Genomic DNA, 144,179 nt, shown 5'->3' on the forward strand with positions numbered 1-144,179 from the left:
GCGGGCTGGTGACGTCTGAATAATTAGGTATAAACCTACGATAATAGCCAGCCAGCCCCAGGAACTGTCTCACCCCCTTTTTGGTCTTGGGCCTCGGGCAGGCCGCAATCGCTGCTGTCTTATCCTGCCCGAGGTGTCCAGCCATGGGATTAAAGTGAGCCGCCTGGAATACCAATTCCCGGCGGCTCTTTGGAATTAACAACTGGGTGACCCGCTCTTTCGTCTGAGTGTCCTGCGTCACTCGGTATAACCTATCCTTCAAAATGGAAAAAAAGGGGAAGGGCGGGGTGGCGTTCGGCTGGAGCGTTTGACCATCGATTACTCTCACTTGGTCAAACGCGTGTCACAGAGTCTCGTCTCGTGATTGTTCCAGTGGGAAATCCGCAAGGGATTCCCCAATAGAAAGAGGAGGGGCCGGGGGCTCCTCACTCTGTCACGGAGATGACGTAGATGGCTCTGCGACCGCCGCTCCAGCCAAAGTGACACCGGGACCCTCCCCTATCAACCGGCAGGACCCACTCTTTACTAGGCATGCCATCAAACCCCGAAATCCCGGCCAATCAGTCCCCAAGATCAAAGAGTGGGTAAGGCGAGGATTAACCGCCGCCTTCACTATTGATTTTTCCCCTCTGAAATGTATGTGGACCGACACCAACGGGTAGCTGTGAATATCCCCGTGCACACACAACACCTTCACCCCTTGTGCTCCCCCCAATGCCTCGTCTTACACCAGGCTTTGGCGGATCGAGGTCTGATTGCAGCCTGAATCCACCAACGCCTGATATGTCACCCCTTGTACACTTACGATACGCTCCGGCCTGATCAAGGGCAGCCTCTGGCGCATCGGGGATCCGCACCACCGCCCCCACCTCCATCGCTGCACACTGTTGCTGCAGGTGGCCCGGTTCCCCGCAGCGCCAGCAAACTGGCCCGGGCCTTCCCTCTGCAGCTGTGTTCTGAGGCTCACTCACCTGAGGGGGGGGAGAGACAGACACAGAAGGGAGAAACGGGAGGGCACCACGGGTGCGGCGGGCCGGCTGGGGTGGAGCCGGCCCCCGCCTCCGTGGTGGGGGAATGGGGCGAGGACGGGACACGGGAGGAGGGGGGAGAGAAAGAGAGAGAGGAGAGAGAAGACGATGTCGGTGGTTGTCCTGCCGCCAGAACAGCCGCCAGATGATCCTCCGCCAGTCCCACGGCCTGATCCAGCGACGCCGGGCGGTGGCACTGGACCCACTCTGCGGTTCCAGCTGGTAAGCGGCGATGAACTGTTCCAGCGCCACCTGGTCGATGATTCCCTCGGCGTCGCTATCTTCGGCCCTCAGCGACCGCCAGCAGGCGTCCCGGAGCTGCTGGCCGAACGCGAACGGGCTGCCAACTTCCTCCATCCGCAGCGCACGGAAGCGCTGGCTCTGCTGCTCCGGCGTGCGCCCCACGCGCTGGAGGACAGCCCGGCGAAGGTCGGCGTAGGCCAGCCGGCGATCGGCGGGGAGCTGTAGTGCGGCCAGCTGCGCCTCTCCCGTCAGGAGGGGGAGGAGGCGCGCCGCGCACTGCTCCATCGGCCACCCCGAGGCTTCGGCGACCTGCTCGAACAACGTGATGAAAGCCTCGGGGTCGTCCTGCGGGCCCATCTTAGTTAAGGTGAGGGGAGACGGGCCCGCGGCCGGGGCACTGGTGGACCCCGCCGACGCGAGGAGACGCCGGAACGCCTCTCGATCTTCCTGCTGAGCCAGCACCAGGGCTTCGAAGCGGCACTCCTGCTCCTTCCGGAGCGTGACGAGTGCCTGGTGCTGGCTCTGCTGAGCCGTGGCGAGGGCGTGGACCAAGTCCACGAACGGGGATGATTCCATGGGGCTGCAGGACTGATGCTCCACCTTTTCCCAGGTTTCGGCACCACTGTAGCGAGAATAGTGTGTGGGTGGAGCACAGAGGACGGCAGGACAGAGATCAAGGTTCTCAGAAGGCTTTATTGCCGAACTTTTCAGTCTAACAATAATTAAACCAACAGGCAGAGACACACACACACACACACTGTCGTCTCTGCCGGGGAAGAAGCTCCCTTCCACTCTCCCTTTCACTCCTTAAGTAGGGCGCGGTTTACTGGGGAGAACACACACAAAACACAGGTTAATTACACTCAGGTGTAGCGATTCTGCCACTTACCTTCCCCAACTCCGCCCTCCTGTCACAGACCGGCGCTTGACCATGCCCCCGCTGCCACAGTGGCTAATATGAAGTCTCGTGCATAATAGCCGCTCGGTGAAACCTGTCTCCAAACAACGAAGTATTTCCTTCGTAACTATGCTGATAACACTTTGTGTTTTTGTCAAACATTGAAGCTTTGTATTCATTCTGAAGGTTTATTGTTATTAATATTGAATAAAAAGTAACTGGGATATATCATTGTTAATTATCATTCAAATTTTAGGTAAATTATTTTAATTTGCATCTTATACGGATTTTATAAGGGAAATACAGATTTTGGAGGTTGGTTATACAGGTTTGATTGACCAAAGGTTGACATGTACTGTATGCCCCCAGGTGCTCAGCAGTTTCTGAAATACTCAAACCAGCCCATCTGGTACAACCTGTTGTCATGCAGTCACAGAGACCACTCTTTTTTCTATTTTACTTCAACCTTTTTCTTCTATTTTCTTTGATGTGAACATTTCCTGAAGCTCTTGACCTATGTCTGCATGATTTTATGCAGTGCACTGCTGCCACATGATTGGTGAATTAGATGAATAGAACTGCATGTGTCCAGGTTTTTCTATTAAAGTGAAGTGTGCATGTAGATAGACCATACATATTGTGACCACCAATGAAAATATATTTTCTTTTTTTTCATTGAAAACTGGAAATAAACAGAAAGTTAAAAATAAATAAGTAAATTAAAAAAAATGAGATACCAGTCAATCAAACAGCACCATGCACACACATTAAAACCTAGGGACAATTTCTTAGCTAATTCACCTACTTGCATGTTTGGTTTTGTGTGAGAACCAGAGACTCCCAAGGAAACCCACACAGACAGTATAACTGAATAACTCAATTGTTGTGAAGATATTGCCAAATTATTCTGCAATTTGCCTTCAGATAGAACCTGTTAAATAGCAAGGCTTTTTTTTAACTAGCTGTGGTTTGCCATTGAACAGTGGTCTTCAACTCTGGAATTCAAAAGTTGAACCACGATGTACTACACTATGTTGCCAAAAGAAACAAAAAGCCCACCAAGAGTAGCTCCATTTTGCTTTACTTAATTTATTTTATTGATTGTGTATCTACTTCCTTTATTTACTGTGACATAATTCCTGTTTTCAAATTGTTTGCCATGAGTCTTTTTTTTTCTTTCAGTGTCAGAGTTTAATCTACAGGGCGGCACGGTGGTGTAGTGGTTAGCGCTGTCGCCTCACAGCAAGAAGGTCCTGGGTTCGAGCCCCGTGGCCGGCGAGGGCCTTTCTGTGTGGAGTTTGCATGTTCTCCCCGTGTCCGCGTGGGTTTCCTCCGGGTGCTCCGGTTTCCCCCACAGTCCAAAGACATGCAGGTTAGGTTAACTGGTGACTCTAAATTGACCGTAGGTGTGAATGTGAGTGTGAATGGTTGTCTGTGTCTATGTGTCAGCCCTGTGATGACCTGGCGACTTGTCCAGGGTGTACCCCGCCTTTCGCCCGTAGTCAGCTGGGATAGGCTCCAGCTTGCCTGCGACCCTGTAGAAGGATAAAGCGGCTAGAGATAATGAGATGAGATGAGATGAGTTTAATCTACAATCTTTTCTACAGATAATTTTCCTCTATCATTTTTATTTTTGTTGCATTTTCACTTTCCCTTCTTCCACATTTTCATTTTTTCTGAGAGAATGCCAAAGACTGCAAGGTTTTTTGTTTGTTTGTTTTGTTTTGTTTTGTTTTAATGTGGAGGCATTCCACATTGAATCTGCCTTGATATCAACAAATCTTTGATTAAGGGTACATAAACCATTTATCATGGCAAACATTCCGCTAGTTCAGTGTGTTGAGTGCAGGATGTTTAGTCAGTCTTCCTCTGTCATTAGCAATTGCTTTATTTGTCATAAGTGTGTATTAGTTAGCTCTCTGAGGGAAAAGATTGCAGCTTTAGAGGTGTGTATCCAGATTCAATAGAGTTAGTGAGAGCAGTGTAGTTGCTGTATGGGAAAGTCTGGATGCTCAAGGTGGAGTTAGCAATCCCCCAACTCAAGCATTATAGACCATTTTCACTCACGTGACCTTCGTAAACGCGACTGCCATTTTGGACATGAAGAAATAACGGTTTATGGCACAGACCCTTTCGGTTCTCGCTCATCTAGCTGCTACAATGACTGCTTAGACTGCAACAATAATACCTAACACACATTTAAGTATCCGTCGTAAAGACGTGAAACTCGTCGAGTGATGAGTGTGTTCATTGATAAGCTAACACAATCTAAAAGTAGACATACCATCACACTGCCCTGGCGCTGTGTACAGTTTACCTTCTATGGTTTGTGCACTCACTATTTGCCATTACTTTCTCCAACCCAGTGTTCGAACTATGCCGATATTTTCGGGGGGTCCTTTTTTTCCCGGGGGGGGGGGGGGGGGGTGCTTGCGCTTGCACTTGTCTCAGAGCGCGGATCTCCAAACACATGAGAAGCCTATCTTACGCACATATCACGTGGACTCCACACCTCCACACACGCATTGCGTCTGAAATCATAACTCATCAGGGGAAATCGTGTCCGCATTGACATGTTCAAAAAACAACCTCGCGTCAACAATGATACCACACGCAAGAAAAAAAAAATAGTCAGGCTACTCAACACATCTGATCCACAGCAGCACCAAAGCATCACTGGAAATCATGTCAACAACCAATCTTCCATTTCAACACGCGTCAACAAACAAATGGCACCACAAACATGAACGAATTGGTCAGGCTACCGATTCCAAACCCACAGCAGATGAATAATTAAATGCATCTTACCTTAAAGCAGAATCGACCACAAAGGAAGTCTGTTGGCACACTTCCTTTCTACTAGTTTGTGTCCCCAACCTGGCAGCAGCAGTCGTTGTCATATCGGTTTATTTTATCTTTGATGTAAACACAACACTTCGGATATGCAAATGCTTCCCATTACACACGATTGCTATGTCAATAAACATCATTTTGCCAATATTTTAGAGACCATCCATCTTCTCCGTCGGTCAGCATCTGTCGGGATCCAATAAAATGATAAATCTTGCCTTGTGTGTTGATGGTTACTACATCCAGGTGCACAACAATATAATGGCATGATGGAAGTCTTGCTGAAAGTAAAAACTTTCTTTGATGGCTATATTCCTTTCGATGCTTCACCGTCGTTCCTCGTTGTTGGCTGTGGTAGACTACTGGTAGTTCATGTCCAAAATGGCGGCCGCGTTTGTCGTGACGTCACGTGAAAAGGGTCTATAGCCCTCACAGAGGGGCAAATGGGTGATGACTTAGGCTACGTTTACATTACGTCGAATCAGCGGATCATCAGATTAACATTCTTAAAATGATTCGCGTTTACACTAAAACCGTTAGCCGTGCACACAGCAACACCAATACGCGGATACGCTCGGCTCCGCAGGCATCCTGCGCTCCAAATCACTCCACCCTGAACAGCGAGTGCCCTCTGGAGGGTGCGCACTCCGGCCCTGCGCAGCTCACAGAGTGCGCGAGTGAAGTGAACAAGCCACGATTCGGGACTGAGCCGCTGTGTGTGTGATCCCAGCGCATATCACTTATTACTTGCAAGTGGAAGGATGGCAAGCCTAAAGACAATCATAACTACACAGTGGGCAGTATTTGCATCAGTATTTGCAGTATTTTCATACTTTTATACTCTTTAATGAAAGGTGATACAAGGCGGAAGTCCGCGCCGTTTTTCAGCAGTCGCGTCACATGACCAACGCCAGCGAATCAGGAAGGTGGATGTCACAGTGACGTTGTCCAATGAGACGCCAGCTAGAGCTCAGCACAGCGTATTCGCATATTCTGAATGTTTACACAGCACCGGAGCTGATACGATCTAGATTGAATACGTGGACGCTGGCGGATTCCCGTTTCCCCGCTTTTCCAGGGGGGTTAATGTAAACGGACAGTGCATCCGCGAAGAAAACGAGACAGATACGGTCTAGTGTAAACGTAGCCTTAATGGCATAATTGTAGAGCCAAAGCTAACACTGAGGCTCGCCCACAGGAGCACCACTCCTCTCCGCTTCACATGTCTAACAGGTTTGTGCTCCTCAGTGAAGCACCTACTGACAAACCTGAAAGAGCTCTGGTTATAGAAGACTATCTTATGGTACATGAAATTAGTTAGGCCTTTAGGGGCACCAGCAGCTTTAGTTGTAGGTCTATCCTGGGAGCCAGGGCACCAGACATAACAGGTAATCTTAGGGTCTTAGGCAAGCATAGGTTTTCAAAAATAGTTATTCATGTAGGAGCTAATGATATGCACCTTAATGAATTTACTGGTTACAAGTTAGTATTTTGTGACTATATAGGACACAGTTATTGAAGCAAGTTATTTATAGTCATGCTATCTGTTATCACCCAAATAAGTATAGGTTCCCTTTTGAGTCTAGTTACTCTCAAGGTTTCTTCCTCGTGTCATCTGAGGGGAGTTTTTCCTTGCCACCATCACCTCAGGCTTGCTCATCAGAGATAAATAAATTTATTCTAGATAAAATTAATGCATATATTTAAAGTCCTTATTTTTCTGTGAAGCTGCTTTGCAGCAATGTCTGTTGTTAAATGTGTTACACAAATAAACTGAATTGAATTGACTTTACTAACAGTAAAGAAGTTAATCTCCCAGTACAAGATTCAATAAATCACAGAGACACAGTAATGCAGTTCAAATATCAATAGGGAACAAGTGTTGCCAGGCAAAATAAACTTCACCCAGTAGCACTTACGATGAATATGAAGGAAGATATCGTAAAAAAAAAAAAAAAGGTACCCTGTGGATACAACCCCGATTCCAAAAAAGTTGGGACAAAGTAGAAATTGTAAATAAAAACGGAATGCAATGATGTGGAAGTTTCAAAATTCCATATTTTATTCAGAATAGAACATAGATGACATATCAAATGTTTAAACTGAGAAAATGTATCATTTAAAGAGAAAAATTAGGTGATTTTAAATTTCATGACAACAACACATCTCAAAAAAGTTGGGACAAGGCCATGTTTACCACTGTGAGACATCCCCTTTTCTCTTTACAACAGTCTGTAAACGTCTGGGGACTGAGGAGACAAGTTGCTCAAGTTTAGGGATAGGAATGTTAACCCATTCTTGTCTAATGTAGGATTCTAGTTGCTCAACTGTCTTAGGTCTTTTTTTGTCATATCTTCCATTTTATGATGCGCCAAATGTTTTCTATGGGTGAAAGATCTGGACTGCAGGTTGTCCAGTTCAGTACCCGGACCCTTCTTCTATGCAGCCATGATGCTATAATTGATGCAGTATGTGGTTTGGCATTGTCATGTTGGAAAATGCAAGGTCTTCCCTGAAAGAGATGTCATCTGGATGGGAGCATATGTTGCTCTAGAACCTGGATATACCTTTCAGCATTGATGGTGTCTTTCCAGATGTGTAAGCTGCCCATGCCACACGCACTAATGCAACCCCATACCATCAGAGATGCAGACTTCTGAACTGAGCGCTGATAACAACTTGGGTCATCCTTCTCCTCTTTAGTCCGAATGACACGGCATCCCTGATTTCCATAAAGAACTTCAAATTTTGATTTGTCTGACAACAGAACAGTTTTCCACTTTGCCACAGTCCATTTTAAATGAGCCTTGGCCCAGAGAAGACGTCTGTGCTTCTGGATCATCTTTAGATACGGGCTTCTTCTTTGAACTATAGAGTTTGAGCTGGCAACGGCGGATGGCACGGTGAATTGGGTTCATAGATAATGTTCTCTGGAAATATTCCTGAGCCCATTTTGTGATTTCCAATAGAGAAGCATGCCTGTATGTGATGCAGTGCCTTCTAAGGGCCCGAAGATCACGGGCACCCAGTATGGTTTTCTGGCCTTGACCCTTACGCACAGAGATTCTTCCTGATTCTCTGAATCTTTTGGTGATATTATGCACTGTAGATGATGATGATATGTTCAAACTCTTTGCAATTTTACACTGTCGAACTCCTTTCTGATATTGCTCCACTATTTGTCGGCGCAGAATTGGGGGGATTGGTGATCCTCTTCCCATCTTTACTTCTGAGAGCCGCTGCCACTCCAAGATGCTCTTTTTATACCCAGACATGTTAATGACCTATTGCCAATTGACCTAATGAGTTGCAATTTGGTCCTCCAGCTGTCCCTTTTTTGTACCTTTAACTTTTGCAGCCTCTTATTGCCCCTGTCCCAACTTTTTTGAGATGTGTTACTGTCATGAAATTTCAAATGAGCCAATATATGGCATGAAATTTCAAAATGTCTCACTTTCGACATTTGATATGTTGTCTATATTCTATTGTGAATACAATATCAGTTTTTGGGATTTGTAAATTATTGCATTCCGTTTTTATTTACAATTTGTACTTTGTCCCAACTTTTTTGGAATCAGGGTTGTATGTGTGTGTGTGTGTATATATATATATATATATATATATATATATATATATATATATATATATATATATATATATATATATATAATTAAATATATATGCAAATGTGACCTCTGTGACTTTGATTGTGGCAGATGATCTGGTTGACTTATTTCAGAAACTGATAATTTTACACAGAATAGTTAAAAAAAATTATTTAAAAAAACCAACAACCCCACACTGAGTTGAATGTTATGGGGGTGGAAATACCTTGTGAATAAGGCCCTGTTTACATTATTTTGAATCAGCGGATCATCAGATTAACGTTTTTAAAATGATTCGCGTACACACACAAATAGCAGGAAGTGAAGTCCGTGCTGTTTTTCAGCAGTCGCATCACATGACCAACGTGGCATGACCAACGCCAGCGAATCAGGAAGGTGGATGTCACAGTGACGTTGTCCAATGACGACATCAGCTAGAGCTCAGCACTGCGTATCCTCGTTCCTCAATGTTTACACAGCACCGGATCAGATACATACTGGGTTGAATACGTGGGCCCTGGCGGATTCAAATTGTTCCGCCTGTGGAGTCGTTTCCCGGCATTTTAATGTGCACGGACAGTGCATCCGCAACGAAAACGATACGGATACGGTCTAATGTAAACACCACCTAAGAGAGATCAGATTCAATTTCAGATTCAGAATATTTATTGTCATTGTCACAAAAGAGAACAACGAAATTCCATTTGGAGCATCCATACAGCAGAGTTGATAAAGTGCAAACCCATAAATAAATACATACCCCCCTAAGTAACCCAGTGTAAGCATTTGACCCAGTATTACCTCAGTACAACAAAAAGCAGCATAGCAAATAGCAGCATGAGTTCAATGTTGATAAAGTGCAGAGCAGGGACATTCAGACAGATAGCTGAGTATTATGACATTGTATAAACAGTGCAAAAACCAGATCAGTGCCATTATAATGTTATAACATTATTGTCTGGGGGGGGTCAAGGGAAAGAGAGTAGTGACAACTGCAACAATGCAAACCAGTTCAATGATATTAATTGGTGGATGTGGTTGTGGATGTGGCAGAGTTCAGTAGCCTCATAGCTTGTGGATACAGGCTATTGGCCAGTCTGTATGTTCTGGCCTATATGGATCTGTATCTTTTCCCTGAGGGCAGCAGGTGGAAGAGGTGATGAGCAGGGTGGTGCTGATCCCGCAAGATGTTGCGCACTCTTCTCAGACAGCGAGTGGAGTAGATGGTGCTGATCTCTGGGAGAGTCATTCCAATGATTCTCCCGGCAGCTTTCACCACCCGCTGAAGTGCCTGCTGGTTTGCCTTAGTGCAGCTGGAGAACCACACTAGAAATCCCTGTGTCAGCACACTACTGATGGCACAGTTATAAAAGTTCACCATCAGAGGTCTGGGGATATTAGCACTCCTCAGCTTCCTCAGGTAATAGAGCGGCTGTTGTGCTTTTCCCACAGCTGTGGAAATGTGAGTGCCCCAGGACAGGTCTTCAGTCACTGTTACCCCCAGGAACTTGAAACTCCTCACCCTCTCTACCACATCGTTGCCTATGGAGAGAGGTAGGTGGTCAATGTGTCCTTTCCTGTGAAAGTCCATGACTGTCTCCTTGGTCTTCTTGGTGTTTAAGGCCAAGTTATTGTTGTGGCACCCCAACTCCAGGTGTTGTACCTCTCTCCTGTAGTTTGTCTCATCGTCGTTTGTAATAAGTCTGAGAACCGTGGTGTCATCAGCGAACTTGACAATGAGATTGGACGAGGAGGAGGCAGAGCAGTCATGTGTAAACAGAGTGTAGAGCAAAGGGCTCAGCACACACCCTTGAGGGGCCCCGGTGTTAATGACAAGGGTGGAGGAGGTGTTCTTGCCCACTCTGGCACTCTGTGTGCGATTTATTAGAAAGTCCACAATCCAATTGCACAGGGTGGTGTTGAGCCCCAGCTGGTGGAGTTTGGACCTGAGTTTGAACAGCCGGATGGTATTAAAAGCCGAACTATAGTCCACAAAAAGGAGCCGTGCATAGGTGTTCTTATGCTCCAGGTGCTCCAGCAGTGTGTGCAGCACCGTGGCAATGGCGTCCTCAGTTGACCGGTTCTCTCTGTAGGCAAAGTCGTGTGGATCCAGTATTGGTGGTAAGGCGGCTTTGATATGTTTAATGACCAGTCTCTCCAGGCATTTGGCGGGAATGGAGGTGAGTGCCACAGGTCTGTAGTCGTTAAGACATGTGACATTGGATTGTTTTGGGATAGGGACAATGATGGCTGCTTTGAAACAGACTGGAACCAGAGAACAGGACAGCGAGGTGTTGAAGATGGAGGTGAAGACATCCGCCAGCTCCGCAGCACAGTCTTTAAGCACCCGGCCCAGCACTCCATCTGGTCCGGCCGCCTTCCTGGTGTTAATGCTGCAGAACACACATCTCACCTCATGCTTGCTCAGGACTGGAATAGGGTCGGTCGAGGGGAGGGGGGGCAGGACAGGATCGGTGTTGTCCCTGTCAAAATGGGCATAAAAGAGGTTTAAATCCTCAGGCAAGGTGGGACTGTCAGCTGAGGGTGGTGGTGTTTTCCTCTTATAGTCCGTGATGGCCCTGATGCCCTGCCAGACCTGCCTTGGGTTTGTGGTGGTGTCAAACCTGGCCTCAATACTCCTCCCTCCTGTAATGGTGTTTGGCAGTATTGATGCCTCTCTTCAGGTTGGCCCTGGCAGCACTGTATGCCTCCTGGTCCCCAGGGTGAAACACAGAATCTCTAGCTCGGATAAGCTGTTTTACTCCATGTGTCATCCATGGTGGTGTATTAGGGAACACACGGAATTGCCTCCAGCAGGTGACATTGTCCACACAGACGCAGGTGTAATCTAAAACAGTGGAGGTGTAATTGTCCAGTGAAACACAATTGTCAGTGTCCTGTTCTTTGAATACATCCCAATCTGTGTGGTGGAAACAATCCTGGAGCATAGGAACTGCGTCCACCAGCCATGTTCTCACAGTTTTGGTTGTGATCCCAGTGCTCTTGATCTTAGGTGTATACCGTGGGTGTAGCAGAAGAGAGAGGTGGTCTGACAGACCCAGGTGGGGGTAGGCCTGGGCCTTGTATGCGTCTGCTACATTAGTATACACCTGGTCCAAAGTTCTATCTCCTCTAGTAGCACACTTCACATATCGGTGGAATTTGTGAAGCACTGATTTTAAATCTGCGTGATTAAAGTCCCCAGCTACAATAAAAACACTGTCCGGATGTGCTACTAGGCTGTTGTTGATGCTGCCGCTCACTTGTGCTAACGCTAGCTTAGCATTAGCGTCCGGTGGAATGTAAACAGCACAGATGTAAACAACAGCGAATTCCAGCGGGAGATAGAATGGACGGCACTTTAACAGCAACAGTTCTGCCTCTGAACTACACAGCTTATCCACCACAGTGACGTTTGTGCACCAGGAGTTGTTGATATAAATGCACAGTCCCCTGCCGGTCTTCTTACCAGAGTCCACAGTCCTGTCGGCTCAGTAGGCAGTGCGGCCTGCTAGCTCGATTGCCGCATCTGGGATGGAGCTGTCCAGCCAGGTCTTGGAAAAGATCAAACACGAACAGTGGTTTAAAGTCCTTCGTGTAACCATCTGCAGTCGTATCTCATCCAGTTTATGACGGATTGAACGAGCGTTAGAGAGAAAGATGGTCGGGAGTGGTGGTTTGAAGGGGCTAGCCTTTAGCCTAGCCCAGGCGCCCCCCCCCCGCTTGCCTCTCTTCTGCCTCCGCTCACAGCGCCTCCTCCTCCGGCCTGCTGCTGCAGGTGTCCCCGGGAGTGGTTTAACAATCTCCGGGGGGATCAGATACTCCACGGACAGCTGATATTCTCCGCTCAGTTGTAAAAGTTCGTTTCTGCTGTACTGAAACATGCAAAGACTGTGTGAAATGATAAACAGCACCACCAACAAAGTGTAAAAGTAGTAGGAGCTCCGAGCCGCTGCGTCTGTGCGCACCGTCATGTTTTTTTGGGTAAACCAACTCTACCGAAAACAAGAACCTGAACAGTTACCTGAAGACTACCCCCCGTAATCCAAGCTACCATATATACTAGGCAAGAGGCCAAGGGCTACTGAGACAGAGATCAGGGCTGCACCCATACATCTCAAGAGCTGGTTATTACTGGGACAGGAGATTGCCAGGGAAAACCAGATCCTAGTGCAGGAGGGACTTTGACTTTGAAGAGAGGTCAGAGGAAATATCCAGATTGGATCAAGCTGCCAGGAAAGATATAGTAACTCGTATAATCACTCTTCAACCTTGATGAGTAGAAAAGCATCAGCATGCACAAAACATCTCACCTTGAGGTGGATGGGTGACAACCAATAGAAGACCATTCCTATTCCTTACAGTTAGCACAGGGATGCCGCAGGGATGCTACCTCAGCCCTAAACGTTCCACACTGTACACAGATGACTATGCATCCATCCAGGACAATACTGTCATCAAGTTTGCGGATGACACAACCATCCTTGTCCTCATTAGAGTGGGGGATGAGTCGTCATACAGGGACTTGGTTCACAAGATCACAATGATCTTTTCCTTAACATAGACAAAATGAAAGAACTCATAATAGATTTTAGGAGGCGAGCCCCCCTCACAGCCTCTCACCATCAGGGGGGTTGAGGTGAAGCAGACTGACAGCTAGAAGTTCCTAGGCCTTCACATTTCAGAAGACTTCAGCTGGGCTAAAAACACTGCAGCTTTAGCAGGGCTCAACATTAACACTTGCCTGATGGCCCGGCGGTGTTTTTTACGTCTTTCGGGCCAGTTCGGGCCAGTTCGGGCCACTAAATTTGGCCAAACAGTGGCCCAGGTGGGCCAGTACGTTTTTGATACAAATTAACAAATTTTATTACTCATATTTTACCCAGAATTGTGAAGAAATTGTTCGTAAAATGCACCTTTTCGATACGAGGTCCGCCATCTTTGTTTTTGTCATGCTCCGCTCCGCTCCGCGGCAGGAGTGTGTCGTCTTTGTGCATCTTCAGCACTGTTCGGAAGCATCATTTTGGTGGGAAAATAGCATCTTGTAGACGAAGACGGTTGCAGCAAGGAGACCATCAGAACGGTGAAATTCAAATAGAAATATGTTCAAACTCCACACTCCCCAACCTGGCCAAAGGCCAGGTAAACAGTTTAAATACGATCGTGCATAAATTAACTATCGGGTGTTAACGAATGGCTTCATTTTGAACTCGGCAGCCAATCAGAGTGCGCGACGTCACGCTCGGTTTACAACTCGCCAAATCGTAAAACAGCATTTCAACACACGGGCTTTAGCTTCAGATGGTGTAAAATCGTTCAGACTTTGTATATTAATATCAAAATTTCAGGATACACTGCCAAGAAATATGGCTACACGTGTATCAACTTTTAGTGATTAAAGAATGAAGTGTAAATGTTGGTTGCTATGACTGAAATAGAAGAACAGATAAAATGTGGTAAATTAGATCTGATCCCATATATTATATTATTCAAATATCCAAAGATAATGAAATATATCAAAATAGCCAAACTAGGTCTACATTAGTTCATTACAACAAAAATAACTATTCTGACCCTCTCTGGTACAACCAGACCATGCTAAACTGAGTATACCCCCAGTTGCTTGGGTATCTGCTATTGCCATGGCAACAGTTTATGCAAATGAGCTGAATTTGCAAAAATGTACTACTAGTTCCCCCAATGACATATCCTGAAAATTTGGTGTTTATATCTTGTCTTATTAAAAAAAAAACATTTCACCCCTTTTTGGCTCACCTGAGCATACCTGTTAATTAGCTAATTAATAGGTAATTAGGGTTATAAATCACCCCCGAGCAGGTAAGGCTTTGCAAAAATCTCACTAGATTATTCCCCAAAGTCCACCATTTTAGGAAATGTATGGTTTGTCAATGATTCTCATGATATTTTATTAAGAAATAAAACTTCTTCATGGGCATTAAAAATGCCCATTTAAATCCAGCATGATAAGGGTTAGTATGCCACCCTCACCTTTCATCCAGACTTGGGACTGGCCTGTGTGTGTCTTGTGGCTATTATATAAAGGTGTATTTAAAAAGTTAATTGTACTTCTATTTCTATAAGAATATCTACAGTGGTGAGAATTCAATATCTACAATGTTGAGAATATATGAGCCAAAGCTGAAACCATGACAAAAAAGGAAAATATGTCTACATCACACAGGGTGGGTTACAGACAAAGCTTATTCTATAAACAAGTTAGTTGCATGGTGAGGCAAAACTTAGCTTATTCTAAAACTTATACAAACAATTAATGTAAAACAGTAATCAACAGCATGTGTTAAACGAACAGAGAACAAGAACAAAGGAAATTTTTAAATGTAACTAAGAAATTGATAGAACAAGAAATGCAAACAAACAAAGATATAATAATGTTAGCAAAATATGAATAATCTTATTTTCATTAATTTCACCTTAAAATGCACCAGAATGCACAAATATGAATTGAAAAATCAAAATTTTCCAGAGGAAGGCCCCTGGACCCCCCTCTTTGTACAAGCATCTGCGGTGCTTGCAGCAGCTGCCTGTAGCAGCCGTGGTTCGGGTACTGCACGCATTCGGGCCACCACATTTTCCATTTGGGCCAGTAACTTTTCAATTCCACTGGCCCAATGGGCCACCAGTGGTAAATGCTTAATGTCTAGGCCTGTTTAGTGAAAAGAGCCCAGCAGAGGCTTTACTTCATCAGACTGCTGAAGAAGGTCAGACTTGTACCCCTTTTCCACCAAATCAGTTCCAGGGCTGGTTCGGGGCCAGTGCTGGTGCTGGTTCACAACTCGTTCAACTTGCGAGCCAGCTGAGAACCAGTTTGCTTTTCCATAGCTCGCGGTGCTAAGAGAAGACACATCATTACGTCGCTGTATACGTCAGTTACGTCATTGTATACGTCATTACGTCGCTGTATACGTCAGTTATGTCGCTACGTTTGCATAAACCTTGGCGCGAATATCGAAGCAAAAACAACACGGAAGAAGCAGCAGCAGCAACAACAATAATAATAATGGATGACTTCGCGTTTGTACAGCTGCTGCTTCTCATCGCTTAAAAATGGCGATCTTTCGTGGTCTTGTTATTGTTGTTGGTCTTAACAACTCCGCCCCCCCGCTGACGTAAGCGGTTCTTTCCTCTGGCCCAGCAGAGAGTTGGTGCTAGCCTGGAACTGTTTTTTCTGGCCCCAGAGCCAGTTCTTTGTCAGTGGAAACAGAAAACCCGGTTCCAAGCTAAGCACTGGCCCCGAACCAGCCCTGGAACTGCTTTGGTGGAAAAGGGGCATTAGATGCCAGCCCCTCATCCAAGTCTACAGAGGACTTATTGAGCGCATTCTCACCAGTGGTATCACAGTGTGGTATGGTAACATCACCCTGGCTGAGAGGAAATCGCTGCAGTGGGTAATTAAGCCAGCAGAGAAATTCATTGGCTCTGACCTCCCCTCCATTGACACTTTCTACACCCAGCACTGCAGAAGAAAAGCACAGAGCATCCTTAAAGATAAACACCACCCGGCTTATGCTCTGTTCAAGTGGGTGAACACAGGCTACAACCTGAGACACCACAGGCCTATAAGCATCAGCACTCATAGGGCCTGCTTATATAACAGCTTCTTTCCTTCTACTGTAAGGCTGGTGGCACAGGACATTAAGGAAGGAATTAAAGACCTCTTACCACAACCCACTCAAACTCTGGACAGCTAAATACCTCATTGATTACTCTCTTCTCTTTTCTCCCCCCACACACAATGTCTCCATGTGCAATATAACAGGATTTTCTAACTTCTGTTTCTACCTCCTCAACCAAAATGTGCAATACTTACTCAATTTGTGTAATACCCAATATGTGCCATATCACTTCAGATTGATATCTATTACTTTTTTTTTATATATTTATTCCTAAACAGTTGCACTCAGTTTAATGACAGCCTTACATAGCTCTATGTAGTACTCTAACTGTTTGTTATTGTTATAATTGTGTATTATAGTGTGTTTTTTTTATTTTAGAATGTATATTGTTTTGTATATTTGTAAATCCCCCCCCCAATAATGTCTATGAAGCTGACTCATGGAAATAGCAATAAACTCTATTCTATTCTATTCTCATCTCATCTCATTATCTCTAGCCGCTTTATCCTTCTACAGGGTCGCAGGCAAGCTGGAGCCTATCCCAGCTGACTACGGGCGAAAGGCGGGGTACACCCTGGACAAGTCGCCAGGTCATCACAGGGCTGACATATAGACACAGACAACCATTCACACTCACATTCACACCTACAGTCAATTTAGAGTCACCAGTTAACCTAACCTGCATGTCTTTGGATTGTGGGGGAAACTGGAGCACCCGGAGGAAACCCATGTGGACACAGGGAGAACATGCAAACTCCGCACAGAAAGGCCCTCGCCGGCCACGGGGCTCGAACCCGGACCTTCTTGCTGTGAGGCGACAGCGCTAACCATTACACCACCGTGCTGCCTCTATTCTATTCTATTCTATTCTATTCTATTAAGGCAAGAACAGGAATCAAAGGCCATCATGGGCACAGGCTCACTCTAACTGGACAGGTTGAAGATTAGAAAGAAAAAAAAAAATCACCTGGTCTTTTTCCAGTCTTCAAGTGTCCAGTGTGAGTGATTCTGGTCCCTGGACAGCCTCAGATTTTTGTTCTTGGATGACCGAAATGGAATCTTGATGTGATCATCTGCTGTTGTAGCACATCCACCTCAAGGTTTGATGTGTTGTACATTCTAAGATACTTTTCCCCTCACCAGGGTTTTACAGAATGCTTATTTCACTTACTATATACATTCACTGGCCACTTTATTAGGTACACCCATACACCTGCTGTTTTATGCAGGTATCAAATCAGCCAATCCCTTGACAGCAGCACAATGCATCAAATCATGCAGATACAAATCAAGAGCTTCAGTTAATGTTCACTTCAAACATCAAAATGGGAAAAATTGTGATCTCTGTGACTTTCACTGTGGCATGGGTGTTGGTGCCAGATGGACTGGTTTGAATATTTCAGAAACTGCTGATCTCCTGCATTTTTCATACACAGCAGTCTCTAGAGTTTGCACAGAATGCTGCAGGGGGGGAAATGAATGAGCAACAGTTCTGTGGGTGGAAATGTTTTGTTGATAAGAGAGGTCAGAGGAAAACGGCCAGATTGGTTCGAGCTACCAGGAAGGTTATCATTACTCACAGCAACTATTTACAACTGTGGTGAGTAGGAAAGCGTCTCACCATGCAATAGCAGAAGAGCACATTGGTTTCCACTCCTGACAGCCAAGTACAGGAATCTTAGAATCAAGAACAAGTTCCGATTAAAGGGGCTGGTGAGTGTACTTCCTGTCAGTTCAAACCATTCTGGTCATTGCCATCTGATCTCTCTCATCAACAAGGTATTTCAGCCTTCAGATCCTCCACACACAGGATGGTTATTTTTTTATTTATTTTTTATACCATTCCATGTAAACTCTAGAGACTGTTGTACATGAAATCCCAGGGGAGCAGTGGTTTCTGAAATACTCAGACTTGCTCATCTGGTACAAACAACCATTGCCATGCTTAAAGTGACATAGTCAACTTTTTCCCCACTATTTTTGTTCAATCTCATGTTTGATGTGAACATTGCCTAATGAGCTTGACCTGCATCTGCATGATTTTATGCACTGCACTGCATGATTGGTAGATTAGATTAATAGAACTGCATGTGTAAAGGTGTTCCTATTAAAGTGGTGTGTGTAGCCTGTTTTGAACCATCATTGCCATGCACTTAACCCCAGCTTCTATTTGCCATTCTTTTTGTAAACGATAAGTGCTAAAGAAGGCAACTGGACTTGTTTGAAATCCTTGAAGATGTTTCATCTCTCATCTGAAAGGTTTCTTCAGTTCTATCTGACTAGTAGGGAGTTCCAGGTATTTATCCTCTACTGGACCAAAAGCAACCCTAAGGAGAGTCATTGAGGTCACATGGGTCATTGTCCATCTCAATCATCCTGTAGGTTGACACTGGAGGCTGGGTGCGAATGGTGTTAGGAGGCTAGAGGGTCATTAGCATGATCTGTGGGTTGCTGGCTCTCTCTGCCCTCATGTGAGCCATTGAAGTCAGCTGAGTTTTGGTTTGGATGTATATTCCGTTTTCTGGGAAGTGTGCCAAGGACTGCATTGTAGGTGGCTGATAAGTGGTGTCTCAGCCCACCTTCTCTGTTCAGTGATGGTCATACCATGTTGACAAAGATGGCTTCTCTTAATCCTTTTTCAAACCACCAGGTTTTTTTTGGCTAAAATGCATACATTTCAGACCTGAAACGAGTGGCCTTTGTTATTGAGATGAAGCTAGATTGCAGAGTCCTGACCTGAGAAACTGGCTCTCCTGTGTTGAACCATGCAGTTGTGAAGCAGTTGCTTCATTTCCCCAATGTACAGGTGTGGCAGTTTGTAGGAGTGGGAGGAGCACAGAAGATGGCAGGCCAGAAATGAGGTTCGTAACTCGTGTTTATTTTGACACTTTTCAGTTGTCTTTTACACTCTCTTGTACACACACACACACACACACACAGAGACAGACAGACATGCGTACACACATCAGGTGTCTGGTTGGGGAGAGAGCTCCTCCTCTGCTCTCACTCTCCTTAAATAGGGCGCGGTCACTGGGCAAGACACACAAACACATGTTAATCAACCTCAGGTGCAGTGATTCTGCCACTTACCTTCCCTGACTCCGCCCTCCGGTCACAGACCAATGCTTGACCATGCCCCCGCTGCCACATACCCCCACCGCCCGACTCAGGCCAGGCGGCCATCCGGCCTGCAGCCGACTCCCCCGCCCCCCTTGACGGGAGAGGAAGTCTGCCACGACCATCTGTGCCCCCGGCTTGTGGATCACCTTGAAGTTAAAGGGTTGGAGTGCCAGATACCAACGGGTGAGCCGCACATTGGCATCCTTCATGCGGTGGAGCCACTGGAGGGGTGCGTGGTCTGAACAGAGGGTGAAAGGGCATCCCAGCAGGTAGTAATGGAGGGTGAGGACCACCCACTTGATCGCCAGGCACTCTTTTTCAATGGTGCTGTAGCGCCCCTCACGCACCGACAGCTTCCTACTGATGTACAGCACTGGGCGGTCTTCCCCTCCACCTCCTGGGACAAAACAGCCCCCAGCCCTCTGTCTGACGCATCTGTCTGTAACATAAAGGGGAGAGAAAAGTCAGGGGAGTGTAACAGTGGCCCCCCACACAGTGCAGCCTTCACCTCAGAGAAAGCCTGCTGGCATTGCTCCATCCACTGGACCGGATCTGGTGCCCCCTTTTTAGTGAGATCAGTCAGCGGGCTGGTGACATCTGAATAATTAGGTATAAACCTACGATAGTAGCCAGCCAGCCCCAGGAACTGTCTCACCCCTTTTTTGGTCTTGGGCCTCGGGCAGGCCGCAATCGCTGCTGTCTTGTTAATTTGGGGACGCACCTGCCCGTTGCCCAAGTGGAAGCCCAGATACCATACTTCCACCCGCCCAATCACACACTTCTTCGGGTTGGCTGTGAGACCCGCTCGCCTCAGCGACCTAAGGACAGCCCTCAGATGTTGTAAGTGCCACGGCCAGTCATTACTATAGATAATGATGTCATCTAAGTATGTGGCCGCATAGGTGGTGTGGGGGCAGAGGACCCTATCCATCAGCCGCTGGAACGTAGTGGGTGCCCCAAACAGCCCAAAAGTAAGTGTGACAAATTGGTGTAAGACAAACGGTGTGGAAAAGGCCATTTTTTCTCGAGATAATGGAGTCAAAGGGATCTGCCAATAACCCTTTGTCAAATCCAGTGTCGAGTAAAAGCGAGCCGTGCTCAGTCGATCGAGCAACTCATCAATATGAGGCATTGGGTGTGCGTTGAATTTAGACACGGCATTGACTTTTCTATAGTCTACACAGAACCGGACCGACCCGTCGGCCTTAGGTACCAAGACCACCAGGCTGCTCCAGTCACTGTGGGACTCCTCGACGATGCCCATTTCGAGCATGGCCTCAAGTTCTTCCCGAACCACTTTTTTCTTGTGTTCGGGTAGCCTGTAAGGGCGGCTGCACACTACCAGCCCCGGGGGTGTCTCAATGTGGTGCTCTATGAGATCGGTGCGGCCGGGCAGGGGCGAGAACACGTCCAAAAATTCGGTCTACAACTGGGCAACCTCCGTGAGTTGGGTCGGGGAGAGGTGGTCTCCACAGGGGACCGGAGAGGTACGCGATGCCAATGTTCCCTTTTGAACCTCTGGCCCCAGCTCCGCCTTCTCTGGAACCACCGACACCAATGCCATGGGGACCTCCTCATTCCAGAGTTTGAGTAGATTGGGGTGGTAAATCTGTAGTGCCCCACCCCTGTCCGTTCGCCTCACCTCATAGTCGACGTCCCCGACTCACCGTGTGACCTCAAAAGGTCCTTGCCACTTGGCGATTAATTTGGAGCTTGATGTGGGCAACAGTACGAGTACTTTATCTCCCGGTGCGAACTCCCTAAGGCACATACCCTTGTCGTACAGGCGGGTTTGCCATTTTTGAGCCTGCCGCAAATTGTCCTGGGTTAGGTGAGTGTGTGGAGTTTTGCATGCAGGTCAATAACGTATTGAATCTCATTTTTATTTGATGAAGGTCCCTCCTCCCAATTTTCTCGCAGCACATCTAAAATGCCACATGGCTTACGCCCATATAACAATTAGAATGGGGAGAACCCCGTGGAGGCTTGTGGGACCTCTCGCACTGCAAATAACAAGGGTTCGAGCCATTTATCCCAATTACGTGCGTCCTCGCTTACGAATTTCTTAATTATATTTTCAAGGGTGCGATTGAATCGTTCGACTAAACCATCCGTTTGTGGGTGATACACGCTAGTGCGGATCGGCTTAATTCCTAATAACCCATACAGTTTGTTCAGTGTTCGTGACATAAACGAGGTGCATTGATCAGTCAGAATCTCTTTGGGGATTCCAACTCAGGAGATGACGCGGAAGAGTGCTTCCGCAATACTGCATGCTGAGATATTGCAAAGAGGCACTGCTTCTGGGTATCGTGTTGCATAGTCCACTAGAACTAATATAAAGTGATACCCTCGTGTTGACCGATCTAATGGCCCGACGAGATCCATCCCAATCCTTTCGAACAGGGTCTCAATTAATGGGAGAGGGCGCAAAGGCACTTTTGGAATGGCTGCTGGATTTACTAACTGGCATTCGCGGCGATGTACGTAAGTGGTGTACGGCATGCCGTGATTGCCAGTAGAATGGCCAAAAGAACCGGGCCATTATTCGGGCTAGTGTTTTATCCTGTCCTAAGTGTCCAGCCATGGCGTGGACCAGGTCGGCGAAAAGGGAGGACTCCAAAAAGGGAGGGGCTGTTCTTCTTCTGCGCTCCAGTCCCGGGTTTCGGCACCACTGTGGCAGTTTGTAGGAGTGGGAGGAGCACAGAAGATGGCAGGCCAGAACTGAGGTTTGTAACTTGTGTTTATTTTGACACTTTTCAGTTGTCTTTTACACTCTCTCGTACACACACCCACACACACACAGACAGACATGTGCACACACATCAGGTGTCTGGTTGGGGAGAGAGCTCCTCCTCTGCTCTCGCTCTCTCCTTAAATAGGGCGCGGTCACTGGGGAAGACACACAAACACGTTAATCAACCTCAGGTGCAGTGATTCTGCCACTTACTTTCCCTGACTCCACCCTCCGGTCACAGACTGACGCTTGACCATACCCCCGCTGCCACAACAGGATTGTGCATTTATCACCGCATTGAGTTGCATACACAACATTGTCCTTTTGTGTCTGGGCAGGCACGTGCACACATAGGGCTTTAGGGGTGCTTGAGCCCCTGCCCTTTTTGCCTCAAATTAAATGTTGCCCTTTTAAAATAATAATAATAATTATAATCCTAATAATAAATAATACAGTCCTGTTAGAAGTTTAAAACAACGGCGGTCTAAAAACCCCACGGCAATCTACCAATTTTCTTGTAATACAGGGTCGTTGTGTGCGTTGAGCCTGCCGCTTCTCTGTCCATTGCTGCTCCACTCGAGTGTGGCCAGAGAGAGGGGGCGTGCGGACGTGAGTGAGAGGGAAGAAGCCGCTGCGCTGCCACTATGATAACAGAGGAGACGTGACAGTGAGGCAGCTTGAACATGTGAGTTATGGTCTAACAGTTAGCCCTTTCAAACTGTATGTACATGACATTTGGGCGTTTGTAGGGCTACTGACATTTGTGCGAGTAATTTAAGTCTCTGTAGTTTAATAATCTGCTTGTTAACTGACGTGACCTGACCTGTTACTGTTCACAATCGATTGCCTCGGCCGTGCTTCAGTGTACATGCAAGTATCATATATCGTCGGGAAGCTTACATTCTCCTCTTGTATAACTAGTCGTCGACCTCTTCCACAACATGCTCAAATCAAATGTGGGTTATGTTTCAGAAAAAACAATGTTATGTGTCAGTTTCTATTTTTGCTGGACGTCGGAGAGAAGTTTGCCTGGTACAGGAAATCGAGTATAAAATACAAAATAAAATGCCGCTTTAAATTTCAAAATAAAATTCACCTTGTTCATGGTGGATCATATTTACCAAAAGCACCCCTAAAGCCCTATGTCTGTACGTGCCTGGTGCACTCCACAGTTTGACAAAGGCAAGTAACTGGGTAGGTAAAGACGCCATGGGTCCTGACTCTACTGAAGCTATTCACACACTGTGTGAATTCTATGGAGGAGAAGAAGAGAAGCTGAAGACAGAGCTCAGGGTTTTCCATGCTTCTTTCCCAGACACTCTCACACTGAAGGGGATCTTAAGAATGCTAAGAGACAACAGTGGACATGACATCTTCCCAGCACTGGAGGAAATGATGAGAATACAGTATATGCCACGATTCCAGTGTCCACTGCAACAGTGGAGAGGTCTTTCTCCAAGCTAAAGCTTGTGAAAAATGTACTCAGAAGCCTATGCAAAGAAGAGAAGCTCTCTGATCTCCTTCTCCTCTCGATTGAAAAAGACATACCCATAAATCACAATGAGGTCATTAATATCTACAGGGACATGGCCCCCAGAAGGTTACTGCTTTAAGGCCCCTGGAATGTTAGGCTTCTACCTTATGAGAGGAAGGACTGATTTTTATCATTTTGTCCATTAGGCTATTTACTTATTTGTTCAAAGTTCAGGTTTCACTGTTCAATGTTAAATCTTTAACAATAAAAAAGCCTAATAATGCACCAGAGTTTTATTGCTTTGCATGTCTTCCAAGCCTATGATAAAGTGAGTGACAATTTTGCTGACACAAAAGAAATGGAAATTGCATATCACTTTCACCAACACAGGACACTTAGCTAAGTACTTACCTTCTTATTAGTACGTTAATTTTAATTCTACATTTCCATATTTTGGAAAGGACCGGAAAAAAATCATGCACTTGCTGCCCTTTTTCTGACTTTGAGCCCCTGCCCCTCTATAATCCTGTGCACGTCCCTGTGTCTGGGTATTCTGTCCTGAGGGTGGACCAATTTCTGCCTCAGATTATTACTGGGTCTGACGTGTACAGGGATGTGTTTGTAGAAGATCCTCCTGAGTTTCTCAGATAGTCCAGAAATGTAGGGAATGACAATGTTATTGTGTTTCTCGCTGTTTTCTTCCCTGTCCATTATGTTTCTTTTCCTGGTCTTGATGAAAGCGCAGTTGGGATATCCACATTTCTGAAGTGTTTCTTTGATGTGTTTTGAGACCTTCTAAGCTGTTAAAAACATTCACACCTGGCCTTCAGTGACCCTAACAGCCTACAGGATGACTGATACCCCTTTTCCACCAAATCAGTTCCAGGGCTGGTTTGGAACCAGTGCTGGTGCTGGTTCACAACTTGTTCAACTTGCGAGCCAGCTGAGAACCAGTTTGCTTTTCCATAGCTCGCGGTGCTAAGCGGAGCCACGTCATTATGTCGCTGTATACGTCATTACATCGCTGTATACGTCAGTTACATCACTGTATACATCAGTTACGGCGCTACGTTTACATAAACCTTGGCACAAATATCAAAGCAAAAACAACATGGAAGAAGCAGCAGCGGCAACAACAACAATAATAATGGATGACTTTGCGTTTGTACAGCTGCTGCTTCTCGTCGCTTAAAAATGGCGATCTTTCGCGGTCTTGTTATTGTTGTTGGTCTTAACAACTCCACCCCCCCGCTGACGTAAGCGGTTCTTTCCTCTGGCCCAGCAGAGAGTTGGTGCTAGCCTGGAACCGTTTTTTTCTGGCCCCAGAGCCAGTTCTTTGTCACTGGAAACAGAAAACCCGGTTCCAAACTAAGCACTGGCCCCGAACCAGCCCTGGAACTGCTTTGATGGAAAAGGGGCACATCAACAGTTCTCCTTAGGGTTGCTTTTGGTCCACTAGAGGATAAACACCTGGAACTCCCCACAAGTCAGACAGAACTCAAGAAGCCTTTTGGATGAGAGGTGAAAAGTCTTCAAGGATTTCAAGCAAGTCCAGTTGCCTTCTTTAGCACCCATGGTTTATGATGACATGGATAACTGAGAACCTTCAAAGACACATTCTTTTTGTAGGTCACTTGATATCCTACAGTTGTTGAGTGACATTTGAAGGAGCTTATAATAGTCCTGGTCAGTGGAGAGTCATTTTCGCCCTCTGCCAGCCTGGAACTTTGTTGTCCCCAATTTCTGCTGCTTGACCTTTTTTCTTATAAACTGCCATCTTTGAAATTTTGAGGACTGAAGAAACCTAACGCTTACTGTATCCCTCTGCCAGTAAAGCCAGACCTGAACTCTTCTTTTTCTCACTCAAAACTTTTCTTTTTAACTCTTCTGGCATAAGGAATAGATATTTTTATTTTTTTGTATTCCAATTAAATTCAAGGTACTATTTTCACTGTTTTTGCCATCCAAACTGGTCCTATTGCAAGAGGATAGTGATGGCCACAACAGTGTTTTTTTATAATTTTCCTCATTAAATATGATTTGGTTCAAGTAATCATCTAATTAGTACCTCATTTAGGAAAATGAGGTGTGCTTGTGTTGGAATTCCAACACAGACATTGGAATGAAATGGCTGCCATACAGAGAGGTGTTGATTTAAGAAAAAAATGAAGTGGTCTATTATTTTTTCCCCCAGAGCTATATATCATGACCACTACTGAAAATCTGAGATTGTCTTTTATTTTAATTTAAAACTGGAGATAAACAGAAAGTAAAGAAACAATGATGATGAGACACCAGTTAATCACAGAGCACCATACATGCAAACCAAGGGTAGTGCCATTGTACTTTACAAACAGTAAAGCAGTTAATCTACCAGTACAGGATTCAATCATCACAGTGACACAGTAATGCAGTTCAAATATCAACATAAACAGTAGGAACAGAAACTTGTTAACACACATTCATACAACATGCACAGTTCTTAAGGCTGACCATGTTGCGAGTGACAAACTGCTTGCAGCATCTCTTTTGCAGAAATAACATATAGGCTTCCCGAGGCTTGGCATCCTCTGTTCAGTGCTATGCATCACTAGGATCTGCCCTAGCAATTGCTTCCCAATTATCTGGGTTGATATCCAAGGCTTTAAGGTAGGGGTGTCCAAACTTTTTGCAAAGAGGGCCAGATTTGGTGAGGTGAAAATGTGTGGGGGCCAACCATTCAGCCTGACATTCTTTGAACCATTAACATTAAATGCAAATGAACTATTTAATGATTTTTTTTTTTATTGCAAATGGAATACTTTTCATTTCTTCACACAGAACACAAATAAATCTAAACAAGTTTTTACCAAAATCACTCTGCCTTTCATATTTGAAGACTACATAAAATGAAGAAAAAGTCTGACTGGAAAAAAAAACCTTTAGGGAAGATTAAACATATCTAGGTTCATTTGAAACATTATATATTATTCACTATTAAATGCTCACTGTAAACTTCTAAATTCAAAAACATGTGAACAGGAAAATAACACTACGTGTTATCTTATTCAGAAGTACAAAACATTGAGGACCATATGAGTCTGTGTATCACTAATTCTTTCATTTTTCAATTGACAATCAAAAATTAAAAAAAATTAAAATATGTTATTTGATTTTGAATCGGATATCAAAAACTAAAAAGGCCATGTTTTTCATTATTTCAATTTTAGACTTGGATCAAAAATACATAATGGAAAAATGTGCACCCGGACATGTACTTTTTCATTCATTCATTATTCTATTTTGGAAGTCACATGAGAAATGAAAAAGGACTCATTTATGAATTTTTACACTTGTGTATGACTTGTGAAATGGAATCCAGAGCCATGTTTTGATGTATTTTTAGTTATTGAAAATGAGTCATTGAACAGCAGAAAAATGGAAAAAGCAATTTTGAAAAATGCCATTCTGAATTGTGTTTTAGTTTATTTAGAGCTTATGTTTTTGGGTGACCTGGAAGCCTAAGCTTGTGGGCGGGTTGGGAGCGTTATGGTTTGTTTATTCTCATCCGCATGACATGGCGTCTTTGGAGGCATATTCCGACTTAATTTGCGAAATGTTGCGAAGGCATGCTACGCATGCAGATATTTCACAGCACCTCAAAGACATTGGCGCAGGACATGGCTGTTCTGTTATGAGTGTACGGAGGTTTTGTGACGCTCACAACCTTACAAGAGTGGTATCTGATGCACAATTGGAAGTCGCCGTTTCGTCAGCTGTTGATGAGGTAGGATTTCTTTCGTGTTTTGACATTGACCCTGTTATAAATTTACTATTACCAGAATGTCAATTTCTTCAAACGTACTTAAGGATATTTGTGACAGTCTACATTTATCACAACTGATAAACTCTCCAACTCGTTTAAACTCCAAGCTTATGGACAAGTCCACTTTGATTGACGTCGTTCTTACAAACAGTCCACATAAGTTTTCTGCGACTGGAGTTTTCTGCGATGATATAAGTGATCATTGCGCAATTGCCTGTGTCAGAACCTGTAAACCACCCAAGGCTCAACCTCGTTTTATTTTTAAAAGGAACTATAAATGTTTTAATGAACAGGCTTTCTTGCATGATGTGTACTATAGTGATTTAAACCGGGTTGATGAGATGGTTCATGTTGATCTTGCATGGAATTTTTTTAAATCAACTTTTGTGGCTTTAATCAACAAGCATGCCCCTATAAGGAGACTTGGAGTCAAAGGTAGAGATAATCCTTGGTTTGATGAATCAATTGCAATCCTTATCAGACAAAGGGACAAAGCATGGGCCAAGGCAAAGAGGGATAAAAATAATAATCCTAGACTCTGGGATGTGTATAGGGCTTTAAGAAATAAGTGCACCAGGTTAATAAAAAAATGCCAAAAGTGAATATTATCTTAACTTATTAAACCAAAATCTAAATGATCCAAACAAATTCTGGAAGTTGGTTAAATCCACGTCAGGGTCTGTGTCACCTACCACATTTCCAGATTTGTTGAAGATTGATTATAAAGAAGTCACAGGCAAGCAAAGCATTGCTGATGCTTTCAATTTACATTTTATTAACGCTGGTCTGAATGCTAAAGTAGATCTCCAAGATGGTACAGACAGGACAGTCACTTCTACACCTCAAATTACAAATAGGTTTAATTTATTTACCATCACACCTCAACAAGTCCATAAAGAACTGTCTACTCTGGTTTGTAAAAAATCTGCTGGTTCAGATGGAATTGAACCTTTTTTTCTTAAGACTGTAGCAAGTTTGATAGCTGGACCCATTGCCTCAATTTTTAATCTTAGTCTTAGCAGTGGGACTATACCTAGCTCATGGAAGACAGCACTGGTCCTTCCACTGTTAAAAGGTGGCGATCCCTCTATTTTAGATAACTACTGTCCCATTTCGAGGCTGTCTGTCACAGCTAAAGTTTTTGAATCTCTTGTAAATGAACAACTGAAGTGTTTTTGTAACAGAAAATAATATTTTAAGTTCCTCACAATCAGGTTTTAGACAAGGCCACAGCACAATAACTGCAGTTACATCTGTTACAAATGATATCATCACTGCCTTGGATAACAAAAAATCATGTGCAGCACTTTTTGTTGACCTAACCAAAGTTTTTGTCTCTGTAGACCATGGGCTTCTTTTACAGAGCCTGAAATGTATAGGTTGCACTGATGGTGTATTGAACTGGTTCACTAATTATTTAACTGGGAGAACTCAGTGTGTGTCGGTTGAAAATTATAATTCTAAATATCTACAGGTGAAGATGGGTGTTCCTCAAGGATCCATTTTGGGGCCCATTTTGTTTTCTATTTTTATTAATAATATCGGTGCAGGTTTAGAACCGGCTAAAGTTCACCTCTATGCAGATGATACAATTATCTACACTACAGCATCATCTGTTCAAAAGGCAGTAGATTCTTTACAGTCTTCTTTTAACACTCTGCAGGTCTCCCTTCTTAGGTTGAAATTGGTTTTGAATGCCAAAAGACTAAATTTATGGTTTTAACACGCTCTTGATTAACTAACTCAAATTATGTTGTTTCAACACTAAATGGCAGTCATCTAGAGAGGGTTACCTGTTACAAATACCTAGGTATATGGCTTGACGACAAACTGTCCTTTGGCACCCACATAGATAGTCTCTTAAAAAAGCTAAGGCCAAAGTTAGGTTTTTATTTTCGTTTGAAAAAATGTTTTCCTTTTGCTGCCAGAAAGAAACTAGTTCAAAGTACTTTTATGGCAGTTACAGACTATGGTGATATAATATATATGCATGCTGGCACATCCCTTCTGAAAAAGTTGGATGTGGTGTACCATTCTGCCCTGCGCTTCATAACAGGGGCAAACGCAAGGACGCATCACTGTAACCTTTATCATATGGTTCAGTGGACATCTCTGTCTATAAGAAGGAAAAGTCATATTTTAATTTTTGTTGCAAAAGCTATCTTAGGTAAGTTGCCGTTCTATATACAGTGGTGCTTGAAAGTTTGTGAACCCTTTAGAATTTTCTATATTTCTGCATAAATATGACCTAAAACATCATCAGATTTTCACACAAGTCCTAAAAGTAGATAAAGAGAACCCAGTTAAACAAATGAGACAAAAATATTATACTTGGTCATTTATTTATTGAGGAAAATGATCCAATATTACATCTTTGTGAGTGGCAAAAGTATGTGAACCTCTAGGATTAGCAGTTAATTTGAAGGTGAAATTAGAGTCAGGTGTTTTCAATCAATGGAATGACAATCAGGTGTGAGTGGGCACCCTGTTTTATGTAAGGAACAGGGATCTATCAAAGTCTAATCTTCACAACACCTGTTTGTGGAAGTGTATCATGGCACGAACAAAGGAGATTTCTGAGGACCTCAGAAAAAGTGTTGTTGATGCTCATCAGGCTGGAAAAGGTTACAAAACCATCTCTAAAGAGTTTGGACTCCACCAATCCACAGTCAGACAGATTGTGTACAAATGGAGAAAATTCAAGACCATTGTTACCCTCCCCAGGAGTGGTCGACCAACAAAGATCACTCCAAGAGCAAGAGCAAGGTCGGCGAGGTCACAAAGGACCCCAGGGTAACTTCTAAGCAACTGAAGGCCTCTCTCACATTGGCTAATGTTAATGTTCATGAGTCCACCATCAGGAGAACACTGAACAACAATGGTGTGCATGGCAGGGTTGCAAGGAGAAAGCCACTGCTCTCCAAACAGAACATTACTGCACATTTGCAGTTTGCTAAAGATCACGTGGACAAGCCAGAAGGCTATTGGAAAAATGTTTTGTCGATTGATGAGACCAAAATAGAACTTTTTGGTTTAAATGAGAAGCGTTATGTTTGGAGAAAGGAAAACACTGCATTCCAGCATAAGAACCTTATCCCATCTGTGAAACATGGTGGTGGTAGTATCATGGTTTGGGCCTGTTTTGCTGCGTCTGGGCCAGGACGGCTTGCCATCATTGATGGAACAATGAATTCTGAATTATACCAGCGAATTCTAAAGGAAAATGTCAGGACATCTGTCCATGAACTGAGTCTCAAGATAAGCCTGGTCATGCAGCAAGACAATGATCCTAAGCACACAGGTTGTTCTACCAAAGAATGGTTAAAGAAGAATAAAGTAAATGTTTTGGAATGGCCTGACCTTAATCCAATCGAAATGTTGTGGAAGGACCTGAAGCGAGCAGTTCATGTGAGGAAACCCACCAACATCCCAGAGGTGAAGCTGTTCTGTATGGAGGAATGGGCTAAAATTCCTCCAAGCTGGTGTGCAGGACTGATCAACAGTTACTGGAAACGTTTAGTTGCAGTTATTGCTGCACAAGGGGGTCACATTAGATACTGAAAGCAAAGGTTCACATACTTTTGCCACTCACAGATATGTAATATTGGATCATTTTCCTCAATAAATAAATGACCAAGTATAATATTTTTGTCTCATTTGTTTAACTGGGTTCTCTTTATCTACTTTTAGGACTTGTGTGAAAATCTGATGATGTTTTAGGTCATATTCATGCAGAAATATAGAAAATTCTAAAGGGTTCACAAACTTTCAAGCACCACTGTATCTAGTCTGCTTGTATGGCATACTTACACTTTTAGCACTCGTGCATCAGAGAAAATACCTTTTCAAATTCCAATGTCACAAACAGAACTTGGTAAAACAGCCTTCTGTGCATATGCACAGTGTGCTTGGAATGAGCTACAAAATACACTAAATCTTGTGACAATACCCTCTATTGCATTTTTTTTAAAAATTGTTTAGTCAGTACTTACAGAAGAGTGCCATTGTTTTTAATTAAGGCTACTGCTTCTTCATTTTATACTACGTATGTCTCATTTCTTTTTCTTTTTTTTTACTCTGTGTTCTATGTGTTATTGTTGACTGTTTTGTCCTAGTGTTTTGGTTTATGTTAGTCTGTATTTCTTGTATGAAACTTTTAAGTCGTTATCTTGGCCAGGACTCCCTGGAAGACAAGATATTGTATCTCAATGGGACCTTCCTGGTAAAACATGAGATAAATTAAAAAAATGACAATGTCAGTCGTGATGCATCACTAAATCTCTGTGTAAGTCCTAGGCTAGTGCACTAGTGAAATGGTGCGCATTATTCTAAATCAAACTGGGGTGCTGTTCTCTTTGAACCTATATGAACTTTAGGCTATTTCAACCTTTCCTAATCCGCTTCCACTTTTGTAGACTGGCCCAACCTTTGGCCAAAAGTTTATGACTGGTTACTTGGCAACCAAAGGGATTATTGCTGCAGAAAATCGCGTTGGTAGAATCCTGCACGGGGTGGCGAGACCCTACCACGAAATGAGATGCAAGGTACAGTAGGCCTATTGCCTGAAATAAGCTAAGATAGGAAATACAAAGGCCCCCCCCCATGCACTTTTTGAAAGCCCACCTGGGACACTCCCATTGTCACACAGCACTCCACAGCACACAGTGCACACTGCACACAACGAAATTGCATTTATGCCTCACCCATGCAAGGGGGCAGCCTCAAATGGCGCCCCAAGGGTACCATGCTCAGGGTACCTCAGTCATGGAGGATGATGGAGGAGAGCACTGGTTACTCCCCCCACCAACCTGGCGTGCCGGGAATCGAACCGGCAACCCTTGGGCTACAAGCCTGACACCCTAACCCATGACTGCCCATGGCACTTTCTGCACTGTGAACTTCACCTTGCCCCTACAACCCTTTATGCAAATTAGGCTGAGACACTGACACACTGACATAATTGTATGGCATTCTTCACATTTCTGCATGTGACATAAACTTCCTTGTATCTGTATCATAACAAAACAAAAAAATGTACTTTAGCTAAAATGATTGCAGCAGATATATTGCTGCACACCAAGACAAATTAACATTAACTGGAATTGAAACAGTTATAATAACTGATATAGACTGTATTCTAGGTGAATCCATTCCACAGTAATAGAGGTCAGGCCTTGCTGTATTTGAACAGAGATTATATATCAGACATGAACTGATCAAAATCACTTGTCATATTACAGGGCCTGGGGAACTTCAACCCTGTCCCATACAATGCTACCTACGGTATATGGGGCATAAGCTCCACTTAGATCAAAATGAAAAACTTGCAATGTTTGGAGTGACACATGTGATTGCCATAGATGGCTATTCTCGCAAGGTAGTGGCACATGCAACAATGCCAGTAAAGAACAATCTCGTCATTTATGAAGATGTTCATAGGTATGTCATGTAATTTAATAATTGGTGTAATCAATCAACCTTAACATGGCTACATACCTATCTATACCTTATACGCAAGGATCTTTTGTTGTAAATTCATCACAAAAGCCAAAGCCCTATTCTATACAATGGGATGTTATGACAATGATTGGTGTTGGTTGTTTATTGTGACAGCGCAAATCTGATCTCTTTCATGTCTTTACAATTCAAGGTCTGCTGTGGTAAACTATGGGATGTGGGATCAGGTCCGTGTTGACCATGGCAAGGAGTTCTACTTGACGTTATTCATTCAAGAAATTCTTGCATCCCACAGACACTGTCAGGACAAACCCCCTTACCATCAAACCACATCAACAAAGGTAAAAAAAAAACAGAAAGGAGTATGCTGATATTTTGAAAACATTCACCCATGTAGTTTTGTGTGTGCCTTGATGGCATTTAGTAATTTACCGTAAAGGTGATCTCTCTCACTTCTCTCCACCCCTCCACAAACCTTTGTCCCATATGTGACAAGGCATTTAGTGTGGCTGTCCCCCAATTCTGGAACACCTTCCCTCTTTCACTACGTCAATGCACTTCCCTCTCCACCTTCAAAGCCAGGCTCTAAATTCACCATTCCACCTTTGTTTTCCAATCCCACTGCTGTCTGATTAGCCTGGGAAATCCCATGCTGCTTTGCACAATCGTTCCGTTCTGAAAAGACAGCATGGAAACTATGGTCTAAAGGCTCGCCTGAGTTAGGGAGCCAATCAGAGAGTGGGGAGGGTGGAAAGACGGTGACACGTACTACTCGACAAACGGAAGCTTGTAGTTTATTTGGGACTGTTTATGGATCACATTTAACATGGTGGCGAGTGATACGAACCAAACTAACCAAACCAGCTTCTCTCATATTTGTCTTGCACAAATGGCAGTAATCGTTCGGTGCCATTGTTTTCCTATTTTTGTTTTGCCTTCTCTTTCTCTTTCCTTCTCTTCTTCGCCTCTTCGTCTTCTTTGTCGCTCTAACTACGTCACCGGGTACAACTGCCATGATTGGCCATGGGTTACGTATACGCCAAATGATAGACATTCGCAATGTCCAATAAACGGCCGTTGACAATCGTAAACCACACCTCCCATATGAGAAATTCAATAGGCGGATTCCAGACCATATTTCACTTGTGATATGGTCTGGTGTTAACCAGACTACTGTCTGATAGAGGTTTTATTAGTATTGACATTTCATTTTTGTCTTGTCTCTTGCTGTTGATTTTTGTGTCTGTTGCTGCTGTGCCTTTTAACAAAGTGTCCCTGTCTCTTGTCTTAAGCTACATTTTACTTACTCCAAAAAATCTCTAAAATAGTTGCACCACTCTTACTAAACTTATGCTCATATTTGATTGGTTGTTCTCTAGAATCATATAGTTGAGCGGATCTGGCCTGAGGTGAACAGTAGGGTCAATTACCCACTCAAAGACGCCCTTATCCAGCTTACCGACCAAGAACTCCTGGACATGGACTGCAACATCAGCAGATACTGTGTGTCTAACCTGACAAGACAGCTGTCTGAACTTGGCATGAGAAAAGTGATTGACACTTGGAATGCACACAGAATCCCTGGTACCTGTACCCTTTATATTGCATTGCATTGTCTTTTATTGTCTTCTTTTTGTCTATGCATGGGACAGTGAGAAACGTAATTTTGAGTCCTTTTCCTGTAATTTAATTACAGGAAAAGGAATACCCAATCAACTGGCCAAAGATGGCTGTCTGAAAAAGGTACCTGAGGGACTTCTACCTCATGTGGCAGAAGCAGCTGACCTGTACCAGAAGGAAGTGGGAAACTCTCTAACAAGAGTCTCCTGCTTTGGAACAGACCCACTCCAACTTGATGAGAAGATTAGTGTTGAGCGCCTGTTTGCTAAAACCTACCCTGATTTGACATATCTGTACAACAGTGTTGTTAACAGAGACTTCAAACCCTTTCAGGATGCATTGGGCCACCTTATAAACCTTACCAATTCTCACATTTAATAGATTGAGTGACTAAAATTCTATGCATGCTGTACATGCCAGTTACTAATCAATGACAAAAATCAACTTGACATAATCAATAAAGACAATCAACTTCACAATGTGCTTTTTTATTTTTACAATTTACCTTACATTTTTTTGTTATGTTCAAGGTTTCACCAACTGTTTCTCACAGATGCCTCCAACATGGCAGTGTTTGCTCAGCTGAATAACAAAGTTTTGCAAAAAGTTGTTCGACAAAAAACTAAAAAAAATAAACTCTTATAAACATGTTAACACAAAATGTGTCTTTTTAAAGTATTTCTTTTACTTTCTCTTTCATTATCAATAAAGAAAATCAACTAAACAATGTGTGTTTTTTTTTAAGGTTTAACCATCAACTGTTCCTCACGGATGCCTCCAACATGGCAGTGTTTTGCAAAAAGCTGCTAGACAAAAAAGTAAAAAATAAACTCGTATTCAGGGCCTCAGAAAGCCCAGACACCTCCACCAAATTCAAGGCCAGGTTGTCTGCCCTACATCTTACACATTCGTTGCTTGTGTGCAGTAACCGTGTGATGCAGGTTTTGCATCCAAGGATTGCCCTGCAGCAAGTTGCCAGCATTGGGTCCATCACTGGCCCTGCAAGACAGAGACAAAAAATAATTAGACACCAGGGATGCAACAGTACAATGTGCCTATGGTTCAGTACGGTTCAGGGTTTTAGGGCCACGGATATGGTTCTACTTGAGCACAATATATAGACAGGAGCACAATATATACACAGGAGTATACGTTTAAACATACAGTATATCAGAAGTGAACCCCATATACTGTATGTATGTGTAGCAAATTTGATAGTTTTGTATGCATATTTAATATTTAAATTAACTTCTTTTATAGAGGTCTCAGGAAGATATTTCTCCTTTAAAGGCACACACATAAAGTTAGGTGATCTGGTCAGTTGACCTTTCATACTGGTCACATGATTTTGACACAGGTTAATCTAGAAAGTCTATTGTTCAATTTTAAAGAAAAAGTTGCCATTTAAACCTAATAGAAACCACTCTGGAGCTTCCAAAAGACAGGAAAAAAAGTTGGTCACTAATGTGATCACTGGGATTAAATGGGTTAAGGAACATGCCAACATTTAGGGGAACTAGCCTGTTTGAAAATGTGACAACATACTGTACCTTTACACACACAGCAGCTGAATTCAGCTCTGATATGTTCAGCTTGTTCCTCAGTCAAGATATGTGTACTTCTGGATTCGATGGCCAGCTTGGAGAGTTTTTTGATGGCATCGGTCACATTTGTGAGGGACTGGGCCGCCATAACCACCTCTTCAGTTTTTTCATACGCCTCTTGGAGGCCCATTGCATCATCATTTCGGCTAAAAACAAGAACAATATTTGAAGAAGAAACATTACAAAACTCTAAATATATAGTTTTTAAATTATATTGTCCTCAAGTAATCTCAATCAAAAAGCCACTTTAATGTTATAATCAAGCACAGCATGTCAAGCCCAAACAAAATAAGATGGACTGATTTGAAGTTAACTACATTTATAGAAACTATTTTTTGTAAACTTATCACAAATGCACTTAGAGGGTTTTGCATCTGAACCCTTTGTTTCACTAGTTTGCCCTTTAGTGCTTGATGTACAGTAAAAGCACGTTTGGCATGGTAGCTGGCCTTGGTCCCGGGATGCTTAAAGTGATATCCGCTCGCACCCCCGTGTGTCTAGAGGGATGGTAGAGTGGGACCACTAGTGAAATGGAGGAGTAAGGGGAAGAGGTGGGAAAATTCAAGAAGCCTTCACACATGACAGGTGAATGAGCAGGAGGGATTAAATCTCTGAGAAGGCAGGAGAAGGTAAGACAGCTGTCAATCACTCCACGGGCTTCCTCCCGAACTATGTTTTAAAAACAACATTTACATTTTTTGACAGTTCTTTGATTAAGGGTGCTTACCTTGATTTCCTTCTTTTCCCTGATTTTAGTTCAGCGAAGTGCATCTCCGGAAGGGCAAGAATTTTTCTCGCATTTTGCTTCCAGTATATGGAGCCTATAGAGAGGAAATAGGAATAGTATTTTAGATACATCTATGGATGTATAGGCAATCAGATAAGAAAAAGATCTATTTTTTTCCACTGAAATGACCCAGTACTTTTTTTTAGTCATCACCAAAACATTTAAGGACCCCTGATCTACACTACAAAGGCAAAAGTTGTTTTTTTTTTGTATAATACCTCTGGTTCCCTCTGAGTCCAGTATTTCATTTCCCTGCCCATCAGTCAGGATCAGGGGGTCATAGGCCCCTAGGGCATCTTGCACTTTGGCAAGAATGCCCTGAACTGTGGCATCCCCCTCCAGGAATCTGATCACCAGCATTCTGTTGGGTTGCAACCTGCCGTTGACAAGCTCAGCCATGAACACAGATCTAGAATATATTCAAAGGGGTGACATATTAGTAGATACTCATTTACTTCCAAGGCTGTGAAACTACAACAATGCATAAGACAACATCAGAAAAATTCACTGCCAATTAGGTTAACTGGTAAAATTGTGTGTATAATTTATGACAAATTAACATTCAATCAATCAAAATTTATTTAAGGAGGAGACAGTTCATAAGGAACTTCTTCCAGAATCAATATGACATAAGGTTCTAAGCTGCCATGTCTATGAGCTGCCGTGCCCCTTTAGGAGACTAGCGGGGGTTCAGAATGAATGGAGTTTAATGGGGAAATTTTAAAACGTGAAGCCCATTTAGGAGACCGGAATTCCACTTTGTTACATTGGTGACGAGTAGAACGATTTATCTTGGTTACCATTGTAATGGAAATTTCTAATAAACACTTCAGAACGCTTAACAGTTGTCTTTTCAGTCATTTATTATAGTAGATCATATAAAAGATATATAAAATAGGAAAGGAAAGAGAAGAATAGAAGACATCACTTCTGATGATGCCGAGAGTACGCGCACTCTGAGTTGTGTTTTAGGAATGTTATCTATTATACTCTGAAACCATTCACTCACTGCTTGTGTCTTCACGTGATTGGCTCAAGATTTTCTATGAAGCTTTGTTAGAGCGTGCACCTGGCGTGCAGGCGGATGCGTAGTTATGAGAACTCAGGCACCCTGCTTATCACCACCAAGGTCAGGAAAGGTGGTTACATCATGAGAAGATGCAAGCTAGGATGAACTCAAGCACCCTGCTCATTACCACCAAGGCCACAGAAAAGCAATTACAACATAGGAAAAAACATCTTTCTCAGTATAGGCCACTTGAGCTCAACACACAGAAACACAGAGAATAATAATGTTCATCCATTGAAAATTCCCTCACATTCCCCCCTTTTTATCCTATAGGATAAATGGCTAAAAGGAAAGAAAAGAACTGTACACAGTTTCAGTGATAAGAGTTCTCAGAGAGATTCGACTTAACACGTCATTGAGTGTACAGGGATAATGCTAAGGCTGTTTTTATAAGACATAGACATCTTAAATAAATGCTAGCAAGCCATATACATAGATCAGGAATAATAGAACAGGAAACAATCATAATGAAAGTGTTTTAAGTCAGGACTAATTTCATGTCAACTGTGCTGATGTCATGGAACGGTGGGTTATAGTCTTCGTGTGAGTTTGGAGGCCAGTCAGGCAAGTCATCGGAGTCTATTTTCACCATCTGGTGACCAATATTTGTCAGCTGCCTCTGAAACACAGACATACAACATTGACAGAAAACAGGGAGCAAACATAGCATCACAATCACTAAGCCCAGGACCGGTATGGTGGATAGAATCAGAGTCTTCCATCCACTGAACTAACACGATCAGCTGTCTTCAACTCCTCCATGTTCATCTGCTCGTAATTGTTCAGCAACCTTGCGCATCTTGTTCAGTGCCTCAGTAATGTTACTGAGTTAACCCTTGCCCTTCTTGACGTGTATTGGTGCTCAGAGGGTGGGCACGCCCTATCAGCCCTCGTCCCACCTCACCGGGACTTGGAGGAAACTCAAAACCCTAAGACTTATCTATCGGCTAGACACTGAAATACTCTTCCCTATTGAGGGAGCGTACGTGATTGATGTGATACTCGCACTGTTCCATGCAGTGATGCCTTTCTTCCTCACGAGCTTTAGTCAGCATCTGGTCACTTAGGCCTTCCTCTTCCTCCTGCTCAGCTGGTTCAGGAACCCTCCTGCAGCGGCTAGCGTGGATCCACGTCACTCTGCCTGTGACTTTCACTGCCGTTGGGGTCGTGAGCAGGACCTGGAATGGGCCGTTCCACCGTGGCTTGTTCCACTTGGTTCGTCGGAAGTCCTTCACCATGATCCAATCCCCTGGTTGTAGATCGTGCAGAGGTCCCTCAGCAGGTTTGGGAAGTGCTTCTTTACCTGTTTGTGGATAGATTTCAAAGCAGAGGACAACGTTACACAGTAATTCAACATTGCATCATCACACAGTGTGGTGTCCGGCAGTGTTCCTTGAGCTAGCCCTATCCCCGTGTTGGGTACTCGTCCAAACAGAATTTCAAAATGGGCTTAACCCATGTTTAGGCCTAGTTTGCATCCTCATTTGTGTGAATGCTACAGGGAGGACCTTTGTCCATCCTAGCCCTGTTTCTGCACAAGCTTTGCTTAGTTTATTTTTAAGTGACCCATTTTCCCTCTCTACCTCTCCCGCACTGGCAGGATGATGGGCACAATGTTGTTTCAGGTCTATCCCTAGGAATGCTCTTATTTTCTTTAGGGCTGCATTAACAAATGGCGTTCCATTGTCACTTGAGATTTTGATAGGTATACCCCACCTAGGAATTACATCTCTCAGGAGTGCTTTGACTACCGCCTCTGAGTCTTGTTTATCTGTGGGGAATACTTCTACCCATTTTGAAAACATGTCAACTATTACCAGGCAGTACCTTTTCCCTTCACTAGGTGTCAGTTCAATAAAGTCCATTTGGAGGTGATCAAATGGTTTGTCTGGTATTGGGTGTGCTGCTTGAGTTAGTTTGATACCTTGATCTGCATTATATTGTGCACATATCAAGCATTGCTTGCAAAATTTCGCAGCATAATTTGAAAACCCCTTTGTGAACCATCTCTTTGTTACTTCTGCTACCATCCCCCCTTTTTGGCACATGGGTGAGCCCATGTGCCAATTTTGCATAGAAAGGGAACATGTATTTTGGTAGACCGGGACGGCCCGAGGGACAAACCCAGACCGAGTTTGCAAGGATACAGCCTGCCTGTTTCCAGACTCGTCTCTCGTCCTGGGTGGCAGTGCTCTGTAGGTCCGCTAGCTGTAAACAAAGGGTAGAAACCTGAGGAAAGGCAAGGTTAGAGGGTGAACTGGAAGCCGAGGCTGCACACTTAGCTGCCGCGTCCGCCCTGGCATTCCCTTGAGACACAAGATCAGTATTGTTAGTATGGGCAGCACACTTACACACAGCAATAGCTCTAGGGAGTAGAACAGCATCCAACAACTCAGAGACCAGTTTATGATGTGCAATGGGAGATCCTGTGCTAGTGAGAAAATTTCTATGTTTCCAAATGGTGCCAAAATCGTGCACAATGCCAAATGCATACCTACTGTCCGTAAAAATATTGACAGATTGCCCTGCCACCAATTTGCATGCCTCAATGAGGGCACAGAGCTCTGCAGCCTGCGCCGACAGGTTCGAGGGCAAACGTGACGCCTTGAGGACCTCGTGATCTGAGACTACGGCAAAACCTACTTTGTTCTTTCCCGTCTCTGGGTCTCTGGAGGCTGAACCATCCACATAGAGGACCATGTCTGGATTTTCCAAAAGGGTCACTCTAAGTCTGCCCTGGGGGAACAAAAATCATTAGTGAGAGCAACACAGTCATGTGGCTCTCCATCGTCCTCTGTAGGGAGAAGAGAGGCAGGATTCAGAACAGTACAACGTTTCACAGTGATGTTAGGCATATCAAGTATGACTGTGTTATACTTCAACCATCTCTGTGCTGACAAATGTGACGTCTTTTTCTCCAACAGAAGCAGGGAGACAGCATGTGGGACCAAAAGGGTGAGGTTAGAATACCCCACAATATTTCTGGAGGCAGTTACCGCCTTTTCAGCTGCAGCAACTGCACGCAGGCAAACAGGAAGTCCAGCCGCCACTGGATCCAGCCTGCTGGAGAAGTAAGCTACAGGTCTCAATCTATCCCCGTGTTTCTGCAAAAGAACAGAGGTCATAAAACCCTTCTTTTCATCGACAGTTTGAACAAATGGTTTATTGGGGTCAGGCAGTCCCAGAGTGGGTGTGGTCTGCAGAGCGCTCTTTAAGGACGTCAGGTGCTTGGGACAGCCGCAGCATTGACTGCTTGCAGATCTTGGACAAACCTCCACTCATCGGGCTGGGACGGTTTTCTTGCCTTCTTAACTGGAAAAAATAGGAGTGCGCACTGGAAAGTCCTGGCAAGGGACAATTACATCTGCCTTCAGCAACGAATCAAAGACCAGTTTTATACCTGCAATTGCTTCTGGTTTGAGTGGATACTGGGTCTGCCTAGGCCTGAAATCCGATTTGGGGGTGATCACCACTGGTTCAGCATTCTTTATTAGGCCCACATCATGTTTACCCTTTGCCCAAACGGAATTTGGAACTCCCGCCAATTTGGGGTGCACCTCTGCTGGAGTTATGCCTGTGGAAACAGAGACAAACAGGCCACTATGGCTGGGGTCCCCAGGACCCTGGTCATCAGTGGCTAGTATTACGCTGTGCTTAACATGCACACACACAGCCTGACTTTGCTTGTAGACCCCAAGCCTTTGACAAAACAACACACTAGGGTCCTCTGTTCGGGACCATTCATTGTCATTGGCTGCACACTTCTTGACCCACTTCCCCACGTCTTTCCAATGGGCGGCTCGCGGTTTTGCTAATGAGACATGGGGTATAGAATCAATGATGTCAAAGAAATCATGTTGGCAGCAGTCAACCTCAGAGTCCTCTGTTCTGAGGCCATGCATAACATGTTTGAGAACACTGCGATTAGCATTGATGCAGCTGTTTGGACAACGAGTAAAATAAACCTGCACAGCGCAATAATGTTTGGACCAATATATAGTTTTGAGGGTCAATCTTTCACGTGCATGGGGGTCTGCAAACCAAGTCTTTTCAAACTCTACATCTTGCCCTTGGTGAACATGTGCTGTACAATGCAAATCTTCCTCTTTCATATAATCTGTGTCAACTGATGAGGTGTTCAAGTGTGCGAGCTGTACAAGGTGTTTTGGAGTTTGTGCGAGTTGATCTGAGCAGAGCCGCCAGACATACACATACAGAGGGCTTCCAAACCCATACTGCACACCGCACATTTCACTTACTTCAATAGTTAGTCCATCTGGAGTGGACGTGAGATTTACTCCTAATTTGCACATTAAATCACATGCTAACAAATTTACTGGACATGTATGTGAGATAAGAAATGAGTGGGACGTAACTATTCCTCCCTCGCTTTCACACGGGAGGTTGACTGAGAAAGTTTCGGTTACTGGTTGTCCTGAGATGCCCACTGTCTGAATAGAATTTGAGCTGAGCGGTGGGTCTACTGGAAGTACCCCATGTTGTATCACTGAGTGTGCTGCTCCAGAATCTACTAAAAAGGTTAACACATGCCCACACACAGTGAGGGGAATACAAGGGAGTTTAGAAAAGGGAGTAGTTGTGTATTTTAACAAACTTAGGGCAACTTCAGGTGTATCAATTTGGACTGGTGTATCGGGCGTTTCTGTGTAGTCTTGCTGTTGCATGCAGGTGCTGCTACTAATGTGTTTAACATTATGTGAATGCTCCTGTCTACGTGTATGTGTATCATCAGGTGTGTGTGTGTTACCTCCCCTGTTCTCTGTGTGGGGCCTGTTCCCGGAGTCTGCCCATCAGTCTGCTTTGCTGTACTCCTCACGGGGCTTCTGCTTGTTACTGTGGAGACAATTTCGAGTAATGTGTCCCTTTTGATTGCAGTTGTAGCAGGTTGCACCTTTTATCCAGGACGAGTCACTCCAGGTTGTCCTGTCTCGGCCCCTACTTCGACCTCGTCCTCTAGGTCCAGGCTGAGCAGTCCGGAGAAGAGTGAGACTGGTGGCATGTAGGTCTTGGTCACTTTGTGCTGACTTTGTCTTCTCCTTCTGTTTCAGCAGCTTTTCTGCATGCACAGCGTACTGCTCGATCTTGGTGAGACTCAGGAGTGCTCTCCACTGCAGCCAGGTTCACGGGTCTGGTCAGGCCACTGTGTTGGTTTTTTTTTTTTTTTCATGCACGGCGGTGAGACGGGCGAAAAACGCTGACACCACTTCACATCTTCTTGCTTACACATACTGATCTTAGTAATGTCTATGTTCAAGGGAAAAGTACTGTCCAGATGAGCACAGAGAGCAGTGATGGTATCTCTATACTCACCATTGCCAGCCACGCTCCAGTCTGGTGTAGTCATTCGCTGGTCAGCTTCCGGCCATTCTTTGGAAACTTTGTTCTAATCTATACCCATCTTGGTCATGATTAGGCAGCGAAGTTCATGGGTGGTCGGTCAGAATTCTCTGCAAAATATCAACAGTTCGTTACCAAATCTCTTTCCTCCTACCTCTCTCACATTGGGAAGAGAAGCCATGCTTTCCTTGATATCAGCTGTCATCCAGGGTCTGTGGACTAAAAGCACGCCGTCAGCTCCAGCCACTTCCACAATTGGAAGATGAAGAACTTCAGACTTTAGATTATGGCCTTGTGGACCCACTGGTGAGCACATGGTCAGGTCCAGGAGGGTGTCTTTTTCATCACCATAGACCAAGACCGGATCTCGTGTGTGACGGAGAAGCGCTGAGAGGCGCTGATGCTGGAGGTGGCTGGTAGGCTGGGAGAGATTCCAGAGGCTCAGTTTTTTTTTTCTTCTTTGTCTCGACTTCTCCCCCTTTCTGTGGGTGAAGTGCTTGTGGGAGTGATGCTCCGCCTTGCTGAGGAGGCAGTGTGTGTTGGGGTGGTGGGGCAGACTCCAGGTCAGGGTCCATCTGAAATTTCAAACACTGAGAAAAGGGTGAGAGCCCTGCCTGTCGTTTCTCTCTTTTGTATTCTCTCCTAAGTGTTTCTTCTTTCCATGTAGAAAACGCCCTCCAGTCCCCTAAGAACTTAACATTATCTGCAGACTCTTCTTTTTCCTTCTGTTTCAACTTTCTTCTAACTGTCCTATCTGCCTGGGACTAAAACTGCCCTTTCCAGGGAATCCTAAGTCCTTTACCCATATATCAAACTGTGCCAAACAATCCTCGCCATACGAGGTTTTCATAAACTGGATGTTTGGGCTGTCATAGGAACAGCCAATTCTTATTATAGCACATGTAGCTTCAGGCTTACTTGCTTTTTCTTTTCTTTCCCTAACTTACTGTTTCTGTTCCTCATTGTACACTGTTATATTAATAGGCTGTGACAACAGCAGCTGAGTTTCTTTATCAGGATCACAAAAAGAACAAGTTGGACTATGTCCAAAAATGTGACACAATAATACAAGGTGTTTTCTTATTAGTAAACAATTTATCTGACATTTGCCTTAAACCAAAGTAGGTATCATTTAACACAACAACCTCAAAGACAACTCGCGCATGTGTACAAAAGCTGTTTCTCTGTTTCAGAATTTGGAGGAGGACAGTACTCTGTTAATTCATCAATATTTTGCGTGCACACCGGTGTGTCTTTGCGACTTCGTGATCGAACCTCTCTATCCCGTTTCTCCGACGGGCCAGTTGTTCACACAGAACAAAGGGAGCAAGATTCAATTCTTTCCCAGTTACGAATCGCTGAACGTGAGTCCGTCGAGACACGCACCCGTACTTCCTTCGCTCAAGTAGGTGAGTCGTTACCCAGTCGTCACTTGGGCGGATAATTCTCTTATACAACCCAATAAACTACTCGCAGTTTATTGTCTCAAAATTGTGTTTTATCCGTTTTCTGCAAACATATTGATGGCACCACAGCTTAGCAGTCCTCCTGGGCTCGGACAAACTTCTGTCCATCTCTTATATCAGTCTTCCTTGACTGGGACAATCTCTGCCCATCTCTTATATCAGTCTTTAAATACTAGGACGAATCTCTGTCCATTTCTTGTATCATTCTTTAAATACTGTTTCCACTAATTTCTTTACACAAGAATGCAAAGTTATCACTTACTGGTTTGGTGAGCCCTGATGGCCTGGTCTCTCGTCCGAGTTCTCAGCTCCGCACCGTAGCCTTGGGAGTGTTCCGTCGTCCGAGGATCAGACGCATAGGGCCCACCCAGGGGACGCCAAATTGTAATGGAAATTTCTAATAAACACTTCAGAACGCTTAACAGTTGTCTTTTCAGTCATTTATTATAGTAGATCATATAAAATATATATAAAATAGGAAAGAGAAGAATAGAAGAAGACATCACTTCTGATGATGCCGAGAGTACGCGCACTCTGAGTTGTGTTTTAGGAATGTTATCTATTATACTCTGAAAGCATTCACTCACTGCTTGTGTCTTCACGTGATTGGCTCAAAATTTTCTATGAAGCTTTGTTAGAGCGTGCACCTGGCGTGCGGGCGGATGCGTAGTTATGAGAACTCAGGCACCCTGCTTATCACCACCAAGGTCAGGAAAGGTGGTTACATCATGAGAAGATGCAAGCTAGGATGAACTCAAGCACCCTGTTCATTACCACCAAGGCCACAGAAAAGCGATTACAACATAGGAAAAAACATCTTTCTCAGTATAGGCCACTTGAGCTCAACACACAGAAACACAGAGAATAATAATGTTCATCCATTGAAAATTCCCTCACATCATATTGAAATCTTTGGTATAGGGGTGCATAGCAATGCACAATTTAGAGAAGGCTTCATCAGTCATGTAAAACGGCCTGTTATGATCCAATATTCTTTCACATTTGCTGAATAAACGGCAGAAAAATGATGAAGAAGGCACTTAACTGTCGTACAGTCAACATCCTGTTTTGAGTAGGGGTGGCTCTTTTACCACACAGGCCTGATTGTCTTAGTTACCGTAATTAGGTATAGCAGGTCTTTTCTGGTTAAACATTACTCAAGATTACCCAGACATTGAAATTGAACTATAACATTGAAAACTACTGACATCCCTAAAAACAATGAAATTACTTAAAACTAAAACTTTAAACTAAAACTTTAAACTAAAGTTTTATCTGACCACTGCAACTTACCTCTGATATGATTTTGACTGTGTGGCCCTTGGGGGTAGGCCTACTGATGCACTTGAAGTGGAGGATGCACTGGCACCTTGACGAGCAAAGGCAAAGCGTCGTTGGGGCGGAGGCTGGGGTTCAGAGGCTGCTCCGTGCACCTCGTACTGGGCTCGGGGTGTCAAATCCACCGAGCTGAAGTACCCGTTCGACGGAAACACAGCCATGTTAGAAGCATCAGTGAGAAACACAGATGATGGTGAAACCTTCAACATAGAAAAAAAACACACACACAATGTCACAAGAGTGTACGTAGCACAGTACCTACACATACACCTCAATAAAACGTCATGATTTCATTTGTGATATGCAACTGTACCGTCTAGCAGGCGCATATCATAAGCTTGAAAACAATTAAATACCTACATGTAACCGATTTTAATGCATCCCGTTTCTGTAACATAGCGGTGAGCCTACGACCATAGAGGGAAACACGCTTGTAGCTATGCAAACTGCACAGTCCTGTTATTAGCAAATGCAGCCTAAGAAAGCGGTGTTTTTATTATTAACCTTACCTCAAAAATAGTTGCAATTTTGTGTGTTGACATGTCTTCTTCATGTAGATTCACCCGTTTAGGGCCTTTGAAGAGCATGTATTGCATAGCATCCATGATCCATGAACTCACTGGAGGTCGATCTATTGTCGTCGTCGTGTGTTGTAAGTGAGACATGAGTGAGCACGAGCCAGGCGGTGTAATTTACTTCCGGGTGAAATATAGGATCAGTCAAATGAAATTAATTAAAGGAATAAATGAATATTACAAAATAAGAAAACGATCAGAAATGTTGTCCACTTTTCTAATACTACTATTTGATGATGGCAATACATTTCGAAAACAAAATAGAGCCATTTCTGCTTGTTATTGTTTTAAATAAAACACCAAGCTGCACCCTTTTTTAAATTTCATCTTTCATTCCAAAATAGAATAATGAATGAACGAAAAAGTACACGGACCCCGGACCAAATTTGGATTAAATATTTAATTTGTCGGGTTTACAAGACCCGGTTTAATTGTCAATTGAAAAACGAAAGAACAAATTATATACGGATTGAAAAGACTCAGTGCATATTCAAAATTGTGGTTTTGATCATCATAAAAAAATCAATTCACTGAGATTTTAGAATTTATTCATCTCAGAAGACTAAACAAATAACTTGCCTGCACTAATGTGAAGGGTGATACTGAGATCTCGACTGCAGTAAATAGGCCAGGTCTGGCTCAAAGACAGTGGTTTTGATACGCAAGATGGCACGCAGGTGAGAGTCACTTAGTCTTGTCCTCATGCGGTTCTTGTTAAGGTTCTTAACCGAGAATGACATTTGTGGCATTTTCATTTGACTCGGGCTTTTGTGAAAAAGCACTGCTGTGCCATTAAAACAGCTTCCAGTTGCTTCAATTTTTCACCGCGTTCATTCCCAGTTAGCTTGTCGTAGTTAGCATGTTTCGTCTGGTAGTGCCTCTTGATATTGAATTCCTTGAAAACAGCCACAGTCTCTTGGCAAATTAGGCAGACACAGTTGTTTCGTATTTCAGTGAAAAAATACTCCAATTTCCACTTGTCCTGGAAGTGGCGGCCCTCGCTGTCAACTTTCCTTTTTTTAGTTACAGTCGCCATTTTAGAAATGGGCTGGAAAGGTTCACACAAGGGTCACGCGGCGAGAGTGCGGCCACAGGTCTGCTGCGATCTTTTGGTGAAATATAAAATACCTTTTTTTGTAGGTGTGTATTTTATATTGTAGGTATCATGCTGCCATCTTGTGTCAGAACTACAATTCCCAGGCAACTTCCGTGTGACCTACGTCACGCGTGGGCGGGGTCATCTACGTCAGTCCGCCATGCGCGTATAAGTCCAGGCGGAAGCTCTGCCATTTCGTCTCTCGCGTCCGGTTTCCGAGGAAGCTGGACGCATAAAGGGATGCTCTCCACCCGAAAAGACGTCTTCTTTCTTGCAAGATCCATCACTCAGCGCGATTTTCTTTCTTACCCTGGGCAAAGGTAAACTCTAGAGTCGCGCGATCTTTAAACTCAACCTGAGTTACAACCGGTTTACTTGTATTGGAAGTGACGTCACGACTGCAGCCCAGGCAGTTAAAAGTTAAGAAGCGATTGAATCCTTTTTAACTCAAAAGCGCTGTGCATCTTATTCTGATCAGAGACTTTTCCTCACGAACGCTGAGGTTCGGACCAAGAATCCTCTGCTTTCCACGGGAACCACCCCAGTGCTCCGCTGGACCCAAAAGTTTTCTACGCCTCTATCACGAGCGGCTGACGTGCTCCCACGGCGAGGCCTGAAACTACACCGGCGAATAGTTCTTCATATCTTGCTAAAGGCAGGATTAAGTAAGATTTTGGCATTTGGGCATAATTAGGATAGTCTTAGGAATTTGCTTTTATTTGAAATAGTGTGAATTTAAACCCAGGTTTATCTGTTACACTGTTAGACACGCAGCGTGTTGATTTATTTTGGTTCTATGTTCTCTCAAATGTTTGATAGGTTGTGCTTTTCCTCTCTGACTAACACTTTTAATTTCCTTATCATACATTTTGACCTTATCAAGGTTTCAGTGAGTTTGGTAATGTTATGAGTGTGGAATCTTTTGTTACTGAGAACACATGCTCAACAGGCCTGACCAGGCCTGATAACTTTAGCTACAGCTTCCCTTTGTCTACTTAGCAACACACAGCTAATCTAGGCAACACGTGCTCAGTAGGCCTCACCAGGCCTAACAAACACACTTTAGCTAGGCCATAGGGCCTTTCACAAACACACTAGCAACACAAGACTAATCTAGGCCTCCACCACGTGTAGTTAGCTACACGAGGCTAAACACATGGTCAAGTCCTACACACACACACACACACACAAGCACACATTAGCAACAGAGCTAATCCTTTGTTCTACTTAGATAACATTCCTTCGTTTTAGCTAGCAACAAGCTAGGCCATACACACACACACCATATCATATTTGTATATATTGATTATCCATTTTTTTTTATCTTTGTTATAATAAATCCATTTATTATCAAAGCAGTGTGTATTCATCTTGTTGGTGTGAACAATATTTCTGAAGTCCCCAATCCCTCAAAGAATTCAAAAAGGTGCATATAAAAGTTATGTAATATGGTAAGTGATTGTAATATTTTGGAAATATACCATAATTTAGCTGTTTGGTAATTTATTATTAAGCACCAGGATTAATGGTATGATTCACTAAATGATTCATTGGTATGATTCACTAAATGATTCATTGAACAATTCCCTAAATGATTCACTGAATGATTCACTTCAAATGAGTGATTCTATGGTATGATTCAATTCAAATGAGTCAAAGTAAACGATTCAATGGGATTGATTCATATTAATTATTGACCTTCAAAATTTAATGAGACTGATTTAACAAGATTGATCACTTAATTTCAATAATTAACTGATTGCACCCACAGTAAATTGGTGCCCCGTGTGAGGCGATTGGTTTGTTGACTTCTTGAAATATTGTTCAACAACAAATAAACTCAGTTAATTCAGCAACTGCTAAGGTAGCTATATCCCCAGGTGTGTTAAAACGGTTAACAGTAGCGTGATAACCATATCACCAATACTCATAACCTATTTAACTTAGGATAAGAGAGCATTTCCAAATAAACCTTATTAATTACATAATTAATAATGATTAAATTAATTAACTCATTGATTAATTATCTAGTATCCAGCCTAAGTAAATTGGCATCCCCTCGCATCTCAAAAATGGAAGACAACGCTCAAGACGTGTCGCTCCTTGAGGTCATCGCAGACCTCATTCACTGCTCTGCCTCCGAAAAGGCAAACATTAAGTACATGAGTGAGAGTGAATGCCAAAACAACTTAGATAACTCAAACAAACATGAGAGAGATCCAAAAAGAACAACTATTAGTGTCCAAGCGGCACTAGGTAAGCTATTCCTATCATACTTCCAAAATGCTGATTCAGAAATCAGACGCCATCGCGGAGAGGTTGAAAGGCTGACCACCAGCAACGCCGAGCTGACAGCCGATAATAATGATTTACATAGGGAGTGTGAGCTCTTGAAGACCTCCCTTGATGATTGCACCGAACGGCTAGAGAAAGCCGAAATGGTTGCTAAGAGGGCTGCCCAGGAGCAGACCCCCCAAGAGCAGCGCGAGGGGCGTGAAAGACCCCCAACAATGCGCCAAAGCTCAGAGCAGGAAGAGGCGTCCGAACCGGACACCGTAAATGATCTGGTTGAGGACCAGGCACCCCGCCAAACTCCATCAACTCACTACTCGACTCCGTCGTTTAGCCAAGATGGAGCCATCCTGCGCTCATCCGGAGCCCAGGCCCGTAGCACACTTAGGTCAGTGCGCTTCAGTTTCCCTGCTCCATCTTCAGATGAATCAGACGACGCATCTCGTGCGAAGCGGGAGCGATTCCAGAGTAGCTCAGACAGTGAGTACTCAGGAGAGCAAAAGGAGTCGCGTAAGGACGCGCACCAAGCCCTCCACCTACGGCAAATTGACCTACTTGCCCAAGATATCGAGCGATTCGATCCCGATAATAAAAGAACAAACGTAAATGATTATTTACGAGGAATTGACCGATGCCTGATGGACCTGCCAAACGCCACAACACGTGAAAAACTTAGACTAATCTGGAAGACCTCCAGTAGTAGCGTTCATGCCCTTTTAGAGACACTACCCCCAAACAATCGCGATAGTTATTCGAAACTTCGCAATTACATGAGGGAAGAATATGCGCCATACACGGACGAAACCTCCGCGATATTGTGTGCATTACAAATCAAACAAAAACGGTCTGAGGCGCCTCGTGAATATTACAGACGGCTACGTACTGCCTATTTCCAAGGTAGTAGCACACCAGGGTTGGAAGAAGATAGAGGTTTCATATCTCTCTTCTTACATAACCTCCACCCAAGCATGCGGACCCATGTCACACTGACATGTCGACAAGGTCACTATTCGATGAGGGAAACTAGGCGACTAGCCCAAATGACCTGGGAGACCATCGTCAAAACTGCAAACAGAAACGATGATGACCCCAGAGTCCTTAGGCTCCAGGATGCAAATGGGCCCCCGCTAACCTTAGAAGGAGGCGAAGCTCCAAAAGGGGGACCCACCTGGAAAAATTCCGGTCCAGCCCGATCCTTGCCGAGCCATCACAAGGGTGAGTGGAAAAATCGACAAGGTAAGGCCAGGAGGGACCGAGGGCGAGTCCACAGTGACTATGGCAATCGCCCATCACATGAAAAGGGTCGTAGGGAACAAAACGGTTGGCAGCAAAACCGTCATCCCCGCTCTGACCAGAAACGGCAGAAGCGTTCCGACCGTAGCTCTAAACGTAAGGGTACAGACGACCAACACAGTGACTCAGACCAACCTGGTGAGTTCACCTCAGAGCTGGACTCTTTAAGAGCCCAGTTGGCTGAAATTAAAGAACTGTTACAGGAGACGTCAGACCCCTCAACAGATAAAACAAAAGAGCCCAAGAAAAATGACAAAAAGCTATTCGCTGGCATGACTAGGCCAGGAACCACGGGTATATCTCGTGAAAGGGGGAGGAGATCCCTCTGAAACAGCAGGCAAGGGTCAGGATGTAGGGCCCCCCCTGGTGGCGAAGGCAAACACACACAATGCACCTCTCATGTGCGCTAAAGTCTTCACCACCATTTCTCAGACACACGGCTCTCACAAGGCAACCCAATCCCAACCAAGCCCTGCAACATAAACTTAGCTTCACGCAAAACAAAACCCCACAGTCGTTGGATCCCACAAAATATGCACAAAACCGTTGCGACGAGATTAGTGCGAACACCGATCAACCGAGCGCCACGCGAGATCGAATTTCTGATGAACTTCAGTTCATGTCTTTGTACACCGAGTCCGGTGTCGAAACACCTGACATCGCGACTCCCCCTAGTGGCAAAAATCTCCCTCTATCCATCGACACAGACACCCATTTCACCGCTGGTGTAATGACTGCGCTGTGGAACATGTTAGGCGTCGAGGCGAAATTCCATATCGCGTACCACCCTCAATTCTCTGGTCAGGCTGAACGAGCCATTCAAACCATTGTGAGCATGCTGCGAAAGTATATCACCAACCATGGTAAAATTTGGGATGTGAAACTTCCCTTGGTGCTAAGGGCCATTCGGTCGACCCCTCATTGCGCCACTGAAGTCACACCCTTTGGGATGATTGGGCGAGAGTCGGTTCTTCCCCCGCATCTCCTATACAAACCAGAGGCCATGAGCGTCGCAATTGCATACACCGCACATCAACATGTCGCCGACCTACGACGCCACCTACAGTCGACCTTTACAGGTGCCCAAAGGAATCTCAATTCGAGAGTAGAAGGACACAAAGCCTACTACGCCCGAATCTCAGAGAAGTTCCTACCACCCTGGTCGAGACCTTTCGATCGTGGGAAAACCGTTCCCCGTCGCGTATCACATTAGGACATCTAGGCCTAATCAAACGCTTTCATATCGATTCCCATGATAATCGAATCAAGCCTTCTGAACAGTCCTCACTCCAAAAGGGGGTGGACGACAGCTAGGCCCATCATGTCCACCTAGCTTGTACGCATCACTCAACCATAAGCGTACACTAACATTCCCGGTCAGACTTCACCAACCCAATGAAGTAATAACCCTTCAGTATAACATGGTAGATAAATACTAAAATCCGCTATTATTACTAGTGTGTATTCATCGCAAATACACCTGGCATATAGTCTTGGCAGTGCTATCCTCATTTTTGTGAATCCACAAGACTTAGAGATATGCACCTTCACTAAAGACATCCACTGGGTCTGCCCAGGCAACCCATACATAACACTACATGCCAAGCTGGATAGATGGTCTGTGTCCCTGACAGCTTTAGCCGCAGTAGCGCACGCTTTCTGGCCAGACCACCCACTGCTATTACACCATTCTAGAAGATTAGGTTTGCCAACCCAAACACTAATACTTCTTTCCTTCCTTCATTTCTTCTCTTTTCTTGTTTTTATATGCATAAGAAATTGAACACTACATGTTTCATGTTCAATGTTTAATTTTTTTTAGATGTGATTTTGATCTAGTTAGTTAGATAATGATTATATGCCCAAAATGCCCATAGTGATTATATGCCCAAATTGCCTCTGTCTCCAACTGTCTTACTGGAACTCACAAGTTTACACAGTCTTCACAGGACACCATGAACTGCACAGGACAACTCTACCTCAAGGACTATGGACACAGCGATGATACGATATGGTGCTCTCAGTGCTACGACTCCATCATACCCCTGAGACCAAAAGGGGGACTGTAGGTATCATGCCGCCATCTTGTGTCAGAACTACAATTCCCAGGCAACTTCCGTGTGACCTACGTCACGCGTGGGCGGGGTCATCTACGTCAGTCCGCCATGCGCGTATAAGTCCAGGCGGAAGCTCCGCCATTTCGTCTCTCGCGTCCGGTTTCCGAGGAAGCTGGACGCATAAAGGGATGCTCTCCACCCGAAAAGACGTCTTCTTTCTTGCAAGATCCATCACTCAGCGCGATTGTCTTTCTTACCCTGGGCAAAGGTAAACTCTAGAGTCGCGCGATCTTTAAACTCAACCTGAGTTACAACCGGTTTACTTGTATTGGAAGTGACGTCACGACTGCAGCCCAGGCAGTTAAAAGTTAAGAAGCGATTGAATCCTTTTTAACTCAAAAGCGCTGTGCATCTTATTCTGATCAGAGACTTTTCCTCACGAACGCTGAGGTTCGGACCAAGAATCCTCTGCTTTCCACGGGAACCACCCCAGTGCTCCGCTGGACCCAAAAGTTTTCTACGCCTCTATCACGAGCGGCTCACGTGCTCCCACGGCGAGGCCTGAAACTACACCGGCGAATAGTTCTTCATATCTTGCTAAAGGCAGGATTAAGTAAGATTTTGGCATTTGGGCATAATTAGGATAGTCTTAGGAATTTGCTTTTATTTGAAATAGTGTGAATTTAAACCCAGGTTTATCTGTTACACTGTTAGACACGCAGCGTGTTGATTTATTTTGGTTCTATGTTCTCTCAATTGTTTGATAGGTTGTGCTTTTCCTCTCTGACTAACACTTTTAATTTCCTTATCATACATTTTGACCTTATCAAGGTTTCAGTGAGTTTGGTAATGTTATGAGTGTGGAATCTTTTGTTACTGAGAACACGTGCTCAACAGGCCTGACCAGGCCTGATAACTTTAGCTACAGCTTCCCTTTGTCTACTTAGCAACACACAGCTAATCTAGGCAACACGTGCTCAGTAGGCCTCACCAGGCCTAACAAACACACTTTAGCTAGGCCATAGGGCCTTTCACAAACACACTAGCAACACAAGGCTAATCTAGGCCTCCACCACGTGTAGTTAGCTACACGAGGCTAAACACATGGTCAAGTCCTTTCACAAACACACACTAGCAACACACAGCTAATCTAGGCAACACGTGCTCAGTAGGCCTCACCAGGCCTAACAAACACACTTTAGCTAGGCCATAGGGCCTTTCACAAACACACTAGCAACACAAGGCTAATCTAGGCCTCCACCACGTGTAGTTAGCTACACGAGGCTAAACACATGGTCAAGTCCTACACACACACACACACACACACAAGCACACATTAGCAACAGAGCTAATCCTTTGTTCTACTTAGATAACATTCCTTCGTTTTAGCTAGCAACAAGCTAGGCCATACACACACACACCATATCATATTTGTATATATTGATTATCCTTTTTTTAATCTTTGTTATAATAAATCCATTTATTATCAAAGCTGTGTGTATTCATCTTGTTGGTGTGAACAATATTTCTGAAGTCCCCAATCCCTCAAAGAATTCAAAAAGGTGCATATAAAAGTTATGTAATATGGTAAGTGATTGTAATATTTTGGAAATATACCATAATTTAGCTGTTTGGTAATTTATTATTAAGCACCAGGATTAATGGTATGATTCACTAAATGATTCATTGGTATGATTCACTAAATGATTCATTGAACAATTCCCTAAATGATTCACTTCAAATGAGTGATTCTATGGTATGATTCAATTCAAATGAGTCAAAGTAAACGATTCAATAGGATTGATTCATATTAATTATTGACCTTCAAAATTTAATGAGACTGATTTAACGAGATTGATCACTTAATTTCAATAATTAACTGATTGCACCCACAATATTATTATTGATTTTATCACAGACGGTGCGGGCTGGTGGAAATTTGAACATGGGTCGCAATTGGCCTCCGGGCCGGGCTTTGGACATGCCTGCTTTAAGGTTCCTTTTCGGGACATCCTTGAAATGGAGGTGGGGATGTCCTTGTCAGTGGGGAACATTAGCCACCTCACCATACAGCAAGGTTTTAAGGAGAGATGCTCATAACAGAGTGCTGGGACAGAAATTAATGAAATCATGCAAACTCAGGACATACTTCAACCTGTGGACTCAGTACTACAAGATCCAATGGAACACGAATTTGCGACGGCTGGTGTAGTCCTGAGTTGCCCCAGAGTGACCAGGTGACTTGGTCTAGTGCCCCAAAACCATATCCATAGTGGTCTTCTGCTCACCTGGCAAGTAAGACAGGCTGATACAGACATTGAAACAGCAAACCCAGTGCCCTGATGCACAGTGTACCAACCTCTGCTGCCAGGCTGACATGGTGGACTGGATTTCCTATGAAACATTCACAGTTAGAGCAGACATTTGAAATCATAAGTAAAACAGTGGTAATATTTTGACATTTAATCAACATGGTGGTTGTGCCTGAACTCTTTCAGTCAGTACCTTGTACTTTTCAGCACAGGTTGAGACTGCCATCCTAATGCCATCGTTCATGTGTCTAGCAGTCAGCCGTGTGTGGTGCTTTGAAAGCATTTGTAGATACTTGAATTTTATTAGAAATGCCCTGGGATAAAAAATGTCAGTCTTCACTTTACCATTGCTGGATCAAGCAGCACACTAAATTTCCCTTTTTAAGTTTTCTTCTTTGGTTTTAAACTCCAAAAATAATGTGTCAGAGGTGACAGTCTCTGTTGCTTTTAAAAACTCACCTTTGGTGAAGGGGGCTTCTTGTGCTTGGCCAGGAGGTGTCTGACATGGAATGAATCCTCTGTAGCATGTTTAGCTCTCTCTTTGGATGGAAAGTGTTGTGATGGCACTCCTAATTACCCCTTTTCAACAGTGCTAAAGCCAGGTGACAGATCAAGCAGATAGCCATCTTTCACCACTGTTAAAGCAAATTTGTTGCCCCATTCAGCATGGAAATGATGCATATTTTTAACTTTTTTGTTGCCCCACCATGGTTTTCCAAACAAAGTTCATTCATTGACTCAGTACATTTATGGAGTTACCTTTCACTAGCTATGTAGTGTCAGGAAGAGGTGGGTGCAAATGCAGTTAATACACTGCTCTGCCAAAAAGAGGTCACACTCAAATATTTGGTTGGAACACCTTTAGCTTTGATGACAACATGCATTTGTTGTGGTATTGTTGTTTTGATAAACTTATGCAATGTCACAACAATTGTTTCAGTTCAGAGTTGCATTATTTTTTCACCAAGATTTTGTGTTGAGGATGGGGGAGTTAAACCACTGCGTAGTCTTCTCCAGCATCCCAAAGCTTCATAGTGGGGTTAAGGTTGAGATTCGGTGGTGGCCAATTCATGTGTGAAAATGATCCCTCATGCTTCCTGTAGGTACAGCACAATCTCTGAAACTACATTTCCCATAATTCCCTAAGTTCCTGCCCTGGATGATATCTGCTTCATCTCATCTTTCGCTGCGCTATGCAAGCTCGCCCATGAAGTGAGTTTCATTCTGTCTTTGCCTTGCGCCCACTGACTGGCATGCTGACCGACTTCTCTCTGCTTCCAGCTTCTCCTCTTGGACCAGCGCACACAGATACGCCTCGTGCTCTTTGGATCTTTCGGACTGGCATGATCGGATGTGACTCGCTACTCTGTCTGCCTCTCCAGCACGCACAGATGTGCCTCGTGCTCTCTGCCTCAAGTTATCTCCTCAGACTGGTATGCCCAGACGTGCCACTTTCTCTCTGATTGATGAGCCGACCGTATTTCAAAGAGACATTGCAGCTAAAAATGGAAGCGAAGAACAAGGGGACAAAACACATGGTTGTACTGAGCCACTGGCTCCGGTTAAGATTAGAGTTGAGCGGCTCCCTCCACATGTTCAACCAATGAACTTCTGACCAAGGACCTTCTGGATCATGAGATTCTGTCTGGGAAGCACTTTTGCAACACAGCAAAGCTGATTTAAACTACATTGAAATGGCTCCGCTCTTCTAGCAGAGTACATTGAATGGAGAATCACTGACGAACTCCTTCACACTGCCATGTGAGAGTGGTCCCAAGTAATGCTGGCATTTTGGGCAATGTTAGTTTTAGTTTGATTAGTTTGTGAAAAGTGCTGTTTAAACCTCAGGTTGTTTGAAAGGTGCACATACTAATCACATAGCTTTGGTTTGATCATTTTATTGCTATATGCATCATTTCTCAGTTGTACTCTGGTAGATGGATTTTGCATGTTTTATCTATTTTATCTCTTATTTTCCTCTCTCTGGGGCAGCACGGTGGTGTAGTGGTTAGTGCTGTCGCCTCACAGCAAGAAGGTCTGGGTTCGAGCCCTGTGGCTGACGAGGGCCTTTCTGTGCAGAGTTTGCATGTTCTCCCTGTGTCCGCGTGGGTTTCCTCTGGGTGCTCCGGTTTCCCCCACAGTCCAAAGACATGCAGGGTAGGTTAACTGGTGACTCTAAATTGACCGTAGGTGTGAATGGTTGTCTGTGTCTATGTGTCGGCCCTGTGATGATCTGGCGACTTGTCCAGGGTGTACCCCGCCTTTCACCTGTAGTCAGCTGGGATAGGCTCCAACTTGCCTGCAACCCTGTAGAACAGGATAAAGCGGCTAGAGATTATGAGATTTTCCTCTCTCTAATGTTTTCTTACCGGACACTATTATACACATCTTGAATATTCAGGCTTGAGTACCCCAAAGGCTAGTTAGCTCAGCTTGTTAGCTCTTTGTGCTTAATACTGAGATTGTGGGTTTGATCCCTGCATGGATCAAAGGTTATTTATTTGCCTTTGTCTAATCAGTCACACAGAGTGCCTACGGCTCCTCCCCCACCTTTTTCATGTGCTTTCACTTATCTACACGTGCGCACACACCTAATATTATTATCTCATATCACCATTTTCGTGCCTTGATTTGTTAAACTGCTGCTAGTATTATTGAATCTACCTGATCAGTATTATTATCATTTGATCTTGTCATTTAAATAAAGCAAATATTTACAAGAAACTGTCTTGTCTGTTGCACTGCAATATTACTTGAAGCCATCCTCTGCCATTAAATAATTCACATTGCCTTCAATGATCTAGTGTATCACTAGATTAATTAATTCATGAATTAAATAATTAATAGAAATATTGATTAGGATAGTTTATGGGACTGATAGTTTAAGGGATTTGCACCCACATAATTTTGGTGCCTCGTGTGAGGAGTGCAATTGCACCTACATCATTTTGATGCATCGTGTGAGGCATGGTACTATTGTACCATAACCTGAGCCCTAATTTTATGCCCATGCCATCAGGAAAGAAAAAAAAATCCATTGATGTTATAACCTGGTCATTCAGTACATTCAGGTCATCAGCTGTCTTTATTTTATTGCCCTATAACATTGCAGATCCTCAACCTGAACAACTGAAGTAAACACAGATCATAACACTGCCTCCAGGGGCTTGTGGATTAGCCGCTATGCATGCGGGATGCATCACTTCATGTGCTTCCCTTCTTACCCTGACACACAAATCCCTCAGGAAAAGGGTAAATCTGGACTTATCAAACTATATGATCTTTTCCCATTTCTCCGGAGTCCAATCTTCATGCTCCCTAGCAAATTGAAGCCTTTTCTCTTGATTAGTCTCACTAACAAGTGTTTTGCTTAGGGGCATGCAACTGTTTAGGACCAATCCTGTGAGTTCTCATCACATTGTAAGTGTGGAAATGCTCTTAATTTCACTTTTAAACATAGCCATGTGTTCTATTGTCAATTTTTTTTTTTTTTTTATGATTCAGCTTTGCCAAGCATTTAAGTGATCTCTGATCATGGCCAATCACAATCAAGCACATTTTTTCCACAAAGCTGATGGTTCACCACTATCCTTCCAGGTTTTAATAATGTGTTGGACAGTTTTTAACCCAATTCCAATCATTTCAGCAATCTCCTTAGTTTTTTTTTCTTTGATGCAGGCCAATAATTTGACCCTTCTGAAACAGTGACCTATTTTCCATGACCATGATATACATCTTCCAACATATTTGTTTCAGAAACGAGAAGTTACTCACTGCATCACTTTGGGTAAAAATAATTGTTGCCAGCTGAAATACATTAATCACCGCAGTAATTGTCCAATCAAAGGCTCTTATTCATTTGCTTATTTAAATCCAAATGCCTCTGGCCAAGAGACCTGGCCAAGAGACAGTATTCCAGGAACATTGCTGATTACTTCAATGACAGCAGAGACACCAGGAACCTGTGGCAGGGGATTCAGACCATCACAGACTACAAGCCCTCACTGCAGACCTGTGACAACTCTACCTTTCTGCTGAATCAGTTGAACAACTTCTTCGCTCACTTTGAGGCAGACAACAGCACTACGGCACAGAAGACCCCACCACCTCCAGGCAACCAGGTGTTGACGCTGTCCCCAGACAGCATGAGGAAAGCTCTCAGGACAACAAATGCATGGAAAGCCCTGGGTCCTGATAACATTCCTGGTCGTATCCTGAGACACTGTGCCGAGGAGCTCACAGATGTCTTTACAGACATCTTCAACATCTCATTGAGCCAGGCTGTTGTCCCACGTGCCTCAAAGCCACCACCATCATCCCGGTCCCGAAGAAGCCGTCTCCCTCCTGCTTTAATGACTACCGCCCGGTCGCACTCATTCCCATCCTCATGAAGTGCTTCAAGCGGCTAGTCATGCGGCATATCAAGTCTGCCCTCCCCCCCGCCCTGGACCCTTTTCAGTTTTCATATCAGTCCAACCATTTGACCGATGACACCATCTCCACTGCCCTCCACTTAGCCCTCACCCACCTGGAGACAAAAGACTCGTATGTCAGAATGCTGTTCATAGACTTCAACTCAGCATTCAACACAATCATTCCTCAGCAGCTTATTCATAAACTGGACCACCTGGGACTCAACACCTCCCTGTGCAACTGGCTGCTGGACTTCCTGACGGGGAGACCACAGGCTGTACGGGTCGGCAGCAACTCCTCCAGCACCATCACATTGAACACGGGGGCCCCTCAAGGATGTGTGCTGAGCCCCCTCCTCTTCACTCTGCTGACCCACGACTGCACACCAACATCCAGCTCCAACCTCTTCATTAAGTTTGCGGACAATACGACTGTGGTGGGTCTCATCAACAATGGCAATGAGACAATCTACAGGAGTGAGGTGAGCCGCCTGGCCATGTGGTGCAAGGACAACAATCTCCGCCTGAACGTGGAGAAGATGAAGGAGATTGTTGTGGACTTCAGGAGAGTGCACACCCAGCCTGCTCCACTAACTATCGACGGTGCTGCAGTGGAGAGGGTGAGCAGCACCAAGTTTCTGGGTGTGCACATCTCTGAAGACACATTCTACAGAGGCACCATCGAGAACATCCTGACCAGCTGCATCACTGTGTGGTACGGCCCCTGCACCGTGTCCTGCTGCAAGACTCTGCAGCGCATCGTGAGAGCAGCTGAGAGGATCATTGGTGTCTCTCTCCCTTCTCTTATGGATATCTATAACTCCCGCTTCACCCGAAAAGCCATCAGGATTGCAGGTGACCCCACCCACCCATCTCACAGCCTCTTCAGCCTGCTGCCATCAGGGAGGAGACTGCGGAGTCTCCGGGCCAAAACCAGCAGGCTCAAGGACAGTTTCTTTCACCAGGCGGTCAGGACGCTCAACTCCCTCCCTGTTCTGCCCCTCCTCCCCCCTCTGCCCCCTGCCACAGCTTCTGCCCGCACACACCCCCTGCCCCCCCTTCAGCATCTGACATCATGTCACCCTCACAGTCTCCCCCCCAACACACACACACACACACACACACACACACACACACACACACACACACACACACTCTCAACATTCATTCACACACTGAACTCAGGGACTGCACATTTCACTTTACCTCACTCATTTACACTATTCCGCACTACCTCACCTTAACAGCTATTAGTTTATTGTTTATACTGTTTATTTCATGTTTACCTGCTATACCTCAAGTGCCCTTGACTGTTTATTTTTATGTCCCTTTGCTCCAAAAAAAAAAATAATATACCGTACAGTGCCTTGAAAAAGTATTCATTCCACCTTACAACCACGAACTTCAAAGTTTTTTATTGAGATTTTATGTGATAGACCAACACAGAGTAGCACATAATTGTGAAGTGAAACGAAAATGATAAATGGTCTTCAAATTTTTAAACAAATAAAAATCTGAAAAATGTGATGTGCATTAGTATTCAGCCCCCCTGCATCAATACTTTGTAGAGCCACCTTTTGCTGCAATTACAGCTGCAAGTCTTTTGTGGTATGTCTCTACCAGCTTTGCACATCTAGACACTGAAATTTTTGCCCATTCTTCTTTGCAAAATAGCTCAAGCTCAGCCAGATTGGATGGAGAGCGTCTGTGAACAGCAATTTTCAAGTCTTGCCACAGATGCTCAATGGGATTTAGGTCTGGACTTTGACTGGGCCATTCTAACATGTGAATATTCTTTGATCTAAACCATTCCATTGTAGCTCTGGCTGTATGTTTAGGGTCATTGTCTTGCTGGAAGGTGAATCTCCTTCCCAGTCTCAAGTCTTTTGCAGCCTCCAACAGGTTTTCTTCCAGGATTGCCCTGTATTTAGCTCCATCCATCTTCCCATCAACTCTGACCAGCTTCCCTGTCCCTGCTGAAGAAAAGCATCCCCATAACATGATGCTGCCACCACCATGTTTCACAGTGAGGATGGTGTGTGCAGGGTGATGAGCAGTGTTAGTTTTCCGCCACACATAGCGCTTTGCATTTAGGCCAAAAAGTTCAACTTTGGTCTCATCTGACCAAAGCACCTTCTTCCACATGTTTGCTGTGTCCCCTACATGGCTTCTGGCAAACTGCAAACAGGACTTCTTATGCCTGTCTTTCAACAATGGCTTTCTTCTTGCCACTCTTCCAAAAAGGCCAGATTTGTGGAGTGTACGACTTATAGTTGTCCTGTGCACAGATTCTCCCACCTGAGCTGTGGATTTCTGCAGCTCCTCCAGAGTGATCATGGGCCTCTTGGCTGCATCTCTGACCAGTGCTCTCCTTGCTCGCTCTGTCAGTTTAGGTGGACGGTCATGTCTTGGTAGGTTTGCAGTTGTGCCATACTTTTTCCAATTTTGAATGATGGATTGAACAGTGGATCTTGAGATGTTCAGAGCTTGGGATATTTTTTTATAACCTAACCCTGCTTTAAACTTCTCCAGAACTTTATCCCTGACCTGTCTGGTGAGTTCTTTGGTCTTCATGATGCTGTTTGTTCTTCAGTGTTCTCTAACAAACCACTTCACAGAATAAGTGTATTTATGCTGAGAGTAAATTACACACAGTAGGACTCTATTAACTAATTAGATGACTTCTGAAGGCAAATGATTGCACTGGATTGTATTTAGAGGTATCAGAGTACATGGGGCTGAATACTAATGCACACCACATTTTTCAGATTTTTATTTGTTTAAAATTTTGAAGACCATTTATCATTTTCATTTCACTTCACAATTATGTGCTACTCTGTGTTGGTCTATCACATTAAATCTCAATAAAAAACTTTGAAGTTCGTGGTTGTAAGGTGGAAAAATGTGAAAAAGTTCAAGGGGTATGAATACTTTTTCAAGGCACTGTGTGTGTGTGTGTGTGTGTGTATATATATATATATATATATATATATATATATATATACACCTGTGAGTGTTTAGTCTATGTCTATTTTCTTATCTAGAGTGTTTATACTGTTTATATTGTTATATTGTTTATTTCAGTTATTCTATTTTTATTTATTGCATTGCCTGTTTGCACCATGGGTCAGAGAGGACTGAAATGTCATCTGTGCTGTATGTCGAGCATGTATAGCATATTTGACAATAAAGTTGACTTGACTTGACTTGATCCACAGGTTGATGACCACTGCCACAGAAAATAGACCCAGTGATGTTAATAATAGCTTTTCAAAAGAGGACAGCTATTGCTGGGTTTCAGTCACATGACTTTTCTTATCGATTTTACCAGAACTGAAATAGCTGGTGGTCTAAACAGCTGCTGTAGTGCAAACAACAAGCGATAACTTATCAGAGTATGCTCTTAATCTAGAACCCACTGTTCACTTTAGATATATTCAGAAGATTGCTATGTGCAATGGAATAGTAGCCTGGGCCTGCCCATCCTAAGTGTGACGCAACACGAGGGCCTGTTGCGAGCTTAGTCTGGCAAGGCAAGCTATCTACAGCTCTTCCAAGCTCCCGAAAAATCGTGAGCCAGTCAACTTTGAGCATCTCCAACGGCCCTGGGTAGAGGAGTGTTCAAGGCACTGACGTAGTAGAACTGCGACCGGAAGCCATAGATTGTTTACAGAATCTATGCCGGAAGCGCTTCATTCACTAGAAACATTACGAACATGGAGCAAGTTCTCATTGAAAACGGAGCAAAGAGCAGCCCTGGAGGTATTTATTGAAAGGAAGGACGTTTTTGCCTTGCTCCCAACCGGCTTCGGTAAGAGTTTAATCTACCAGTTAGCCCCGTCGCATCACATACGTCAGAGGAAAGAGTGATGTGATTGGTTTAAGCTTCCTCACAGCCTTTTCTGGCTTCGACCAGTAGCAAACTGAGGCATTTCAGGAAGGCAGGTCAACTACGCACTTTGGAAAACGGTTGGGCTTAATATCTTTGCCAGACCAAATGCTCGCAGAGCTTTGAAGTCGTGTTAGCCAGACTAATGGAATAGACCCCTACAGTCTGGGAAAGAAGGATTTGTCATACAATCTCGAAAATTATCCTTCAGTCAAGTTACCTGACATCTCAAACTATCTGGTGTTGCAGACATCCTTCTACACTGCAAAACAGATGAAAGTGTGTAAGAGTACGGAGGCTTACAACTTTTTTGTATGTGGCTGGCTGAAGGACGTCGGTATCAAGTCGCTGCCGAATGGATCCTGTATTTTTTTTGCCTGCGTATTTTTTTAAGTTTGTTGTTTGCATCTTTACAGTGAAGCGCTGCAAGTTGAAGTGTAAACAAACAACAGTTCACTTGATTCTCACTTGTGTTCAATCTTATCTCTCAGGTAAATAATTCACAGAGATCATCAGAAACCCCTTTCAGGACCTGGATCTTAGTTAAACAAGATGGAGAAGTGATCACGGCACATTGTAACTGTATGGCTGGGTTAGAATTTTGTCACAACCTTCATGCATATGGACTTTATGAGGAGTAAACAAAGAAACAACTGGGGACTTTAGCGCTTCATGACTAAAAAAAGTAACATAAAATAACAACACATAGCAAGAGAAGTACTTGGAAAACATTAACGACATAGCTGAGAGGGATATACAAACCTTTCACCAAATGATCACTGCAAACTCGACCATGCTTCGACTCAGCTCGCTTCTATTTCAGTGAGAGGTTCAAAAGCCACCTTTCTCGACATTTTTTTTTTTTAAATCCTGTGTTTGTTCACCCATTTTTATAAGTTAATGGGGAACCCTGAAGAAACTTTTATCAGATTCACAGTTTGATTCGAACAACCTAAAGCAATGCAAGCATCAGGCATTTTTCATGCGAGCAATGCGCCGTCTCTGTACAAATGCTTTGTCAACTGAGCTTTGGTAGACCACCAGCTAAAGTTTTGAATAACTAATGAGGTGAATGTGATGTCACATGAAACCCAGCAATACAGCTCACTATTCCCCTGGTACTTTGTTTACTTTGGCTGACTACGTTTGTGGGGCAAAAGTTGCAGATTGATGTTTTCCCCATGTAGAGCTCTCTGAGGTGTGGGTGGAGCACAGAGGACGGCAGGACAAAGCTTCAGGTACGAATAGGCTTTTAGTGCCAGACTTTTCAGTATAAAAACACAGTTTTATTCAGGTAAATACACACACACACGCTGTGTTCTTGTCCTGGGAAGAGCTCTCCTCTGCTCTCCCTCTGCCTCCTTAAATAGGGCGCGGTTACTGGGAAGACACACAAACACAGGTTAATTACTATCAGGTGTAGTGATTCTGCCACTCACCTTCCCTGGCTCCGCCCTCCTGTCACAGACCAGCGCTTGACCATGCCCCCGCTGCCACATACCCCCACCGCCCGACTCAGGCCGGGCGCCCGTCCGGCCCGCAGCCGACTCCCCCCCCCCCCCCCCCCCAACGGGAGAGGAAGTCCGCCACGGCCATCTGCGCCCCCGGCCAGTGGACCACCTTGAAATTGAAGGGTTGGAGTGCCAGATACCAACGGGTGATCCGCACGTTGGCATCTTTCATGCGGTGGAGCCACTGGAGGGGCGCGTGGTCTGAACAGAGGGTGAAAGGGCGCCCCAGCAGGTAGTAACGGAGGGCGAGGACCGCCCACTTGATTGCCAGGCATTGCTTCTCAATAGTGCTGTAGTGCCCCTCACGCACCGACAGCTTCCTGCTAATGTACAGGATGGGGCGGTCCTCCCCCTCCACCTCCTGGGACAACACCGCCCCCAGCCCTCTGTCCGACGCGTCGGTCTGCAACACAAAAGGGAGAGAAAAGTCAGGGGAGTGTAATAGTGGCCCCCCACACAGTGCAGCCTTTACCTCAGAGAAAGCCTGCTGGCACTGCTCCGTCCACTGGACCGGATCTGGCGCCCCCTTTTTAGTGAGGTCAGTCAGCGGGCTGGTGACATCTGACTAATTAGGTATAAACCTACGATAGTAGCCAGCCAGCCCCAGGAACTGTCTCACCCCCTTTTTGGTCTTGGGCCTCGGGCAGGCCACAATCGCTGCTGTCTTATTAATTTGGGGATGCACCTGCCCGTTGCCCAAGTGGAAGCCCAGATACCGTACTTCCACCCGCCCAATCGCACACTTCTTCGGGTTGGCAGTGAGACCCGCTCGCCTCAGCGACCTAAGGACGGCCCTCAGGTGTTGCAGGTGCCGTTGCCAGTCGTTACTAAAAATGATAATGTCATCAAGATATGCGGCCGCATAGGTGGCGTGGGGCCGGAGGACCCTGTCCATCAGCCGCTGAAACGTAGCGGGCGCCCCAAACAGCCCAAAAGTAAGTGTGACAAATTGGTGTAAGCCGAACGGTGTGGAAAAGGCCATTTTCTCCCGGGATAATGGAGTCAAGGGGATCTGCCAATATCCCTTCGTCAAATCCAGTGTCAAGTAAAAGCGAGCCGTGCCTAGTCGATCGAGCAGCTCGTCAATACGAGGCATTGGGTACGCGTCGAATTTAGACACCGCGTTGACTTTTCTATAGTCCACACAGAACCGGACCGACCCGTCTGCCTTGGGTACCAAGACCGCTGGGCTGCTCCAGTCACTGTGGGACTCCTCGACGATGCCCATTTCGAGCATGGTCTGAAGTTCTTCCCGAAACACCTTTTTTTGTGTTCGGGTAGCCTGTAAGGGCGGCTACGCACTACCACCCCCGGGGGCGTCTCTATGTGGTGTTCTATGAGGTTAGTGCGACCGGGCAGGGGCGAGAACACATCCGAAAACTCGGCCTGCAACTGGGCGACCTCCGTGAGTTGGATCGGGGAGAGGTGGTCTCCACAGGGGACCGGAGAGGTACGTGATGCCAATGTCCCTTTCTGAACCTCTGGCCCCAGCTCCGCCTTCTCCGGAACTACCGACACCAACGCCACGGGGACCTCCTCGTTCCAGAGTTTAAGCAGATTGAGGTGGTAGATCTGTAGCGCCCCCCCCCGTCCGTTCGCCTCACCTCATAGTCGACGTCCCCGACTCGCCGTGTGACCTCAAAGGGTCCTTGCCACTTGCCGATTAATTTGGAGCTCGACGTGGGCAACAGTACGAGTACCTTATCTCCCGGAGTGAACTCTCTAAGGTGCGTGCCCTTGTTGTACAGGCGGGCTTGCCGTTCCTGGGCCTGCCGCAAATTCTCCTGAGTTAGGTGGGTGAGCGTGTGGAGTTTTGCGCGCAGGTCCATAACATACTGAATTTCGTTTTTACTCTGTGAAGGTCCCTCCTCCCAATTTTCTCGCAGCACATCTAAAATGCCGCGCGGCTTACGCCTGTATAACAATTCAAACGGGGAGAACCCCGTGGAGGCTTGGGGGACCTCTCGCACTGCAAATAACAAGGGTTTGAGCCATTTATCCCAGTTACGTGCATCCTCACTTACGAATTTTTTAATTATATTCTTGAGGGTGCGATTGAACCGTTCAACTAAACCGTCCGTTTGTGGGTGATAAACGCTGGTGCGGATCGGCTTAATACCTAATAGCCCATACAGTTCGCTCAGTGTTCGTGACATAAACGAGGTGCCTTGGTCAGTCAGAATCTCTTTCGGGATTCCAACTCGGGAGATGACGTGGAAGAGGGCCTCCGCAATACTGCGTGCTGAGATATTGCGAAGAGGCACCGCTTCCGGGTATCGCGTTGCATAGTCCACCAGAACTAATATAAAGTGGTACCCTCGTGTTCACTGGCCCGATGAGATCCATCTCAATTCTTTCGAACGGGGTCTCGATTAATGGTAGGGGGCGCAAAGGCGCTTTTGGAATGGCCGCTGGATTTACTAACTGGCATTCGCGGCACGCCGTACACCACTTACGGACATCGCCGCGAATCCCCGGCCAATAGAACTGGGCCATTATCCAGGCTAGTGTCTTATCCTGCCCTAGGTGTCCAGCCATGGGATTAAAGTGAGCCGCCTGAAATACCAATTCCCGGCGGCTCTTTGGAATTAACAGCTGTGTGACTCACTCTTTCGTCTGAGTGTCCTGCGTCACTCGGTATAATCTATCCTTCATAATAGAAAAATAGGGGAAGGACGGGGTGGCGTTCGGCTGGAGCGTTTGACCATCGATTACTCTCACTTGGTCAAACGCATGCCGCAGAGTCTCGTCTCGCGATTGTTCTAATGGGAAATCCACGAGGGATTCCCCAACAGAAAGAGGAGGAGCTGGCGGCTCCTCACTCTGTAGCGGAGATGACGTAGATGGCTCTGCGACAGCAGCTCCAGCCAAAGCGACACCGGGACCTCCCCCTGCCAAATGGCAGGACCCACTCTTTACTAGGCGCGTCATTAAACCCCGAAATCCCGGCCAATCAGTCCCCAAAATTAAAGAGTGGGTAAGGCGAGGATTAACCGCCGCCTTCACTATAGATTTTTCCCTTCTGAAAAATATGTGGACCGACACCAAAGGGTAGCTATGAACATCCCCGTGCACACACAACACCTTCACCCCCTGTGCTCCCCCCAATGCCTCGTCTTGCACCAGGCTTTGGCGGATCGAGGTCTGATTGCAACCAGAATCCACCAACGCCTGATATGTAGCCCCTTGGACACTCACCGGTATGCGATACGCTCCGGCCCGATCGAGGGCAGCTTCTGGCGCATCGGGGATCCGTACCACCGCGCCCACCTCCATTGCTGCGCACTGTTGTTGCAGGTGGCCCGGCTCCCCGCAGCGCCAGCAAACCGGCCCGGGCTTTCCCTCTGCACCGGTGCTCTGGGGCTCACTCACCTGAAGGGGGGGAGAGACAGACACAGAAGGGAGAAACAGGGGGGCACCACGGGTGCAGCGGGCCGGCTGGGGTGGAGCCGGCCCCCGTCTCCGTGGTGGGGGAATGGGGCGAGGACGGGACACAGAAGGGAGGGGAGAAAGAGAGAGAGAAGAAGAGAGAAGAGAAGACGTCGTCGGCTGTCCTGCCACTGGAACAGCCGCCAAATGATACTCCGCCAGTCCTACTGCCTGATCCAGCGACGCCGGGCGGTGGCGCTGGACCCACTCCACGGTTCCGGCTGGTAAGCAGGCGATGAACTGCTCCAGCACCACCCGATCGATGATTCCCTCGGCGTCACGAACGTCGGCCCTCAGCCACCGCCAGCAGGCGTCCCGGAGCTGCTGGCTGAACGTGAACGGCCGGCCGACTTCCTCCAACCGCAGCGCGCGGAAGCGCTGGCACTGTTGTTCTGGTGTGCGCCCCACGTGCTGGAGGACAGCCCAGCAAAGGTCCGTGTAGGCCAGCCGGCGGTCGGCGGGGAGCTGTAGCGTGGCCAGCTGCGCCTCTCCCGTCAGGAGGGGGAGGAGGCGCGCCGCGTGCTGCTCCATCGGCCACCCCGAGGCTTCGGCGACCTGTTCGAACAATGTGAGGAACGCCTCGGGGTCGTCCTGCGGGCCCATCTTGGTCACGGTGAGGGGAGACGGGCCCGCGGCCGGGGCACTGGTGGACCCCGCTGATGCGAGGAGATGCCGGAACGCCTCTCGATCTTCCTGCTGGGCCAGCACCAGGGCTTCAAAGCACCGCTCTTGCTCCTTTCGGAGCGTGACGAGCGCCTGGTGCTGGCTTTGCTGAGCCGTGGCGAGGGTGTGGACCAGGTCCGCGAACGGGGAGGATTCCATGGGGCTGCTGGGTTGGTGCTCCACCTTTCTCCCGGGTTTCAGCACCACTGTAGAGCTCTCTGAGGTGTGGGTGGAGCACAGAGGACGGCAGGACAAAGCTTCAGGTACGAATAGGCTTTTATTGCCAGCCTTTTCAGTATAACAACACAGTTTTATTCTGGTAAATACACACACACGCACACGTTGTGTTCTTGTCCCAGGAAGAGCTCTCCTCTGCTCTCCCTCTGCCTCCTTAAATAGGGCGTGGTTACTGGGAAGACACACAAACACAGGTTAATTACCGTCAGGTGTAGTGATTCTGCCACTCACCTTCCCTGGCTCCACCCTCCTGTCACAGACCGGCGCTTGACCACGCCCCCGCTGCCACACCCCAATTTAAAGACTTTTGTCAATAAGGAAATAAATGCAATGGAATTGAAGAAAAATAAAGCTACAGGCTGCCAACATCTCATCCTCTACTCCTTCAGGCTTGTTTGTACTTTTACATGCGCATCTCTGTGTGCACATCAGGATGGCATGCATGGACAGATGCTCAGAGCTTTGGTACACTGAGGTTCATGTTGACAAAGCAAGCTTCAAAGACTCAGTATCCACCCCATCATTACTGAAAAGTAGTCAGGACAGGATGCAGCCATGCTTCACCACTCTGTTTAGTGGAAAAGCTTCAAAACCATTTAAATGGAGCATGCAATCCATGCCCTCATGGAATGAGATAACCATATCCTGTAGTTTGGGAAGGCAGCCAGTTTTATGTCAAAGGCCTTGATAAGCTCAATGAATGCACTGTAGAGTGGCTTTTGCAGCTCACAGCACTTCTCCTGCAGTTGGTGTAGTGAGACGATCTTGTCCCCTATGGATCGGCTAGCTCTGAAACTGCACTGTGACTCTGGGTCGACATGGGAGGCAAGGCTCTGCAAGTGCATCAGTATGACCTTGCATTCAGCTTTCCTGACAATTATCAAGAGGGAGATGCCACACTATTTGTTGCAGTCAACTCAATCCCCTTTATTTTTCAACAGAGTGGCAATGTTTCCATCTACATGTCCTGGGGAATGAAGCCTTTCTCCTAGCAGAGGCAAATGAGCTCATGCAAGGGCTGAAGCTGAGCAAACTTTCCACTTCTGGATTTCAGGTAGGATGCTGTCGCCAACAGGGCCAAACTGCATGTCAGGCAGTCAACGGCTTTGCTGAGCTCTTCCACTCTAGCCAAGGCATCTAACACACCCATGATGTGAGGGTCTAAAGTGGAATTAAGGGTGTTTTTGGTGAGATCATTCTGGGGGCTGTACAGCTCAAGGTAATGTTCAGCACTAACACCAACCCCATCGAATCCACCTGCTTGCCCTGGACAGTGATCACATCACCAGGGTTGGACCTCAAAGGACTGGTGCTGCTAGTTGTGGAATGGATGTCTTTCCTGATACCCTCATACATGGATCCTACATCCATTGTCTCTGGTGTGTTTTGCATGTTTTAGCACAGGTTCAGCCAGGAGTTGTTGGCACAATGATGGGTGGTCAACTGAGCTTTATTCCTTGTTGCTCTGAGGGCATTGTGCGTGTCAATGCTTGGGTTGTTCTTGTATGTTAGCAGAGCTTTGTGCTCTCTCTCTCTGTCTTTCTCTGTCAAGTTATATGTCGCTCCTGAGACACCAGTGATTCTGACCAATTCTGTTGTTCAGACTTGCCTGATCCATCCTGATGCCCTACGTCTTACTGGCATCTCATCACATTGCTCCTGTGGAGGATGGCCCCATATGGACAGTGGAAAGTCGCACTTGGAAGATGGCTCTGGACACTTATGGATTTGGTACGATGGCTAAGGACTACAATTGCCATGATAATTTTAGGACTGCAGTTGTCATGAACAGTTTTGCACTTAAGTCTCCATCAAAGAACACTGGACATCTTAAGCAAAATAGAATTCATGCTAAAACTATCATGAATTTCCTGGTTACACAGTTGTACTTTGTGACTATATAGGATACAGTTCTAGAAGAAAGTTAAATTTATTTCTTAGTTGGGTTCCTCTCAAGATTTCTTCCTCATGTAATCTGAGGGAGTTTTTCCTTGCCACCATTGCCATGGGCTTGCTCATAGGGGATAAATAAATTTATTAGGGCTTAAACAAGCTTATATGTTTCAAGTCCTTAATTTTCTGTAAAGTTGCTTTGCAATAATGTCTATTGTTAAAAGCACTATGCAAATAAACTTGACTTACCCTTCCCATCTGTGAGCCTATCTGTTTGCACTTAACATCCTCAAGGTCATTCGCTGGGTATCATGAATTCACCAGGATCTCACAGGCACACTACAAGTACTTCTAGACAAAGCTATAAGACTTAAGACAGACACAATACAACAGCACCATTTTAATTCAGTTATTTAGCTGGTTATTAAGCACAAATCAGAATTCACATAGAACTCCAAACAGTTATTTGAGTTATTTGACTCATTTGAGTAATTCCCCATTACAGTTGGACAATCACACCCCATGCCATTTAGTTAAAGGCATGTTCTGCACTCACAAAATTGAAATCAATTCCATTAAATTTTATTTGTATAGCACTTTGTCCATTTTTCACTGTCACAAAGCAACTTTACAGAAACATATACAGTAAATTGCAAATGTAAAATTTAAATTTATGAATTCATTCCTAATTGGCATGCATGAGGTGACGGCAGCAAGGAAAGACTCCTGGGATGACATGTGGAAGAAACTTTGAGTGGAACCAGACTCAAAAGGGTAGCCATCCTGATCTGGGTAACACCAGAGAGTGCGATTATAAATAACTTCTCTTTCATCAGCTATACATTATGTTGTATGTGTACATCCACAGCCACCTTTATGGTTTCTATGTGGTACCATCCGCAGTAATCTTTTGAGGATCTTTAGGTTGTCCATTTGTGGCCATAATTAGCAGCAGGAAGTGATTTTCAGGTAAGGAGAACTCTGAACAGAAATAGTATATTAGGTTGGCCCAGGCAGGTCCAGAGAGCAGAAGGAGTTATGATCATTGGTATCTTCAGAGTAGCATGGGAAGGCGACAGCATCCAAACATTCCAGTTTACCAAAATGCTCTATGCCCATGAACCCTTCAGATGTGCCTTTGCCCAAGAAAACAAAAACCTAAAAGAAATGCCTTGACTCACCAAATATGTGTTCAGCCAAGACTTAAACACTGAGACTATGTCTGAGTCCTGAACACTAAGCTCTCCTGGAGCCTTTATTATTCAAGGTACCAACAAAGAGCCTGGACCTTTTGAACAAAGTAGGCATTGTGGATCATAAAAGACCAGAAATTGACTCACATACTGCAACAGAAGACCATTCATTGCTTTAGAGATCAACAGTAGTATTGTAGATCTGGAGCTAATGCGGTGCAGATAAGACAGGGGTGATGTGGACTCATTCAGACTCTGTCTACTGCATGCTGGACTAATGGCCCTTTTCCACTACCCTTTTTCAGCTCACTTCAGCTCGCTTCAGCTCACTTCAGCCCGATACGGCTCGCGTTTCGACTACCTCAGAGCGGCGCGACTCAGCTCGCTTCAGCCCTGCTTAGCACCCAAAACTCGCACGGTTTTGGAGTGGGGCTGAAGCGAGCCAAACCGAGCTGAGCGGGGCTAGGGGCGTGAGCAGACACTCCCCTGTGCACTGATTGGTGAGGAGGAGTGTCCTCACACGCCCACACACGCCCCGCGAGCACGCTGGGATCTGTAAACACCGTAAACCCGGAAGAAGAAGAATTACGAATTACGAGAATTTCTGAAGCCTTATGTGCCTCGCCTCATCTATACACTCTTGCCAGTATCTGTTGGCGTTGTCAGTGACAACAAGCCACAGCACCAAGACCAGCAACACTAACGACTCCATGTCCTCCATGTTTATTGTTTACTATCCGGGTTGTGAGACTACTGCTTAAAAGATCACTGATGTCACTGTTTGCACCGCCTAACGACATCACGTGACGTCCACCCACTTTCGCTAACTCCACCCAATGTGTCCACCCACTTCCAGCCAGCACGGTTCAGCGCGGTTGTAGTCGAAATGCAACTCCAACAGCCCCGCTCAGCTCGACTCAGCACCGCACGGCTCAGCCCAACTCAGCCGCGTTTGTAGTGGAAAAGCGGCATTAATGGAGCTTGTTTATGCACCTACTGGAACATCCAGAGAGCAAGGCAGTATAATAATACAACTGAGTAGGAACAAAAGTATGATCTTATTTCTCTGTATTATGTAGGGAGATTTATATTTCTCATCTTGATGGTGATGGCTAGAGGGGGGTCTTGTCTGACAATACCTGTGCTAGCAATATTCTTGCATCATTGAGGAACTCTCTTCCCATCGAGGACCCTATGTTTCCTGTGTGCTTTGATCTTTATTGGGGAGCCCACTTCCTGATCATGCATGCGTCGCCACACTGCTTTCAGCATTAGCTTCTCATGCTGCAGGTCCTGCATCCTGGGAAAAACCTGCATGGTTCTTGCTGTTTTCACAGCCTCCCAGCTTGGAAATAAAGTGATGAAATGGCTCAGGCCTACACAGCATATGATCATTATCTTTATGTGCACCCTGGTCCCGGTGATCATTTGTGCTGCATGTCTCTTATCCTCTCCTCCATTCCACTATAAAAACACACAGTACAAGCACTCTAAGATCATTCTAGATTGCAGGATGGGATATTAGCTGGCTTTCTGATGTGTACTCGGCTATTTTGGCATCTTAGCCTGTTTGTGTTTCATTTTGGCCTTCTGGCCCGTAGGTTGCCTGAAAATTTTAATGACATGAAATATATGAATATTGTTACTTTTTTTTTGAGTAGTGAGGCAGGCATTTATATCTTATCCTCTAGGCCTCCTTTTGTGCATATTTGCTCCAAAGTATTACTGTACATCATTTTAGTCAAACCTGGAAAAAAAAAGGGAAGGCACCAAAATATTTTTTCTTTAGTTCATATGGTATGTAGGGTGGTGTTTTTATTTGTAGTAAACTACTTTTTAATTGCCTGGCAGTTGTAAATTATTATTATTATTATTATTATTATTATTATGTTCATAAGGACATCTACAATAAACATTAAAACACTTTTGAGAAGATGGAATTAATATTTAATGGAAATATTATCATGGAAATACATTTAATTGTTAACTGAAGTACTTTTAACAAAATGGGATACTTGCAAAACAATTTTAAGTTAAAAGAACAAGATATTACAAAACATCCACATGTTCATTTGTCGGCTATTGCAACATATTTAACAACTTAAGAAATGTGAAGAAACATACATTTTGTAAACTATACAACAATATATACATTCCACAAATAGTATCTCATTTTAAAATACACACACACACACACACACACACACACACACACACAATCCAAGCAATTGTAGTGATATGCAGAGGATAGAAAATCAAGTAGCAATACTTTTGTGGGTAATGCCATGACAACATGTGACTGTGACACATGACTAGACTGGGAGCCAGCCTATGAGTGACATATAAAATAGAGCTGCCTGCCCAGTCTAGCCACACTGTAACGGAATAGCCGTTCATTGCTGAAGATGACTCTCCTATGTCTGTGGATCCTTGTACTCTGCTTTTCCACCTTCAGTGCAACTTTGGAACCTCAGTGCACTCTGCAGAATAATTTTGAGCCAGGATTCATGGCTGATGGAGACTTTGTCATTGGTGGCATTTTTCCATTGCATCACAGTCAGGAAATGCCAGATCTAAACTGCACATACAAACCAGGACCAGTGCAATGTAATGGGTATGAATGTCGTAATACAACTGTGGAAAACATGGAATTATTTTTCTAACTGAAATTAAAGGAATTTGTTCTTAAAAAAAAAAAACTTAAAGTGTTGGATATAAATTGGAATCGGGACTATACAATATACTGCAAATTATGCCTCACCAGTTTTTAGGAATGTAGCTGAGCATTCTCATTCTGATGTTCATTCTTTCTTTATTCAGGCTTAATCCCAGAGCTTTCCGTTGGGCTCTGACTATGAAACTTGCTGTGGAGGAAATTAACAACAGCAGTGAGCTGCTACCTAACCACACTCTTGGTTATAAAATATTTGATTCCTGTAGACATCCATTAACTGGTCAGAGAGCAGCTCTGGCTGTTATGAATGGACCAATGGAAGCAGACAGGCCAATGTGTTCAAATGCTAGCCCAATGTTGGCCATTATTGGTGAAGCTGGGTCAGCTCAATCTATTGTGGTGTCTAGAATTTTACGGCCTTTCAGGATTCCAATGGTATATGAAATCTTTTTTCATTGAAGAATTGTTTTATTTGTTAATGCACGTAACTGCCATAGTCTTAATTAATTGATTATTGCCATATATGTGCGAGAGAAATATATATGCATGTTCACATATTTGGCTGTGTGTTTGGAAAGAGTATAAAAACAAGTGAAACACTTTTGCAATATCCAGTACTTTAAAATTCAACAATCATCTCATTTGGATTCTAAAGATGACTGTTCATGAAATAATATCTGCTATACAAGTCACAGCTCTACTTTTCATTGTTAATTTTGTCCATTTTTTATTTCAGATAAGCTACTCCTCAACATGTGACTGTCTCAGTGACAGGCGAGAATTTCCCACTTTCTTTAGGGTCATCCCCAGTGACACGTACCAGATGAAAGCGATTGCCAAGCTGCTGATACATTTTAACTGGACCTGGGTGGGTGTGCTTAGAGGTGACCATGCATATGGGCGCTCTGCCCTGCAGGGACTGCTTAGTGAGCTGGAGGACACAAGTGTGTGTGTGTCTTATCAGGAGATGATTCCCCTGCTCTATGACAGCCAGAGAGCAATAGAGATCATCCGTGTCATGAACAGCTCCAGTGCTCGGGTGGTGGTGGTGTTTTCAGCTGAAGGAGAGCTCACACCCTTTCTGAAAGACTATATGAAACTGAATATTACTGGAATTCAGTGGATTGCCAGTGAGGCCTGGGTAACAGCTTCAGTGTTCACAGGAAGTGAGTACTACCCTTTCCTGGGAGGCACAATTGGCTTTGGGATACGGCAGGGATATATTCCAAAGCTGAAAGACTATATTATAACAGTGAATCCACAGTTGTACCCGTCCAACACTCTGGTGCAGGAATTGTGGGGTGCTCTGTATGGGTGCTCTCCGCTTTCCTCTTTGACCCATAGTATGCAGCTGCCCCTCTGCACTGGACAAGAGACACTCAACAAGCAACACTCTGCCTACATGAACACATCTAGTCCTCGCATTGCTTATAATGTCTACAAAGGCGTGTATGCTATTGCTCATTCCCTCCACAATCTCATTTCCTGTAAACCTGGAAATGGCCCATTCAGTGACTCCATGTGTGCTGACAGCACTCAAGTCTATCCATGGCAGGTGCAGGTCATTCTGTCTATTGTCACAATAAAAAAAAAAAAAATTATATTCAATTATATTTCAATTACAGAGATGAATTATAGTGTATCATAATATTGCTCTTCATCTGCATTTCTTATTTGTGTTCATAGCTCCAGCATTACCTGCAAGAAGTCTCATTTACTCTCTCAGGTGAGACAGTCAACTTTGATATGAATGGTGACTCGATCCCGTCCTATGACTTGATCAACTGGCAGAAGGGCACAGCTGGCAATATTGAGCTGGTTACAGTGGGCATCTATGATGGTGCTCGAGAAGCTGGGAGTGAGTTGGTCATTTATGACACAGCTATCACATGGGCCAGAGACAAGACTGAGGCAAGCTGCTCTCAGAATGTAGTTCAGTACATGAGAAACCAACTGTTGAAGTTCTGTAGGGTGAAGTGGAGGTAAGTTGCTTCAAAGCACGCAGACCTCAGATGAGACCTGGATGAGGCTTCTCTATGTAAGAAGCAAAAGAATACTACTTTGAATCCTGAAAAACTTTCAGTGACTTGGATGCACTTGAAGAAATAGAAGGAATATAGAATTTAGTAGCCAAAAATCTAAAGTTAATTTTAATACACAGTTATTTTTTCCTGTTTTACAAACAGGAATATGCATGCTCAAAGAGACAAGTCTAGAGGGACCCTCACTAGAGTGTATATCTCCGACAAGCCACATATTACAATATGCAGATGTTTAGCATGTTCACATACCGGCCCAAAATTGCATCAAAATCTAAGTTTTACCTTTCATCAAAATTTTATCAAAATCTGTCCAGTACTTTTGAACTTTAGGAACAGGCACACAAACAAATAGAGGTGAAAACATCACCTCCTCCAACAAAGTTGGCAGAGGTAAATGTGTGTGTGTTGTTTTTTCTTTGCCCAGATTTGACATTTGTTCATGACAATGAATTAAATATATACTTCTACCAACCTTCATTATATCTTGTTACTTATTATTTTATGATTATAGTGTGTGCAGAGCTTTCCTGACCTCTGTTTTTTTTTTTTTGGTCTTCAGGTGCCAGTCTCTGTTTGTAGTAACAGCTGCCCTCCGGGATCTCGGAAAGCGGTCCGTCCAGGGGAGCCTTTATGCTGCTTTGACTGTGTACTATGTGACAGTGGGAAGATTAGTAATCAGACAGGTCAGTTGGCTTCATCAAATTTTTAAGAGGAAACTCACATATATCCAAAATCACAAATAACTGTTTAGATGTCAATACTAAATAGTATTTTTCTGCTTGTTTTCTAAAGATTCAGTAGACTGCATGGTCTGTCCTGAAGATTATTGGTCCAACACTGATGGAACAGCATGTATTCCCAAGGTCATTGAGTTCCTTTCCTACGATGCAATTGGGTTAACACTGACAGTTATTGCTGTTGTTGGGGCCTGTGTCACTTTAGCTGTATTTGCAGTCTTTCATTATCACAGAAACACTCCAATTGTGCATATGAATAACTCAGAACTGAGTTTCTTCATCCTGTTCTCCTTGACCTTGTGTTTCCTATGTGCACTGATTTTTATTGGCGAGCCCACATCCTGGTCATGCATGCTGCGCCACACTGCTTTCAGCATCACTTTCTCACTCTGCATTTCCTGCATCCTGGGTAAAACCTTAGTGGTTCTTGCTGTTTTCACAGCCACCCAGCCTGGAAATAATATGATGAAATGGCTCAGGCCTACACAGCAGAGGATCATCATCTTCAGTTGCACCGTAGTCCAGGTGATCATCTGTGCTGCATGGCTCATATCCTCCCCTCCATTCCCCTATAAAAACACTCAGTATCAGCACTCTAAGATCATTTTAGACTGCAGGGTGGGATCTGAGCTGGCCTTCTGGTGTGTGCTTGGCTATATTGGCATGTTGGCCTGTTTGTGTTTCATTTTGGCCTTTCTGGCTCGTAAATTGCCTGGAAATTTTAACGAGGCTAAATTCATTACTTTTAGTATGTTAATATTTTGTGCAGTGTGGCTTGCATTTATACCTGCCTATGTCAGTGCACCTGGTAAATTCACTACTGCAGTTGAAATATTTGCGATTTTAGCTTCAAGCTTTGGTCTCCTTTTGTGCTTATTTGCACCAAAGTGTTACATTATTCTACTCATACCAGAAAAGAATACCAAACAGCATATAATGGGAAAATACTAATAATCTAATTTAAATGTGCATACACATTACTCATTCAAATATTTTTTTTCTGTATTTTGAATATGTTCTACATTGTAGAACAATACTGAAAACATCAAAACTATGGCACATCATATGGAACTATGTGATAAAAAAAGTGTTCCAAAAACAAAATATTAGATTAGATTAAACTTTGTCATTACTCTCATATTTTAGTTTCTTCAAAGTAGCCTGTGTTTACCTTGACAGCTTTGCACATTGTTGGTATTACCAGCTTCATGAGGTAGTCACCTGGAATGGTTTTCAGTTAACAGGTGTCTTGTCACAGGAAAATGGGTGGATTGGGTCAACCTGCCAGAAAGGATATAGTAACTCATGTAATCTCTCTTTACTCTTGATGTTGTAGTTTGCTGCTGTAGCACATCCACCTCAAGGTTTAATGTGTTGTGCAGTCTGAGATGCTTTTCTGCTCACCAGAGTTGTACAGAATGCTTATTTGAGTCACTCTATACTTCCTGTCAGCTCATAACATTCTGGTCACTCTCCTCTGATCCGTCTCGTCGACAAGTTGTTTCAGCCTGCAAACCCTCTGCACACCAGATTTTATTTATTTCTATAATTCCATGTAAACTCTAGAGACTGTTGTGTGTGTGAAATGCCCAGGGGATCAGTGTTTGCTGAAATACTCAAGCTCACCCATCTGGTACAAACAATCATTGGCATGCCTAAAGTCACACCGACCACATTTTTTTTTCTATTTTTGTTCAATCTGATGTTTGACGTGAACATTGCCTGAAGGTCGTGGCTCATATTTGCATGATTTTAAACACTGCACTGCTGCCACATGATTGGTGTATTAGATGAATAATACTGTGTGTGTGTGTGTGTGTAAAGGTGTTCTTATTAAAGTGGTGCATGTGTTCACAATAAACAGCTTTGGAAAAAAATAGACCACTGCAAAATTATCAGCTTCTCAGGGTTTATGATTTAGATGTATGTGTCTGAGGAACATGAACATTTTCATTTTATTCCAACTTCCGACAACCTTTCCCCCAAATTCCGACAAAAAAATATTGTCGCATAAAGCATATAATTACAGAAAATGACAACTGGTCAATATGACAAAAAGATTAAATATTTTCAGACCTTGAATAATGCATAGAAATCAAGATTATATCCAACTTTCAACCAAACAATACAAATGTTTGAACTGAGGATGAATTCATAAATCAATATTTCATGAAATAACCTTGATATTTAATCATAGCTTTCATGTGTCTTGACATTCTCTGGACCAAATTGCTCTTTGCTGACAGTATGCCACTCCTGATGCAAAAATTCAATAAGCTCAGCTTTGTTTAATGGCTTGTGACCATCCATCTTCCTCTTGGTCACATTCCAGAGGTTTTCAGTGGGATTCACATCTGGAGATTGGACTGGCCATGACAGGGTCTTGATCGGTGGTCCTCTATCCACACCTTGGCTGTCTGGCATGGAGCACTTTCCTGCTGGAAAACCCAATCCTCAGAGTTATGGAACATAGTCAGAGCAGAAGGAAACAAGTTTTCATCCAGGATAACCTTGTATATGGCTTGATTCATGTGTCCTTCACAAACAAAAATCTGCCCCATTCCAGCCTTGTTGAAGCACCCCCAGATCATCACCAAATTTTGAAATGGGTGCGAGACACTGCAGCTTGTAGGCCTCTTGAGGTCTCTGGCTAACCACTGGATGAACAAGTCACAGGAAAAGCTGAAAAATGGACTCGGAGAAAATGACCTTACTCCAGTCCTCTGCAGTCCAATCCTTCTGATCTTTAGCAAAACTCAGCATGGTTCTTCTTTGCTGAAGGGCTCTTTTCTCGCTTTGCATGACTTCAACCCCACCCAGAGAAACTTGTTTCAAACTGTCCTTGACATGCAATTAACCACAGCTGCCATTTATCATTCTTTTTGTAGGCCACTTGATGTCATCCTATGGTTGTTGAGTGACATTTGAAGGAGTTGATGATAATCCTGGTCAGTGGAGAGTTGTTTTCACTCTTTGCCAGTCTGGAACTTTGTTGTCCCCAATGTCTGCTTGCTTGACCTTTGTCTTATGAACTGCCATCTTTGAAATTTTGAAGGCTGAAGCAACCTGACACTCCCTCTCCTCGTAAAGCCAGAATTGAACCAGTCTTTTTCTCACTCAAAACTTTTCTTTTTAACTCTTTTCACACTATGAAATCAATATTTTTGGATTCCAATTAAATTTAAGGTACTACTAACACTTTTTTCCCATCCAAATGTGTCAAGAGCATAGTGATGACCATGGCATTTTTTAAAAATACTTTTACTTGTTAAATAAGATGTGGATCAGGTAATCAACTAATCAGTATGCCATTAAGTAAAATGAGGTGTACTTGTGTTGGAATTCCAGCACAGACACTTGAATGAAATGGCTGCCATACATAGAGATGCTGATTGAAGAAAAAAAAAATTAAGTGGTTTCTTATTTTTTTTTTCCAGAGCTGTAGATCATGACCACCACTGAAAATATGAGGTTTTATGTTAATTTAAAACAGGAAATAAACAGAAAGTAAAGAAACAATGAAGTTGAGACACCAGTTAATCACAGAGGACCATGCACACACATTCGCAACTAGGGACAAATTATCCTCACTAACCCATCTACTGGCATGTTTGGTGGTGGGAGAAAACCAGAGACTCAAGGAAACCCAGGCGGAGAGTATAGTTGAATAAATCACAACTGTTGTGAATATACTGTCAAATTACTCTGCAATTTGCCTTCAAATGTTTAATACAACCTATTAAATTGGAAGGCTTTTTAACAAGTTGTGGTTTATGATAGAACAGGGGCCCTCAACTTTGGAAGTCAAAATCTGAACCAAGGTGTTAGGGCCAGCATACCTCCCGAGTATGATCCACCCCTACATACCAGCCAGATCCTTATGCTTCACTACTACTGGCTGCCTGGTGCCTCCTCCTCTCCACTCCTGCCAAGCCCACTCAAGACTACTGTCTGTCCTGGTTCCCCATTGGTGGAATGACCTTCCCGCTGAGGTCTGAAGTGCAGACACCCTGACCACCTTCAAGTACAGATTGAAGACTCACCTCTTCAGGTTGCACCTCTCCCCTTCTTCCCTGCCTACTGTGTAACTGCATTTCGGTCTAGACCAACCCAGGCTGTGTACAGTCCAGCCTGGGGTTAGCTGTTTTGAGTTCTCCATTTAGTTATACTTTGTGTGGTTGGTTTGCTTGCTTGGCTGTGTGAGTATTGATATTTCAACAGCATGTTACACTAGGTAGTGTTGTCACTTATTCAGTTGGCACTAGAACTTTCTTGTCTAGAAGTTCAGCACTTCATGTGCCTGACTTTTGCACTCATTGTACATTGCTCTGGATAAAAGGATCTGCTAAATGCCATCTAATGTAATGTCATATCTACTACACTAAGTTGCCAAAAGAAACAAGCCCACCAAGGGTAGTGCCATTTTACTTTATGAACAGTAAAGTGGTTAATCTACCAGTACAGGATTCAGTCATCACAGTGGCACAGTTATGCAGTTCAAATATCAATAGGAAACGATAAGAACAGAAACTTGTTAACACATGTTCATACAACATGCACAGTTCTTACAGCTGATCACATTATGAGTGATGAACTGCTTTTTGCTTGGAGTGTCTCTTTTGCAGAAATAACATATAGGCTTCCCAAGAGGCTTGGCACCCTCTGTTCAGTGCTATGCACCACTGGGATCTGTCGCTAGCAATTGCTTCCCAATTATCCAGGTTGATATCCAAGGCTTTAAGCTTCCTTTTGAAGACATCATTGAAATGTTGTTGGGGATGTCCTTGTCAGCAGAAAGCATTAGCCACCTCACCATACAGCAAGGTTTTAAGGAGAGATGCTCATAACAGAGAGTATCAGGGCAGAAATTAGTGAACACATACAATCTAAGGACATACTTCAACCTCTGGACTCAGTATTACAGGATCCAATGGAAGATGAATGTGCAACAGCTGGTGCAGTCTTAAGTTGCCCCACAGTGACCAGGTCTGGTGCCCCATAACCATAAGTGTAGTGCTCCTCTGCTTACTTGGCAAGTGAGACAGGCCTATACAGATGCTGAAACAGTAAACCCAGTACCCTGATGCACAGCGTACCAACCCCTGCTGCCAGGCTGACATGGTGGACTGGATTTCCTCTGAAACATTCACAGTTAGAGCAGACGTTTCAAATCATATGTGAAACAGTGGTAATATTTCGACATTTAATCAGTGTGGTGGTTGTGCCAGAACTCATTTAGTCAGTACCTTGTAATTTGGAGTATAGGTGAAGACTGCCAGCCTAATGCAGTTGTTCAGGTGTCTATCAATCAGACTTGTGCAGTACTTGGGAAGCATTTGTAAATACTTGAGAACGTAATTAGAAATGCCCTGGGATAACAATGGCATTCTCAGAGATTCCTACCCCAAATTTTGAATTTCAGTATTCTTGAAAACATTTTTCAGTATTTTGGAATGACTTTCAGTAACATTAATTTATGTGCATTTCCATTATAAAGAGGTATATAACATGTTTAACATTTAAATTATTAAAAAGAACTGTTTTGTGTGAATTGAATAAACAAAATGCGAGCAGCCATCTCAACTGAATTTCCACTCAACAAATTTCTAGAGCATACAATATATCACATTTTTATAAATACAATAGTGTTCCCTGTTTGCAGACATTACGGTTGACTACCAATCATTGGTATTGAATGTAACTCCTCAAAAGTATTATATTGCCTGGTAAAATGTTCTACCTGTTAACGGATTCTAATAAAATTTAAAACAAATTTCTTATTTCATGCCAAAGAGTCCGACATTGTTATCTTAATGTCCCAATATATAAATACTTCAGCATAATGCTTCAGAAGAGACATTGAATAAAATGGCATTTATAATTGTATTTAAAACAGTGGAATGATCAACATTTTGCCACAATCCCCAACAGCACTAATCATAAAATTCTGTTTTTGATCATACTACATGTACATTTGCAACACTGAAAAGACTTTGAATTAAAGAAGTACAGCCAGTGTTTGATATTTCAGTGAATAAAAATCATACATGTAAAAAGAAACTGAATAAGTTTAACTCACATTTCATGGCACTAATTGGCAAGTTCAGCTCCAAGCACAGGTCAACCATCACTGCTTCAGCACGTGTCATGTTCCGTGTCTTTTCATCCACAGATTTCGTAAAAAACTGCTGGATACCCCCAGATTTACTTTCCGCCTGACTTGCCATTTCAGCATACTCCATATGTTTTTTTTGTAGTTGACATGCCGCGTGCAGTCATCGCGACCACCATGAGTGATGTTAATGTCAGTTCTACACAGTTTGCAGTGCGCGTATCCATTGCCCTTTTGACTGGGTGTAATGCACGGCCATTCTACCGTTTCGAAAATAGCGCGAACAAATGTGCGGAATCTGCGCATGTCACACACAGCATGTGCGGAATCTGCGCATGTCACACACAGCATGTGTGGTTGTCGTAAAAATAAATAGCCTAGCCATGAATCGCGCATGGATTGAAAAAGTCGCTTGGACATTTAAAAACAACTCACTGGAATTTAAGACTTTATAATAATTCCGTACAGAATAACACTGTTTGCCGTAACATCGTATTTACGTAACTTTTCCGTACAAAACATGGCCAATCCGTACTAGTAGGCATCTCTGCATTCTTCAGATACCATTGCTGGACAAAGCGGACCATTTGATTGCCTTGTTTAAGTTTTCTTCTTTGTTTTTAAAGTCAATAAATAATATGTCAAAGGTGACAGTCTCTGTTTCTTTTAAAAACTCACCTTTGGTGAAGGGGCTTCTTGTGCTTGGCAGACAGCCACTTTTCACCACTGTCAAAACAAATTTGTTGCCCCATTCAACATGGAAATGATGTATATTTTTAACATTTTTGTTGCCCCACCATGGTTTCCCAAACAAAGTTCTTTCATTGACTTAATACACTTATGGTTTTGCTTGCTACGTAGTGTCAGGAAGAGTCAAATGATGGATACAAATGCAGTTAATACACTGCCCTGCCAAAAAAAGGTCTCACACACAAATATTTGGTTGGACCACCTTTAGCTTTGATTACAGCATGCATTCATTGTGGCATTGTTTCGATAATTTTTTGCAGTGTCACATTTATTGCAGCTCAGAGTTATATTATTTTTTCACCAAGATTTTGTGTTGAGAATGGGAGAATCAAACCACTGTGTAAAGTCTTCTCCAGCACCCCAAAGATTCACAATGGGGTTAAGGTTGGGATTCAGTGGTGGCCAAGTCACATGTGAAAATGATTCCTCATGCTTCCTGAACCACTCTTCCATAATCTGAGCCCTAATTTTATGCCCATGCCATCAGGAAAGAAAAAAAAAAAAATCCATTGATGTTATAACCTGGTCATTCAGTACATTCAAGTCATCAACTGCAGTGTTTCCGCTATGTACAATTGGCTGCGGCGGGCCGCCGCACCTTGATTTTTGCCGCCGCACCTTCACGAATTCCTGAAGGGGGCCGTGGCCCGGGTAATTTTTTGAAAATTATTTTTGAAGATTATTTAAAAAAAAATAGGCTAAACCAATATTTTTTTACGTTGAGCGGACTCAAGCCTGGCATGAACCGCTCCGACGCGCTATAATGACACCAATCTATCACCAGCCAATCAGGAGACTTAATCAAACGCATCTCCCGCCCACTTGTGTCCACGTCTGAGACCTTGAATTTTCACAGAAGGAGGGAAGAAGTTGACTGAGGTAAGACTGTGTGATAAATTAACGAACGAATAAGATAGGAATTTCAACATACTGTATAGGGCTTAAGTTTGTTACCGCTAAATAAGCATTGCTTGTACAGTAGCGTTATGTCGTTACAACATTGACCCACTTTTAACATGCTGAGTACCGACTGTAGCCGGTAACATGCTAATTAGCTTGCTGTCAAAAGTGCAAAGACCTTAAATTGCTCTGTGTAAATTAGAAAATGGCGCAACTTCCTCTGTAGCCATCAACTCAACTTGTCTTGAGTTTTGAGCCAATCACAACAGGGCAGCACTGTGGCCTGAGGTAAAACAGGATAGTTTTAGTTTGTTTAAATTACAAAAATGAATACACCCAATGACTGTCTCATACTCTTCATATACTCATACTGTTTAAGTAATGCAATAAAACTAATCTTCAAAAGTGGCATTTACTCAAACTGTTTGCATTGAATGAACTTTCAGGTTAACAGTGTAATAGTGTTGCAGTGTTCTGCAAATTTGCAATTTAATATTTCAGATCTTGAGACATGAAAGTGCTATTTTAAAAAATAAAAGGTCAGAAATGTTTTCTTTGTCGTCTATTTAGTTCATTTTATTTCCTCAATAATTTTCCTTGATTGAGAAATCGGTCTGGGCTCTTATGGGTTAATCAGTAGCCTGCATGCTAGTATATGTTCCATTTACAGTCAAACGTTTTGATGTGCTCCAGGCTCAATTTTGATTAATCAAAAATCTGCGTAGTAGTACAGTCTGAAGATGCTCTTGCACATTCGGTGTCAATTGAACGAAATTATGGGAGGATATAGGTTTAAGTTTTACAATTTTTGAAGTGAGTGATGAATTGATAAGTTTAGATGTGTTCAATATTTTCTTATCTTCAGACATAATATTGTAGATGTTTCTTTACCTGCTTGATAGTTTTGACCGGGACTCCAATCTTCCTCAGAAGAGTCATTAGTCCTTAAATTAAATTCATTATAGACATGAACTTAAAATCATTGTTTTATTTTATGGCCTCGGTGCCCTGGCTTTTGGCCTTCGTGCCCTCGGCATCAGCAGTGTGTTCGTTTTCCACACTTCGTCGACTTAAATCATACCTCCGATCCACAATGACACAAAAGAGACTGAATGACTTGATGAACTGCCATATTCACCGTGACATTCTGGAACAAACTGACATGACAGCCATCACATAGGAGTTCGTGCAGGCCAATGACAGACGCAGGCAGGCCTTTGAGAAGTTTTAAGGGTAAGTCATTGGTTACTTCTATTAGCACCGCCGAGTGCACTGCTTCCTCTGTTTTCAATGTTTCTATACTGCATTGGTACTGATACAAGCAAGTTGTTTAAGTTGAGTTAGCCTACTACCGAGGTGCTTTTGTTGTGTACTGTTGGCTGTTTTAGCATTTTATTCTGCACAGTTATGTGCTGGCATGTTGTGGGCTAAAGTCATGACCGATGGATTAATCTATGTATAGCCTTCTGTGCTGTTGGCTGTTTTTATCCTCATACTGGGGTGGGACGTCTGAGCGTAGGTCTTGCCACCGCACCTTCAAACATTTTCTAGGGGAAACACTGAACTGTCTTTATTTTATTGCCCCATAACATTGCAGATCCTCAACCTGAACAACTGAAGCAAGCGCAGATCATAACACTGCCTCCAGAGGCTTGTTTATTAGCCGCTAAGCATGATGGATGCATCACTTCATGTGCTTCCCTTCTTACCCTGACACACCCATCCCTCAGGAAAAAGGTGAATCTGGACTTATCAAACTATATGATCTTTTTCCATTTCTCCAGAGTCCAAACATCATGCTCCCTAGCAAATTAAAGCCTTTTCTCTTGATTAGTCTCACCTACAGCTGTTGAGTAGCAATCATATGAGGTCTCATCACATTGTGAGTGTGGAAATGCTCTTAATTTCACTAAACATAACCATGAGTTCACGGGCGATTGCTCTAAGACAACGAGGGAGGCTCAGCCTCCTTTAAAAATGAGGAACATCGTGTAGGATGAATTGCGCTAGGCTTATGTTATAGCCGACCTTATAACATTGCTATTTCAGATCCAGAATCATAGAAATATATGTGCTCAACCCAACTACAGTGCGAAATCATTCCATTATAACTTTCCCCAGTTCGCCTAATGTGTGCGTGAGTTTTTCCCCCTCGTGACAGCGCGATGCAGCCCAGCCTCAGTGGACTTCAATGGTATTTGGGAGCTATGCGTTTTTCAATCTCAAAATGCAAGAAGATTATTGGACAAATACTGCGAAAACGCCCGCCCACGGAGTCTCACGGACTCCCAGCCTCAGTGGACTTCAATGGCATTTGGGAGCTATGCGCTTTTCAATCTCAAAATGCAAGACGGTTATTGGACAAACACTGCGAAAATGCCCGCCCACGGACTCTGAGCCTCACAGTGGGAGGGGCATGGCAGCTTCCGCGAGGAGACTGGTGATTGGTGAAAGCGGCCGGATATTTTCTTTGATTGACAGCTCGTTTCAAATATAGACAGGCAGCGGTGAATTTCAGTTCAGTCCCATGTGGATTCGCAAGTGCTGTGGTGTATTGTAAGAGATCAGCTTACATTTCGATTTCATTCATTACATACGGTTTCTACCAGCTTTTTTAGTTTGCATATATTTTCATTGTAAATAAAGTGCAAATATAGTGTTGTCAAGTTTGCTATCTTAGTTCCAGAAATTTCGTTTATTTGAGTGACTGAACTTGAGGGGGCTAGTCAGCTAGCAAGAAAGCTGCACACGAATGCCAAGCATTGCTGATTTAATTTTGGCGAAGCCATTTGCCAGTCTTCCTTTTGAGGAAAAAATTAAAATTAAACAGCAGGGTAGACCAACGCCTCAAATTGACTTGGTGAAAAAGGTAGGGAATAATACTTGTTCCTTTCAGCGCTCCTGGTATGAGAAAGTGAATTGTGTAACAGCAAGTGACCCACATCAACAACAGTAAATAGGCTACTTTAGTAATATGTCATGGATGGACCAAAAATATAGAATCTATTTAAAGGAACAGTCCACCGTACTTCCATAATGAAATATGCTCTTATCTGAATTGAGACGAGCTGCTCCGTACTTGTCCGAGCTTTGCGCGACCTCCCAGTCAGTCAGACGCAGTCAGACGCGCCGTCACTCCTGTTAGCAATGTAGCTAGGCTCAGTATGGCCAATGGTATTTTTTGGGGCTGTAGTTAGATGCGACCAAACTCTTCCGCGTTTTTCCTGTTTACATAGGTTTATATGACCAGTGATATAAAACAAGTTCAGTTACACAAATTGAAACGTAGCGATTTTCTATGCTATGGAAAGTCCGCACTATAATGACAGGCGTACTAACACCTTCTGCGCGCTTCGGCAGCGCATCGATAGCAGTGCATCGAAACAGCTGCATCCATAATGGCAAGAGAGGAATGCACGGAGCGGAGTTTGCCTCGGGGGGAAAATCCCCTGGCTGGGAGCTGACTGGGCCTGCCCGCGCTGGACCTTTGGGGAGAGGGCAGAGGCCTCTGGGTGTCGAGTTTGGGGGAGGCTGGGAGCTCCCCTGCCCGAGCTACAGGGCGTCCGAATTCGGTCTGGAGCCGGCGACGCGAAAACGAAACTAAAGCCGAGCACCATGGCTCTCCGTCCCGACGTGCGGGGGCTGGCGCGCCCTGCCCGCGCTGGTTCTTTGGGGAGAGGTCAGAGGCGTCTGCCTGTGAAGTTTGGGGCCGCTGGGACCTCCCCTGCCCGAGCTACGGGGCGTCCAAAGTCGCTCTGGAGCCCTGTACAGAAACGAAACCCAACAGACAGAACTGAGGATGCCTTTAGGATGAGAGGCGAAACGTTTTCAAGAATCTTCAAGCAAGTCCAGTTGCTCTCTTCAACCAACCACAGATTACTATGTACCTGGATGACTGAGATTCGTCACAGACACCATCATGTATATTGGACAGTAGGCTAATGGGCCAAAAGAAGCTGTTATTTCACAGTTTGTGACCCTGCCAACAATCAGCCAGATCAGAGGCAAGAGTATGGGCAAAATTGATGTGTTTTTTCTTTTAAAATCAAGAAATATCGTAACCGATCAGCCTCCCGTTTGAAAGACTACCAGCCGCCACTGCATGAGTTCTACTGTCAATTTTTGAAGATTCAACTTCACCAAGCATTTAAGTGTTTATGGTCATTCATAATCTTTTTCCAACCACATTTTTTCCATAAAGTTGATGGTTCACCACTATTTTTCCAGGTTTTAATGTGTTGGACAGTTCTTAACCCAATTCCAGTCATTTCAGCAATCTCCTTAGTTGTTTTCTTTGCTTGACGCAGGCCAATAATTTGACCATTCTGAAACACAGTAGCGTCTTTTTCATGACCACACCATACATCTTCCAACATGCTTGTTTCAGAAATGAGAAGCTGCTTACTGCATCAGTTAGGGTTAAAAGAATTGTTGCCAGCTAAAACACATTAATCACTGCAGTAATTGTCCAATCAAAGGCTTTAATGCATTTACTCATTTCAATCCAAATGGCAACCTTTATTTTTATTTATTTATTTTTTGGCAAGGCAGTGTCTATTGAATGCAGAAAGTAGTCAAGTCCAAAACAAAGTGATATTATGGTCAAGAACAAACAAAAGGGTGAGGCGATCACCAAACAACTTGGCAACAGAATAGCAAGACAAGAAGCAAAGGCTTGGTAAGTTCAGGTGAGTGTACACTGAGTGTTACGTCACTGTGTGTGTGTAAGATGGGTCCTTGTATAGTCTCTGGCTCTGATTGTAAACAGGTGTGTCAGATGAGAAATGCATGCATGCGCATAAGATTTGGCAACTGTAGTCTGTAGCAACCATGTTTGTAGACCCTAGTGTACTCTGCGATGTGGAGTCCAGCAAGGATTCTGGCAGCGATATGACACATAGCTAAACAGCAGGTTGGCTGATGTAGTTGGAAAAAGTTATCTGCAAATGTAGCACCGGTATCACACCACTTACTGCACCACTGGACCAGTTCTAAGGAGTGGGGAGCAAAAATAATTACACCAGAGACCGTTGCTTTAAATACAAAAGGCCGGCAATTTACTGAATGCAAAAAAGACACACATAAAATACAGTGCACAAAACAAAAATACCCTGCAGGTTCCCAATATTGAGGTAAGTACAATAAATGAAAAGGTATTTCACTCCCTTTTTGTTCTTTAGTTCACCTAGTTTATTTTAGTAAAGCTAATCTAAGTTCGTTAGACCAGTCTCTTTTTCCTAGGTTGCACCTATTTTAGAATTCCTATTTTTCCTTCTTGAGTTAACTCTTTGCTCTTTTACTGGTAAGAGAATACCTTCAATTACACAATCAAATCAAAGTGGACCACAATAATTTCAAATCACATTCACAAATATAAACTCAATATGAAAAAAGTGTGACACTTTCAATTCAAGTTCAAGTGTGAGTTCAAGTGTTAAGTTCAATTCAATCCAAAAATAATAATTCAATCAGTTCTCAGTTCAGTTCAACTCCTGATACTCCTACCACTCTGGCAGCGAGTCACCATACGCGGAAGATCCCTTCACTAATGCGATGGAGAAGATGAGTTGAAGGTCTGGATCTGGCTCGCCATCTTGAATCCCGCATGTGCATGCCCGCACACTGCAGACCAATTCCCGCTCCGACCGAACTTCAAACCAAGCAAAAAACCTGACCTGTGTAACAGGCCATAAACACAATAAATCTCCTTTGTAAATCCTCAAATCACACAAATAAATGTTTCAGTCTCCAAGTTATAACTACGGAAGCTGCGAGAGGCCCTTCATATAATCTTTTTTTATTCACCTTGTTATCCTGAGAAAACAAGACAATTATTCCGTGATCTCAAGAAAACAGCTGAGATTTCTAGCAGAGCTGCACCCCCTGTGGGTCAGACAACGAAGACTTAGAAATTGTCGGACATGTAACAGAGCAGAAATGGCTTTTTACGATGCCTTGAGAGAGAGGGGGGCCAGTCTTCTGCGGAGGTGCCGCGGACTAATTTTGAAATCATCCCTTATTAAAAGACTTAATGCAATCTCTCCCTGTGTCAACCCCTGATCAAAATATTGCTTTATTAGGTGATCGATTATTCCAGACATTCTAATGACCAAAGTTGCGTCTATACAAAATGAGAAATAGCCCCAAAGTCAGCATATCACAAGTCTCTTGGCGCACCTGAATGAACCATTTCTCAGCTGTTTACTCGAGCTCATGAAATAATTGTTTTGTTTTCTCGAGATCACGGAATAATTTTGTTTTCTCAAGATCTCGAAATAACGGTTTTGTTTTCTCAAGATCTCGAAACATGGGTGCCGCCGGGGGGGGGGAAGGTTAGAACAATTCTAGGGGCCCAGCACTGCCATGGGGCCCTTTAAGGGGCTGATAATATGCTTTTAATTATTTTAATAAGACTTTTGAAATAACAACAATGCAATATTCCATCTGGTAAAATGAGCTAATTGAACAAGGTTGTCTATTTCTTGAGTTCTTCAACATATTGTCATTTAACCCTCCCCCTTTTGTGAAATGGTACGGTCCAGTTCTGGTAGAAGCGCGATGCGTTAAATCTGTGTGCTGATCAGTGCAACGCTACTTGCTGCTGTGTCGCGGTGCAGCAGCCAGCCAGCCAGCCAGCAGTGGAGTGCGTACAGTCTATGATCGCTAAATATGAAGAGTGGCTGTCAAAAACGTAAAGAAAGGCAGCTGAAAGCTGAGAGGGACCAGAGAGGCAGGCAACTGGTCACTCAGTTTTTCCCAAAGAAAGGTAGCTATCGCTCACGTGTGTTCAAAATATTAGCGAATGGTAAATGAACAGTATGAACGTGGTTGGATTAGCCTATCAAGAGAACACTTTTACAGTTTGTACAGTGACATTTTTTCCATTTTAATAACTGAACCGACTTGTGTGATAAACAGGATGAAATATTACGTTATGCTGGTGCTAATAACTAGTGCTAATAACCAGTTTCATAACTAATGGGGTGCCCTAAATATGCACAGATTCAGCCTCAGGGGGACCTCCGCCCTACCAAACCACTGAACCCCCCTTTGGAGAAGGAGGTAAGCAGCAATACAACCCATAAATGCTTTAGGATTGAAGTTTTTAATGAGCGAGCGCCATATACAGTTTGCTAGATTAAAGTGTTGCTAATAACGGGCACCAGTCAAGTGTTTGACATGGTTACGTGTGTGGAATGTTCACACGCTCTAAACCATTGGTTTCAATGGTTACGTGTGTGGAATGTTCACACGTTCTAAGCCATTGGGTATTTAAATCTTTACTGTATGAGTAGTGTAAATATTGTTCTTCATGTTTACATTTGGATTGGTTGATATTGCTGGTAAGAATCTATCTTGAATATTGAATATTTTATTGTTCATGGATATTTGAATATTTGCTTTGACAGTAAATGAGTGCTGCCTAAAAGAATGCATAAACTCTCAGTGGATTTCTTGCAGTGCATTATGTTGTATGAAATAACTGTTGCCTAGTTATTAATCAAGGCAGGAAATTGTGATTACTGATGTTTTCTGGAACTCTCTGGCACTGAAGTAGCCTATAAAGAATGTATATCTTATAAATCCATACAGATACAATGATGCATGCAAGTTGTGTCAACACATGAACGAATGAACTCCATACTAAGTAGCCCAATTTTGCACACTTGAATGAAAGAGTTCAAAGCAGTGTGTTAAATAATGTTGGTTATGTTTATTTACAGTCAACTCAATAATAACTGCTGCATCATTCACCATTTTATTTCCTTTTTTCTTTTTATGTATGGGCTTGTATTGGCCTGAATTATGTCTGGGCTTATACTGCCATCTACTGGTCAAACAATATAAAAGTGTAAATTAGAAAACAAGGTCAAAAACTCCTGGTTCATGGAGGGGCAACCAATAGTCTAACTCTGCTTACGCTCAAATTTCTGTCAAGACACACTTTGCTTTGGACATATTCCCTTTTTGCAGAACAGTACACACGGCTTTCTACCTAACACACAACAATCCATGGGATTTCCATAGGTATTTTGATTCTGGGTAGAAAACTTTTTCTATGATTTATTAGCAGTCACATCACACATTTCACTACCAATTGTCCTAGCACAAGAAGGCATGTGGCAAAATCTTGAATTTTCATTTGTGATTGTAAATGCACCAGAATTAGTCACTGACCAGTTTTCATCTAGTCCCTGGTAGGTTAATACATAAAATGTAATAACAAAGTCACAAACTCAAGGTCCATGGGCTATCAAAAGTCAAATAATGTCAATAGTGCAATTGTGACGAGGGTGGGCAAAGTTGGGGGGCCCAAAATTCTAATCTTTCATGGGGCCCAAAATTTCTGGCGGCGCCCCGTCTCGAAATAAAAGTTTTGTTTTCTTGAGATCTAGAATTAGTTGTGTTGTTTTCTCGAGATCCTGAATTAATTATGTCGTTATCTCGGGATAACAAGGTGAATAAAAAAAGGATTATATGAAGGGCCTCTCTCGGCTTCCGTATGCAACAGTACTGCTAAGGTGCTTTTTCATCTCAAAATCGCAGCAGAGCGGTCTCTTTTAACTCCGTCTCCCACAATAACTACTGCACACACCTTTCGTTTACACAGCTTAAAGTCACTTTTATAACATCCACAGTCTTCATAACCCAAAATATTAACTGGTAAACGGTTTATGACGGAGCATTTCCTTGTAAACAGCTCCGTTTTTTAGCTTTAGCTCTTCGCCGAAGAAAAAAGTACAACACGGTAAATATGCAAGAAAATAACACACAACTCACCAAAACTGGTGTGGCTTAACTCTCATAAAATCCCCGTCAGTTCCCGACTCGGTAAGTTATGTTTTTCAACCTCAAAATCAACTTTTCACTCCTTTTTCTGCTTACTAATCACCGCTCAATTTCTCCTCTGCTCTCTCGCCACTGAGGTGCTGGGTCTAGCGCCACAAGTCTCTTAAAGGGGCAGCGACATGAATTTTCTGTCAGCATACTTTTAATCTTAACCATTAAATTATTGTTGTATTAACATTTTTAATTAACTCTGATGAATTAATTTACATTAAATGGATCACTTTTAAACTTATTTATGCAGCTTTTAAACTATTTATTCTTATTTATGTCATATTTTAAGGGCGGCACGGTGGTGTAGTGGTTAGCACTGTCGCCTCACAGCAAGAAGGTCCTGGGTTCGAGCCCCGGGGCCGGCGAGGGCCCTTCTGTGTGGAGTTTGCATGTTCTCCCCATGTCTGCGTGGGTTTCCTCCGGGTGCTCCAGTTTCCCCCACAGTCCAAAGACATGCAGGTTAGGTTAACTGGTGACTCTAAATTGACCGTAGGTGTGAGTGTGAATGGTTGTCTGTGTCTGTGTCAGCCCTGTGATGACCTGGCGACTTGTCCAGGGTGTACCCCGCCTTTTGCCCGTAGTCAGCTGGGATAGGCTCCAGCTTGCCTGCGACCCTGTAGAAGGATAAAGCGGCTAGAGATAATGAGATGAGAATGAGATGTCATATTTTAACATGGGTTACACAAAGGTAACCTAATTTCATAACTGTAATTGGCCAGAATTAATTAATGCAACTGTACTGATCCCCACCAGTACAGTTGCATCCAACCATTTAAACATGTAGGATGATTAAAATCTCGCCAACCAGAAAATATTTCACCATTGCAACATGGGTACATCTGGTGATTTTTTTCAGAATTTTTTGAGACCTAAGTGCGCGGGCCCTGGTTGAATTGACGTGAAATGACCCCTCTGGGTCCATCGGTTTTCCCCCACAGTCCAAAGACATGCAAATTAGACCAACTGGTGGCTCTAAATTGACCATAGGTGTGAATGGTTGTGTGTCTCTATGTGTCTGCCCTGCGATGACCTGGTGATGTGGCCAGGGTGTACCCTGCCTCTTGTCGATAGTCAGCTGGGATAGGCTCTAGCTTGCCCATGACCCTCCACAGGATAAGTGGTGATGAATGGATGGATGGATCTTAAAATGTGCTGTGATCATTGATAGTACTAGTGTAGCCCTGTGCTATATATTTCTTTTATTTTGTTTTCTATTGTAAAATATTAAGAAATGTAAGGTTTGAGTGGGGGCGGCACGGTGGTGTAGTGGTTAGCACTGTTGCCTCACAGCAAGAAGGTCCAGGTTTGAACCCCATGGCTGACGAGGGCCTTTCTGTGCAGAGTTTGCATGTTCTCCCCATGTCTGCGTGGGTTTCTCCGGGTGCTCCGGTTTCCCCCACAGTCCAAAGACATGCAGGTTAGGTTAACTGGTGACTCTAAATTGACCATAGGTGTGAATGGTTATCTGTGTCAGCCCTGTGATAACCTGGGGACTTGTCCAGGGTGTACCCCGCCTTTCGCCCGTAGTCAGCTGGGATAGGCTCCAGCTTGCCTGCAACCCTGTAGAACAGGATAAAGTGGCTACAGATAATGAGATGAGAAACTTTATGGTGAACTTTGAACCCTGATTGGTTAGAGTGGAAACGGGTAGTTATGGGAAGAAGAAGAGAGAGGATGGTGGAGAGCAGACAGCTAGTCTGAGCTCATGAACGTTACTGTTAGAATTACATGGATATTTTCTGCATCTAGGCTTTAGAAGTGGAGAGTTACTAATAATAGTTTATCGGACTGATAACTGCACTTTTGGTGACCGTGTATATTGAGTACTGTCCGAGTTTAATTCAATGACAGCCGGCCTCAAGAAGACGCCTGGCAGCCATCTTAGCAGTGTGCTCCAGGCACATCACAGCTTCATTGTTCTTGGTGCACAGAGACGTACTGCTTCCCTAAGATGACAGCGAACCCCATGTTCATCTGGACAAGTTGGACACATCAGGGATTTGACGTCAGCGCAAGTCTGTGTGAGGAGAAATTATTCTTGTCCGAATTCAGGTACCTGCTCCATTTTATTTTGCTCCTTGAGTGAAGCGACCGCTCACGTTTCTGGGTCTCACTGCTCACAAGAACCGAAACCAGGCCTGCAGCAAGGGTTTTATTTTCATTTACTTGCCGGCATAGGGGTTTTAATTTTGAACTGTTTGAACTGAGTTATTAAGAACTGGTTGAATTTGTGTGTGCCAGCGTGGCGCACGAGGGTTTGTGTGTGCCCTTTACATTGGGTGCGCTAATGCAAGTATTTCATTTAAAAGGTGCTATAGAGATCTTGCAGTCACGTGACCGGAAGGTACACAACCCCCATTTTGTCGGTCAAAAACACCGCTGAATACTGCTGCACTTGTGTACAGAATGGATCAATTTCAACCGACGGACTACACGGCTCATTTTTCTAATGAACAGATAACTAGATATATGTCTAAAATAAACGATCTACAGATTTGTGACCCTTATGGCTTTCCGGACGGAGTTTTCACGACTGGATTTTGAACTGCCAGCGGAATACCCAGTCGTGTATGATTACCTCATCAACTTTCCCTCGCTGTTCAGTGGTGAAGCACTGCATGCTTATAAATCTCTGGACAGTTATCTCTACAGAAATTCAGGATTTGTCAGCGACTCAGATGTGGTATCTTGTAAACAAGAAAATGATCCTCACTGGATGGGTAAGTCACTTAAGTATTGAGTATAGCACTGACCAGCCGATTATAGAATAGAATAAGGTAATTCCAAATTGTCCGTGTTGTTTACATGGATCTGGCGTTGGAGAGGTAGAGGCTTGGCAGTGGAGATTTGAGTGGCTGTTTTCTGAGCTTAGTCAACAGGCCGGCTCTGCCTGTAGCCTCGCTTTTGCTTCGGCTCCCGGCGCCGCCTCCTTCGCTTTGCTTCTGATAACAATCCACAGAGACCCTGCTGGTCTCGCAATCTGGTCTCGTCTGGAATGTTTTTTTTTTTTTTTTCTTGTCCGGAATGTTGTGCATGCGATGGAAATTGCTACAAACCGTCATTTTCTGCTGGAAACCAATGTCCAGTAAGTCCATACGGTTGTAGTGGATATTGAAGTCCGGTACAGACGAACAACGTGCAAAAATACACACAAAAAACATAAACGTGCACAGGTAGGGAGAGCTTGTAGCCGCAGCCGTTGTAGTAGAATTGTATATAGTAGGGTTTTCCAGAAGAAAAGGTAGAAGTAAAAGCAGAAGTAGAGCCAGAAGTAGAAGTAGAAGGCGGAATATGGCGTTTGACCGACACGATGGCGTCTGTCACAATCTGGATCGGCTGTGACGTCACATGCAAGTGCTCCATAGCCTATTTGGTTATGTTTAAAGGGACAATACGTCAATGTTCCCATTGAACGGGAACTTAGGATTTTTGACTTTAAAAGAAGTTTGGAGGTTCAAGGAACCCATTTCCATTTGAAAGACATTTTGTTATAAGAGCATAACATTTGAAAAGGTAAAAAAAGAGTATCTCATGTTTTATTTTTGTGTAATTTCATTTTTATATAAAAGAAACAATACAGGAGAGTAAAAGATTTTATTTCATTTAATTCACTGTTGTGGGAATTGATTCTTTTAAAATAAATAAAAAAACATTAATAGTTAAGTACAACATTGAGAGCTATTAGAGCACATTATAAAAAACCCTTTAGATATACACATATATTGTGTTGTCGCTAAAATTACAAGAACTCAGCGTGCCCTGTAGTGAGTATGAAGGTTAATATTATTGCATGCCAGTTCCAGTGGCATGGGGGCACTACACAAAATGTCGGCACCGCTGGGATTGGGGTTTTAAGTGCTTATTTGTCTTTCTTTGCTCTAGTGTTTTGAAGGATATTTTTTGTTGCCTTAGCCTATAGCCTAGTCTCCTATTAGTGATCTTAGATTGTTTGTTCCACACAGCATCACTATTCTCATGTCATGGAGATAAATTACCCAACCAAGTTAATTCAGTGGTGCAGGGGAGAAAATATTAATGTCAGCCATGTTATATTGGTGGTTGGTGTTAGCAAAGATCTAGCAGTAGGCCAGATCAAAGGGACCCTGCATACTGTAAGGTGTTGGGGACGGGTCAGAGTAAGGGGTAGGAGATTTAGCAGTGACGCTGAAGGTCTTTTAGTTCTTTGTGAATGCAGGGAAGTGATCGATCCTAGCTTGGTTCCCCCTGGATAACTCACATTATTAACTCGCAAATGCCTGAGAATAGTGATGCTGTGTGGAAAATTGTGACCGCTGACCAAATTCCTGCTGCCCCTGATGATTTCTCAGCCAAGCTGAGGGACTTTTTAACGACTGACGAATCTTTTCAGGCATCACTGCTACTCCCACTGGGGAGGAGTCTATGGAGTACTGGCTTGAACAAGCCACTTTGATGGTTCAAGAGAGTGAACTAACTGAACAAGAAAAGAGCCATTGAATACTAGAGTGTTTGAGAGGTCCTGCTTTAGAGGTTGTGAAGTCTTTATGCCTTAGTAAGCAAGGCTCCACTGCTGAAGAGTTTCTTGATGCACTGGATAGTGCATTTGGTTCGGCAGAGTCTGCTGAAGACATTTATTTCTCCTTTTGCCTCATTCAGCAGAGGGCCAGTGAGAGATTGTCAGACTATGTTTGGAGACTTGAACCTTTTCTGGCCAAAGTAGTGAAGAAAGGTGGGGTTTCAGCACAAGATAAAGATGGTGAGAGTGGAACAGCTGCTTCTTGGGGCAATTGATTCAGACTTGATGCTATTGCAGCTACGGCTGAAGGAGAGATGAAGTGATCCTCCTAGTTTCCTTGGCTTAGAACAGAAGCCAAGATTGTTCTGAGATTAGAACAGAAGAAGAGCACCAGCAAACATGATAAAGAGTCAATGCTCGTGTTCAGAATGTTGCTACTCGAGATGAGTCTGCAGAGACAGGTGTGGACATTGAGGGGCTAAAGGCTGATTTTAAAGCCTTAAGGACCCAAGTGATTGAGATGAGTAAGGAACAGTCTTCTACTGAGGGAGCTGTTGCTTCCATGTCAACAGCCCGGACTCCCCAGTCTGGCCGCAACAGGTCTGAAGCTGTTGCTTTAAGTAAAAATGTTAGAAGGTTGAACAACAAATTAAAGGCTAAGGAAGCTAATGTAGCTGAACCAGCAGCTACAGTTGCCGCTGTTGGAACTAAGCCTACTGACTGTGGTTTTCTTAGGCAAGCGCAGAGTCATAGAGGGGACAATGACCGTTTCTGCTACAGATGTGAGGAAGACGGTCATATCGCCACCAAGTGCTCATCTGGTGAGAATGAAAAGAAAGTGATTAGGAGACTCATAGCTTCACTTAAGAAAGCCAAGGACGGGTGTGCCCCTGAACGTGACTCTAAGAGTGAAACCACTCACTGTTTTTTTCTAAAAAACAGGCAGTGCATGCTAAGACAACTGCCACATTTCCTGAGGGTCTTATTGGTCCCCCGTCTACTGTGAAGGTGAATGGTCACCCCTGTACGGCAATTTTGAATAGTGGGTCACAAGTGACCATAATTTTTGAGAAATGGTATGAGAAACACTTGTCAGGTGTACCCATCCAACCCGTGTCTGGCTTAGCCATCTGGGGACTCAGTGATGCGAGTTATCCGGATATGTTGTGGTTGATATGCAGTTCCCAAAAGAGCTTGTTGGTCAACCAGAGACATTGTCTGTGTTGGCACTGATTTGCCCTGGGCCTAATACACCAGACCAGGTCCCACTGATTCTGGGCACAAATGCCAGCTTGTTCCATAGGCTTGCTGCTCTATGTCGTCATTCAAAGAGTGAAACTCTGGCTCGTGCATTGAATGTCAGCAGTGTAGGGCCTAAGAAGGAGCCTGTTTTGCATAGCTTTGGTGATGTGGATCCAGATGACACTGTGGGCTTAGTGAGATGGATGGGCCCTGATCAGTTGACCCTCCCACCTCAAGAGAGTCGTTGTGTGCCATGTCAAGTGGATTTGTGCCAGTCAACTCCTAAAGGCATTGTTATAGTGGAGGCAAGTGATGCCACACCATTGCCTTAAGGTGTGATGGTTCAGCCCGTGGTAGCCCCAGTTAGTGCCATTGACCCTAAGTGTTTCCCCCATTAATACAGAATGAGACAAAGAAGGAAGTTAGCATACCTTGAGGCACACCTCTGGGTAAAGTCCAGACTGCTGAATTGGCAAGTCCACTAGTGAAAAGTCAGACATCTGAAGAGGTGGACCCATGTGTGATTGATTTTGGTGATTCACCTATTCCTATGGAATGGAAAGAGAGACTTAAGAGGAAACTGTGTCGCCGGTGTAACGTGTTCTCACTCCATGAATGGGAGGTTGGCTTAGCTAAGGGAGTGGAGCACCACATTCATCTGTCTGACCCCCAACCATTTCGGGAGAGGTCCAGACATCTTGCACCTGCTGACATAGAGGATGTGTGAAAATACATCACAGACCTGCTAGCTGCAGGAGTGATAAAAGAGTCTTGGAGTCCTTACGCATCTCCCATAGTGATTGTGAGGAAAAAGAATGGTAGTGTGCATATGTGCATTGACTACCGGACTCTGAATAGTAAGACAATACCTGATCAATACTTGATGCCACGCATCGATGATGTGTTGGATTGTTTAGCTGGAAGCCACTGGTTCTCTGTGTTAGACCTCCATAGTGGTTATTACCAAATAGCCATGGTGGAGGAAGACAAGGAGAAGACTGCGTTTATTTGTCCTCTCGGCTTCTACCAATTTGAGAGAATGCTGCAGGGAGTTATGGGGGCCCCTGTGACATTTCAGCGCTTAATGGAGAAGGCTGTAGGGGACATGAACCTGCTACAAGTCCTTGTTTATTTGGGCAATTTGATTGTGTTTGATGCAACGTTGGAGGAACATGAGGAGAGGCTCATGAAGGTCTTAGACCGCCTTGAGGAAGTGGGTCTCAAGGTATCACTGGACAAGTGCCAGTTCTGTCAGCCCAAAGTAAAATATGTGGGTCATATAGTGTCAGCTGACGGGATTGCCATAGACCCATCTAAGGTGGAAGCTGTAACTCAGTGGCCATAGCCCACTGACTTGAAGTCATTGAGATCATTCCTTGGATTTTGTGGTTATTACCGCAGATTTATCACCAACTATTCCTCCATCATGAAGCTGCTAACTGACCTCACTAAAGGTTATCCTCCTGTGAGGAAAGGCAAAAAGCTGAGTGTTGTGAAAGACCAGCACTATTTCAAGGAGTCTGAACCATTTGGCCTGTGATGGACGGATGCTTGTACAAAGGCATTCCATGAGATCATCAAGCACCTCACTAACGTGCCGGTGTTAGCCTTTGCTGACTTGAATAGGTCTTATGTGTTTGTGAAGATTCTCAGGCATCCAGGTCATTGTAAACTGTGGGTGGTAAAAGAGAGCAACTGGACTTGCTTGAAGATTCTTGAAGATGTTTCACCTCTCATCCAAAAGGCTTCTTCAGTTCTGTCTGACTGGTAGGGAGTATCAGGTATTTATCCTCTCATGGATGAAAAGCTCATCTAAGGTGTCATTGAGTCATCCTGTTCGTATGGGTCAATGAGGGCTGGTTGTGAATGGCCTCGAGAGTCATTAGGATGATCAATGGATTGCCCATTAGGGTGATCAATGGAATGCTGATTCTCTCTGTCCTCCTGTGAGTCACTGAAAACAGTTGGGTTTTGGTGTGCATTCAGTTGTCTGGGAAGTGTGCCAAGGACTGCATTGTAGGTGGCTGATAAATGATGTCTTAAACCCCCACCTCTGTTCAGTGATGGCCATTCCAGGTTGACAAAAATGGCTTCTTTAACTCCTCACTCATACCAATGATCCTCTCTGGCTAAAATGCGTACATTGCAATCCTGAAATGAGTGTCCTTTGTTGTTAAGATGAAGGTAGACAGCAGAGTCCTGGCCTGAGGAACTGGCTCTCCTGTGTTGAGCCATGCACCTGTGAAGTGGTTGTTTTGTTTCACCAATGCAGTCCTTGGCACATGTAGACTTCAGAGTGGGTGGGTGGAGCACAGAAGGACGGCAGGCCAGAACTGAGTTCCAAAAACTCTTTATTTTGGCACTTTTCAGTGACACACGTACACTCTCCCAGCCACATGCATACACACACACACACACACACACACACACACACACACACATATAAGACATCTGGTTCAGGAGAGCTCCCATCCTCTGCCCTCTCTCTCCTTATATAGGGCGTGGTTGCTGGGAAGACACACAAACACAGGTTAATTCACATCAGGTGTAGTGATTCTGCCACTTACCTTCCCTGACTCCGCCCTCCGGTCACAGACCGACGCTTGACCACGCCCCCACTGCCACATACCCCCACCGCCCGACTCGGGCCGGGCAGCCATCCAGCCTGCAGCCAACTCCCCCCCCCCCCCCCTTGATGGGAGGGGAAGTCTGCCACGACCATCTGCACCCCTGGCCTGTGGACCACCTTGATGTTAAAGGGTTGGAGTGCCAGATACCAACGGGTGATCCGTGCGTTGGCATCCTTCATGCGGTGGAGCCACTGGAGGGGTGCGTGGTCCGAACAGAGGGTGAAAGGGCATCCCAGCAGGTAGTAACGGAGGGCGAGGACTGCCAGGATGGCCAGGCACTCCTTGTCTATGGTTCTGTAGTGCCCCTCACGCACTGACAGCTTTCGACTTATGTACAGCACTGGGCGATTCTCCACCTCCTGGGACAAAACAGCCCCCAGCTCTCTGTCCGACAAGTCCGTCTGCAATATAAAAGGGAGAGAAAAGTCAGGGGAGTGTAACAGTGGCCCCCCACACAGTGCAGCCTTTACCTCAGAAAAAGCCAGCTGGCATTGCTCCGTCCACTGGACCAGATCTGGTGCCCCCTTTTTAGTGAGATCAGTCAGCGGGCTGATGACGTCTGAATAATTAGTTATAAACCTACAATAATAGCCAGCCAGCCCCAGGAACTGTCTCACCCCCTTTTTGGTCTTGGGCCTCGGGCAGGCCGCAATTGCTGCAGTCTTGTTAATTTGGGGACGCACCTGCTCATTGCCCAAGTGGAAGCCCAGATACCATACTTCCACCCGCCCAATCGCACACTTCTTCAGGTTGGCTGTGAGACACGCCCGCCTCAGCGACCGAAGGATGGCCCTCAGATGTTGTAAGTGCCGCGGCCAGTCATTACTGTAAATAATGATGTCGTCAAGGTATGCAGCAGCATAGGTGGCATGGGGGCGGAGGACCCTACCCATCAGCCACTGAAACGTAGCGGGCGCCCCAAACAGCGCAAAAGGAAGTGTGACATACTGGTGTAAGCCAAACGGTGTGGAAAAGGCCAATTTTTTCTCAGGATAATGGAGTCAAGGGGATCTGCCAATAACCCTTTGTCAAATCCAGTGTCGAGTAAAAGCGAGCCATGCCTAGTCAATCGAGCAACTCATCAATACAAGGCATTGGGTACGCGTTGAATTTAGACACCGCATTGACTTTTCTATAGTCTACACAGAACCGGACCAACCCGTCGGCCTTGGGTACCAAGACCACCGGGCTGCTCCAGTCACTGTGGGACTCCTTGATGATGCCCATTTCGGGCATGGCCTCGAACTGAACCTTCCTGAACCACTTTTTTTCTTGTGTTCGGGTAGCCTGTAAGGGCAGCTACACACTACCACCCCCGGGGGCATCTCAATGTGGTGCTCTATGAAGTCGGTGCGGCCGGGCAGGGGCGAGAACATGTCTGAAAATTTGGTCTACAACTGGGCAACCTCCGTGAGTTGTGTTGGGGAGAGGTGGTCTCCACAGGGGACCGGAAAGGTACACAATGCCAATGCTCCCTTTTGAACCTCCGGCCCCAGCTCCGCCTTCTCCGGAACCACTGACACCAATGCCACGGGAACCTCCTCATTCCAGAGTTTGAGTAGATTGAGGTGGTAAATCTGTAGCGCCCCATCCCTGTCCGTTCGCCTCACCTCATAGTCGATGTCTCCGATTCGCCGTGTGACCTCAAAGGGTCCTTACCACTTGGCGACAGAGGTGGAAAAACCCAGGTGCAGAAAGTAAAAACCCTGCCACATTTTTGCTCCAGCCAATTCAATGAACCAGCTGATCCTAATTACCACATCCCCTAAGCCAGGTTGATGAGCTAATTGGTGAAATCACCTGTGTTGAGAGAACAGGCAGAAGGAAAACCTAAGCAGGACTTTTACTTTGTCAATCCAGTTTTTCCACCTCTGCTTGGTGATTAATTTGGAGCTTGATGTGGGCAACAGTACGAGTACTTTATCTCCCGGTGTGAACTCCCTAAGGCGCGTACCCTTGTCATACAGGCGGGTTTGCTGTTCTTGGGCCTGCCGCAAATTCTCCTGGGTTAGGTGTGTATGTGTGTGTGGAGTTTTGCACACAGGTCAATAACATATTGAATTTCATGTTTACTTGGTGAAGGTCCCTCCTCCCAATTTTCACATCGCAGCATGTCTAAAATGTCGCGCGGCTTACGCCCATATAACAATTCAAACGGGGAGAACCCCGTGGAGGCTTGTGGGACCTCTCGCACTGCAAACAACAAAGGTTCAAGCCATTTATCCCAATTACGTGCGTCCTCGCCTACAAATTTTTTAATTATATTTTTGAGGGTGCGATTGAATCGTTCGACTAAACCGTCCGTTTGTGGGTGATAAACGCTGGTGCGGATCGGCTTAATACCTAATAACCCATAAAGTTCATTCAGTGTTTGTGACATAAACGAGGTGCCTTGATCAGTCAGAAACTCTTTTGGGATTCCAACGTGGGAGATGACGTGGAAGAGTGCTTCTGCAATACTGCGTGCTGAGATAGTGCGAAGAGGCACTGCTTCCGGGTATCGCGTTGTATAGTCCACTAGAACTAATATAAAGCGGTACCCTCGTGTTGACCGATCTAATGGCCTGACGAGATCCATCCCAATTCTTTCAAACGGGGTCTCGATTAATGGTAGAGGGCGCAAAGGTGCTTTTGGAATGGCCACTGGATTTACTAACTGGCATTCGCGGCACGCCGTACACCACCTACGGACATTGCCATGAATCCCTGGCCAATAGAACCGGGCCATTATTCGAGCTAGTGTTTTATCCTGCCCGAAATGTCCAGCCATGGGATTAAAGTGAGCCGCCTGGAATACCAATTCCCGGCGGCTTTTTGGAATCAAGAGCTGCATGATTTGTTCTTTAGTTTGAGTGTCCTGCGTCACGTGGTGTAATCTAGCCTTCATAATAGAAAAATAGGGGAAGGACGGGGTGGCATTTGGCTGGAGCGTTTGACCATTGATTACTCTCACTTGGTCAAACGCATGCCACAGAGTCTTGTCTCGCGACTGCTCTAACGGGAAATCTGCGAGGGATTCCTCGAGAGAGGGAGGAGGAGCCGGCGGCTCCTCACTCTGACACAGAGATGATGTAGACGGCTCTGTGACAGCTGCTCCCACCAAAGCGACACAGGGACCTCCCCTTGCTGAAACACGGCAGGACCCACTCTTTAATAAATGACTCGTTAATTCCCCAAACGCCAGCCAATCAGTCCCCAAAATTATCGAGTGGGTGAGGCGAGGATTAACCACTGTCTTTACTCTAAATTTTTCTCCTCTGAAAAAAATGTGGACTGACACTAAAGGGTAGCTGTGAACATCCCCATGCACACACAACATCTTGACCCCCTGTGCTCCCCCAATGCCTCGTCTTGCACCAGGCTTTGGTGGATTGAGGTCTGATTACAGCCAGAGTCCACCAAAGCCTGATATGTATCCCCTTGGATACTCACCGGTATGCAATACGCTCTGGCCCAATCGAGGGTGGTTCCTGGCACGTCGGGGATCCGAACCACCGCACCCACTTCCATCACCGAGCACTGCTGTTGCAGGTGGCCTGGCTCCCCGCAGCGCCAGCAAACCAGCCCGGGCTTTCTCTCTGCACCGGTACTCTGGGGCTAACTTACCTGAGGGGGGGGGAGAAACAGACACGGAAGTGGGAAACAAGAGGACACCGTGGGTGCGGCAAACTGGCTGTGAGGGAGCCGGCCCCCACCTCCGTGGTGGGGGAACGGGGCGAGGATGAGCCACAGAAGGGGAGGGGGAGAGAGAGAGAGAGAGAGAAGTGAAGAGGGGATCTGTGATCCTGCCGCTGGAACAGCCGCCAAATGATCCTCCACCAACTTGATGGCCTGATCCAGCGACACCGGACGATGGCACTGGACCCACTCCATCGTTCCTTTGGGAAGTTGCGTGATGAACTGCTCCAGTGCCACCAGGTCGACGACTCACTCGGCATCGCGGTTGTCAGCCCTCAGCCACCGCCTGCAGGCGTCCCGGAGTTGCTGGCCAAACGTGAACGGGTGGCCGACCTCCTCTAGGCACAGAGCGCGGAAGCGCTGACGATGTTGTTCGGGGGTGCGCCCCACATGCTGGAGGACAGCCCGGTGCAGGTCCGTGTAGACCAGCCGGCTGTCGGCGGGGGGCTGTAGCGCGGCCAGCTGCGCCTCGCCCATTAGCAGGGGAGGAGGCATGCTGCGCGCTGTTCTACCGGCTACCCCGAGGCTTCTGCTGCTTGTTCAAATAGCATGAGGAAGGCCTCGGGGTTGTCGTGCGGGCCCATCTTTGTTGGGGTGAGGTGGACTGGGCCTGCAGTGGTGGAGATGGTGGACCCCGCCGACGCGAGGAGGTGCCGGAACGCCTGATGATCTTCCTGTTGCGCCAGCACCAGGGCCTCGAACTGTTATTCTTGCTCCTTTCGGAGGGCGAGCAGTGCCTGGTGCTGGCTCTGTTGGGCCATGGTGAGGGTGTGGATCAGGTCTGCGAAGGGGGAGGACTCCATGGGGCTGTTCTCTTCTGTGCTTGGTTCCCGGGTTTCAGCACCACTGTAGACTTCAGAGTGGGTGGGTGGAGCACAGAAGGATGGCAGGCCAGAACTGAGTTCCAAAAACTTTTTATTTTTGCACTTTTCAGTGACACACGTACACTCTCCCAGCCACACGCATACACACACACACACACACAAGGCATCTGGTTCGGGAGAGAGCTCCCTTCCTCTGCCCTCTCTCTCTCTCTCTCTCTCTCTTTATATAGGGCGTGGTTACTGTGAAGACACACAAACACAGGTTAATTCACATCAGGTGTAGTGATTCTGCCACTTACCTTCCCTGACTCTGCTCTCCGGTCACAGACCAATGCTTGACCACGCCCCCACTGCCACAGCACACTTCCCAGACAACTGAATGCACACCAAAACTCAGCTGTTTTCAGTGACTCACAGGAGAACAGAGAGAATCAGCATTCCATTGATCACCCTAATGGGCAATCCATTGATCATCCTAACGACTCTCAAGGCCGTTCACAACCAGCCCCCAGTGACCCACACCAACTCAATGACACCTTAGATGAGCTTTTCATCCATGAGAGGATAAATACCTGATACTCCCTACCAGTCAGACAGAACTGAAGAAGCTTTTTGGATGAGAGGTGAAACGTCTTCAAGAATCTTCAAGCAAGTCCAGTTGCTCTCTTTTACTACCCACAGTTTACTATGACCTGGATGACTGAGAATCTTCACAGACATGTTTCCACGCGCTTTGGGATGAGAACCCTTCGACTGGTGCGGGAGTATGAGAGGACTTCCAGAAAACTGGCAGACTACAGAAACCACCTGCGTTTCAACCTGAGATGCCAACAATCCAACATTATCCCCACTAGCCTATGCCTGTTTTCAATGGTCAAAAGACACAGAGTTGAAATAATCCTCCAGAAAGCCCAGAAGCAGCTTCTCAACGAGAGAGTGAGACAAGTACATTTCACCATCGATGCTCTCCAGAACAAGACTGAACTGATGTTTGAAGAGTTGACAGTACTTCTTCCCAGTGGAGTTTTGGAATGAGTCTATGAGTTCGCTGAGAAGGCACAGATTTCACAACATACCAAAGGCAAGGAACAACAGATGCACAAATTTCAAACTTTGCTGTCTAAAACCACCTCCTCCAGCAAGACAGATGTGCTGACTTGGAAGAAGAAATCTGACCAGGCTACACAACCGGACATAGAAGAGAAATGGGTGAAGAACTTATCCGACAGGGTACTCACCCAACCAGAGAAAGATGTTCTATCCAAGGGACTTAACTTTGCAGTTTCACCAGAGCGGATACCAGTGGTAGACCTCATCACAGCCACAGAGTCAGCCATCAGAAACAACAATCTGACCAACACAGAGGCAGAACAACTTAGACTGAAGATATCAGCTGCTCTGTCCAGTGTGAAAGCACCCCCCTCCAACCTCAGCATCCAAGAAAGGAGGGCTCTTACATTGCTTCAAAGAGACCAGAACATCACTATCCTTTCTGCTGACAAAGGGAGATGCACAGTGGTGCTAAACACAGCGGACTACCACTCCAGGATGACCAGTCTCCTCAGCGACACTACCACCTATGAAACCTTGAGGTGGGACCCCACAAGTTGTTACAAAAAGAAAGTTGTTAGCTGCCTGCAACAACTAGAAAAGGACCAAGCCATCAACCGATCTCTGTACTACAGATTGTACCCTGGGGAAGCCGTTCCTCTCATATACGGACTCCCCAAGATTCACAAGGAAGGAGTGCCACTCAGACCTATCATCAGCAGTATAAACTCTGTTACTTACAACATTGCCAAGCACCTAGCCACCATCCTGGCTCCTCTCATTGGGAATACGCCACATCACATCAAAAACTCCCAAGATTTTGCTACTAAAGTTGCAGACCTCAAACTATACTCAGATGTAACCATGGTTTCCTATGATGTCACTTCTCTGTTCACCTGCATTCCCACCACAGAAGCAGTTGAATCTGTTAGAAAACGACTCCTTCGATACAGCACCTCATTGGATAGAATGACCCTCACCATGGACCAGATTTGCACCCTGCTTGACCTCTGCCTGACTACCACTTATTTCCAGTTTAAGGAAAGTTTCTACAGACAGAAGTATGGATGCACCATGGGCTCACCGGTATCCCCTATTGTGGCCAATCTTTACATGGAGGAAGTAGAACATAAAGCTTTGACCACCTTTTCAGGAGTTGCTCCCAGCCACTGGTTCAGATATGTGGATGACACCTGGGTTAAAATCAAAACCCATGAGGTGGAAGCCTTCTCTAAGCACATCAATGCAGTGGATATTAACATCAACTTCACTCAGGAGGATGTCAGTGGGAATAATCTAGCCTTCTTGGATCGTGATGTACACATTAGACAAGACAGAAGCCTGAGCATCGATGTCTATCGGAAACCCACACACACAGACCAGTACCTACTCTTTGACTCTCACCACCCACTGGAACACAAATTGGGGGTCATTAGGACCTTGCAACACAGGGCTCAGAACATCCCTACAACGATAGAGGGAAAAGAGAAGGAGCAGAATCACATCAAGAAAGCACTTCAGAACTGCGGGTATCCCAACTGGTCTTTCCTCAAGAGCAGAAAAAGGAACAGAATGGACAAGCAGGATAACAGGAACAAACACAAGAACATTATACCCAGACACAAACAGGACAACGTAGTGTATGCAATTCAGTGCAGTGAGGAATGCACAGACTCGTATATTGGAGAAAAAAAACAACTGCTTCACAGGCGCATGGCTCAACACAGGAGAGCCAGTTCCTCAGGCCAGGACTCTGCTGTCTACCTTCATCTTAACAGCAAAGGACACTGATTTCAGGATTGCAACGTATGCATTTTAGCCAGAGAGGATCGTTGGTATGAGCAAGGAGTTAAAGAAGCCATTTTTGTCAACCTGGAATGGCCATCACTGAACAGAGGTGGGGGTCTAAGACATCATTTATCAGCCACCTACAATGCAGTCCTTGGCACACTTCCCAGACAACTGAATGCACACCAAAACTCAGCTGTTTTCAGTGACTCACAGGAGGACAGAGAGAATCAGCAGTCCATTGATCACCCTAACGGGCAATCCATTGATCATCCTAACGACTCTCGAGGCCATTCACAACCAGCCCTCAGTGACCCACACCAGCAGCAATGACACCTTAGATGAGCTTTTCATCCATGAGAGGATAAATACCTGATACTCCCTACCAGTCAGACAGAACTGGAGAAGCCTTTCGGATGAGAGGTGAAACATCTTCAAGAATCTTCAAGCAAGTCCAGTTGCTCTCTTTTACCACCCACAGTCTTATGTGTTGCACATTGATGCCAGCCTTAAGGGGCTGGGTGCTGTTCTGAATCAGGTGCATCCCGAGGGCCTTAGGCCCGTCGCGGTTGCCAGCCGAGGTTTAAATACCACTGAACAGAAGCATCATATACACCAGTTTGAGTTTCTAGCCCTTAAGTAGGCTGTGGTGGATAAATTCCATGATTATGTATATGGGGTGAGATTCACTGTGATGACGAACAATAATCCGTTCACCTATGTGTTGACGACTGGGAAACTCAATGCTACAGGGCACAGATAGCTGGCTGCTCTGGCCACATATGATTTTAAGATCAAATACCCTGGACAAGTCAATGTGGACGCTGATTTGCTTTCCCGTAACTGGATTGATGAAGACACTAAGCCCTGGAAGAAACTTTCCCAGGGTGATGTGAAGGTTATTTGTGGTCGTGTGTGTGTGTATGCACAGGAGTCACTTGACAGTGATGCGCGTGTGGCAGACCGATTGGGAGTTCCCGCAGAAGGTGTTTCTGAGCTGTATGCTTTTGCAACCCATCTTAATTTGGGTCAGCTAGAACAGTTCACCCGAGAGGACTTGCAAAAGGCCCAGCTAGAGGACAGTGTTCTCAGAGCAGTTAAAGAGGCCTTGAACACTGGCCAGTGGCCGTCTAGCTCAAGCCAGTCTGATCCTGATGTAGTCTTGTTGAAGCGTGAGGGTCAGAAATTGAGAATTGAAAATGGACTGTTGTACAGAGTGACACATAAAGCCTCTGGAAAAGAGCAACGCCAACTGCTACTACCCAAGAAGTTCCGAATGCAGGTGTGTAGTGCTTTGCATTATGATATGGGACACTTGGGGGTAGAGAGGATGGTAGATTTGATAAGGGACAGGTTTTACTGGCCGAAAATGGCCTAGTGTGTGGAGAAATACATAAGCAACTGTGGTAAGTGTGTAACGTGGAAGAGTCCTTGTTCACGAGCTGCTCCGTTACACCAGATCACCTCCAGTGGTCCTATGGAACTGGTCTGTATAGATTTTTTTGTCTTTAGAGCCGGAATCCAGTGGAGTTGCAAACATACTGGTGGTCATGGATCATTTTAGTCGCTATGTGCAAGCATACCCTACTAAAGACCAAAGAGCTGTGACAGACGCTAAGGTCTTGGTCAAAAGATTTTTTTGTCCGCTATGGCCCCCTGGCCCGAATTCATTTGGACCAGGGCCGTGATTTTGAAAGCCGATTGATTAAAGAGCTTCTCAGGACTTTGGGGATCCGTAAGTCATGGACGACTCCTTACCATCCCCAAGGCGACCCGCAACCAGAACATTTTAACAGAACTCTGCTCTCTATGTTGGGGACCCTGAGGGACATGCATAAGCGTCAGTGGAGTCATCACGTGAGCCAACTTGTACATGCATACAATAGCACCAAGAATGATGCCACAGGGTTTTCGCCCTATTACATCATGTTTGGCAGAGAGGCTAGATTGCCTATTGATGTGTGCTTTGGAACTGATGGACAAGAAGCAGTCAGTCATTCACGTTATGTGGAGGAATTGAAAAAGGATTTACAGAGTGCCTATGAACTTGCTGCCAAGTCCGCAACACAGGTTCACTTGAGAAACAAAAAGAACTATGAAAGCGTCCTACGTAACCAAGTCTTATCCAAGGGTGATCGAGTGCTCTTGAAGAACTTGGGGTTAAAAGGGAAACATAAGTGGCAGAGTAGGTGGAACTCTTTACCTTATGTAGTGGTGGAAAAGCTCCCTGATTTGCCTGTCTATAGGGTGAAACCTGAGAGTGGTATGGGGAAGCTAAGAACCATTCACCGAGACAACATTTTGCCAATTGGCAATTTGGTTAGGATATCTGAGGAGGCAGATGTTCAACAGCCTACTCGGAGACCTGTAACTCGAATGCAGAAAAAGTCTGTGTCGCAGAGGCCATGTAGCTTGGAACCTCGAGAGAACACAAGTTACTTAGTGGATGATGAGACTAATGAATCTGAGTCTGAAGTTCAACCCATATTCAGATGGAGGTCAGAGCTTGATTATCTTAGAGATCAGGTCTCTGAGAGAATCCATGAAGATGTGTTGCCAGCAGTGGATACTGCTGATAAGCATGAGAGTGTGTCTGAACATATTGAAAGTGATGATGAGCCTGATGTGATTTCAGATACTGAAAATGTTCTTGCAGACATGAGTGATGGTGAAGTGAATACTGTTAATGATTCAGATGCACCTGTTGAGCAAAGAGATGGTACTGTATCTGAGAAAAATTCCCCTAGACAAGAGAAGAGGTCTATTCAACCTGTTATAAGGCTAACTTATGATGAGGCTGGAAGACCTAAAGACCACCCTTTGACTATAGTTCATAGGGGTGTAGTCATGAGGATTGGTTAGACACTTAATGGTTCATGTCTCATGTTCATGAGATTGGTTTCATGGGGACATAGAAACCGTTTGGGGGGGGGAGTGTAGCCCTGTGCTATAGATTTCTTTTATTTTGTTTTCTATTGTAAAATATTAAGAAATGTAAGTTTTGAATGCATATGCTGACATGTATTTATTTTTCTAAGGCCTGTATTTTATTAGAATTTTGAATGATTAAATTTTATTTTTGTATTTTTATTGGTTAAAACTTTATGGTGAACTTTGAACCCTGACTGGTTAGAGCGGAAACGGGAGAGTTATGGGAAGAAGAAGAAGAAGAAGAGAGAGGATGGGGAAGAGCAGACAGCTAGTCTGAGCTCATGAATGTTACCGTTAGAATTACACAGATATTTTCCGCATCTAGGCTTTAGAAGTGGAGAGTTACTAATAATAGTTTATTGGACTGATAACTGCACTTTTGGTCACCGTGTATGTTGAGTACTGTCCGAGTTTAATTCAATGACAGCCGGCTTCAAGAAGACGCCTGGCCACCATCTTAGCAATGTGCTCCAGGGACATCACAGCTTCATTGTTCTCAGTGCACAGAGATGTACTGCTTCACTAAGGCGACAGCGAACCCCGTGTTCATCTGGACAAGTTGGACGCATTAGGGATTTTTTGCCAGCGCAAGTCTGCGTGAGGAGAAATTCTTCTTGTCCAAATTCAGGTACCTGCTCTGTTTTATTTTGCTCATTGGGCAAAGCGACCGCTCACGTTTCTGGGTCTCACCGCTCACAAGTACCGAAACCAGGCCTGCAGCAAGGGTTTTATTTTCATTTACTTGCCGGCATAGGGGTTTTAATTTTGAACTGTTTGAACTGAGTTATTAAGAACTGGTTGAATTCCTGTGTGAGAGCGTGGCGCACGAGGGTTTGTGTGTGCCCTTTACATTGGGTGCGCTAGTGTGCGTATTTCATTTTAAAGGCGCTATAGCCTATTTGGTTATGTTTAAAGGGACAATACGTCAATGTTCCCATTGAACGGGAACTTAGGATTTTTGACTTTAAAAGAAGTTTGGAGGTTCAAGGAACCCATTTCCATTTGAAAGACATTTTGTTATAAGAGCATAACATTTGAAAAGGTAAAAAAAAAGAGTATAATTTCATATATTTTGTTTTTGTGTAATTTCATTTTTTATATAAAAGAAACAATACAGGAGAGTAAAATATTTTATTTCATTTAATTCACTGTTGTGGGAATTGATTCTTTAAAAAAAACCCAAAAAACATTAATAGTTAAGTACAACACTGAGAGCTATTAGAGCACATTATAAAAAACCCTTTAGATATACACGTATATTGTGTTGTCACTAAAGTTACAAGAACTCAGGGCGCCCTGTAGTGAGTTTGAAGGTTAATATTATTGTATGTCAGTTCCAGTGGCATGGAGGCGCTACACTTGGAAGGTTGAATTGTACTACAAATGTCTCAGTTATCAACTGGTAGATTGCGATCCATAAGTTGTCAACCACTGTCACAGACATGAGACCCAGGGGTGTTAATAATAGAGTTTTTCAAAAGAGGAGGACATCTATACAGCCCACTATTCCCCTGGTACTTTGTTTTCTTTGGCTGACTACGTTTGTGGGGCAAAAGTTCCAAATTGATGTTTTCCCCAATTTACAGACTTTTGTCAATGAGGAAATAAATGCAATGGAATAAAAAAAAAGTAAGCCACAGGCTGCCAGCATCTCATCCTCTACTCCTTCAGGCCGATTTGTACTTTTACATGTGCATCTCTGTGTGCACATCAGGATGGCATGCATGGACAGATGCTTAGAGCTTTGGTACACTGAGGTTCACATTAACAAAACAAGTTTCAAAGACTCAGTATTGTCCACCTCATCACTACTGAAAAGTGTTCAAGCCAGCATGCAGCCCTGCTTCACCAGTCTGTTTAGTGGAAAGGCTTCAAAACCGTTTAAACAGATCATGCTATCCATGCCCTCATGGAAGGAGATAATCATATCCAGTAGCTTGGGAAGGTAGCCAGTTTTCTCTTAAAGGCCTTGATAAACTCAGTGAATGCAGTGTAGTTTGGCTTCTGCAGCTCGCAGCACTTCTCCTGCAGTTGGTGTAGTGAGATGATCTTGTCCCCTATGGATCGGCCAGCTCTGAAACTGCACTGTGACTCTGGGTAGACATGGGAGGCAAGGTTCTGAAGGTGTATCAGGATGACCCTGGTGTGAATGCCTTCCCAACAATGCTCAAGAGGAAGATGCCACACTATTTGTTGCAGTCACCTTGATCCCCTTTATTTTTCAACAGAATGACAATGTTTGCATCACACGTCTTGTGATATGTAGCCTTTCTCCAAGCAGAGGCAAATGAGCTCATGCAAGGGCTAAAGCAGAACAAACTTTCCACTTCCGGGTTTCAGGTAGGATGCTATCACCACCAGGGACAAACAGCATATAAGGCAGTCAATGACTTTGCTGAACTCGTCCACTCTAGGCAAGACATCTAACACATCCATGATGAGCAGGTCTAAGGGGGCATCAAGGGTGGTTTTGGCAACATCATTTTGGGTGTTGTACATCTCAAGGTAATGTTCAACACTAACCCCTAACCCCAGCAAATCCAAATGTTTGCTCTGGTCAATGATCACTTCACCAGTCTTGGGCCTCAAAAGTCTGGTCTTGGGCCTCAAAAGTCTGGTCTTGCTCGTTCTGGAACTGATGTCTTTCTTGATGCGCTCATCCATGTATTCTGCATTTGTCTCTGCTGCATTTTGCATGCTCTAGCAAAGGTTCAGCCAGAAGTTGTTGGCACAGTGATGTGCAGTTAACTGAGCTCTGAGGACATCATGTGTGCCAATGCATGGATTGTTCTCATATGTTAGCAGAGCTTTGTCTTGTCCCCGCACACTCACAGTAACATAAGTATTAATACTTGCATCTCTCTCTCCCTGAAAAACCACAGCCACTTCATCTCTCCCTCCAGTCACACAACTCCTCAGAATCTCTTGGAACATCCATGATCACAATGGCTGCAAATTAACATTTATCCCAGCCAGTCCTCTTTACCCCGTCACTACTGATGTGTACTTTTCATTTTATTATTTTCATTTCATTTTATTCATTTGTGCTGTCGCTTTGTATTTTATTAATTATAATCCCTCTCTTATGTATCCCAACCCCTCCATTCTTCATCCCAACCATACTTTCTCACACACCCATCCCCAATGTCATTCATTCCAGTGAACTCCCCTACCAAAATGGCAGAATGTTGCCAATAAAAACACTGTATACCAGCTCAAGTATAATTTTAACAATCAAATTTCCCAATCAAATTTCACATTGATTATAAAATACAACAACTTCTTCTTTTGGCTGCTCCAGATTAGGGGTCACCACAGCGGGTCTTTTGTCTCCATTGCTCCTTGTCTTCCACATCCTTCTCTACCACACCTGCCACTTTCATGTCCTCTCTCACCACATCCATGTATCTCCTCTTTGGCCTTCCTCGTTTTCATGTGCCTGGCAGCTCCATCCTCAACATTCTCCTTCCAACATGCTCTGCATCTCTTCTCAGGATGTGCCCATACCATCTCAGTCTCATCTTTCTTAGCTTAATTCCCAAGCTCTCTACATGTGCTGTGCCTCTGATGTGCTCGTTCCTTATCCTGTCCAACCTTGTCACTCCCATTGCAAACCTTAACATCCTCAACTCTGCCACCTCCAACTTTGCATCCTGTCTCTTCATTAAGGGTACGGTCTCCAATCCATCCATCATAGCTGGACTCATTACTGTCTTATACATCTTACCTTTCACTTTTGCTGGGACTTTCCTCTCACAAATGACTCCCAAAATCCTTCTCCAACTGATCCACCCTGCTGGCACACTCTTTCTCATCTCACTATCGCAGCCCCCATTTTCCTGCACAGTTGACCCCAGGTACTTGAATTCAACAACTTTCTTTACATCTACTGCTTGCATCTTCACTACACTCTTGTTAGGGTCCAACCCAGTCTGCATGGTCCTTATTTCTCGAGACCCCTGATGCCTTCGTGCCCCTCAGATCCAGGACGAAATACCGCGAGAGAAACAGACAGGAAAACCAGAAAGGTTTCACAGCCAGTTTATTCATAGTCACTTCGTCGAAATGAAAACATTTTTGAAAACATTTTATAGCATCCATTTATCTCTGTGTTTATGTTTTGTCTACATATGTGTGTGTGTGTGTGTGTATGTATGTGTGTAATGTGCCTGTGTGTGTGTGTGTGTGTGTGTGTGTGTGTGTGTGTGTGTGTGTGTGTGTGTGTTATGTGTGTGCGTCTGTGTAGGAATGTCAGCTTATGACATCAGCTATGCTCGTCTCCTCACTTGCGTGCAATTGAGGGGACCTTGATCTGGAAATAATAATAATAATCTCCATCAGTGTGTGTGTATAAATCTTGAATCAATCATAATATAATAACATATTTCTGATCATATGACATGATAGCAAGGTACAGACAGATTTTAAAGGTCTCTGCCTACGTACACCCCTTCAGGTCAGATGTAACATAGGGCATGGAATTTTTAAACACAGATAATATGTCTAGTCTACGAAGTCTATTCAAAGAAGGTCAAATACATCAGAAATTAATGAGTTTACACAGAAAAGGATCTAATAGCTAACATATTAAAACCATAATTTCTTAACACATGAATGTGTGCCAAGTCAGTAAATTACATCTTGATTTCATCAATATATAGTAAGACCATCATAAGCAAAATAACAAATAACAATATGTCTTTAACAATGTTATAAGAAAGTAAACAAAAAAATAAGAACAAACTTAAACAAGAAAGTCATACGAAACATAAGAAAAATGAGAATATGTCTGGCAAACCAACTAACAGGATTCAGAATTAAACTCATAACAAAAACCAAAAACCAAATTAGTTTAATGCTTTTAAACTAAAAACCTTAGAATCATAAAGTCTTAACAACCCTAAATTATATTTTGTAATTATAAAACTAACTTAAAACTATAAAACTAACTAATTAATCACTAAATGCAGCTTTAATTCTACCATTACAGATTCAGATTCAAAGTGAGTGTGTGTGGGTCGATCTGACATCAAAACAGACCTTAGCGGATCTTTCAGACACATCTCTGATCAAAAATACACATTTCATATCAAAATAAACAAAATGTTCCCAAACAATGTCCAGCCGAGACATAAGGTCATTTCAACTAATAATATAATTTTGTCACAGAATAATTTGCTAACTTCTTGGCCAAGAATTAATACTTATATAAACCTACATATAACCTACATATAATAAAATCTAACCTAACAACTCTCATCCCCATTCTCATTGATGCACATGCATTCTGTTTTGCTACTGCTCACCTCCATTCCTCTTCTTTCCAATGCACACTTCCATCTCTCCAAACCCAACTCAACTTCCTTTCTACTTTCACCACATATCACAATATCATCCACAAACATCATGTTCCATGGTGACTCTTGCCTCACTTCGTCTGTCAAGCTATCCATCACTATGGCAAATAAGAAAGGACTCAAAGCAGATCCTTGATGAAGTCTCACCTTCACCTTGAACCATTCAGTCATTCCAACTGCACACTTCACTGCTGTTTCACTGTTCTCATACATGTCTTGCACCACTCTAATATACTTCTCATTCACTCCACACTTTCTCAAACAATACCATAACTCATCTCTTGGCACTCTATTGTATGCCTTCTCCAGGTCTACAAACACACAATGTAGCTTTCTCTTGCCTTCCCTGTACTTCTCCATTAATATTCTTAAAGCAAAACTTGCATCCGACATGCTCTTCCTTGGGATAAACCCATATTGCTATTCACAGATTGCTACCTCTCTTCTCAATCTCACCTCCAATACCCTTTCCCATAACTTCATGGTGTGGCTCATCAATTTTATCCCTCTGTAATTACAGCAGCTCTGTACATCTCCCTTATTCTTGTATATTGGGACTAGCGCACACTCCATTCATTTGACATTTTCTCATTCTCTAGGATCTTATTAAACAATCTCGTTAGGAACTCCACAGCTGTCTCACCCAAACATCTCCAAGCCTCAATCGGGATACCATCTGGTCCAACTGCTTTCCCAGTCTTCATTCTTTTCATGGCTGCCCTCACCTCATCCTTACTAACCAACTCTGCTTACTGATTTGCTGTCTCCAGTGAGTCTGACTTTTTCTCTCTTGGATTCTCCTCATTTAATAAATCCTCAAAGTACTCTTTCCACCTTCTTAATACACTCTTTTTGTTTGTCAGCACATTTCCATTTACATCTTTCATCACTCTTACCTGCTGTACATCCCTCGCTTCCCCGTTTCTCTGCCTAGCTAGTCTGTACAAGTCTTTCTCTCCTTCTTTGGTCTCTAGTCTTTTGTACAACCCCTGGTATGCATCTGCTTTCGCCTTCGCTACTGCTCTTTTTACCTTCTGTCTCATCTCTCTGTATAACTGCCTGCTTTCCTCGTCTCTCTGATTGTCCCAATTCTTCTTTGCTCTCCTCTTCTCTTTTATAATTTCCTGCACTTCTTTGTTTCACCACCATGTCTCCTTGTCTTCCTTCCTCCTTCCCAATGACCACCCTAGCACTTTCCTTGCTGCCTCTCTTACTAGTATAGCAGTAGTATCCCAATCTTCTGGCAGACTTCCATTACCACTCAATGTTCATCTCATTTCTTCCCTAAACTCCTTCTGATGTTCAACCTCTTTTAGTTTCCAGCACTTAATCTTTGGCTCCACTATTTAACGCTTCCTCTTTTTCACCTTGAAGCTCATCCTGCACACGACCACTCGATGTTGTCTAGCTACACTCTCCCCTGCCATCACTTTACAGTCTCCAATCTCCTTCAGGTTACCCCTTCTGCAGAGTATGTAGTCCACTGTGGCAGCGGGGGCATGGTCAAGCGCCGGTCTGTGACAGGAGGGCAGAGTCAGGGAAGGTAAGTGGCAGAATCACTAAACCTGAGAGCAATTAACCTGTGTTTGTGTGTCTTCCCAGTGACCGCGCCCTACTTAAGGAGGGAGAGCGAGAGCAGAGGGGCTGTTCCCCGAACAAGACGCCTGTCGTGTGTGCGTCAATCTGTGTGAGATAAATATTGTTCACTGAAAAGTGTGGCAATAAAAGCCCTATACCAAAACCTGATCTCTGTCCTGCTGTCCTCTGTGCTCCACCCACCCATACGAACTGCCACAGTGGTGCTGAAACCCGGGAAAGTGGAGCACCAGCTGAGCAGCCTCATGGAGTCCTCCCTGTTCGCCGACCTGGTCCACGCCCTCGCCACGGCCCAGCAAAGCCAGCACCAGGTGCTCGTCACCCTCCGGAAGGAGCAAGAGCGACGCTTCGAGGCTCTGGTGCTGGCCCAACAAGAAGATCGAGAGGCGTTCTGGCACCTCCTCGCGTTGGCGGGGTCCACCAGCGCTCCTACCGTCACCAAGATGGGCCCGCAGGACGACCCCGAGGCGTTCATCACACTCTTTGAGCAAGTCGCCGAAGCCTCGGGGTGGCCGATGGAGCGGCGCGCCTCCTCCCCCTGCTAACGGGAGAGGCAGAGCTGGCCGCGCTACAGCTCCCTGCCGACCGCCGGCTGGCCTACGCAGACCTCCGTGGGGCCGTCCTCCAGCGTGTGGGGTGCACCCCGGAGCAGCAGCGCCAGTGCTTCCACGCGTTGCGCTTGGAGGAAGTCAGCCGGCCGTTCGCGTTTGGCCAGCAGCTCCGGGACGCCTGCTGGCAGTGGTTGAGGACCGACAACCGCGACACCGAGAGAATCATCGACCAGGTGGTGCTGGAACAATTCGTCGCTCACTTGCCAGCAGGAACCGCGGATTGGGTCCAGTGCCACCGCCCGGCATCGCTGGATCAGGCAGTGGAGCTGGCGGAGGACCATTTGGTGGCTGTCCCGGTGGCAGGACAGCAGATGGCATCTTCTCTTCTCTCCTCTTCTCTCTCTCTCTCTCTCTCTCTCTCTCTCTCTCTCCCCCTCCTCCTGTGTCCCGTCCTCGCCCCATTCCCCCACCACGGAGGCGGGGGCCAGCACCACCCCAGCCAGCCCGCCGCACCCTTGGTGCCCTCCCATTTCTCCCTTCTGTGTCTGTCTCTCCCCCCCCCCCTCAGGTGAGTGAGCCCCAGATCACCTGTGCAGAGGGAAAGCCCGGGTTGGTTTGCTGGCGCTGCGGGGAGCCGGGCCACCTTCAACAGCAATGCACGGCGATGGAAGTGGGCGCGGTGGTTCGGATCCCCGATGCGCCAGAGGCCGCCCTCGATCGGGCCTGAGCGTATCGCATACCGGTGAGTATCCAAGGGGATACATATCAGGCGTTGGTGGATTCAGGTTGTAACCAGACCTCAATTCACCAAAGCCTGGTGCAAAACGAGGCACTAGGGGGAGCACAGGGGGTGAAGGTGTTGTGTGTGCATGGGGATGTTCACAGCTACCCTTTGGTGTCGGTCCACATTTTTTTCAGAGGGGAAAAATTTATAGTGAAGGCGGCGGTTAGTCCTCGCCTTATCCGCTCTTTAATTTTGGGGACTGATTGGCCGGGATTTCGGGGTTTAATGACACACCTAGTAAAGAGTGGGTCCTGCCATTTGACAGGGGGAGGTCCCGGTGCCGCTTTGGCGGGAGCAGCTGTCACAGAGCTGTCTACGTCATCTCTGCGTCAGAGTGAGGAGCCGCCGGCTCCTCCTCTCTCTATTGGGGAATCCCTCGCGGATTTCCCATTAGAACAATCATGAGACAAGACTCTGCAACATGCGTTTGACCAAGTGAGAGTAATCGATGGTCAAACGCTCCAGCTGAATGCCACCCCGTCCTTCCCCTACTTCGCAATTATGAAGGATAGGTTATACCGAGTGACGCAGGACACTCAAACTAAAGAGCGAGTCGTGCAGCTTTTGATTCCGAAGAGCGCCCGGGAATTGGTATTCCAGGCGGCTCACTTTAATCCCATGGCTGGACACTTAGGGCAGGATAAGACACTAGCCCGAATAATGGCCCGATTTTATTGGCCGGGGATTCGCGGCGATGTTCGTAGGTGGTGTACGGCATGCCGCGAATGCCAGTTAGTGAATCCAGCGGTCATTCCAAAAGCACCTTTGCGCCCTCTTCCATTGATCAAGACCCCGTTTGAGAGAATTGGGATGGACCTCGTCGGGCCATTAGATCGGTCAGCACGGGGTTACCGCTTTATATTAGTTCTGGTGGACTATGCAACGTGATACCCGGAAGCAGTGCCTCTGCGCAATATCTCAGCACGCAGTATTGCAGAGGCACTCTTCCTCATCATCTCCAGAGTCAGAATCCCAAAAGAGATTCTGACTGATCAAGGCACTACGTTTATGTCACGAACACTGCGCGAACTGTATGGGTTATTGGGGATTAAGCTGATCCGCACCAGTGTGTATCACCCACAAATGGACGGTTTAGTAGAACGGTTCAACCGCACCCTCAAAAATATCATTAAAAAATTCCTAAGCTAGGACGCATGTAATTGGGATAAGTGACTCGAGCCCTTGTTGTTCTCAGTGCGAGAGGTTCCCCAAGCCTCCACGGGGTTCTCCCCATTCGAATTATTATATGGGCGTAAGCCGCGCGGCATCCTAGACGTGCTGCGGGAAAATTGGGAGGAGGGACCTTCACAAAGCAAGAACGAAATTCAATATGTTATGGACCTGTGTGCAAAACTCCACACGCTCACCCACCTATCCCAGGAGAATTTGCGGCACACCCAGGAATGGCAAGCCCGCCTGTACAACAAGGGTACGCGCCTTAGGGAGTTCACACAGGGAGATAAAGTACTCGTACTGTTGCCCACTTCGAGCTCCAAATTGATCGCCAAGAGGCAAGGACCCTTTGAGGTCACACGGCGAGTCGGGGACGTCGACTATGAGGTGAGGCGAACGGACAGGGGTGGAGCGCTACAGATTTACCACCTCAATCTGCTGAAACTCTGGAATGAGGAGGTCCCCGTGGCGTTAGTGTCGGTGGTTCCGGAGAAGGCGGAGCTGGGTCCGGAGGTTCAAAAAGGGGCATTGGCATCCCGTACCTCTCCGGTCCCCTGTGGAGACCACCTCTCCCCGACCCAACTCACGGAGGTCGCCCAGTTGCAGACCGAGTTTTCGGATGTGTTCTCGCCCCTGCCCGGTCACACGAACCTCATAGAGCACCACATAGAGATGCCCCTGGGGGTGGTAGTGCGTAGCCACCCTTACAGGCTACCCGAACACAAAAAAAAGGTGGTTCGGGAAGAACTTGAGACCATGCTCGAAATGGGCATCATCGAGGAGTCCCACAGTGACTGGAGCAGCCCAGTGGTCTTGGTACCCAAGGCCGACAGGTCGGTCCATTTCTGTGTGGACTATAGAAAAGTCAACGCGGTGTCTAAATTTGATGCGTACCCAATGCCTCATATTGAAGAGTTGCTTGATTGACTCAGCACGGCTCACTTTTATTTGACACTGGATTTGACGAAGGGATATTGGCAGATCCCCTTGACTCCACTATCCCGAGAAAAAACATCCTTTTCCACACCGTTTGGTTTACACCAATTCGTCACACTTCTGTTTGGGCTGTTTGGGACACCCGCGACATTTCAGTGGCTGATGGATAGAGTCCTCTGCCCACATGCCACTTATGTGGCCGCGTATCTAGATGATATAATCATCTATAGTAATGACTGGCCGAGGCACCTTGAACATCTGAGGGCTGTCCTTAGGTCACTGAGGCGAGCAGGGCTCACAGCCAACCCAAAGAAGTGTGCGATTGGGCGGGTGGAAGTACGGTATCTGGGCTTCCACTTGGGCAATGGGCAGGTCCGTCCCCAAATTAATAAGACGGCAGCGATTGTGGCCTGCCTGAGGCCCAAGACCAAAAAGGGGGTGAGAGAGTTCCTGGGGCTGGCTGGCTATTACTATAGGTTTATACCTAATTATTCGGACGTCACCAGCCCGCTGACTGATCTCACTAAAAAGGGGGGCCCAGATCCAGTCCAGTGGACGGAGCAATGCCAGCAGGCTTTTTCAGAGGTAAAGGCTGCACTGTGTGGGGGGCCACTTTTACACTCCCCTGACTTTTCTCTCCCCTTTGTGTTGCAGACCGATGCGTCGGACAGAGGGCTGAGGGCAGTTTTGTCCCAGGAGGTGGAGGGGGAGGACCGCCCCGTCCTCTACATCAGTAGGAAGCTGTCAGTGCGTGAGGGGCGCTACAGCACCATTGAAAAGGAGTGTCTGGCGATCAAGTGGGCGGTCCTCGCCCTCCGTTACTACCTGCTGGGGCACCCTTTCACCCTCTGTTCGGACCACGTGCCCCTCCAGTGGCTCCACCGCATGAAAGATGTCAACGCGTGGATCACCCGTCGGTATCTGGCACTCCAACCCTTTAATTTCAAGGTGGTCCACAGGCCGGGGGCGCAGATGGTCGTGGCGGACTTCCTCTCCCGTCAAGGGGGGGGGGGGGGGGGGGGGAGTCGGCTGCAGGCCGGACAGCTGCCCGGCCTGAGTTGGGCGGTAGGGGTATGTGGCAGTGAGGGCATGGTCAAGCGCCGGTCTGTGACAGGAGGGCGGAGTCAGGGAAGGTAAGTGACAGAATCACTACACCTGAGAGCAATTAACCTGTGTTTGTGTGTCTTCCCAGTGACCGCGCCCTACTTAAGGAGGGAGAGCGAGAGCAGAGGGGCTGTTCCCCGCACAAGACGCCTGTCGTGTGTGTGTCTATCTGTGTGAGATAAATATTGTTCACTGAAAAGTGTGGCAATAAAAGCCCTATACCAAAACCTGATCTCTGTCCTGCCGTCCTCTGTGCTCCACCCACCCATACGAACTGCCACATCCACCTGTGTAGATCTTCCTCCACTCTTAAACATCACCCTGTGCTGCTCTTTCTTCTCAAAGTATGTATTGACTATTGCCAAATACATCCTCTTTGAAAAATCAACCACCATTTGCCCTTCCACATTTCTCTCTCTTACACCATATCTGCCCATCATGTCCTCATCTCCTCTGTTTCCCTCGCCAACATGTCTGTTGAAATCTGCTCCTATCAGCACGTGCTCCTCCCTCTGTATACTTTCTACCACTTCATCCATCTTTTCCCAGAAAGGCTCTTTCTCTTCATTCTCACATCCAATCTGTGGGGCATACGCACACACAACATTGATTACCACTCCTTGAATCTCCAACTTCATGCCTATCACTCTATCTGACACCCTCTTCACATCAATCACACTGTTGACCAACTCTCCCCTCAATACAATACCAACACCATTTTTCTTTCCATTGACTCCATAATAAAACAACTTGCATCCACTTCCAATGTCCTTGGCCTTGCTTCCTTTCCACCTCGTTTCCCACACACACACAATGTCCAACTTCCTCCTTTCCATCATACCTGCTAACTCTCTCACTCTGCCAGTCAATGTTCCCACATTCAGTGTTCCTACCCTCAATTCTAAGCTCCTTCCCTTCCATCTTTCATGCTCTCTCCTAACACGCCTCCCCCCTCTCTGTTTCCTTCTCCGTTTTGGTGCAACAGTAGCATACTTTCCACTGGCACCCTGTTGACCAACAGGACCAGAGGTGGCCATTGTTAACCCGGGCCCCAACTGATCCGGTATGGTATTTCTCTTTTCAATCCACATGTTAGATTTGGCACAGTTTTACGTCGGATGCCCTTCCTGACTCAACTCACTCCAATTTATCCGGGCTTGGGACCGGCACCAAGAGTATGCTTATGCACCCCCAGTGGCTGGATTGATTATAAAATACAACTATTGACCAATAAAGCACAGAATGGTCTTGCGCCACAGTATTTGAGTGAACTTCTGGTCCTTTATGACCCGCCACACCTACTTGGATCAAAAGGTGCAGGCTGTTGGTACCTCATATAGTGAAGGCTCCATCAGGGGCAGAGCCTTTTCTTACAAAGCCCCACAGTTATGAAATAACCTTCTAAGTAGTGTTTGGGACTCAGACAAAGTCTCAGTGTTTAAGTCTAGGCTGAAAACATACCTTTTTTTGTCAAGACTTTTGGTAATAGCTTTTTGAGGTTAAGGAGTAGATCTGGAGGGTCCTTAGGCTTAGAGTGTTTTGTAAACTGGGATGTAGGGGAGAGCGGGGTAAGATGAGCCAGGGGGTAAGATGAGCCACCCCCTGTTTCTAAGAAACAGTAAACAAATGTGACCATGTGACCACATTCAAAGGGGGGCGGGACCATTTACTTACACTTGTGGAGAGGAGCACCACATGTCAAACTAGGTGAGGGAGATATTTATAAAAATGTGTTTTTGTGCTTTCTAAGTCAATTCCATGTTTGTCCACAGTGAAGGTGATTTAGAGAAGACAAAAGTAGAATAATATTTAGACACATTAGGGTTAAGTTAGTGGCTTTCTAAGCTATGATATGAATGCTAATAAAAATAATTTTGATTAGCCTAATCCCCTTTATTAGCATTTTTCTACAAAATGGTGGCCACGGGGTAAGATGAGCCATTAGATGTGGGGCAAGTTGAGCCACTGGCTCAACTTACACCATTGGTGGCTGAGCTTACCCAATATGGATGACACTTAAGTTTTCACATTTACTGGTCATATATGACAATAACAACAAATAAACAAACAAATAAATAACATGTTAATATAAATAATATGTTTAAAAGGTTTTTAATAAATAAAATAATGCCCTCTGTTATTACAGGTGTGCATGATGCCACACTCATACAAAAGAAAAACAGACAGGGCCGCACAGTCCTGTGCAGTTTTGGAGAGAGCCGCAGAGGAAGTCAGGAAAGGCAGGCCTATTCGGGCTGTGGTGAGGGATATGCATTTGGACAGGATGACTCTGACTAGGTTCATTGAAAAGATAAAGAATGGAGAGGTAGAGACAGGTTATACCAAGTTGGTGAAAGTGCATTTCTTCATTGGCCAGATAATCAAATTGGATGTCTTCGAAATAGAGGCAAGATTTCTCAAAAGAAGCCGGTCATGCCATGGCTCTGCAAGAAAGCCAACCTTTGTCTTCAAAGAGAAAGATGAGGCTGTCCTGTCAAGACAGGATATTGTGAAAAAATTGCTCCGCCCCTTTACTGTTGGGGGGACAGCACGGAGGGAGAGGCAAATGGTGTTCCCTTGCAATTTGAACGCTTGGAACATTGAATAATGATGAAATGAATGATGGAATGATTGCTGCATGTTTTAGCAATGTTTTAACCTACTGAAAGAACTGCTCTACTGTTTTAGTAATTTCTATAATATAGTATATCTCTCATTCCCTCTCTAACTATCCCTCTTTCTATCTATCTACGCATATCTCTCTCTATCCATCTATCTATCCCTCCCTATCCCATCTCGTTCTATCACCTCTCTCTTTATCTCCCCTTCTCTATGCAACGGCCCTATCCCCCACTTGATTGACTTGACTTGATTCATTGATTGCATTTCTAATAATAAAAGTTGTTTACTTTGTTAACCTGTTTTGTGTTGGCTCAATTTACCCCACACAGTGGCTCATCTTACCCCGTGCATGGGGTAAGTTGAGCCACTTGACATTTTTTTTTCAAGAGGTAATATCACTCTAACCATAAGAGCTTATCAATTATTTTTTGCTCAGATAGTAACAGTATACTTTGAAATTTGGTATGGTGTGTAGACTGGAAGCAAAAATGGCTTTAACATGCAGTTATGATGAAAAATGTAAAAAGTGGCTCATCTTACCCCGCTCTCCCCTATAGATGCTATCCCCCCCCCCCCACTCTCACACATTCATTTGGATTTTTTGATGGTGGAGTGGCTGGCTGCTTTATGTCCCAGGGCTTCCTGATGTCTGTGTTACCTTCCGGCTCTCCTTTTTAGTTATGATGTCATAATTAGTCTTGCCTGAGTCTCTGCTTGCCTGTCTGTCTGTTGCTGTCCTCATAGTTGGAGACATCCAGGAGACTATCAACTAGCTTCCCTGAATTCTCTTGGGTGATTATAGCACACCACAGGGACCCAAACCCTCACCTGGTGGTGGGTACACATACACACACCTATCAGCAATTTAGGGTAGCCAATCAACCTAATCCACATGTCTTTGGACTGTGGGAGGAAACCAGCACACCCAGGGGAAACCCATGCAGACAAAGGGAGAACATACAAACTCCACACAGAAAGGCCCCCATCAGCCACTGGGCTCAAACCCAGAACCTTCTTACTGTGAGGTGACAGTACTAACCACTACGCCACCATGCTGCCCCTCTCTGCTTGCATTCAGCACAAAATGTATATTGTTCTTAACCATTCGGTGATACAGGGCATACCCAATAACCTGTATTCTCTCTCTCTCTCTCTCCCCCTTTCCCTCTTTCTGTCTCTCCCTGCCAAGTTACATGTCAATTCTGAAACACCAGTCATGCTGACCTCTTCTGCTCTTTAGATCTGCTGATCCATCCTGACTCATTACATCTGGCTGGAGTCTCATCACATTGCTCCTGTGGAGGATGGTCCCATATGGACAGTGGAAAGTCACACTTGGAAGATGGCTCTGGATACTTATGGATTTACTATGATGGCTAAGGACTACAATTGCCAAGATAATTTTAGAACTGCAGCCATCATGAACAGTTTTGCACTTCATCAATGACAGTTGACAACTTCAACAAAATAGATTTGATGCTCAAACTATAATGAATTTCCTGGTTACACAGTTGTACTTTGTGATTATACCGAACACAGTTATAGAAGCAAGTTATTTTTAATCACACTATCTGTTATCACCCAGTTGAGTATGGGTTCCTGTGGCAGCGGGGGTGTGGTCAAGCATCGGTCTGTGAATGGAGGGCGGAGTCAGGGAAGGTAAGTGGTGAAATCACTGCACCTGATGGGAATTAACCTGTGTTTGTGTGTCTTCCCAATGACCGCGCCCTATAAGAGGAGAAGGAGAGCAGAGGAAGGGAGCTCTCCCCCAACCAGAACACTTGTGTGCATGTGTGGGTGCCTGGGAGAGTGAATGGTTGCAAAGCTGAAAAGCTAAAAATAAAGTGGTTTTTTTGAGAACTCAGTTCTGGCCTGCCGTTCTTCTGTGCTCAACCCACCTGGTCTGATTCTACAGTGGTGCCGAAACCCAGGATGGAATGCAGAAGAGAACAGCCCCATGGAGTCCTCCCCCTTCAAGGACCTGATCCATGCCCTCGCCACGGCCCAACAGAGCCAGCACCAGGCGCTGATCACCCTCCAGAAGGAGCAGGAACAATGGTTCGAAGGCCTGGTGCTGGTGCAGCAGGAATATTGCCAGGCATTCCAGCACCTGCTCGGGTCGGCGGGGCCCATGATCACCACCGCCGCGGACCCTCCCCACCTTACCCTAATGAAGATGGGTCTGCATGATGACCCCGAAGCCTTCCTCGCTCTTTTTTTTTTTTTTTGATTATACTTTTTATTTGCACTGTCAGAAGAATATGCACAAGCAAGATGTCTTAATAGTGCACCCAAGAGTAAACAAAAACAAAAAAGGCAGATCAAATAATAATAATATAAAAAAGCAAAAATCACAAACACATAGCAGGGACATCATATCAGTAGGCCTCAACTGGTTAGAATGTCCTTAATTCTTGAGCAAAGTTCTTTCCATGCATTTACTGTAGATAAACTGGCGTTGTTCAGTTGGGCTGTGGTCTCCTCTAATGATGCAATGTCCAGTAAGGATCTGATCCAGTAGCATTTAGCACTGATATCAGGTTTAAACCACAGCTGAAGAATTGTCTTTTTGGCAGCTGTGAAGCCAGCAAACGCCAGACGTTTGTCACGCAGAGAGATCTCAAGTGAGGAATCATCATTCAGTAAACAGATGCAGGGGTCTAACACAAGAGTAGTGTCAAGAAACTTGGATAACATCTCAATAACATATTTCCAAAATATACTTATAGTGGGACATTCCCAAAACATATGAAGAAATGTACCTGTGGCATTCTGGCAAAGCATGCATTGTGGACTTTGAGAGATATTCATCTTGAAACGTATATATGGGGTTGTGTATGCTTTGTGGATAATCTTATAATGAATTAATCGATGAGCCAAGCTTTTAGATGTTAGAGGTAGATTATCCCATATCTCCTCCCATTCAGGTTTAACACCCACTGCCCTGAGCTCCCTTTCCCATATTGACATAACAGAAAGAGGTTTCATGGAGTTCCTTATCAGAAGGTTATACAATTTTGTTACCAGGCCTCGTGAAGAGCTACTGAGACAGATATGAATAGACAATGGATGTGAACGTATTGGGTGCCAGGGCACTCCATACGCCTTCATCGCAGATCTGAGTTGGAGATAAAGGAAATAAGATGAGCCTGGGAGATCATAATGGTGTTGGAGGTCTTGGAATGTGCGCAGGGTGCCATTATTGTAAATGTCATCAACTATGTGGATGCCTTTGGATGACCATATAGGGGATGTAAAAGGTTGTTTACCTGATATTAAACAAGGGTTGTTCCATAAAGGAGAGGACAAAGTCAGTTTAAATGGCCCACCCAGTGTCTTTTCAGCATCACGCCAGGCTTTCAGAGTAGAGGAGATAATAATACCATATCTTAATGTACTTTTCCGTCCTGTCTGTATGAAAGGTATATCTGTGAGATGGTTGGGACAGGTCAACCTAGCTTCTATTGGTCGCCATGGAATCTTTGATTCTGGATCCATCCAAACATGTATAGATCGGATCTGAAAGGCCAGAAAGTAAAGTTTTAAATCAGGGACAGCTAGTCCACCCTCTTCTTTAGGCCGTTGTAATGTTGAGAGACGAATCCTGGCCCGTTTGCCCGCCCAAATAAACTTAGAAAATTGTGAGTGCGTAATTTTAAAAAAAGTTGGAGGTGGTTGCATAGGCAACATAAAAAATAGGAAATTAAAATGTGGTAAAATGTTCATTTTGAGAATAGTGACTCTTGCTTGCATTGAGATTTTTAAAGAGCTCCATCTTAGGAGATCTGCAGTTATTTTTTGTGTGAGTTCAGAGTAGTTCTCTCGCAGGATGGTTGACAAGGAACCACTTATTTTAACGCCTAGGTACACAAAGGAAGTCACATTTGAAATAAATGAAGGTAAAGAAAGCTTGTCTTTTGAAGGACCAATTGGCATTAATGCAGATTTTGCCCAGTTTCTTATAGCCAGACAAATCATGAAATTTATCAAATAATTGTAATACATGGGGGACTGTTTTATTCACATCTGAGAGATAAAGAAGGATGTCGTCAGCAAATAATGAGATGTGGTGAGATGTGCCTAACAATGAGATTGGGGAGATGGACTGGCTTTGCCTGACAGCCTGTGCGAGGGGTTCTAAAGAGAGCGCAAACAGTAAGGGAGAGAGCGGGCACCCCTGCCTTGTACCTCGCTGAAGCTCAAAAGGCTGGGATTTGCAAAAACCTGTCAACACAGAGGCAGTCGGCGAGCAATAGAGAGCTTTAACCATCCCAATGAATGATGCTCCAAAGCCATAGTGCTCCAAAAGTAGCCATAAGTAGTCCCAGCCGAGTCGATCAAATGCCTTGAACGCATCTAGTGAAAACACCGCAGTGGGCTCCTGGGAAGAATCAGCTAGATCAATTACATGCAGTAACCTTCTTAAGTTATCTGATGCCATTCTCCCTTTAATAAAGCCTGTTTGGTCATGATGAACAAGTTTGTTTATTAGGGGTTTGATTCTTGTGACCAATACCTTTGCAAAAATTTTAACATCAGCGCAAATTAGTGAGATGGGCCTGAAGCTGGAGCAATCCAGGGGATCTTTGTTGTTTTTTAATAATAATATGATAATAGCTGATTTCTGGTCTCTGTGAAAAGATCCTTTTTCAATAGCAAAGTTAATGGAGTCAAGTATTAATGGACCAACAATATCCCAGACAGCTAGATATAACTCCGGCGGAATGCCATCCATGCCTGGTGACTTACCCCTCTGAAGTGATCTTGCTGCTTCATGCAACTCATGTAAAGTAATCGATTTGTCCAAACATGCTCTATCTGAGTCATTTAATACAGGTAGATGAAGACCATTCAAAAAAGTCTTGCACAAGGTTTTATCTAGTGTAGACTCTGATGAGTACAGTTTGGCATAGAAAGACTTAAATGTGTTGCTGATTGCTATGGGATCTGTAGTTATATTGCCATCTGCTGTTCGAATTATGTCAATGCAGGATTTGGATTCGATTTCTTTTAGTCTCAGTGCAAGAAAGTGGCTAGGCCTGTCCCCTTGATAATAATATTTTTGTCTGGTCCTATGTACAATAAAAGATGATTTGGATGAGGAATGTCTATTATATTCACCACGTAAAGCAGACAGAGAAATATCTACATTCTCACTAAAAGATTCAGATTGCTGTTTTTCTAGTGTTTTAATTTCTGATTCTAATTGTGACATCCTTTCAGCATTCTGTGATTTTAATCTAGAAGAGTATGCAATGCAAAAACCTCTTAAGAAACATTTCGTGGTTTCCCACAGTACTTGTGCATTGCAGCACTCAGTCTGATTTATACTGACAAATTCTTGTAATTGTGTTTGAAGGTCTCATCTCATCTCATTATCTCTAGCCGCTTTATCCTTCTACAGGGTCGCAGGCAAGCTGGAGCCTATCCCAGCTGACTACGGGCAAAAGGCGGAGTACACCCTGGACAAGTCGCCAGGTCATCACAGGGCTGACACATAGACACAGACAACCATTCACACTCACACCTACGGTCAATTTAGAGTCACCAGTTAACCTAACCTGCATGTCTTTGGACTGTGGGGGAAACCGGAGCACCCGGAGGAAACCCACGGGGAGAACATGCAAACTCCACACAGAAAGGCCCTCGCCAGCCCTGGGGCTCGAACCCAGGACCTTCTTGCTGTGAGGCGACAGCGCTAACCACTACACCACCGTGCCGCCCCTGTGTTTGAAGGTTCTCAATAAATTCACTATTGAATAATAAAGAGTGGTTAAAACGCCAACGGCGGAATTTGGGAGGTGACTTTGATGGCTTGATACGACATTGGAGTGGGGAATGATCAGATATTAATCTTGGTAATATGTCCGCTTCACATATCTGATCTAACAAACTAGAGCTAACTAGTATATAGTCAATATGAGACAGTGATTTATGGCGAGCCGAATAGAAACTATAGGCTTTGGTGGTGGTGTTTTTTATTCGCCAGACATCTGTCAAATTTAACTCTGTGATAAATTGATTTAGGGCGACAGTGGAGGGAGGGAAACAGTCAGAAGCTGGTGATCTATCTAGTAAAGGGTTAACCGTAGCGTTAAAATCCCCCCCTATAAACAAACTACAATCACCAAAAGAGAGCAGCGTGTTTGATATACCATTGAGAAAATTAGCATCAAAGTCATTTGGGGAGTAAATTGAGGCTAAAAGAATTTTCTTACTACTGACGCTAGCATAGGCAAAGCGTCCAATTGTGTCCTTCCCAGTTAGATGTACTGTTAGCGGGACAGATCTTTTAACCAGTATTACAACGCCCTTGGATCTATTATTTGCGCAGGAAGATACTATTATTTTAAATCGCCTATTTTGAAAGCGATGAACGTCCTCTTGTTTTAAATGAGATTCTTGAATTGGAGCAATATCGACGTTATTATGGTGCATAAACTGAAGACAGGCGGCACGGTGGTGTAGTGGTTAGCGCTGTCGCCTCACAGCAAGAAGGTCCTGGGTTTGAGCCCCGGGGCCGGCGAGGGCCTTTCTGTGTGGAGTTTGCATGTTCTCCCCGTGTCCGCGTGGGTTTCCTCCGGGTGCTCCGGTTTCCCCCACAGTCCAAAGACATGCAGGTTAGGTTAACTGGTGACTCTAAATTGACCGTAGGTGTGAATGTGAGTGTGAATGGTTGTCTGTGTCTATGTGTTAGCCCTGTGATGACCTGGCGACTTGTCCAGGGTGTACCCCGCCTTTCGCCCGTAGTCAGCTGGGATAGGCTCCGGCTTGCCTGCGACCCTGTAGAAGGATAAAGCGGCTAGAGATAATGAATGAATGAATGAATGAAACTGAAGACACTGCGTTCGCTTAATGGGGCTGTTTAGGCCGCGCACGTTCCAACTAAAGACATTCAGATCAACCATAGCGAAGACCCATGTAAAAAGATCGGATTATGCAATGCCACAAAACCAGGTACTTCCATGCCAGAAAAACCCAAAATGATTTAACAACCCATGATGTCCTGCACACAAAACTAAAAAAAACAATACATACAATCTGCCATAAAACATAAAAATACAACCAACAAAGAAACTATATACACAAAATGAAGAAAACGCAAGGGAATACAGATCCCTTTGGTTTGGTGATAGGGGATAGCAAGAGACGTGACTCTCACATAGCGATGCGCTGTCCACCTGTGCTCTTCCTCGCTCTTTTTGAGCAGGCAGCAGAGGCATGGGGTTGGCCAGTGGAACAGCGCCTGGCGCGCCTCCTCCTCCTGCTAATGGGTGAGGCGCAGCTGGCCACGCTACACCTCCCCGCCGACAGCCGGCTGGTCTATGCAGACCTCTGCAGAGCCGTCCTCCAATGTGTGGGTCGCGCCCCGGAACAGCAACGGCAGCACTTCCGTGCGCTGCACCTGGAGGAGGTTGGCCGGCCGTTCATGTTTGGCCAGCAACTCCGGGATGCCTGCCGGCAGTGGCTGAGGGCCAACAACTGTGACCCCGAGGGAATCATCAACCTGGTGGTGCTGGAACAATTCGTCGCCTGACTTCCGGAAGGAACAGCGGAGTGGGTCCAGTGCCATTGCCTGGCATCGCTGGATCAGGCCATCAAGCTGGCGGAAGACCATATGGCGGCCATTCTGATGGCAGGACAGCATGTCTCCTCTTCTCCCCCCTCTTCTCTCTCTCCCTCTGCTCCTCGTCCTCGCCCCATTCCCCCACCGCAAAGGCGGGGGCCGGCTCCATCCCAGCTGGCCCGCTGCACCTGTGGTGCCCTACCATTTCCTACTTCCTTGTCTGTGTCTTCTCCCCCTCGGGTGAGTGATGTCCAGAACACTGGTGCAGAGGCAGAGCCTGGGCCGGTATGCTGGCGCTGCGGGGAACCAGGGCACCTCCAGCATCAGTGCTTGGCAATGGAGGTGGGCACGGTGGTCTGGATCCCTGACGCGCCAGGGAGTGCCCTCGATCGGGCCGGAGTGTATCACATACCGGTGAGTATCCAAGGGGATATGTATCAGGCTTTGGTGGACTCCGGCTGTAATCAGACCTCAATCCACCAAAGCCTGGTGCAAGATGAGGCATTGGGGAGAGCACAATTGGTGAAGGTGTTGTGTGTGTGTGTGTGTGTGTGTGTGTGCGCGTGCGTGCGTGCAGGCACGGGGATGTTCACAACTACCCTTTAGTGTCAGTCCACATTCTATTTCCAGGGGAAAAATTTAGAGTAAAGGCAGCGGTTAATCCTCACCTTACCCACTTGATAATTCTGGGGACTGATTGGCTGGGATTTAGGGAATTAATGATTCATTTAGTGAAGAGTGGGGCCTGCCATAGTTTAGTGAAGGGAGGTCCCAGAGTGGCATTGGCGGGAGCAGCTGTCACAGAGCCGTCTATGTCATCACTGTGTCAGAGTGAGGAGCAGCCTGCTCTTCCTCCCTCTCTCGGAGATTCCCTTGTGGATTTCCCGTTAGAGCAGTCACGAGACGGGACTCTACGGCATGCGTTTGACCAAGTGAGAGTAATTGATGGTCAAACTCTCCAGCCAAACGCCACACCATCCTTCCCTTATTTTTCCATTATTAAGGATAGATTATACCAAGTGACGCAGGACACTCAGACTAAGGAACCAATGACACAGCTTTTTTTTTTTTTTTTCAAGTCATGTCAACTTTATTGTCAAATATGCTATACATGCTCAACATACAGCACAGATGAAATTTCAGTCCTCTCTGACCCACGGTGCAAACAAGCAATGCAATAAATAAAAATAGAATAATTGAAAAAAACAAACAAACAATATAAACAGTCTTGGTCTTTTAATCCCAAAGAGCAGCTGGGAATTTATATTCCAGGTGGCTCACTTTAATCCCATGGCTGGACACTTGGGGCAGGATAAGACACTAGCCCGAATAATGGCCAGGGTTTCACGCCGATGTCCGTAGGTGGTGTATGGCATGCTGCGAATGCCAGTTAGTAAATCCAGCGGCCATTCCAAAAGTGCCTTTGCACCCCCTGCCATTAATCGAGACCCCGTTCAAAAGAATTGGGATGGATCTTGTCAGGCCATTAGATCGGTCAGCATGAGGATATTGCTTTATTTTAGTTCTGGTGGACTATGCAATGTGATATACGGAAGCAGTGCCTCTTCGCAATATCTCAGCATGTAGTATTGCAGAAGCACTCTTTCGCATCATCTCCTGAGTCAGAATCCCCAAAGAGATTCTGACTGATCAAGGCACTACGTTTATGTCACTCACACTGCGTGAACTGTATGGGTTCCTGGGAATTAAGCCGATCTGCACCAGCGTTTATCACCCACAAACGGATGGCTTAGTCGAACAGTTGAATCACACCCTCAAGAACATAATTAGGAAATTTGTAAGCGAAGACGAACGCAACTGGGATAAATGGCTTGAGTCCCTGTTATTTGCAGTGCGAGAGGTCCTGCAAGCCTCCACAGAGTTCTCCCCATTCTAATTATTATATGGGCGTAAGCTGCGTTGCATTCTGGATGTGCGATGTGAAAATTGGGAGGAGGGACCTTCAACCAGTAAAAATGAAATTCAATACATTATCAATCTGCACGCCAAACCCCACACACTCGTGTACCTAACCCAGGAGAATTTGCGGCAGGCCCAAGAACGTCAAGTCCATCTGTATGACAGGGGCATGCACATTAGGGAATTCACACCGGGAGATAAAGTACTCATGTTGCTGCCCACGTCGAGCTCCAAATTGATCACCAGGTGAGGACCCTTTGAGGTCACATGGTGAGTCGGGGATGTCGACTATGAGGTGAGGTGAATGGACAGGGGTGGGGTGCTACAGATTTACCACCTCAATCTGCTAAAACACTGGAACGAGGAGGTCCCTGTGGCGTTGGTGTCAGTGGTTCTGGAGAAGGCAGAGCTGGGGCCAGAGGTTCAAAAAGGAAAAGTGACATTGCCCACCGCTCTGGTCCCCTGTGGTGACCACCTCTCCCCGACCCAGCTCACGGAGGTCGCCCAGTTGCAGACAGAATTTTCTGACATGTTCTCACCCCTGCCCGGCCGCACCCACCTCATAGAACACCACATTGAGAAGCCCCGGTGGTAGTAGTGTGCAGCCGCCCTTACAGACTTCCCGAACACAAAAAAAGGTGGTTAGGGAAGAACTCGAGGCCATGCTCAAAATGGGCATCATCGAGGAGCCCCACAGTGACTGGAGCAGCCCAGTGGTCTTGGTTCCCAAGGCCGACGGGTCGGTCCGGTTCTGTGTGGACTATAAAAAAAGTCAATGCAGTGTCTAAATTTGGTGCGTATCCAATGCCTCATATTGATGAGTTGCTTGATCAACTAGGCACGGATCATTTTTATTTGACACTGGATTTGACAAAGGGATATTGGCAGATCTCCTTGACTCCTCTATCCCAAGAGAAAACGGCCTTTTCCACACTGTTTGGCTTACACCAGTTCATCACACTTCCTTTTGGGCTGTTTGGGGCACCCATTACATTCCAGTGGCTTATGGATAGGGTCCTCTGCCCCCACACCACCTACGCGGCCACCTACTTGGATGATATTATTTACAGTAATGACTGGCCCCGGCACTTAGGACGGCCCTTAGGTGTTCTTAGAGCGTCCTCAGAGCGGGTCTCACAGCCAACCCAAAGAAATGTGCGATTGGGTGGGTGGAAGTATGGTATCTGGGTTTCCACTTGGGCAATGGACAGGTGCATCCCCAAATTAATAAGACAGCAGTGATTGTAGCCTGCCCGAGGCCCAAGACCAAAAAGGGGGTGAGACAGTTCCTGGGGTTGGCTGTCTACTATCGTAGGTTTATACCTAATTATTCGGAAGTCACCAGCCCGCTGACTGATCTCACTAAAAAGGGAGCACCAGATCTGGCCCAGTGGACAGAGCAATACCAGCAGGCTTTCTCTGAGGTAAAGGCTGCACTGTGTGGGGGCCCACTGTTACACTCCCCTGACTTTTCTCTCCCTTTTATTTTGCAGATGGACGTGTCAGACAGAGGGCTGGGGGGTGTTCTGTCCCAGGAGGTGGACGGGGAGGAATGTCCTGTGCTGTACATCAGCCGGAAGCTGTCGGTGCGCGAGGGCAGGTACAGCACAATAGATAAGGAATGCCTCTCCATCAAGTGGGTGGTCCTTGCCCTCCGCTACTACCTGCTGGGGCACCTTTTCGCCCTCTGTTTGGACCATGCACCCCTGCAGTGGCTCCACCACATGAAGGATGCCAACCCGCGGCTCACCTGTTGGTATCTGGCACTCCAGCCGTTTAAATTCGAGGTGGTCCACAGGCCGGGGGCGCAGATGGTCGTGGCGGATTTCCTCTCCCGTCAAGGGGGGGGAGTCAGCTGTAGGCCGGATGGCTCCCCAGTCAAGTATGCAATTGAGTGGGTAGAATTATGATATCTAGGTTTCCACTTGGGTCATGGGCAGATGCGTCCCCAAATTGAAAAGACTGCAGCAATTGTGGCCTGCCTGAGGCCCAAGACCAAAACCAGGGTGAGACAGTTCCTGGGGCTGACTGGCTACTGTCACAGGTTCATACCTAACTATTCAGATGTCCTCAGCCTGCTGACTGATCTCACTAAAAAGGGAGCATGAGATCCAGTCCAGTGGATGGAACAGTGCCAACAGGCCTTCACCAAGGTAAAAGTGGCACTGTATGGGGGTCACTTTTACACTCCCTGACTTCTCTTTCCCTTTTATTTTACAGAAAGACACGTCAGACAGATGGCCGGGGGCCATTCTGTCCCAGGAGGTGGAGGGCAAAGAATGTCCGGTGCTGTACATCAGCCACAAGTTCTTGATGTCAGAAAGTAAGTACAGCACCATTGAGAAAGAGAGCCTGACCATCAAGTGGGTGGTCCTCACCCTCCAGTACTACCTGTTGGGGTGCCCTTTCACCCTCTGTTCAGATAATGCCCCACTTCAGGGGCTCCATTGCGTGAAGTACACCAACGCTCGGATCACCCGTTGGGATCTAGCCCTCCAGCCCTTCAAATTTGAGGTGGTCCACAGGCCGGGGGTGCAGATGGTGGTGGCAGACTTCCTGTCCCTTCGGGGGGGGGGGGGGAGTCGACTACAGGTCTCCTGTCACAGACCGGAGCTTGACCACGCCCCTGCTGCCACATACCCCCACCGGCCGACTCAGACCGGGCGCCCGTCCGGCCCGCAGCCGACTCCCCCCCCCCCCCTTGACGGGAGAGGAAGTCCGTCACGACCATCTGCGCCCCCGGCCTGTGGACCACCTTGAAGTTGAAGGGTTGGAGTGCCAGATACCAACGGGTGATCCGCGCGTTGGCATCCTTCATGCGGTGGAGCCACTGGAGGGGCGCGTGGTCCGAACAGAGGGTGAAAGAGCGTCCCAGCAGGTAGTAACGGAGGGCGAGGACCGCCCACTTGATCGCCAGGCACTCTTTCTCGATTGTGCTGTAGCACCCCTCACGCACTGACAGCTTTCGGCTGATGTATAGAATGGGGCGATCCTCTCCCTCCACCCGCTGGGACAAAACGGCTCCCAGCCCTCTGTCCGACGCATCCGTCTGCAACAAAAAAGGGAGAGAGAAGTCAGGGGAGTGCAAAAGTGGCCCCCCACACAGTGCAGCCTTTACCTCAGAGAAAGCCCGCTGGCACTGCTCCGTCCACTGGACCGGATCTGGCGCCCCCTTTTTAGTGAGGTCAGTCAGCGGGCTGGTGACGTCTGAATAATTAGGTATAAACCTACGATAATAGCCAGCCAGCCCCAGGAACTGTCTCACCCCCTTTTTGGTCTTGGGCCTCGGGCAGGCCGCAATCGCTGCTGTCTTATTAATTTGGGGACGCACCTGCCCGTTACCCAAGTGGAAGCCCAGATACCATACTTCCACCCACCCAATCGCACACTTCTTCGGGTTGGCAGTGAGCCCCGCCCGCCTCAGTGACCTAAGGATGGCCCTCAGGTGTTGCAGGTGCCGCTGCCAGTCATTACTATAAATAATGATGTCGTCTAGGTAAGCGGCCGCATAGGTGGTGTGGGGCCGGAGGACCCGGTCCATCAGCGGCTGAAACGTAGCGGGCACCCCAAACAGCCCAAACGGAAGTGTGACGAACTGGTGTAAGCCGAACGGTGTGGAAAAGGCCATTTTTTCCCGGGATAATGGAGTCAAGGGGATCTGCCAATATCCCTTCGTCAAATCCAGTGTCGAGTAAAAGCGAGCCGTGCCTAGTCGATTGAGCAGCTCATCAATACGAGGCATTGGGCACGCATCGAATTTAGACACCATGTTGACTTTTCTATAGTCCACGCAGAACCGGACCGAGCCTTTGGCCTTAGGAACCAAGACCACCGGGCTGCTCCAGTCACTGTGGGACTCCTCAACGATGCCCATTTCGAGCATGGCCTGAAGTTCTTCCCGAACCACCTTTTTTTTGTGTTCGGGTAATCTATAAGGACGGCTATGCACGACCACCCCCGGGGGCGTCTCTATGTGGTGTTCTATGAGGTTAGTGCGACCAGGCAGGGGCGAGAACACATCTGAAAACTCGGCCTGCAACTGGGCAACCTCCGTGAGTTGGGTCGGGGAGAGGTGGTCTCCACAGGGGACCGGAGAGGTATGAGATGCCAATGTCCCTTTTTGGACCTCCGGCCCCAGCTCCGCCTTCTCCGGAACTACTGACACCAACGCCACGGGGACCTCCTCATTCCAGAGTTTCAGCAGATTGAGGTGGTAGATCTGTAGCGCCCCCTCCCTGTCCGTTCGCCTAACCTCATAGTCGACGTCCCCGACTCGCCGTGTGACCTCAAAGGGTCCTTGCCACTTGGCGATTAATTTGGAGCTCGACGTGGGCAACAGGACGAGTACCTTATCTCCCAGAGTGAACTCTCTAAGGCGCGTGCCCTTGTTGTACAGGCGGGTTTGCCGTTCCTGGGCCTGCCGCAAATTCTCCTGAGTTAGGTGGGTGAGCGTGTGGAGTTTTGCGCGCAGATCCATAATGTACTGAATTTCGTTTTTGCTCTGTGAAGGTCCCTCCTCCTAATTTTCCCGCAGTACATCTAAGATGCCGCGCGGCTTACGCCCATATAATAATTCAAACGGGGAGAACCCAGTGGAGGCTTGGGGGACCTCTCGCACTGCAAACAACAAGGGTTCGAGCCACTTATCCCAGTTACGTGCGTCCTCACTTACGAATTTTTTGATAATATTCTTGAGGGTGTGATTGAACCGGTCAACTAAACCGTCCATCTGTGGGTGATAAACGCTGGTGCGGATCGGCTTAATACCCAGTAGCCCATACAGTTCGCTCAGTGTTCGTGACATAAACGAGGTGCCTTGGTCAGTCAGAATCTCTTTCGGGATTCCAACCCGGGAGATGACGTGGAAGAGGGCCTCTGCAATACTGTGTGCTGAGATATTGCGAAGAGGCACCGCTTCCGGGTATTGCGTTGCATAGTCCACTAGAACCAATATAAAGCGGTACCCTCGTGTTGACCGATCTAATGGCCCGACGAGATCCATCCCAATTCTTTCGAACGGGGTCTCGATTAATGGTAGGGGGCGCAAGGGCGCTTTTGGAATGGCCGCTGGATTTACTAACTGGCATTCGCGGCACGCCGTACACCACTTACGGACGTCGCCGCGAATCCCCGGCCAATATAATCGGGCCATTATCCGGGTGAGTGTCTTATCCTGCCCGAGGTGTCCAGCCATGGGATTAAAGTGAGCCGCCTGGAATACCAATTCCCGGCGGCTCTTTGGAATTAACAACTGGGTGACTCGCTCTTTCGTCTGAGTGTCCTGCGTCACTTGGTATAACCTATCCTTCAAAATGGAAAAATAGGGGAAGGACGGGGTGGCGTTTGGCTGGAGCGTTTGACCATCGATTACTCTCACTTGGTCAAATGCGTGTCGCAGAGTCTCATCTCGTGATTGTCCCAGTGGGAAATCCGCGAGAGATTCCCCAATAGAAAGAGGAGGGGCCGGGGGCTCCTCACTCTGCCACGGAGATGACGTAGACGGCTCTGCGACCGCAGCTCCAGCCAAAGCGACACCGGGACCCTCCCCTGTCAACCGGCAGGACCCACCCTTTACTAGGCGTGCCATCAAACCCCGAAATCCCGGCTAATCAGTCCCCAAGATCAAAGAGTGGGTAAGGCGAGGATTAACCGCCGCCTTCACTATCGATTTTTCCCCTCTGAAATGTATGTGGACCGACACCACCGGGTAGCTGTGAATATCCCCATGCGCACACAACACCTTCACCCCTTGTGCTCCCTCCAATGCCTCGTCTTGCACCAGGCTTTGGCGGATCGAGGTCTGATTGCAGCCTGAATCCACCAATGCCTGATATGTAGCCCCTTGTACACTTACCGGTATGCGATATGCTCCGGCCCAATCGAGGGCAGCTTCTGGCGCGTCGGGGATCCGCACCACCGCCCCCACCTCCATCGCTGCACACTGTTGCTGCAGGTGGCCCGGTTCCCCGCAGCGCCAGCAAACCGGCCCGGGCCTTCCCTCTGCAGCTGTGTTCTGAGGCTCACTCACCTGAGGGGGGGGAGAGACAGACACAGAAGGGAGAAATGGGAGGGCACCACGGGTGCGGCGGGCAGGCTGGGGTGTAGCCGGCCCCCGCCTCCGTGGTGGGGGAATGGGGTGAGGACGGGACACGGAAGGAGGTGGGGGAGAAAGAGAGAGAGAAGAGGAGAGAGAAGACGATGTCATTGGTTGTCCTGCCACCGGAACAGCCGCCAGATGATCCTCCGCCAGTCCTACGGCCTGATCCAGCGACGCCAGGCGGTGGCACTGGACCCACTCCGCGGTTCCGGCTGGTAAGTGGGCGATGAACTGTTCCAGTGCCACCTGGTTGATGATTCCCTCAGCGTCGTGATCTTTGGCCCTCAGCCACCGCCAGCAGGCGTCCCGGAGCTGCTGGCCGAACGCGAACGGGCTGCAGACTTCCTCCATCCGCACCGCGCGGAAGCGCTGGCGCTGCTGCTCCGGCGTGCGCCCCACACGCTGGAGGACAGCCCAGCGAAGGTCGGCGTAGGCCAGCTGGCGGTTGGCGGGGAGCTGTAGTGCGGCCAACTGCACCTCTCCCATCAGGAGGGGGAGGAGGCGCGCCGCGCGCTGCTCCATTGGCCACCCCGAGGCTTCGGCGACCTGCTCGAACAACGTAATGAAAGCCTCGGGGTCGTTCTGCGGGCCCATCTTGGTTAAGGTGAGGGGAGACGGGCCCGCGGCCGGGGCGCTGGTGGACCCCGCCAACGCGAGGAGATGCCGGAATGCCTCTCGATCTTCCTGCTGAGCCAGCACCAGGGCTTCGAAGCGGCGCTCCTGCTCCTTCCGGAGCATGACGAGTGCCTGGTGCTGGCTCTGCTGAGCCATGGCGAGGGCGTGGACCAAGTCCGCGAACGGGGAGGATTCCA

At 45.4% G+C, this 144,179-nt stretch overlaps 1 protein-coding gene, 1 long non-coding RNA gene and 1 pseudogene across 2 annotated transcripts; 2 read left to right on the top strand and 1 right to left on the bottom strand.

Moving 5' to 3' along the window:
- Positions 1–27,119: 27,119 nt before the first annotated feature.
- LOC132888153 (uncharacterized) lies at positions 27,120–34,885 on the top strand (annotated as a pseudogene).
- A 1,943-nt stretch (positions 34,886–36,828) lies between these two features.
- On the bottom strand, positions 36,829–46,147 carry LOC132888154 (uncharacterized). The gene is made up of 3 exons (XR_009654909.1): positions 46,070–46,147; positions 37,102–37,292; positions 36,829–36,917 (listed from the first exon to the last, which is right to left on the bottom strand). It is a non-coding gene; the product is annotated as an uncharacterized LOC132888154 (long non-coding RNA).
- A 1,208-nt stretch (positions 46,148–47,355) lies between these two features.
- Positions 47,356–79,370, top strand: LOC132888393 (extracellular calcium-sensing receptor-like). Its single transcript, XM_060924445.1, has 7 exons — positions 47,356–47,366; positions 75,422–75,580; positions 75,787–76,075; positions 76,377–77,195; positions 77,327–77,551; positions 78,242–78,365; positions 78,475–79,370. The coding sequence occupies exons 1-7, from the start codon at positions 47,356–47,358 to the stop codon at positions 79,368–79,370; spliced, it is 2,523 nt and encodes an 840-aa protein (XP_060780428.1).
- Positions 79,371–144,179: the final 64,809 nt, after the last annotated feature.

Source organism: Neoarius graeffei, chromosome 6, assembly GCF_027579695.1.
Source record: "Neoarius graeffei isolate fNeoGra1 chromosome 6, fNeoGra1.pri, whole genome shotgun sequence".
Lineage (NCBI taxonomy): Eukaryota > Metazoa > Chordata > Actinopteri > Siluriformes > Ariidae > Neoarius > Neoarius graeffei.

What these genes read in the sequence shown, in the direction of transcription:
- LOC132888393 (XM_060924445.1), top strand. An exon ending in GGGCCAGAGACAAGACTGAG is followed by an intron (nt 77,552 to 78,241) that starts GCAAGCTGCTCT and finishes TTTGGTCTTCAG; the next exon opens with GTGCCAGTCTCTGTTTGTAG. An exon ending in GAAGATTAGTAATCAGACAG is followed by an intron (nt 78,366 to 78,474) that starts GTCAGTTGGCTT and finishes TGTTTTCTAAAG; the next exon opens with ATTCAGTAGACTGCATGGTC.